The sequence below is a fragment of the Tauraco erythrolophus genome, chromosome 5, assembly GCF_009769465.1.
Source record: "Tauraco erythrolophus isolate bTauEry1 chromosome 5, bTauEry1.pri, whole genome shotgun sequence".
NCBI lineage: Eukaryota > Metazoa > Chordata > Aves > Musophagiformes > Musophagidae > Tauraco > Tauraco erythrolophus.
Genome location: NC_141469.1, coordinates 55,171,930 through 55,316,108, shown reverse-complemented (window position 1 = coordinate 55,316,108; position 144,179 = coordinate 55,171,930). Strand labels below are relative to the sequence as shown.

Below are 144,179 nucleotides of genomic sequence, written 5' to 3'. Positions count from 1 at the left end.
TCCTCGCACTTGGAGCTATACTAATCAGGAAATTTGGCACTGAGAGAGGAGTAGAAAGAATCCCACTTCATAAAACAAACGAAGGGAGCACAAGGGAAAACTTCCTAAGCAGGAAAATCTCTGACAAAGAAAAGCTTTGAGTTTTTTTAAAGCAAGTAATACAGGAAAAGAGACTAAAAAAATGATATGTATCAGTTCAAAACCCTGTGAAGTATTCAGTTACTGTTTTGATGAGCACTACATAAAAAAGTCATGACAGACTGTCAAGTTTTTAACATTGCAATAGGGTGGCACATGTGGCTGTCCTATTACTCTGTGAGATGCAGAATTCAAAGCCATTAATCTATCTTTAATAACTCTGTAAAGGTTATTGACATTAGTGGTTCACTAAATGACTGATACTAGCACATTTAATGAAGAAGAGGAATTGTTTTCAGAAGCAGACAGGCATACTTCCATGATGGCCCATAACTCCTTGTTGACACAGACATAAACATGTCACAAGCTCTAAGCTTTAAATTTTAAGACTTTCCTGTTTCTAGGGCCATGTCTATGCAGTGATATGTAGAGATACCTGATCTAGCTTCGAATGCATTTATTAGCAGCAGACTTGACAAGACAGTGTTCAAAGTCTAAATTCTTTAGTTGATCCTAAATCTTTAGAACAAGTAGTTGTTTTCTCTTTGTTTGCTCTTGTCACCTCCTCTGCTGGTATCTCTGTCATTGCTGGGAACTGAGCCTTACTCTGATGGCAATATTTACAACAGAAATCACAAATGCGACAGAAACAAAAGTTGTATGCACAGATATTTTTCAAGCATAAATTATCCTTTAGTGTCAACAAACTTTTCGTTATTCAGCTGCAAGCTATGTAATTGATTCTTTTCAGGCCTTACGTGCAGTTCGAAGTACAAAATACAGTGTCTTTAATGTGATGAAGGAAGAATTTCCCCCACTCTGTAGCAATGACGTTGTTAGTGAGCTTTTCAACTACAATCATTGCACTATTGGTCACACCCCTTGAAATGAAAAAGAGATTAGTGTTTCGTTTTGCCTTATGAAGAACATTTAAAGTCAGTAACACTGGCTTTGGCACACAAACAGCTATACTAATATCTATACTTTTTCATTTCTACAGCACTCTTTGTTAATATCACGAATCACTGTGGAATCATCATTGTAACACGTACTCTTTACCATTTTCATAAGTCACAGTTGTTTTGTGTAAAAGGTTAAGCTTGACACTTGTAGACACCTCATTTTTAAGATGGGAAAACACATTGAAGACATTACCACCTCCTCTAATCTGCTGACATTCCTAGGGCCCTCACCCGTACTGCCTTTCTTTTTCGCACTTCTCTTCTTCAATTCAGCTTTTGCAGAGAACAAAAAAGAAAATTTTCCATACTTTGACGTTAAGAAATCTCTCTTAACACCTCACACCTCTTCACTTTCCACTGCAGTTTTTTCCAAGTAAGCTAAATGTCAGTGGGAACTACTTCCTCTAGTTACTAGATATGCCTTACTGCACTCTTTTCTGATCACTTAAAGAGTGGTCCCTGGCTCAAATGTGACTGACTGCCCACTGCTTTGAAATAATCAGTCATCATTCCTTCCAAGGACTGTCTTCCAGGGCCATTGTATTTCTTTTATCAAATGGTCACTTTCACCACCTGATTCTTTCCGCAACCTTTCCTTACAGCTCTGCTTGCAAGACAAACTATTCTGCTCATACACAGCAACTCCCAGAGCTATCTCTGGAATCTCATGCTGTCTGCATTTCAGTTTTTTCATTTAACTTGCAGAAATCTCTTTCTGTAAGACCAGCTAGCTCCTGGCTGACAAATGAGCCTGATACAGATGCACATTGACAGACACGATTTTTCAACAGTTTGATTTGCATTTGAGGAAGAGCAAAACTAATCTCTTTTTGTCAAAGACTGTTTCCAGAAGAGAAGTTTTCCAAGTCACCACACTGGAAGACATTCGATTGGTGTATGTCTACACACATGAGACTCTAAAGGACAGAAAACAGAGCAGCCCTTTACTGCCTTTGTTACATCTTACTTATATACTTTGAGGCTCTTGAAAATGCAGACCTATATTCTAAAATAAAGCAGGGGATATGTAGCACATGTAATTTAGGAAAGGATTCAGACCAAAGAGCAAAGACTGAGAAGGAAGCAAACTAATAACTTATTCACATTTTAATCGATCTGGCTATTCCAGTCATTCAACCTGCCAGTTTGGTATCGCACAGGACATTCTGCAACGCCCCAACATCCTAAGACAGAAATGTCTGTTCTTTTGCTGCTGTCAAATCCCCTTTTGCTGCTCCCTTCTGCCGCTGTAAGTGATATTTCTGCCAAGCACTGTTCTAGACCAATCTATTGCAAAATCCATCTGCCTTTTCCCCACAGAACATTAGTGCTTCCTGCTGCCACTCAGGGGAAAACATGGTGAGAAAAATTTCTCTCCTCCTCAGCTAAATCAGTGCTAAAATTATTGAGGCTCTGCTTTTACTCTTATACGCTCTCAGTGTCCTGCTTGTCTGGATAGATGTTAAGATACACAATACTTCCAACTCATGCTTATCTTGAGGTCCATCTTTGTCTTATTGTCTACATTAAATTTAGGTGTTCAGGCATCTCTAGACTTAAATAAAAGGAAAACCATTATTAGATAATTAAGTCAACTGCGTATCTTACCTAATTTGGTCTCCAAGCTTCTTTGGAAGAGAGATCTTTCTCTGAGTTTCTTAAAGGATTTCTCAATGCCAACTGATATCCGTAATAATTAACTAGAAAATGAGTAATCAATTAACTTTCTCACTACGTTACTTTTATTTCTATGAAGGGACCAGGAGGTTTGTGTTCAGCAGGAAGAGATACACATTCCTTTAGCACAGAAAGGTTAAGCTCAGCAAAAGAGCAAGATTCTCTGCTTGAATCAAATGTCAACCCAGGGACCTTTAGAAAAATGTTGCAAAAGGAACGCTCACCACCTCTTCACAGTTTTGCATAGCCCTATACTCACAGAAATAGTATGGACATCTCCATGATATCCATGATATATACAGTGATGCTTATACAGCATAAGAGGGAGAATTTGAAAATGGACATTTGAGGTGAGACGAGACATGCAGATGGATCACTGCAGTCCAGGTGCTAATAAATAAGAACCCTGAATCAACTGTGTTGCTAACCATTCGCTCACATCAAAGTTGTGTTGAAGAGGACTCCTCAGTCTTTCAGAAGAACAAAATACTGGTGATTGCTCTTAATCCCTCTATTTTCAAGAGCAAACACAGGCTGGTGGACAAACAATTAAAACTCATACATCACTTAATATTTAGGAGAAAAAGCCCTGCTATCTGGAAGGATTTGTAAATCTTGATGTTTCAGAAGGATCTAATACCAGAGGTTCCTGTACTTGTACGATGTTATTAATTGGTGCTAAGTATCACCCACACAATTACAAGACCAAACTGAAATCTCCTAGAGAAAGCAGGCTGCCTAACAACATTCTTTAAAATCAAGAATTCTAAAAAAAACGAGCATGCAGAAATTGAGGCACCTCTATCAGCAGTTACTTCTGAAAACTTCATAATTATATATACTCTTCATGTACATGTGTGTGTTTGCACACAGGCAAAAAATGTCACATCCTTCGTTTCTAGCTGTGGTATTGCAACTGACACCAAGTTATGAACACAAATTTCTCACTAATTTTCTCAAACATGTTGGTCTGAGAAAGAGATCTTACTTGAAAACAAAAAGCAAGTTTTAAATACAAACACTTACAGCTTTTGATACTTCTCAGCTAAATTCTACTGATCGGAATTTTAAAGGCCTGTTTCTGATTTCTATGCCCTTTGGTTAGTAAAATCCTGTCAGAACATCAGTTCTGCTTGAATGAGGAATGCAGTTCCAACTGCACCAAGAGAGTGTAAAAACGACTATCAATGAGCACTGAAGAGATGCATCTTAAATCTGCAGTCATCTCCACAGAATGTTCTTCATCTACTAAAACATATTTTATTTCCCTACTTTTGAGGCCACTATACTACAAACCACTGAGAGGTGGCTTCGTTTCTATGCTGAGAAATTTATGCAACTCCTGATGTCCTGTTTAACATTACTTCCTCATACAGACCTTCATGGTGTCTGTAAGATGAACAATTTAAAATATATAGCAGGCTTATACATGGAATAGTTGATGACTGGCTTCTGTTATGACCTTTACTTTCTCTTGTGATCTACCACTCAGGAACCAAAAGGTCCTAATAAGTCTCAGCCATTAGGTATCCGATTGCCCTTGTATTCATAGATACAGCTGAGTAACATGAATTGGGTCAACTTCATATTTTTATCCCTTGCATTTCCCTTCGTGAGTAAAAATGCCAAGTGTCAGTTCACACGTGCAGCTTGTCCTACTCTTTGCCATGCTTTTGTATATTCCTATTGACAGGCAGAGCATGCAATCAAAATGGCTCCCAAAAGTTTTTTGGGTTTTGCGGTTTTGTTTTTAAAACAAGTCTTTGCCTGTTAGAAATGATACCGGTAGAATAAAAGAAGTGTAAGGATGGCAGCAGCTCTGTCAAAGATGAATGGACAAGCACAATAATTGCATTTGTATGGAGAAGTTTGTATGAGCTGAAACTTGCTTGGGTTTGCATTTCTTCTCCTTTTGTGTGTAAAAAACTCTAAGCAAAACCCCTAGAAAACTTAGCCATCACAATGATACTGAAAAATTTATTCCCCGGCTTCACTCCACTGCTAGGCCATAGTTATTCTACTGTAATTTAACAGACCTTGACTGTGACACGGTACAGTACATGTAAATGGAGCAAAGCCCAGAATCATCTAAATGTTACTTGTTCCCAGGTCTCAGATCCAGAGCCGTAGAGCACCCGTAAAGACTAATTTCCACAAGAAGCGTGGGCGAGGCGAGTACTTTCAAGTAATCCTTTCCCAGAAGATGAGAATTAGTCAGCTACTAACAGCACACGACAATAATTTTATCCTGTAGAATGACACGAACAAAAGGAGCTCGGCTACATACTCAGAAATAAAGCTTTTAACATAACCTGTAATAGTAGAGCCGATTTTCAGTTACTGAACAAATCATCATGCCTGTACTAAAATGACTTCACTTTTGATTCCTTAGTGAACAACTCTGAGCTTGAAATGTACGCTAATGAAATATGTAAAGTTATCATGGATGTCCCGTTATCCAAAGAAGTATAAAATAAATGAATACATGTTCTCAAAAGATGAGGCCAGTGCTTTTGGGTAGTCATTCATCGAGCAAGTGCCCATTGGGGGGCATTTGGAATTTCATATTTGATGATACTCCTGCAGTGTTTCATTAGTTCTGTTCACTTAATTATGTCTTGTCTAAATGATCACTTTAATTTTTAATAGTACCAGATTCTCTTCAAAGAAGCCAGTCATGCAATACTAAAGACACACGGCTTTATGGCTCCAAGCAGCCGTTAAAAGGAGTGGAATCCCTCTGGACCTCAGTGGAGATTTCAGTGGGCACAAGTGCAATGAGATGTTATCAATTTTGCATTACTTTTATACAGAACAGGTGTCTCATTGTAAAATACTCCTACAGGTGCTGGATAAGATGAACCATAGAGACAAGACAACTACTTCACTTCGAAACAATTGCATTAGGCAGTATAGACACCATTTTGGCACAGCTTGTGTTGCTTCTTCAGTGCTACTGGCAACATTCTGAAAAAAGACAAACTTTTAGGAATAACTCCCTATGCATTTATCTGGGTATGTTATACGTCAGTGAAGAGCCATGCTTACAAAATATAACCCTCTAGCAGATATGGCTTAAAGAAATAGGGAGTTATGATGACAAAACACTTGAAATAATCACTTTTTTTTTTTTTTCCCTATCAATTAAAAACAGTTGTGGGGGTGGGAGGGTCAAGTTTTACTTACGTGCTCAACCACAAAGGAAGATCTGTCTGCTGGTTCACAGAACATTATTTTCCGCATATAAAAGGATGAAGATTAAAATCCAAAGAGCCCAGATGCACAAGTTGAATTTCCAATCCCGCTACATGATCATTTTGCCCATTGATTTCAATGAAGACAAAGTTTCACATGGAGTTTATAAAGCTCCAGCCTGTCCACCTTCCTCCGTAACACTTGCCATGGAACATTTCAGCCAAATTCTTGCATCAAGACCATAATCATTATTCAGTCAAGTACCCACAGGGGTGTGAGGGCAAAGGAAGAAAGGAAATAGAGATTCAGTGAACCTCCACAGCATATGCAATTCAGAGACATTAATAAGCACAGTGGTGTGGAAAAGATGAGCAGACTTGTTCCTGCCTCCTCCTCAGCAGTCAGGGCTCTCTGTGGACCACAGGCACTCCTCTTCTCCATTTGCTGGGAATGGGAGAATTATTCTGAGCCAGTACTCCAGTGTGAAAGGAGTGTTCAAGTGAAAACGCTGGTCCTGGGGCTCTCACAGGAAACCTCCTAGCACAAAGTCCTGGACAGGCATGAAACTGTTCAGTCTGTCATACAAATCTTTTCATTTTCATTTGTTTCAATCAAAGACTGCATTAGTGGAACTCATATCAAAAAATCCAGTATGACAAGGCTGTCTCTTCAAAAGAGTTCATATGCTTCAGGGCTTAAATTCAAACTGTAACAGTTAGTATGAATAATGTGAGTATGGTGGTAACCAGTCCAACAGAATACTCACACAGAAATTGGATTATCTCTGCCTCTGTGTTTCCTTCACAAGATTTTTAGGGAATTCAAATGCTACAATTTTTGCAAGTGCTTGCTCTTCAGTAAAACCTTTGTCTTGTAATTGTAAAACAAATGCTGTGTACTTTATAGGTCATTATTTTTCTTTAATGCTTTGGCCCCTGAGATGGACTTTAAAAGTTATTTGAATTCAATCACTTTCATAATTAGGATGCACAGTACAAGTAAACTTACTGCTGTAACAAGGAACTGTAGTTAACAAATGTCGTCGTCTCTCTCTCTCTACCTGCATCGTGTGTATCAATTTCCTAAGCTCACCTTTTCCTGTTCTGTCAGGGCATGAAGGACCTCTTGATTAAAAAAAAAAAAAAAGGCTATTTGTGATTTCTATTATTTTCAGTAAAGGGTGGTGGGTGGGCAGGATAGTTTGCATATCCTACTGTGTTCTTTTTTATACAGTTTTCATGTCTAACCTTCGTGTTTTTTCCACATGGGAAGTTCTAAGCTGGGAAGTCTTTCATGATAAGCAAAAAAAATGAGTACTAAAAAAGTGCTCTCGTATCTAAAAAATATTGTCACTAAATCTCCACTTGTCTCTTTGGACTCCCCTGCATATAACCTCCTCATTTATGTGTGCCTACAATGAGTGAAAAGGTTGGTACACTACAGAAACACTACTTGTGAAGAACAGCTGTCATAGCCTAGCTTGTGAAGTCATCTCTGGTTGCTTAACTTTCAAGAAGCATTACAAAAATCTTAGAACTGGCTTCAAAAGTGCAGTCACTGCACTGTGCAGCTTTCTGACAATTCCTGCTCTGGCACTATTTCTACATTAAAGAATAAAAAAAAAAGTGCTGTGGTTGGGAAAAAAAAATAAAATCTGAACCACTGACACTTAGGTAGTTACATTTAGCAGCTTTTCAAGGCTTTGATTACCTGCCTGAAGGTGATATATGGTTAAACACTCACAGCCAAAAGCAGTTCCTGGGAAGAAGATACTATCACTACAAGAGCAGCGAGAGGGATTGATCATAATGCAGTACACTGAACTGTACCTCTGAGACTTCAGATTTTCTTCCTCAATGCACAGACAATCGTAAAATTCTGTCCTCATTGTTTTTAATGACTTTTAGCCAACCTAGATTTCTTTTTCTTTTTACTAGGATTTCAAAGATTTGGATGTGCAGTAAGAGAAAAGAATTACAAGTAAATAATAGAGAAAGCATTAGAAAATAATTAAACCACTTACTACAAGCTGCTGAATATCTACAAAGATATAGAGCCACTAAAACCTGATGGAAAGTGATCATTAGACTTAATTTTCAGAGCAACGAGGGCTCAAACTAACACATATAAATGGGTAAAACCCTGATCCAAAGCACACCGTTGTCAATGGAAAGATTGATCAAGGTCTAATTTCCATAGAGAAAGATGGGACCAGGAGACAGGTCGGGGTTCAGAGGATGGATAGAGAAATACATTACTGAAATGTCAACTAGAGCATGAAATGGGTTCTCATCAGCTATTCTGAAGTAATTGTCGCAGTGGAAAGTATTCGCCTCCTATAACAAATGTAAAATAACTTGCCTGTGCTCCAATGATGAGCAATTTACTTACATTCACCTCAGGTATCTAAGAAAGGCATATAGACACTTGCCATGACACAGAAGATATGCTGCTAATTCACATCTAGTCTACCATGTATTAACTTATTTCGATGGCCACGCCCTTCCTTTCCAACATATTGTGTGTCCTCACCATCACAAGCAAAGCAGAGAATTCTAATAAAGTGTCAATAATTGCCACGGGACTTACAACTTAACCAGGCTAGACATCTGCATGATAATCGTCATTACAGTATTAGGGCCAAAATACATAGCATAAGTAGTAGCATAAGATTTTCTTACATAGTCAGTCCTGAGTCTCACTTGCTTTCATATTGATATCTGAAAGTGTTTCTTTTTTCCTCTTCCTCACCAAAAGCCTAGCTTGGAGTATTGAGTATGCGCTACGTCAGCCAGGGGCTAGAGAATCATAGAATGGTTTGGGTTGGAAGGGACCTCAAAGATCATCTAGTTCCATGGGCAGGGAAAGTTTTCACTACATCCGGTTGCTCAAAGACTCATCCATCCTGGCCTTGAACACTTCCAGGGATGGGGCAGCCACAGCTTCTCTGGACAACCTGTTCCAGTGCCTCACCACCCTCTGAGTGAAAAATTTCTTCCTTATATCTAATCTAAATCTGCCCTCATTCAGTTTAAAGCCATTGCCCCTTGTCCTATCACTACATGGCCTTGTAAAAAGTCCCTCTCCAGCTTTCCTGTAGGCCCCCTTTAGGTACTGGAAGGCTGCCAGAAGGTCACCCCGGAGCCTTCTCTTCTGCAGGCTGAACAGCCCCAACTCTCTCAGCCTGTCTTCATAGCAGAGGTGCTCCAGCCCTCGGATCATCTTCATGGCCCTCCTCTGGACCCACTCCAACAGCTCCATGTCCTTCTTGTGTTGGGGACCCCAGAGCTGAATGCAGTATTCCAGGTGCAGTCTCATGAGAGCAGAGTAGAGGGGAAGAACCTCTATTTCATCCTGGAAAGGTTGTTTCATTTCAGGACAGGTTTGCCTGGTGTCCTGCCATGGATTCAGTTGTAGAGGGGCTGTTATGGTTTGAAGTGGGGGGGGAGGTCCGGGTGGCAGAAGCTGCCCTTCAGACCGGACTCCCGTCCCCCTCGGGGCTTGAGCCAATCGGCGCCTCTGCGAATTGCCCTATTTACGTCGGACAAAGGAACCGGAAAGGTGTGCCTGTGCCCAGGAGCAAGGAGAAGGGAGGGGGGCACGGCCCCCGCTCCCGGCTCCCGGCCGGGCCCGATGCCCGCCCCGTCGAGGATGGCGGCAGCGGAGCCGCTTGGGGAACTCGGGGAGAGCCCCGCTCCTGGGGCGCCCACCGGGCCGAGTTCACCCAGAAAGGACTGAAATCTAAGAGAAACGGCCACACACATAAGAGGTCAGTGAAGATGGAACAGAACAACGTGTGCCGTGGCTGAGTCCCCCTTGCGAGCGGCCCCTTGTAACAAGTCCTCGGTGGAGCAAGCAGATTCCCACTCACAGCCCGTGGATGACCCACGTCGAGAAGAGATGCCAGAGCCTGAGTACGGTACGCATCTAGAGTCCGTGAGATGACCCCCCGCCGATGGGGAGGTGTTTCGTTAAAGGAGATGCCTGAGCCTGAGACTATTGTGAATCATGGGCACAGGTCGAGGCGCATTTTACGCATTTACGCATTTAAAGTCTCTATGGAGACGCATTTAAGGTCGATATGACGACCCACGCCGGAGCACATTTAAAGTTTGTTGATGACCCACGCCAGAGCGAGTGGCTACAGCTCCTTAAAAGCCCAGGACTGGTAAAGCCCGCACTTGGGGCAAATCCGATGGGGTAAGGATTTGCCCCCCTAGCGGGTAGGATTCACGCTTTCGCCGTGAGTAGGGGATCCGCTGGAGCAAGGGACAATGGTGTAAGGACTCCTTTTCCTTTAAGAGAAGCGGCAGTAACAACTTGGAATGAACTGACCTGCACTCCCCCATTCCCTGCCCCCCTGCGCCGCTGGGGGGAGGAGGTAGAGCCGGGAAGAAGAGGCAAAGGGGGGGAGTGGTGTTGTTTTTAAGACCTGGCCTTGTTTTCTTGTTATTCTCTCAAGTAACCGTTTTTGTGTGCTTTTTCTCTTTTGTAGGTAGCTGTTAATAAATAGTTTTGCATTAAGAAAAAGCCTCTTTTGCCCGGGACCGTGGTTGGTGGGTGCTCCTCTGTTCCTGTCTCGATCCTCAGCTCTTTTATTACATTTTTCTCTCCTCTCCATTTTACTGGACTGGGAGAGCTGCGTGGGTTTAGTTGCCGGATCGGCCTAACCCACGACAGGGGCAAATAACCTTCAGAATTTCCTTTAGCAGGTACCATTACTTATTTTTGTTCAGAGGGAGATCGTGTCAGAGATATGAATCCCAGTGGAACTGAGTTTGAGGCTCCAGAAGCACACCTGACTTAATGTTTGGGAACAAATCTCAAATTGTTTATGAACAAAATAACTTAAACCACACTCTAATAGAGGCATATAGTCTCACTCTCAATCGTTGAAAATCAGGAAGTAGTTCCCAAATAACACCTATGTACCAGGAATCTCCACATGAGAAATGGTTGTATTTTACATGATGATGAATCACATCAGTGACAGGAAAAATCTGGAATCCTACTCTAATTCTAACTCAAAGTCATGTAAATTACGTACAAGGAATGATAAACAGATTTCCAGATTCAGATGAATATGCTGTACCAGCCCTGGACACCTAACAGATTGCTATGCTACTTCAATTTACCAAATAGTTTTAATTGAGAGAAAAGGAAAGTTCAGCTACATTCTCAAAACCATCAGAGAAAAAAACTATTCTCTCTTGACTCCCAGTATGAATATCCCTGAGGTATCAGTACCAGCACTTATCAGTACAGGGCTGAATCAAGATCAGCAAATGTCTAGTACGCTTCCTGTGCAGATGTTGGTATTCCTGAAGTTATTTCCCTGGACTATGAGATGAGAAACGAAATAAGGAAACGGGACCACTCTTACAGAGAACCACAGCCCCCTTGTACAATGTCAAAAGACTCTTCACCATGGCAAATTCTCATGTCACACTTTTTTGAAGATTATATTTCAATATTTCTGCATGTGAATTATATACACACAATCCCACCAAACTATTGGATTACTAAAAATCAATTTACTATGGGATTACTTAAATACTATACTATGTATCCAGTGACTGACTGCACATAGTGTGTGTGATGTTCTGACTTGAGTGAGCTCAGCTCAGAAGGCACCTGCACAAAGCTTTTCAAAGCAACTGCAATAAATTTTACTGGATGTGGGAAACCTTATAAAAATTAAATAATGTCATGCTTTATAAGCATTTCATTCAATGTGACTAAACACGTGGATAGCATTGAGGATGATATTTAACTTTTTCCATGTGCAGATTTAATACCACACAAAAATGTTGAGTCCCCTATTGCTAATTTTCCGCCATGTGGTAACTATTTAGTTGTTTTTTAAACGTTACTGAATTACAGAGTTGAATTACAGAGCACAGCAACTACCAGTGGGCGTTGGGTGTACATACGTCCCTGTGGCTTAGCACAGGGTCACATATACTGGCATTAAATCACAACAGTATTCCTATGGCAGTACTGGTTAGGTTAACACAGGAATGAACATGCTAGTTTGCAAAATCACACGCTTACATACTTCTAAAAATAGAGAATATTAATGTCAGATTTGATTGATGAGACTCCATCAGGTTCCTGTCATTTTTAGTACACCTGTGACAATAACATACTGTACAGAGGTATATATGATGCTGGTGGAAAGCCCTGTTAGCATACATAGCTCAATTAAATCAAGTTAGACTAATTTATACAGCTGTGCAGGTCCAGATGTAAACTGAGAAGTGTCCATGAAAGTGGAGGTTAGAAGCATTCACAACATGGAAATCATGGAAAAAGTATGTTTTTCAGCTTCTCTCACAGGTTAGTTTACAACCTCAATCACTCTTTTCGAGAGAGAAGCACTTTTACAGACCCACTGCAAACCAACACAGGAGAAAAAGAAACAATCACCACAAACACTTCATTCTTTCAGTATCAGTGATGAAGATCATTCATTTCTAGAGAGTTCAACAGACCTTTGTTGTCTTTAAAAGTACAACATCTTACTAAAGATTTTTCTTGTCTACATTATATATTAACATACATTACCCCTGTGGTATCTGAACATGTTTCTCAAAAGCAGAAGATCTGTCAGATCTTATGCACCCTAAAATTGTCTACAAATATACTGCATTACAACAAGCTTTATGGAGCATTAGCAACTCAAAGTATCCAAATTCATATTTCATAAATTAGTTTCCTTCTTTGCTTAGCACATTGTTGGTGGTGTTTAAGATAACACTCAAAGCAACACAACAGACCAGAATAATAATAGCGTTGATAAGAATGGAACAAAGAGTCCAATTCCTAGCAACGTGAGCATGAGGATTTTAGTTACTCTTTTTAGAAGAGTCAGTGGTAACTAATGCAGCCTGAACGAGGTTTCATTATCTCTCTGCTAGTGGTTGGCTCAGTATTGAGGGAAGCAAAGTTTCTCACAGTTTCTAATACCTGATGTTTGTAAACATATACATAGTAAAAGACTGAGTAGTAGTTAAGAATACCTCCCAGTCACCTGCCATTGCATTCTCTCTAGACACAGTACAGAGATATTGTACGTACAGCACAATCTACCTAAGGTAGTAAAGGGAGCAAGGCGTAAGCGTACTACCTTACACACTGCCATTTCCAACTTGTATCTGCCAAAATCCTCTGTAGTATTATTAAGAGCAGTGAAAGGCAGAGGAACAGACAGAAGTAGACACCCCGCCCTGGAAAACGACAACCGAGATGAAAGATGGTAGAATTGCAAAGAAGGAATGAAGAGAAAAGGTATGGGGGATATCCATGGAGGGAGAAGGAAAAAAAACCAAAACAACACAGACAAAAGCAGAAGAGGCAAAAAAAATCATTGAAGAAGTATCCATCCTTATGATTCCCATAAAAAATTTCTGTTAAAGACATTGTATAAAGTACTTAAATCTATCTACTTCCCTGCATTTGTTCAGTAAGTTCTGTATTCTGGAGAGTTTTCTGACAGAAAAATCACTACTTTTGCCCCAGGGCACAAAGGGGCTCAACTTCAGAATACACATTAATTTTCAGAATATCCTTTGTCCTAAGCTTGTACTGAGACCCTCAAATCACGTTCCTGTCCTCGTATCAGTAACTGCCCATGTGCATTTTGCTGGAGGGTATTATGTATATTAACAGCCTTTTGATACACATTTCCACACAATTTTAGCTCTTGTTGTATTTAAACCTTACTGTATTTACTTATCTTACCATTTTTGTTTACAGAAGAAACTTTGCAACTATTAAATTGCATATAAACTATTGGAAGATTCAGACAGCATCATTCTGGCCTTTCTGCTTTTTTGTGCTTCACATTAGACAGAAACAGTACTTTCCCTGGCTAACTACATTTTTGGCATGAGGCAAATCCAAGACAATAGCATTTTCTAAATATTAATTAGATATTACAACTACAACCACGTTGACAATCAGCAGCACTTACTCTTCTTTTGTTAATAAGCCAAGCTCCCAGGAGCTCATTAACAACCCTCATCTAGACAATCATTTAAGCATCACGTCTGATGAACACGATACGGGTCAGTGAATTAGCAAGTAGTCTTTCACCAAGACATCACTCCACAGTTACAGCATGGCTTGTCAGGCCAAGTCCAGAATGAATGTACATGGAGCCTCCAATTACCTCTTGCTCAAAAAGCAAGTTCTTTCATCTGTTGTTTCCACTATGGACACTAGACCCTCTGCTTTACTCCATCATCCTCCAGCGTTCCAAAATTTCACAAAGTATAGGAAAGAGTACTAGATAGCATGCATTTATCAATAAGTAGTTTCTGTAGAGAGAGCCTTATTTTTCAATACATACATAAGGTTGTTTATAACAGGTCTTATCTGACTGCAATGGTTGAAAACCTTAAAATAGCTCTTAGAAAAGGACAGACCTTCTGTATGCTACTTGCATTATAATACGAAAGCAGTTCATTAGTACCTACAGAATTACATCTCTGCAGGAGGTTAATACCATTCTCTTTCTGCTCATGGCATGATAATTTTTCCCAGGACTTCAAAGCTCCTCCTAGCATCCTGTGGAGGACAAAGCTTGTTGTAGGTGAAAGGAACTGAGTGTTTCTACATCATTCTACCATTTCCCTTGTTTGGAAATTTAAAAGACATTGCTGTAGAAAGCTCCCTAATAAATCTGTCATTTGTTATATTATGTTATATATATAATTCATCTTTCATTATGTAGAGGCCAAAAGTACAGATTTGCATGTGCCCATCACCACAGAAGAACGGAAAAAGCAGCACAACGAAGTAGTCTCTCCCATGGAAAAGAACATTGTCATCTGCCATCAAGAAAAAAAACCAAAGCCTTTCAAAACCCATCCTGGAGATCAGTTTAGAGTGCAGACATCGTAACACCTAACTCAGACAAACTAAAATCTTTCCTTCAACTTTCTGTATATATCTTATTATTTTTTTCTGCATTCTGTATATAAATATTTGCCAGTTAAATTAATATTGTAAAGTTATCTTCATCATACCTGAGACAGCAGACGTATATTCTCTCATTTTAAATTGATGTCTCTTTAAGACGGCATTAATGGCAAGGGCTTTAGAGATTCTGAGCTCCAAGACAACACATAACTTCTCACCGCAACTGCAATTAGACTGTAAGACAATGAAGAAATGCTAGCAGAGCCAACTTATGTCTGTATGAGAAAAGCTTTTCTCTGTCTCCCTGAGCACATTACAATATCAGGCATCAATATTTATTCATGGGAGAAGGAGGAGGAAGAAGCAGGAGCACCTGCAATCAGGTATAGTGCAGACAACAGATGCTGAGCAAACTACAAAAGAATGCTGCTGACGCAGCAGGAGTAGACAGCCAGACCTTTGACAGCCTTGCCATCCAGCACTGAGCCCAAACACCCAACCATGCTGGGCAACATGCTAGCTGGAGCCAGACTCACACTGATCCAGCACAAAGGTGAAAAGATGGTGCAGTAGCTTCACAGTGACACTACGCTACTTACACTCCCATGGTTTTATTTCATCTGGTGGAGCTGTTATTTTCCTCACCAAACATCTGTTTGTCATCTCTGCCTCTGCTTATGGATCTACACTGGTATAGTGTTGATATGGGAGCACTCAAAGTGAAATTAAATACTGAGCTCCTGAACATCCTTCTTAAATCATTTCCTGGCATTAGTGGATGAGCTGCCTACAATACAGATCTAATGCCAAAAGCAGCTACTGCTTTATGGTTTATGTTGCTCTGATACTTGTCAAGGAAGAGAGGAAGCAGGCACTTACAGCTGCTGGTAACTACCTCAAAACACTTGTTGGGGAAATAAGATTAACCACAGTTATCAAAAGTACAATGTCAAGGATCTTGTACATATAAGCATGCATATCAATACACAGAATGGAAGATTAACCTAAATCTGAAACTTTCTGCACTATCTCTATTTCAGTCTTAGAATCTATTTTGGCATTTGCATTTTATCCATAGAGATGATTTCATAAATAAATACATTCCCCAATGCCCAACAAACTAGCAGCATTGTAGAGAAAGCTATAGCCCATCTGTCCAGGCACAGGGTGTAGAATAATCTCTACACATCAGCTACTGAACTTGTTATCAAAAATTGCACTGATCCCGTTTCTATCAGCTCCCATCCAAATCCAAGCCTTAACCTTCAACAGAAATTAAAACATTCCATTCTATTTCTACTCCCAGAGCTACCTGTGGTTTAATGGGGGATTAGGGACGGTTGGACTGGATGATCTCTAAGGTCTTTTCCAACCTAGAAATCTATGAAATCTATGAAACACAGGGGGTAAGGAAAAGTGCTGGGAAAAGAAGAAAAGAGGAAGAAGGAAAAGAGAAAAAGAAGAGGAAAAGAGAAAAAGAAGAGGAAAAGAGAAAAAGAAGAGGAAAAGAGAAAAAGAAGAGGAAAATAAATGCCTTTCCCTGCTGAAATTATCTTTTGCCAAAGGAAAACAAGGAGAGATTATAACTGTGGGAACAATTGGTCTTGTCAACAAGGGTTGTCAGATAACAGCTTTGGACTTGTTTAAAGTACTACAGATGAGAAATCTAGATGTTTGCATTGTTCTGAAGAAGAAAAAGCAGTAAAGAGAAGTGTTTAAGTGTCCCTGACATATAAAAGTAAACTCTGCAGTTTAAAGACAGATTGCTTTGATTCCTAGTGGCATTACTCTGCCACTTTTAAAGATCAGAGGGTCTTGTGAAGCTGTGTGATTGTTGGCACATTCACCACATACGAAAACTGACTATAAAGCAAAAATAAAGATGAACACTGAATTGTTGAGTGTAACAGGAATACTGCCTCTGTCTCTGTTCAGATGGACTGAAGACTCAGAACTGGGAAGCGAACAATAAAAAGCTGAGCTTTCTCATCATTCGCATCTGATTTTTTTTTCCTACAGGCTGCTGCTGCATTGGTACTCTGCTACTCACCCTCTTGTCTGTTGTCAATCCTTATGCACCCATAAAGTAGTGGGAAACAGGTGAGAAGAGCAACAAAACATGGGACACAATACAAATCAGTCAGAGAAGAGCTAAGAAACCAAGAGCAAAAATTGCTTTGAAAACTAGGAATACTACAGGGAAATAGAAGTTCTTAGATTTTTTTTGTTCTGCAATATCCCACCACTCTCTGTTGAAAGTAGATCCTATGTTACGTTTTTACTACATCACTGCACTTTCACCACCAGATTGCTTTACTTATAACATTGCTCACTGAGTAGATTCCTATTATCCTTCTGATATATGCCATCTATAAAGCAAACTAAAATGGATTTCATTATCTATCATCACTTTACAGAACAAAAAGTATCTCAAAAACAATTACATAAGTCAGTTTCTCTACAGCACAGCTAAATAGGAGGCCTCTCCGAAAGTGAACAGCTTTCTCAGTATTAAAAATGATGAAGCTTTAAGTTATGGCCAAAGTTACAAGACCACTGTGACGTTTAAGCATCTTCCTCCTCACGCTGGATCTGTACGTAAACAGGTGATCTTCATTCCCAGTGCTCTCAATTTTCAAGCCTGAGGTATTGATGTAGATTCAGAAAAATCTATTATCAATGGTGATGTTGCATTTGACACGAAAAAAAGGTCTAAATATGCATAAATATGAAAAAAAAAAAGGATACATGAACCCACCAAGAACAGAATGGTTCCAGGATTTTGTATTCAGTATTCCTAAAATTCGCAAGAATTCATTAACTTTCAAACCACTCCTAATCCAGGGAAAATGTAAAAGAATGCAATATAGCTAGCACAAGCAGGGCTGAACTCTTAAGGACTTGTACAAATTAAGGAAACAAGCTTCATTGCCATGGAGTGGCCTATTTCACACACATCACCACCCTGCTAAAATAGAGCATGCATGGCTGAGAAAGCTCTTATCCCTGTAAGAAGGTACTCATACTCGGGAATGCAACAGTGCCTCACAATAGAGTTATTTATACACAACTAGTTTCTATACATGTGAATGCTGATGCAGACTATGCTACAAGTACAAATATTGATATAGCAGTGTAACTTTTAAATGAGGGTTTTAATAGAAAAATATTTCTGTAATTATTAAGTGCAATTGTATGTGCATATATGGTACGTGTAATGCACACACACTATTACTCAGAACTTTCTTCATCTTGCTTTTGTACAATTGGAGCAGTAGGGCCATCTATCCCCTCCTGTTTCAATACTAACCTCAACACACTTTCCTCCTAGAAGCCTTCCAGCAAAGATGCTTAGGGACTATATGAACAGACCTCCTTTCCAATCTCTTTTTAAACTCAGCATTTATTTGAACCAAATTTTCACAGGAGAAAAAATAAAACCAAAGTTGTTTAGGTGAACACAAGTACAGAATCTCGGTGTTGCAGCATGTTCTTAGTAATTCTTACTTCTTGCAGAAGTACTTGGACATGTTTTCAGTGTGATAAATACCATTACACTGATTGCTTCACCTCCTCTCCACATGCTAGCATATGCTCATTTAAACTATAGCTATTATTCATGTGTTCACAGAATACAAAGCTCTCTAAGGGCTCCATTTGGAAGCAGCAGTCACACTAGCTTCTCTGACAATTCCCACTTCTGTAAAAACACCCAGTGGAAGCATGGGGTATCCAGTCATTATCTCCCTGTATCTTCATATAGGAAATACATCTTTGTACGTTAGGAAACATTTCTTTACCAAGAGGGTAGTCAAACACTGGAAGAGGCTACTTAGGGAGGTGGCTGATGCCCCATGCCTGTCATGGTTGAGATGCATTTGGACAATGCCCTTAATAATATACTTCAACTTTTGGTCAGCCCTTAAGTGATCAGGCAGTTGGATTAGATGATCATTGTAGGTCCCTTCCAACTGAAATATTCTATTCTATTCATACTTCAAGGAGCGGATCTCATCCTGCTTTTTCCCTTTTTCCATTTAGCTACCTCTGCAGCTTTTTCTTCTCCAAGTCAAGCACAGTTTGGAAAGGAGTTACAATAGGCAAAGAAAAGGGCCTTTTTGCTCCAGTTAAACAAATAAATAAATAAATACATAAATAAAACTGTCTCCCCTTCCATGTTTCTCATGTGCAATCTTAAACTGGCAAAGAGTTTCTATCAAGCCATCCCTTGTACATATGTGCAGGACGTGGATGTATGCATGCACTTACAGGCACATGCACATTGCTGTACTATACACCTAAAAGCAGTGCCTAAGTCAAGTAGTAAATTACGTCTAAGAAAAAAATAACAGGGCGTAGCAGTAGGCTGCTGTGAAAATGAATAAATCAGAAGCAATCACTGCTTTAGCTCACTTTCTCAAGTGCTGCTTTTTAAGTGATCTTTGAAAGACTCAGATAGGCTGAATAGCCTTTCTCTGATCACAAGGGATGAAGCTCAATCTACTTTGCACAAAGCTTAAGTAGCAGAAATTCTTCGATGTACCAAAAGGAGGCGCAAAGCACTTGAGACAAAGGGGAGAAGGCCTTCACAGAGCTAGTTATCAGGCTGTGATCCATATCATTACCCTTTGTATAGGCACTGTTCACTCTCTAATTACCACAGGATAAACTGATGTCCAAACCTAGAGGGGGCAACAGCAGCTACATGGTATCTGTTCATTATTAACACAGTGGTACCCCAAGATCCGTGCTATGCAGCCGATCTCCTAGTGACAAAATAAAGCTGCTTTACAAAAGCTTCAAGCTATAATCATAACAGCTTGTCTGTGTGCCTGCACTTAACAAAATATTGCCCCTTTTCTTGTTTGTTTTCAGAGACGCTCAGCTGTGGAAGCAGAGTCCACAGCCCTCCTGTGGCCTATTGCATCGCCTAGGCGGCTTCTTCAAATGGCTTAATTATGTACCCTTGGGAGATTTTAACATCAATTATCCCAAATTGTGCTACAAAAGTAAACAATGGACAAACTCCTGTTTGTATTACTCAAACAGCTTAGAATACTTGTTACTGAATGAGTGGTGAGAGCGTATCTTCCAGGCCCTTTTGTGTCTGATTCACATCAGTCGCATCCAAAGATGGGTTGATACAGGCCCCAGAAGCAGAATTGTAGCTTGGTGATCAAGATGCAGCCGTTTATGCATTTAACTCTGGAAAACCTTTTATCAATTCCTGTCTGTTGGCATAGAGCTGATCATCAAACAAAGCATGCAGGATTTGGCCCACAGCGTGCTCCATTTTGAAAGCACACAGCTGGGATTGCCAGCATAAGCAAATGTTGGCAATGTTTAACTCTGACAGGGATGCTCTGGTACATATGCTATGGGACTGTCCAAATCCCTGGCAGAAAATAAAATGCCAGTGTTTAAGTAACCAAAGATTTAGAAATTCCACATTTGTTTATTTTAGAAGCTCTAACTGTACTCCCAAGGATAGCTACAGCACTAGAAGAAAGTTGTTCTGAGGATGATTCATTGCCAAAAGAGAAATCCTTATCAAACAGAAATCAACAAGAGACAATTTTTCGGATTCTTTCAAGCAAGAATTAGCTCTGAACTGAAATATTTAGTCTTTAAAGGAAATCTTCCATCCAGAGTCCTGGATCACTTTTATTAAAAACTGAACCTTCCTCACTTTATCACCAAAGAACCTGCTGGTACTGGCTGTAAATCAGGAACTCGGATGAGAAGCTGAATCTGTATCATGTTTACTGTGGCTTCCTTGTCTCCCATTTGTTTAAATCGCTTCCTATAACAAATTTGCTGAAATTGGTCCGGAAAGGCTGAAGTGTAGCAAATTCATGTATATTTGACAAAGTGGGCTGCAACTAGATTAAAGTTATGAACAATAACTCAAACAAATAAAACCGCTTTATCTTTCACAAGCTCATATAAACACCTGCCCTCTTTTCTGCACCTTATAACACTCTAGAACAAAGTTCAGATTGAACTAGCAGACAAATGAAAGCCACCAACACTAAAAAAGACATAAAAAACCAAAGTAAATCATAACATGCAGTATCCGTCTAACTTCATTTACAATGCTCCTCAATGTAACTCATTCATCCTCTCACTCTATACTAACTACACAGTAAGCATTTCAAAAAAAAATTTTTGTCCTTTGTACAGTGTTGGCTTTCAACTATTAATAACAATAACCTGTAGCTAGTGTTTACCTAAATGCAAATCCCCAAAAGACTGTCTTGGAGGTGGATGGTCTATTTACTTAATTTCTGATGAGTACAAACATTCAATCTTTAAAATTGATTTACTTCTAAATGCTCATTCTTCCCCATTTAATTTTCTGACAGAAGTTACCCGCAGGTTAATAGAAAAGTAAAGCTGGAGTAGTCAGCTGCAGAATACTGAGCTGCGGGATTTTTACTGTACATGCAATTTCAAAGACAAATCTTTTGCACAAGCTCCCTTTCCATCTTTTCTAACATGTTCTTTACTTGTCTTTAATTGCTTTCCGCAATATTTCAACATAATGAATTTTTCTTGATTTATATTCAAGATTTAGTGCCCACTGAAGAAAAAATTTGCAATAAATGCAAACAATACACTTTGTCTAGTCCAGGACTCCTGCTCAGGAATCATCATATGACAGTGTGTACAGCTGTTAAGGCACATCTGTATTTCTAGTTCATCTTGCATGAGACCAAAGCACTAGATCTTCACAAATCATACCCTATTTTTATACTTCTCAGCTGCAGTAGCTTCATTTTCCAAATTCCATCATTTATAGCTACATTTCTTTCCAACTTTCATGTCCTGGTCAATCTATTCATAACAGTAATCTCTATCTTTAACTGTTCTTATGACTACATGTTTCTCTATAGGGTGTATAGCATCTTATTTGTCATGAACTACTCTCAGTTATTATGTCTAAACTCTCGTTAATTTATCTTCTTGCCTCCAAAACCGAAGGAGCTTCTGTTCTGAAATCATAAGTTTTGTTCAAGCCTTCCCACCTCCTACTGTAATCAGGAGCCAAATTTCATCACTTTTCTGTTAAGCTCCACAAGGTGCCTCCTAACACAAGAGGAGACACGTGACTTTACCAAGAGCTTGAAGTCTTTGTCAGCGACACTAGGAGGACTATATTTTCTCTTCATAAAAATGAAAATGACTATTCAGTTACTAGAGACACAGTGTGAAACAGATTTCCAATTCTCTCAAGGTTTTGAGGATGTCAGCTTTATCATCACTCCTGAATCTGATTTTTTTTTTAATGTAAAAATTTATTCCACTGAAAAATCTGAAAGGTAATTGTTTCAGACTAAATGAAATGCAGTGCTTTCATTAAAACCACTTTAAAAGGTTTGAGCTTTTGAATAAAGTCATTCAGATTCTAAATGTGAAGACCCAAGACAGTTTCCACTCAAGTTCCTTTTCTCTTGCTTCTACACATGAGACAGTATAGTGCCAAGCCCTTTCCTTGGAGTGACAAAACCCACCAGTGTCCTGCGGAGTCGCTACGAGATATCTCTGCTGGCAAGTCAACTGTAAAACCATACAGATTAGCAGAGAATTGCCCAAGAACTCACAAATATTCTTTTTATAGTAATCACACTGAACTTTCAAAGCAATTGAACAAATTATGATTCTTCTCTGTTGGCCTCCTTACTATTTCTGCCCTTTCTGTGTAACTGTTTTAATCAATTCTGGCTTACTCCTAACACACTCTGAAAAGCTATAATGCTTGTTTACTTTGAATCTCCAGTGCAGACATCAGATATATTTCCAAAGTCAGCTCACTAAGTAATTCACAGGCATTTCTCTTCATAAATGCAATCACACCTACATTTGGAGATTACTAAGCTGAAGAAGGTAAAATAACATAGAATAAATTATAAATACATATAGATTAAGGTAAACAGTATTTCACCTCTTTCTCTAATCATCATCAGGTACCTCAGCCTGGTAACCACAATTGCAGAAATATTTGCCAAAAAGGAACATGCATATATGCCACAAGTTATCCTGTCTGAGAGCACCTATAGTATCTGATGGCATTAGTACCATCGGTATCATTTTCATTTTCCTGGTATGGTAGAAATTTGTGTGTGCACATGTATGCACAGATAGAATCCCAGAATCATAGAATGGTTTGGGTTGGAAGGGACCTTCAAGATCATCTAGTTCCAACCCCGCTGTCACAGGCAGAGACACCTTTCACCAGAACAGGTTTCTCAAACCCTCATCCAACCTGGCCTTGAACACCTCCAGGGATGAGGCATCCACAACTCCTCTGGGCAATGGCTATGTGTAACTGGGATTTAAAATGATGAAAGAACTATTCCAAACTGTGAAACTTCTTTTTTAATCTTATCAGTTTTTAAATTATTTCTGATCTATCTCACAACAAGTATTTCCACAACTTTTAGTCAAAACTGCAAACTTTGCACCAAAAAGGAGCAAACAAATATCAGGTTCCTCATTATTCACATAGATCCATGCCTTTGCTAACCCAAATGGTGACATGTGAACTCCACTTCTTGCACATTTTAGCTACAACAGTGATGTGCATTCTACAGTCATCAATGTAAGTCAATGCCCAATCTGTTCCCAGATGCTCTAAGTTTTCCATATTGAAATTAGAGTTCTAAAACTACTATTTTTCAGATATTTCTAATACCCTGCAATAATTTCTGGAATATGTTTTAAAAAGTATGAAACAACTGTACGCAGTAATTAGTACTTAATGTACCTTATATAATCATCTGTTGAAAACACTTTCTAATTTATGTCAATGTGTTAAAACGCGCTTTACAGTCATTGTATTTCACAGCTATTTCACCTGGATGTTTTAATTCCATCAAAAAACAACCTTCCCCCCTAACAAAATCTTCACTTTCAGCAAACGTCTAAGCTCTGTCTCAGGGTAGCCTCAAAATTTGGAACTTCATTTTCAATGCAAAAAATATAGTAATACTGTATTGAGTTGAAGACAAGCTAATGATAAAGCCCTTATTAAATTAGCTTCCTAGAAGAGTGATATCAGAAAGGAACTTCAGGGTAGCAGTATTTTGCACTGCATCCCCCATGCAGAAATCTGAACTAAGGGAGTGCGTGTCTTCCCTTGATTTAACCATGTTAAATTTCTCCATTGGTTGTTTGCTAGGTTGCCCATATAACACAAGGAGAATGTTAGATGTCTCAGAATATGATCCCAAATGAGTAGCCTGGCAAGGAAGTTATTTCAAGCTAATAAAGAAATTCTAAGAAAATAGAGTTTTTTGGGGTTTGGTTTTTGGTGGCGTTTTTTCACCTTTCCAGGAATCCTCTGGAGTGCTACAGAAATCCTTTCTTCTCTAGACAGCTACAGTTTTAGATAGAAGACATGGTAAATTCTCTACACCTTTGAAAACACGTGTCCCAGATATCAGAGAGGAGTGTAGTCCTCTGATACAGTCAGTAGCAGTCTCCATACATGGAATTAACTTGGGATCATCTTCCAGAAAACACAATTAAATTGGGGAAAAAAAAAAAAAGCTAATATTAATTTTCTTTCCTGGGACTAGAAGTTTCACTTAAAATTAAAGCTCAGATTGCAACGACTCCTAAAACTGAACATTTAGGAAAAATACCAGACATGGTGGCAGTTAGAAATGCTGTGTCAGTCTCAAAAAAACCTTTCTACCTCACCTCATCTCTCTGAGCACATGGGTGGCCTACGGCTGCCTGAAGAGATCAAGGGCTGACCTAGAGTGTGTGCTGACACGTCCAACCTATTAAGGGCTGAAGATAAAAGTAGAATACTGGGAATTGATGACAGAATTTGCTCTAATCACTTCCACCTACCTTGATAAAAGAGCAAAGGAAATACCTCTGTCTCAACCATTCAACTTGGAGAAAATTGACTTGTTAGGGGAAAAAAAATCTGCAAAATAATGCTTTAAAACATCTGTTAAAAGCCTCTTAATATATCTATGTACATCTTCAGTTATTTCACCCAAAGGTCAGAGAGAGAAGTAACCAGTGATTTTTGTTGGTTTGGTACCTAAGCACAAGAAAAGCCTGAAAGATCAAAATGATACTTGAACTCTATACTTCAGGTTCACAAATCATCCTGAAAAATAAACTGTTGCCCAAACATTTCAGTTTATTCCCACAACTGAAAAAACAGATGTGTTATAAGATAGCAGAGAGCTTGAAGAGCTTTTGGGAGTAGTCCTCATGAGAATACCAACTATTCCCTTTAACTCAGAATTTGTATACTTAGTACTGCTGCATAAAAAGCAATTTTTAAACTAGAGTTTACTTAAAATAGATAAGAGACCAAAGCCATGTGTTTCAAACTGTTAGGACTCGTAAGTATGATAACTGACTTACCAAACAGAGCTTATCCAAATGACAGTGCGAAATCCCCACTGTTTGCCTGTATTAGTTTTAAGTGCCTTCTAATACCAACTGTCTTCAAAACACATTACCAAAAGGTTGAAAAAAAAATTTCTTTCAATCTGCAATATGTTTGGAAAAATACATATTAGATACTGTATTTGTGTGCATGCTTACAGCGGTCTCAGCTGTTCCTCATCTACAAAACAAGTTACCAGGAGGGGAATGGAACTTCATTTGCAAAGTAATAGCTTTCAAATGAAGAGAACTCAAGTCCTTCATCTTATTAGTATTGGTACATGTTTAAGTGCCACACACTTTAATAGTGCCAGAGAGAGAGAGAGAAGATCCCAGACTTGAAAAGACTACAAATTGTGAACCAATTTCTAACAGTGTTATGTAAAATAGCTTATCACAACTAAACCTGTGTACAAATAAACAAAAATAACTTATATCTTTAGCCAGGAAAGGAAAGGAGACTGATTAATGCCAAAAATTGTTTGTAGAGATAACGGACAGGGAAAGTACTGAATTTTCTTACTTCTCTAATAATGTTCAATAATCCAATGTATTGCCTTTTTAACACCTTATTCTAGAGCTACTCCAATGCAGTGTGTTTTCTTTGATGCTAATGGGACTACTTCGATTTACGCCAGATTCTTTTCTATTATAACATTCCTAAGTGCGGGTATCGTAGTTTCATTTGTATAGAAACTAGGAATGGGTGGCAAAGTTTAAGACAGAGGACCATATTCAGAGCTTAATAATTTTAATTCTTGGTTTTCACATTGGTGGCATCAACAAAACTCAGGGAGCTCTAGAGAGGACACATATACTTTGGCTGTCTTTTTTGTTTGATTTGGTTTTCAAGCTACTATTCCAAGTTGCTTTGGTTGCATTTCAAGGGTCAGAGGCCTTAAGAGGTGTTCCTGTATTGGTTTTATGTGGCAAGGGGTGGCCTCTGTGAGGAGAAACCAGGAGTTGCCCCTGCTGTGGACAGAGCTAGCTCAAAATCAGACCCACCACAGGACACAGCTGAGGAGATCAGCCATGCTGGGGGCACCTCTGCAATAACATATTTAAGAAAGAATAAAAACCATTGCACAGTGTTTGTGAGACAGAAGACTGGGAAAACAATCCATAGACACCAAGGTCAGCAGAGAAGGAGGGAGAGATTCCCCAGCAGCCCATGCAGAAGCAGAAATTCCCTGCAGCCCACGAAGGGCACCACAGTGAAGCAGGTAGCCCATGAAGGACCCCACACTGCAGCAGGTAGATGTGCCTTGAATGAAGCTGCAGCCCACAGCAAACCCACGCTGGAGCACGTTCCTGGCAGGAACTGCGGCCTGTGAGAGACCCATGCTGGAGCGATCTCTTCCTGAAGGTCTGTAGCCCATGGGAGGGAAAAGCATGAGAAGGAAGGAGCAGCAGAAACAAACTGCGTTGGACTGACCACAAGCTTCCAATTCCCCATCCCTCTGCATTGCTCAGGGTGGGGAGGAGGTGTAAGAGTCAGGAATGAAGGAGTGAAGTTGAGTGGCAAGGAGAGGGGGGTGGGGGGAAAGGTGGTTTTAGTTTGTCTTTGTTTCTCACCATCTCACTCTATTTTTAATTAGCAATAAATTAAATTAACTTTCTCCAAGTCAAGTTTGCTTTAATGGGTAAGAGAACTCCCTGTCTTTATCTCAACCCACAAGCTTTTCCATCTTATTTTCTTCCCCTGCCCTGTGGAGAAGGTGGAGTGAAAGAGCAGCTGAGTGGGCATCTGGCAGTCACCCAAGGTCAATCTGCCACAGGTCTTTAAGTACTTTTACAGACTGGGTTTCTTGGGACAATTCATAGATTCATAGATTCATAGATTTCTAGGTTGGAAAAGACCTTAGAGATCATCGAGTCCAACCATCCCTAATCCCCATTAAACCATATCCTCAAGTAGATCATCCACCCTATTCTTAAACACATCCAGGGATGGGGACTCAACCACCTCCCTGGGCAGCCTATTCCAGTGGCTGACAACCCTTTCAGAGATTCACCATCATAGATCCTTCTTTTCCTATTAACAGTAGAGATTAACCCCAAAAATGACACTTACTGCATATTCCTGAGACACACCATATACTTCCATTCATTAAATACTTCTATTTGGAACATATTCAGCATTTACCTTGATTTATGTCATTTGATAAACATTTTTCCCCATATAGCTTTACCTGTAATTATACATATGCTACACACAGCTGCATTATCATCGAACATATTTGTTACATTTACTGCTTTTTTCAAGGGGACAAAATAGCAAGCATCTGAAATTTCATCCAGATCTTTAAGCAATTTCTGTAATTGGATACAGATGATCTATGGTTATATACTATTTTTCTCATCTGCATCAAAAATTTTAGAAGGTGTTTTGTTTGTACCAAATCCCCATTCCATGTGTTTATGACTTGGTTATAACCATAGAACAAAACAGAAAATCTCTTCTTATCTTCCCATTGTGTATTCAAAATTTATTCAGTAACATATGTCATTTTAAATAATAACTACTAGAGCTGGCACAATTAAATTTCTGCCATACCTATTTTGCTTTCTGAAGAAGTCAAATGTTATAGCATATTCAAAGTCATACATGTAGATTTTACCAGATCAAAATGATATTGCTGATTAAACTGTGAAAACAGTAGAACAAACCCGTAATGCCCAATAGCCTACCTGTCTTCTGGTACTGATTTGGAAAGCAAAATGAGATATTTCTCAGTCAAAATTCTCATTAGAGTCATACATGTGAACACAAACGGGGAAGGACTTAGCCAGGGTTGGTAAGTTCGTTTCCTTGATATCATCAGTGTCCCACCCAGGAATAGCTTTTAGAAATTTGCCAAACTCCATCCTAAAAACAGCTAGTTGTTCTTCTAATTTCCACTTACATTTATTACTGTCCACCTTATCACCACCTATTCTCATCATAACTTCACCTTACGTAATTCTTCTTTTCTGCTTACCACCTCATATATTCCCAGAAAACGATAAAATCCCCCTTTCAGCCTTCATTTTCACAAGCTAAACAAGCCAAACTCTCACTTTCTTCTTATATATCCTCCATTTCCCTCATTATTTTAACAGCAATTCTTTGCACTTGTTCAATTTTCATTTTCTCTTTATTGAATACAAGCGACCAGAACTGCACACGGTGTTTCAGGTAAGGCCTCTTCAGGAACCCCACAGTGATATTCATCCTTCCTTATCTTTCTTGGATATATTTTGATCGATAGACTGGGAATTTATCTTTTTTTCTTTCCTTCTTTTTTTTTTGCATGAGCAACGCTTTTCAAGTTATCCACTTCCTTCTCTAATTTAAGCCATCGTTTATTAGATGTTACTGTATCAAATTCTGTAATGAAATCCAAATAGATGAGATCTGATCTATCCCCTTTGTTTAGAAAGTCTGGTACCAAATCAAAGACAGTAGTAACATTAATTTGTGCAATCTACCTTTCAAAAAACCACTGTAGCATTTTAACCCCATTTTAATCCACGTCTTTAAGTTGCATGTCTGTCTCTAGGCTTGAAGGCAATTGTGGACAGTTTTATCGATCTGCAGTTTTCACATCATGACTTTTGCCTGCTTCTCAAATACTTCTTCATTTTTAACTCTGTTGGCCCCTGGAACACCTCTTTAATTTGTTTAAAATATTTGCTAATGAAGCTACAATAGATCTGAGAATTCTCATCAACCCCACTTAGGTGTATTAATAACTTGAATTTCTAGCTTGTTTAGAGGCACTGCAATTTACACGCTCTCCTTCTATTATTTCTCTCACCTCAATGTCACTATTTTTATTGAGAAACCATGCAATTAGTTCTGGGGTGATAGACCTACAATATCCTTTATCTTCACCCATATAAGTCTTTATCTTCTCCTTAATTTCTAAATTCTCTCCAAGGTGCTTATTCATCCAGCTCAATGTCTTAAGTTTTTTCCTCTTAGTTGAGGTAAATTTTCCCAATACATTTAGCAATTTACAAGTGCTCTCCATATTCAAGTTCCTGAGCTCTGGGGTTGTTTAATCTGGAGAAAAGGAGGCTGAGGGGAGACCCTGTCACTCTCTACAACTACCTGAAAGGAGGCGGTCCTTTCCCCAACTAATAAGTGAGACAAGAGGAAACAGCCTCAAGTTGCCCCAGGGGAGGTTTAGATTGGACATTAGGAAAAATTTCTTCACCAAAAGGGTTATCAAGCATTGGAACAGGCTGCCCAGGGAAGCAGTTGAGTCACCATCCCTGGAGGTATTTAAAAGATCTGTAGATGTGGCACTTAGGGACATGGTTCAGTGGTGGACTTGGCAGTGTTAGGTTTATGGTTGGATTCGATGATCTTAAGGGTCTTTTCCAATCTAAATGATTCTGTAGCTGAATTTACTACGCATTTTCTGTTTGAATAAAAAACCAAAACAAACAAAAAAACCCCACACTATTATTCTTCCATTCGATTTAAACTAAATTTACTAATGATCACTTAATCCATAGTTACTTTCTCTGACCTCCTGTGTTATAGTCACGGAATCATTTAGGTCAGAAGGAATATCTTAAGATCCAGTCCCTTGAGTCCAACCTCTATGCTCAAGCAGGGCCAGCTACAGCAGGTTGCCCAGGACCACAATGCCCTCTTACTCAATGAAAATAAGTTAAAATAACACAATGTCTTATTGTTTCAGTGCCATCAGGCAGCAAAAACATCCTGGAATGCAAGTACTAATAAAAGATACTATAAAACTCACTTTTATTAATGTTGTTTACTAGTATTAGTCATAGCTACAAAAATTTCCAGACCCTGGAGTCTCTAGTCAAATAGCTACTCTACCAACAGCATAGTGAAAAGCCCCTGTGCTGCATCTAAAAACTTACCAGTATGTTTGGGGCTTTGTAAAAGCACACAGTCATTGCAAATCATATCCAAACTAACTTAATTTACTCTCAAGTTCAATTTCAGAGAAGAGCAGAATAAGTTGCAAAAGCTGGTAAATACTCAGGCAGTCAACCTGTTGGAAGTTGTAGTCACGGCAGTAAGTCTGATACAGACAAACCCAGGATCAACACAGACAATGTAGATTTGATATCCAGTCTTAGTATGTATCTACCTGCTGGGGAGAGCCAAACTATCAAATGGATGACTGCTTCTCAATCTAGCATTTGAAGCCATAGCTGCTTTCTAGATACTCTTTCAAAAATACACAGGCTCCATGTAGTCTTTCTTGTTGTAAAGCAAGTCATACAGATGGGGTTATTTAAGACAGCATCAAAGATTGTTTTTTGATTTTTATACTAGTAGTCAGAAATCATGAGAAAAACAACCTTTTTTTTTTCATGTTGGTGCCTTAGTTCTCTAAACCTTAATTAAAAGCAAAGTTTTGATTTTTCCATTTGAAACAGAAGATGGTTTGCATGTTCACCTACATGCGTGTCTGTGCATAGAGATACACACACACACACTCCTTCCCTCCCTGCAAGCCCAGCTTCACACAGATTACAAGAGATACTGGGGGGGAAGAAACCTAAAACCTCTCTGGCTGCTGTTCTGGCTTTGACAGGGTTAAGTAAGCGCTCCTTATATTGTACATTTATACTGCCAGTTCAGATAAATGGGTTTCATTTTATTGTTTACTTGTACTTGATAACGTTCTTGGATTGATTCCGGTGGCTCACAATGCCTTCCAGGCACAGGATGTTATTCTTACTACTGCATCCAACGGCTTTCACAACACAGTGGTTTTCTCTAGGAAAATGTCAGCAAAATCAGTTTCTCCATTTTTGTAAAACGAAGAAAATTCTGTGAAATGAAGTCAATTCTGTGCCAGCACAATGACCATATCAACCGGAAATATCAAGACAGCTGGAAAAAAAATACTATTTTTTCCCGCTTCTATCCGTATAGGACAATACGAAGGCAGTGTGGAATCCATGATTCACCTTGTTAACCCACAGCTAGAAAAGTATCTAAACATGTTGTTTCAAATCACAGAAACTGCTCTGACAGAGCAGGCAAGTATTTTTTAATCAAGTCAATTAGCAGCAGCAGCAACTCTGGTTCCTATAATTGAAAAAGTATGTCTCTCGCCTCATTCATCTTCATCTCAAATACAGTTAATATTAATGTCCAGTGAACTCCAAAAGGATTTGCATGACTTTGCACTGGGAAATACAATGAAGCTGATTATTTCAACAGAAGACTAAAATAAAGATTTTTGCAACTTTCTCATCTTGCCACTGACTTGCATAGTCTCAAAATATCTGTGTGTCTCTCTATACCTTCGCCTTGCATACCATCTCTAACATCTAATTACCTAACAGAAATGCCGGTAACATTCTCAATAATAAAAGACTATTTTAAGAATTTCATTTTTTAGTTAATTCAAAGAAGCCAGAGAACTGATTTATTATCCACATGGTCTGGTGATTGTTTTGAACCTCGAAGACCAGGCCCATCATTTTGGAGCACATGGAAATTATTACTAGAATAGTCATGCACAGTATTTCTGCTTATAATCTTACCAAGAAAATGCAGAGGTCATTAAAAGAACTAAAGTTTTAAGATATTTTCCTGCTTTCTGTGTGAATTTGGGGAATACTTTACCTACATGAGTTTGTCCCTAGGTTTCAGAACTAGAGAACCAGCTCTGTTTTTCATACATATACTCTGGTCAAAATCTGCTAGGACTATTTGAAACTTCTCCTGACATTTTCTTGACTCTTATCCAGCTCTTTCCTCCTCATGAGCCTGCTGTGGAGCTTTGGGACTGACTGCACAAAAGAACTCCCACACTGCAATAGCAATTGCGTTACAACACCTGTCTCATGCATCCTGCCTTCCTAGAGAATCCTGTCGCATGGAAAGCACCCGAGGCCTAACTGCAGAAGTGGTCAACACTAACAGCAGTATCTGAGCAGCAGCTTCTTCATCTACCACAGCTGCCTTTACCAGAGTTTAACAATCTTGTGGCATAGGGAACAGAACAAATCATGCCTTACCTCCTCAGCTTCCACAACTCAGCAGCCTGTATGCTTGCATAATGTTAAGGAGATCATTGTTAAAGTCAAGCTCATCTGTGAGTTATGACTCACAGTAACTGCTAGAGGAGCACTAGGGTAATCACAGCAAATATGACAGGGGTCACAAATCAGAACCTTTACTAACCTAAGAGCAGTATTTACTGGGACTAAACACCCTGCCCACAGAGCTCATAACCTGGGGAGTAGGAAATGCCAGAGAAGATGTTTTCAATTTTGCCTTTTTTTCAGAAGTTACATCCTCCGTCCCTCAAGGTCCATGGAGGCAACTAGCCCTGGTGAGGATTCACAACTCTGCATCCTCTATACATATATGGAATGGACAGTAGCAGCAGGTGCTCCTCAAATCAAATTGTTATTAGTTTTTCTAGGCAAACTGTAATAGCATCATATGGAAAAAAACGAAAATCCCTACTCAGAACACTGTTGTCAGTAGGTCTCAAATCCTGAAACCAGGAGATACAGATTCAAAACCAGATAGAGCAAGGTATCAAATCCTGGTCTCTGACATACTGGATGATTACTTAAGTGGTATGATAAAAAGGTGAAGGATGTTTGGGTCAAGGGATTGATGTCAAGTGTGCTAGTTTGGAAATATTTTTTAAAAAAACTCTTCGGCTTACTGGAGAGCAATATGTTTAGCACTATCTTCCTGTATTCAAAGCCAGTTCTCTTATACTCATGAGGAATTTCACACCTGTGCCTGAGCTTTCCTTTCAAATTAGCTGCTCATCAACGCTATTACTAAACAAACATGAAGCAGCTGTAGCTCTCACACTACGATTAAAATTAAACCCTTCAAATCCAGGCTAGCTTAGAGAACCTCTGTACAGTTGTTCTCAATTGATTAATTCCAACTGGCTCACTACTAAAACTAATCTATTAATTTAACAGTCTGAAAAAAGCTTCAAATAAAGCATTTTGCATAAAGGAGATCCAAATGATATTTCAAGCAAAATACAAAAAAGATGATTCCATAAAAATGCTGTAAGAAAAATAAATAATTTATAGTTTTAAATTGCTGTGCTTTTTTGCCTTGGAGCAGTTAAACCATGGATTATTTTATTGATTCAGCATTCATTGTTTTGCTTTGCACAACACTGGAAAAACAGAACAATGCCATTATTTGTCTTCTAAGGGAGGTAACAGAAGATGCTAGGAACCACAAACCAATCAGCCCACTATCAGCTGCATGCACCACCTGTGGCAAAATATGGAGGGCTTACCAGAGAGCTGGGTTCCAACTAGCCTACAGAATAGGTTTTCGATCTGAACTTTCCAGAACGCATCCCCCCTCTGTGTAGTCAATGAAATAAAGGAAAAGACAAATACAGCTGATCTATTGGTCTCCTGTTTAATCATGATGTGATGCATAAAATCACAGAGCGAGAAAGTTAGCTACACAGTAGGTGAACAAGTCTTCTGCATGAACTTTTAAAACATTTCAGGAAACATTTCTTTGCCCTTACAACTTCTCTTTAAGTAAGAGAAAATACAAATCTCCTTGAGGACTTCTCTGCTGCTAGCTGCAACTCTTAAATACAAGCAATACTAACCCAATCACATACTATTCTTCTGCTGCTATTTTAGGTTGGAAGGTTTTACCTCAAGATCTACACATTTTTACTGGTATGACTAAAGGGCTGAATCCTCTCCATGTAAATGATCTAGTTAAATTACCAGTCCCATAAACGTACCATCATTAGTATTCTCATAACTCTGTTCTCCACCTGCTCACTGACTTCAGCATTTAAAGTCTGCCAATATCTTCCCCACGAGATGGAGTTGTGTGTGGATTCACTTTGATGCTGTTTCCATCCCTACCTGTCCATCACATCCTGGGGTACACGCAAGGTACCTAACCTCTCAAAAAGAAACTCACAATACCATTTAACAGTTAGGAGACAATAACCTGAGGCACTGCATGATGCTAGCACTAAGGATCTCTCTCTCAGACAGATGGACACATCATAGTCTCCAAAAACTGGCACATGATTGAGGAAACTGCCCGATTCAGTTCTCATGATTCTAACAGATACAACAGCCACGCCAAATTAATGTTAAAAAATGAAACAGAAAGATGTCTGTAGCTCTTTTATGTGAGATTCGAAGAGATAAAAGGCAAAACTTCTGTGGGTTGAATATGTTTCAGGGATGAATGAAGGCACCATACAGCATGCAGTTTGTGCAGGGAGTCTTACTTCCTTCAGGAGGAGGAAGAAACAGGAGTCTCCAAGGATCTGACCCTTCAGACAGCACCCAAGAAGATGGCTGCATTGCACTTCTCATGCCAAGAGCAGATCACAAGCCCAGTAGTAGCCAAAACCTTGTCACCAGTCCAGCCAGGATTATTCCCTAGCCTCTCTATAGGGAGACACTTTGTGGAGGCATAAGACAGCACTATGCATCCAGATAAAACGAGCACTCTGTCACCAACATCAAAGGAGGCATTTGAAAAAACAGATGCCTCCAGCTGCTCTTCCTCTTTTCCCTAGCAAGGGACTCATAGGTAACCTTTAGGAAACCACACCACCTCCAGATGACTTTCATCTGAATCATACTCCCACACTGACATGCCCCTCTGTGAAGGTATCACTGGTACTAAGGCTTAAACGTAATTTACTCTCAAGTTCAATTTCAGACAAGAGCAGAATAAGTTGCAAAAGCTGGTAAATACTCAGGCAGTCAACCTGTTGGAAGTTGTAGTCACGGCAGTAAGCCTGATACAGACAAACCCAGGATCAACACAGACAATGTAGATTTGATATCCAGTCTTAGTATGTATCTACCTGCTGGAGAGAGCCAAACTATCAAATGGATGACTGCTTCTCAATCTAGCATCACATTTGAAGCCATAGCTGCTTTCTAGATACTCTTTCAAAAGTATGCATCACTGTCACCAAGTCTGGGGAGTCCTGTCACACGCCTCCACAGGCAGAAGAGGAAACAAGAGGTGGCACCTGCAAATATTCTTAGCACCTCTTAGCAGCAGCCACACCCCAAGAAGCAGAGGGAGAAAAGACCTGGCACCTTCAGGTCAGAGGAGGTGAGATAGTTGCTAGGTAAAGCAAAGAAGGGGGGCTCACACAGCATCCAGGAACCTGACAGCTCTCTCTCCGTTCTTCCCTTTTCAGAGTTGTCACTGTCATTTGGTGGACGAATGCTCTCTTTTCATGCATGGCTACAGCTAAGCTGGATCTTGCACTGCTACAAACCCTTACATTTTAATAACCGTATTGCCCTGGGCTCATCCTGATTCCAGAGGGCACTTTTGTTTCTTCTTGCCTTTAACAGTCAGGTCACGGTGTGGTCAGTGTTTATGTTTGTTGTCTTCCTGTGAGTAATTTGTCTCAGGCCAAAACCCAAGCATGACATAGGAGTACAGTAAGCCCGAACTGACGCTGAAGCCTTCCAGACTGCGGCAGTAAACTACCGTGAACAGTGTTTCAAACAATATTTGAAAATATTATGTGGTTGTGAACTCCGACTATTATACACTGCTACCAAGAAGGGCAGTCCTTTACACACTCTGTCAGCTCCTGAGAAGAAGCCTGACCTATGCATAAACATTCTCTCTTCTTTTTAGTGTCCCAGCACAGCAGAGGAGCACTGGAGGACTATTAAGAGCAGCCTGGCTTGCAGGGCTCACTTCTTGCCTCACACCACAACACTACCAACATTATTTTTACACTTAAAAACCACTCTACTTAAATAACATGACTGTTCCCTCAATTCCATGCTATTTGGGGGGGAAAAAAAAAAAACCCACACCATTGTTCTTTTCTTTTTTTCACTCTAACTTCAGCCAGCTGCAATTGCCATTGTCTTTCATCCTGCCCCTGGCTGAGGAGGCCTTTGCACTCACTGGGACAGACTGTTTGCCTTGCTAAGAACAGAGGGAATCTCCCTGTCTCCAGCGGAAAATGAGGTGCACGGCTATGGTGTGCATAACCTACATATCTCACCATAGATCCATAGACAGCCCATTGCTATTGCTGAGGCCCTGGGCAGTATGGTATTTAACTAGACTACTTGGTGGCTTTCCACTAGATACTGGAGAAAAATACATGTCCTATTCATGGATCTGGCAGAGCCAGACATTTCTACCTCCTAGATATGGCAATTCTGGACACCTCAGGCAGTGATGAAACCTGAGCTAGATCTTGGCCATCTACAAAAAAAGACCAAGGCAACAATGGACCTTACCAATGCTGAATTATTCCCCTGGAGCACAATGTAACCAGATCTGAGACTGATTCCTACCCACCACAGGACTGAAGACCTGAAGCAGGTCTGGGAGAATTTCAGGTCTAGAGCTCCAGACTGGTTACAGCAGATCTTCACATGCCCCCTCTAGGGACTCCACCCTCCAAATAGGCCAAAGAACGGTATGGATATGGCTCAGTGCTCCATTAAGAAGTTAATTGTATAAATTACACCACATCTATTGCAAATGCCAGAAAACTCTGCCTGGATTATTCCCTAGGACTCTGCTCCAGACAGACGGTACTCTGGGATGCACTGAAACACATTAGCCAGTCTCACAGACTTCACCTTTTAAGTTTTAAACCAGATCATGTCTTGTCACAACATAGTTTCATGAAGCTGTGACAGCAAAAAGACTATTTTTATCTTTGGCAAATTAGATTTGGGATTTTCAGAAGCAGGAGAGACCCCTTCAGCAATATAAAGCTTAATTGGGAAAAAATATTTCGTGCTGCACCTAGACTGGAAGAAAAGCACTGGCATACACTGAGGGCATGTTGTGGGGAAAATAGCCTGAAAACAGGTGATGCATACTGAAATGTTTCCTCTCCTTTTCTCTCAGGATCAGAATATGGGAAGATCAGCAGTTTCAACTCCCACTCACTTACCTGCTGTGACAGGACACAAGCCAACAGATGTTGCCAACTCAGAGTACGCAACAGTCATTAGTCAGGCTAAAAAACTCACAACAACGGCTTTAAAAGCAATATTTTAAAAACAGTAGATGTGGTCTTCATTTGTTCTACCCTTCAAATTTTTAAACTCTTAGGATCAGGTTTTATGTCTCTTCTTCATAACCACGAGGGACAGAAATTCTGGATTACATGGTATTTTTTCAGTGGAAGCTAAAAATTTTACATCATTCAAGTTACTGAAGCTTTAATAAAAAAGTCAAGCTGCATTAGGATGGTGAATGCTGCCATCTCTCAGTATTTCAAAAAAGTTTCCATATACTGTGCTATAGGTTAGAAACTTCCTAATTTCCTAATGTCAAGGAGGACAGGATGATCGTAAACTCAGAACCTGTTTTGTTCTGTTTGTGCTACTTTTACAAAACGTAACACAAAAAGCTGGGAAAACCAGACTTTAGTACTAGATATGTGATGGGCAAAATTAAAAAACAAAGCACAACAAGATACTGATGATAGTCCAATTAAGATGAGGATCAGGAAGGTCTACATTTGCCTTTCATCTCTAACTGGCTCAAATAATAAACATTGTCATCGTTTGGAGGCTCTCTGGACGAAAAAACAAGTAGAACAGTCTGAGTCAGGCCCTCACAAATGAGCAGGAGTTAAGTGCATTTATTTCTCTTTTATATTTGGCCTAAGAAGGGGGGAGAAATCCAAAAGAGGAACCACCATCACATATATTTTACACATTTACAAGGATGTGAGTGGACGGGTATAATGAACAGCTCAGAATTCCCTCCAGAGCAAAAAGCTTTTTCTATCTTTGCCTAGACTATACCTACTCTATATGCAATAGTCTCCCTTCCACCTCCACAATTGCTAAGTCCATACAAAAGCATTTTTTACAAGACATTCACTGCTACTGCATTAGTAAAAATTGCCTTTTTGTGGAAGAGCATCTGCATTCAGGACAAATTACACAGAATCAGGAGCTATGGAGGATAAGAGAGGAAAATCACTTAGAACAGCTCTTCAAATTCAAATGGGCAATGAAAACAATCATAGCAGGTAAATGCTCCAGTTGTGTTAGGAAAAAAAAAAATGCAGAAAGAAATTATATGGCAATCCTGGGGGAGAGGAAACATAATTTACAAAGAAAAAGTGTATAGTTTTATGGCCAGGAGGACAGCAGCACTGAAAATGAACACCCTGCCACAGATTCATTCTCCTTTTAAGTCCTGCCAATTCATATCTCCATTGAAATTATAAAAGACACCCATGGAGTAAGAAAAATATATAGCCCAAAGGGAAGTCACATACTCCTGTGGGGAGGTGGGAGGGCTTACCCTCTGTATGCCCCTTCTCAGAAGGAATGCTGTGAAGGTGAGTACACCCTTCCTAGACCATGCAAAACCACCTGTTTATTTTTTACTAAGTCACAGAAGAAATGTAAGAAGAAAGAAACCTTTTTTGAAACACCCAATTAAAAAAAAAAAGCATTATCTAGAAACTGTACTTAAATTAAACTTGATTATAGGCTAACAAAGGACAACCGCAACAGTGCTACACATACATGAAATGGCAAATCTTTCCCCATGGATCCTGAGGCTTTCCTAATGAGATAAACAAACTTGACCACATACAACAAGGGAAATGAGGCTCAGTGGACACACAAAAAAAGTGTGTCCCACAGAGGTAAAAGTCTGCATATGAACACATAGCACAAAGCAGGTAACTTGCCACAAAAATCCTGTTGTGTTTAACTTACAGTTGAGTCTGCGTCTGCCATACAGCACCAGTGAACAAGGGAAGGGGTTTTCAACTCCATTTGCATCAAACGTGCTAGCTGTTTCTCAGGAAACGTCAAAAAACATCAAATACACTCATCTTACAGAATCAAATTTCCATCCCATAAAAACTGAAATTACAATATATAGCAATAGGTTGCTGCTTAAGCACTGGAAGTAATGCAGTTTGATTTTTCACTCATTAGTGTCCTGTGATTTACTAGTTTTTCCCTCACAGACTCCTTTCTGCGTGAGGGTTTCTCTCCCGTCTCTAGTAAGACAGGAGTTCATATTGCAACCCTTCCCTCTGTCAGGAAAGTCAGAGGTCTTCTTCCTACTTACCTAACAACAATTTCAGAACTCACTAGAGTTCAATTATTGTTGTAACTAGCCAGTTAAAAAATACTGATAAAGAAACATAGACTAATAGGCAGAGAGACAAACGTGTTCATATACATACAAAAAATGTCCTTGGTACATCAGGATAAAAATCAGAGCAATTAGTGGACAAGAACAATAGGATTTGAAGGAAGTATAAATGATAGAGAATTTGGGATGACAAGCAGAAACCAGAAGGCCTGAGCCCACAAAAACACCATACAGAGCTGGCATCTGCATGAGATCACTGTACATCCACAGTCACTTTTTCATTTCTCTTTTGCATTCCCTCAGTGTCCAGCAGAAAGGGATTTTGGTGAGTGCTCCATCCCCCACTGCCAAATTGTAGAGGAGGGTCTCAATGTCTGAGAAGCAGATACTGAGAAGGTCTGGCCAGCTACAAAAAACTTAGCCACAAAAAACTTAGCCACAAAACTTTACAGAGCAACTGCAGAGTAAAGTGAGGGAAGGATCAGGTAAGGCAGAAGCAGCAGAGAACCACAGAATCATAGAATGGTTTGGGTTGGAAGGGACTTTAAAGATCACCTAGTTCCAATCACCCTGTGGACACCTTCCACTAGATCAGGTTGCTCAAAGCCTCATTCAACCTGGCCTTGAACACTTCCAGGGATGGGGCAGCCACAACTTCTCTAGGAAACCTGTTCCAGTGCCTCACCACCCACAGAGGGAGGAATTTTTTCCTTAGATCTAATCGAAATCTACCCTCTTTCAGTTTAAAGCCATTGCCCCTTGTCCTATCACTACATGTCCTTGTAAAAAGTCCCTCTCCAGCTTTCCTGTAGGCCCGCTTTAAGTACTGGAACACTGCTAGAAGTTCTCCCCAGAGCCTCTTCTTTTCCAGGCTGAACAACCCCAACTCTCTCAGTCTGTCTTCATAGCAGAGGTGCTCCAGCTCTCTAATCAGTTTTGTTGCCGTCCTCTGGACCTGCTCCAACAGCTCCATGTCCTTTTTATGTCGGGGCCCTAGAGCTGAACGCAGTACTCCAGGTGGGGTCACAGAAGAGCAGAGTAGAGGAGGAGAATCACCTCCCTGGGCCTGCTGGCCGCGCTTCTTTGGATGCAGCCCAGGATATGGTTGGCGTTCTGGGCGGCAAGCGCACATTGTTGGCTCACATTGAGCTTGTCATCAACTAACACCCCCAAGTCCTTCTCCTCTGGGCTGTTCTCGATCCATTCTCCACTCAGTCTGCACTTGTGCTTGGGATTGCCCCAACCCACGTGCAGGACCTTGCACTTGGCCTTGTTGAACTTCCTGAGGTTCTCACAGGCCCACCTCTCCAGCCTGTCCAGATCCCTCTGGATGGCATCCCTTCCCTCCAGCATGTCAACCACACCACACAGCTCAGTCAGCAAACTTGCTGAGAGTGCACTTGATCCCCCTGTTCACGTCACCGACAAGGATGTTAAACAGCACCAGTCCCAATACTGACCCCTGAGGAACGCCACTCATCACTGGTCTCCACTTGGACACCGAGTCATTGACCACAACTCTTTGAGTGTGACCATCCAGCCAATTCCTTATCCACCAAGCGGTCCATCCATGAAATCCACATCTCTCCAATTTAAAGACAAGGATGTCGTGCAGGATGGTGTCAAATGCTTTGGACAAGTCCAGGTAGGTGACGTCAGTTGCTCTTCCCTTATCCACCAACACTGTAACCCTCTCGTAGAAGGCCACCAAATTTGTCAGGCACAATTTTCCCTTATGGAAGCCATGTTGGCTGTCAACAATCACCTCCTTGTTTTTTTCATGTGCCTTAGCAGAGTTTCCAGAGTCATTTGCTCCATGATCTTGCCAGACACAGAGGTGAGACTGACTGGCCTGCAGTTCCCCAGGTCTTTCTCTTTTTCCCTTTTTAAACACGGGGGCTACGTTTCCCCTTTTCCAGCCAGTGAGAAGCCACAAGCAACACAGGGTAGATCTTATCAGGGATGTTGAGGATTAGGGAGGTCTGAGCTGGGGCTCCATCCTGCCCCTGAAATGCTGAGAAATCCTTCCTATTTTCCAAATACTCTAACTACTATATCATAAGCCAAGTAGCAGAAATGCCATTTTGAGAATTTTTACTTCCCTGTGCTAAAAATCTAACACTAACGTTTCAGGTTTTAAAAAAGGTAATCTCAGGTCATATTTAAAATTTAGAAGTTATAATAAAAGCATTTTCAGCATGCAGTATTAAAAATGCCAAGAATCAAATTAGCTTTTTATTTACATCTGTCACGTCATTGTGATATGCACCATCATGTCCTCGGGATGCTTCAACATTTTCACACAACTGCTGCTGAACATGATGAGAAACCACCGCAACATTCCAGTGTATGTACTTTGTCCCACTGGGGAAAATTAAAATATAGTTGCTCGGATTCTAACTCACATCAGATTTCACTCCTTCTGTAAATGAGTAAACAAAACTATATCAATCTTGGCTGTAACATCAGTCAGCAGCTTAGATATTTCACAAGGGCCCCATACTTATAAATGAAAGTGAAAAAAAAAAGCATATAAACTATCTGTCAACTCTACTATCAAGCGAGCTAATTCAAGTTTCTCTGGTTTAAGGAGGTATTTTTATATTTCCAAACATAAATGAACAAGACAGAAGGAAACTCCAAAGCATCAAGTTTTAGTCCAGGCTCTTATGACACTAGGCTATATTCATGGACACTCAGTCTCAGCTCTCCACTTTCATCAATCCTGAGCATCTAAAGAAACGTTGTTTGTAATGATCCTCTTCAAACTTGAATGATGAAAGCGCACATTTTACAAATGACACCTCAGCCAATCTGCCCCATCTGCATGAACAAATGATTTCACTCTTTAGGCATTCAAAATAAAATGCACATGCGGCAAATTCCAAGCTGGCAGGAAAATCCAGTCATTAAAAAAGTGATTTGTTTTCTACATTTGCAAACGCAAAGGCTCCATTTACTTCCATTGCCATAAAGAAAATGAACTGTTATATTTTTTTAAACAATCATAGCCAGCACATTTTGGAAATGTTTTAATTTCAAAAATACTAACTAGCGAATTAGAGTTTAAATAGCTCTTCTAAAGTGGTACCATTTTAGATACAGTTTTCTGATTGATGGCATCACTTTGCCCTGCAGGAAAAGGCTTTACAGTCTTCTGTATATACTGCAGCGATGCCTGTTTGTTGCTGGAGTCACTAAATTAAAGAAGAAACCTAAACTACATGAATTTTAAATAAAATTATATTCATTAACAAGAAGATACATTTTATATTATGCAATCCTGAAAAAAAATAAAATCTACATTGCTTTTAAAATTTCAAAGTTATGATCTCTGTCCTTCTCTCTCTCCCTTCATAATGGGGGAAACAGAATAGGAAATACAGAAAATAGCAAACATATGATACATCCCCATCCTAAGCAAGCTTTTAAACATGCTTAACTTTACACAGAATGAGTAGCTTAATTGAACTCACTGGGACTATTCTCAATGCAAAAATGTAAGCATGTGTGTAATTCTTTCCAGGATCAGGATACGTAAGGGTAATCTGTAATGAAAATAAAACTACTCATTTTTTTCAAATTTCTTAATCTGCATTTATTTTTGTGGCTATAGCAACATCTGGTGGACAAATGGCAAAATATAAAGCCTGTGCACACCCATCATATAATACAAATATATGTATTTTAAAATAGAAACTGTTTTTACTTGGTTTTGTTTTTTAAAAGTCAACAAGAAAAAAATGACAATTTAACTTAAATAATTCATAATAATTTTAAAGTTATTAAGTCTCTTACAAAACGCTTTATATTCTCAACCAAAAGTGGCCAAGGCATCTTTGTTTCATAACATACTAAAATACTACCTTTTCCTCTCCCACGTTACCTCTCAGGCAAGTGCCTGCACACTTTGAAGTGCTGGTCATGGTGTATCAATGCATACCAGCCCACTTTGACAAGAGTGTACAAATACCCCACCAACGCTAAGGTTGCACAGTTAAGCAGTCAAAAAATAAGATCTATCACAAATAAAGTTGTAAAGTCAGAGTTAAGAAAACTATAAAGAACCCCTGCAGATTTGCTGTTTCTATTTCCATAGAAACAAAGCCTAAAAAGAACTCAAAATAAAACCCCAAAATAAGCAAAACACTGAAGAGCAAGTTAGCATGCAAGCATGGCTGAGTGATCAGCATGCTGACAGGCATTCTTTTTGCTTCGCCTATTTTCTCCGTGCTTTCTTCTAAGTCCTACATAATTGCTCTCTCATTTTTCATACTCCCTTTACTAAAATTTCTGCCGTATCTGTTTAGACCCAGCAAAAAAGTATTTAATGACAAAATGAGAGTCAAGTAAAATTATATTTGCTAAAATTGCTTGATGCTGAGGTTAGCTTGAATTAATTTCCAAGGGCTGGAAACATGAGACTGTAGAACAAAATATGAACATATTGACTAAAATGTTTTAACAGTGAACAAGCCGTTCTATCTACCACCAAAAACAACAAAGCAAACCAAGGAACAACCATTCCATAATCGGTTGTAGAATTCTAAGACAGCATCAAAAGGTTTCTAGAAGAAGTCAGGCAATAATCTCCAGAAATGTAAGAAAAGGAAACAGAATGCACTTGAGGGTGAAGTTGAAATCAACGGATGGATTGGTAGTAGTCTGGCTAGGTATCTCGATCTTGTATTTGGAAATCTGCATCCTCTCTGGTCCTTCACATACAGTAAGATGTGCAAGGACCTTCACAACCTGACTGGATACAAGACTTTGCTAACACAGTACTTCCCTGATTGCAGCTCCATGCAGAGATCAGAAGCGGTCAGCAAGCTGTCCATTATTGCTTGCAGCTTTCTGTACTGTTTGTTTTTTTTTTTTTCAGCTTTTACTGGAAGAACTAATTGCAAGACGCAAGTTCCTGGGACTAGTAAGTCAACAAATCAATAAAGTCATATACTGTCTGTGTCTACTACAGCAACACACTGCTTCAAGTTATCCACTTCCTGGACGCTGATCAAGAAAACAACTGTCTTTCACCAATAAACAGATGAAGACACCAGCAGGAAAGCAGCGTACCAGAGACAGAAAAAAAGTATTCTGAATTTATACACACCAGCAGCTTGATCTAGTATTGCTTTTGCTGACAAGCCCATGCCTCTTCCCAACTGCCGTCCCCTGAAAGCTGCAAAATACGGGACTTGGTCAAAAACTCCTTAAAGACCATTACTGTTGCTTTCATTTTACATGGCAGGTGTAACCACTCCAACTTCACAGATAAAAATACAGGGTTAGGCATGTTAGGCGTTTTGGTGAGAAGTGGCAGGGTCCTGGATCCAATCAAAGCATCCACAGAAGGCACCTGTGGTCACTCGCAAACTCCAGGGTCATTCACTGGGACATTATACATGCAGAGTTTTATCACCTGGCCATAATGTCAGTGATTTTACAGTCCTTGACATAATCACATATGAGACTCTCATTTCTTACTTGTAGAAGATACCTTTGAGGTGCTGTGAACTTACAAGCATAGATAGCTAATGAAATCAGAAACCAAAAGAAAGCAATCCAATACAAGCATCTCTGTATGTGTACATATAAGACAAGATTTGATAGGATGGCGTCTTTCATTTGACCAGCTAATACAATCTGCAGACACAGATTTTTGGGCACAAAATCCCCTCCATTAGTGTTAAGTAGAAACAACAGACCAGAAGACTAAACACAAGTTACTGCTCTAATTGGGAGCCTCATCACACATGCGCTATTAAGGAGGTTCCCCAAAGAAGGAGTAGTAGCACCTACTGAGAAGGTAAATTAATTATGTGATAAAAAGGTGGTTATACCCCTAGGGGAAAGCCTGAGGTAGATTTTACCCTGTGGCATACCAAGTGGCTAACGGGATGGGAAAAATTGTCATAAACCTCGTTTTGCCCCTTGTTTGGTGTACTTGGTTGACTTACGAGGTCTATTTCCCCAACGTGCCTTCACGGGCTTCCCTTGAAGCTTTTGCTCCTGCACCAGCGCAGGTGCCCGGTCCTCACTTCACACTGCCTTCACCACCACCACTGCCGCCGAGCCCCTGAGGCAAGGCCTGCTCCCTGGGCGGTGGGCACAGACCCAAGGGTTGTGCTGCGTGTCCGACAGACGTGCTTTTGAATACACACAGGAGCAGGTCGTTACCACATGCCAGAGAGGAAGCTGTAGGCTCTTCCCTCCCCAGCGCTAGAGGTCTGTAGTCCTGCAAAGTGCTAGAGCAACCGGTGGAGCCACGCCAGGCTTAGAAGGGGAAGGTGCAGAGGGACACGCTCTTAAACATAATTTTAAACTTTTCCTGGTTTATTTTTCCCCTCAGACTGTGCGTCCCGCGCCCGCTGCCTCACACAACAGACTACGACCCACGCGCCGCTGCCGGCTCGCAGCGCCTACGCGCCCCACCGGCGAGCAGGGAGCGCATGCGCGGCAAATAGCGGAACGAGGGCGGGGGGGAAGATTGTCGCTCGGCGGCTTCCGTGCGGCCGTTCGTAGGTCCGCAGGCGGCTGTGTACTTCCGCGCTCGCCGCAGGCCGACATGGCGGAGTATTCCTGCGTTAAGTCCACCAAGCTCGTCCTCAAAGGGGCGAAAGAGAAAAGGTGAGGGCTGGTCTGTGCGCCACCACCCCCTGCGCAGGGCTCCCCGCCCCGGGGCCTGAAGCCGGGAGCCCTGCCTGGGTTCCCCGCCTGGGTTCCCCGCCGCAGCGCTGGGTCCCGTCGAGGGCTGGACCGAGGCCGGGCCGGGCCGTCCCGTCCCTCCGGATGCAAGTGTGCCCGGGGTTTTCGGGCTGTCAGCCCGCAGCACCTGGCCGGTGCCCGTGACCCGCTCCTGCGGGGCGCGGGGGCGAGGCCGTATGAGAGAGGCCGCTGTGGAAAGCCCGGGTCGGAGGTGCGTTCTTATTTCTTTGCGTCTCCCTTTGCAGCAAGAAGAAGCACAAGGAGAAGAAAAGGAAAAGGGAAGAGGATGCGGCAGAGCAACTTGATGTTGTTGGTGAGCTGCTTTCCAGGAGTTTTATGACAGTGTGAAACTGTAGGGGATAGCTGAAGCTGAAGAGAGAGTTGTAGGACTTTGAAAGCTAAATGTCGTCTCTGTAGAGATTTATGACTATTTCTCACAGCATGTTATTTGTACGCTGGGATCTTCCTAGGCTCCAAATGTAGCTTCTGACACCAATGGGATGGATTTTCCCCATATCTTTTTGGCTAAAGTATGTTCTTATATAACCTAAAGCTACTTATAAGCTTTGATTTCCCCCCCACCCCCCCAATGGTACTTGCTTCAGGAGGAGAGACTTTTTAGCACTGTAATACTGTTGTTTGATGATTGCATTTCTGTGTAAATAACTTACATCTTCTATTGCTATTACTTTGAAAATTTCTGGTTATGTCACTGAAAATCCGGACAGAAACTCTCTAACATGATTTGTAGCATTAGAAAGCAGGTGAGTGCATGGGGGGGATATCTTGTCCCAGCATGCACACCTGATGCCTGGACAGAAACTTAGTTATACACTCCGATCATGTATATGCACAACATGTTTACATATTCATTGTTATTCTCTTAAACAATTGGTTGATTTTTCTCTCACTTTATATGTAAATTACTTTGTATGCTCAGTCCTCTTCCTCTGCCCCTTTCTTTTTGGTCTGGGGTATGTTTAGGGCAGGTGGTCCATGAGTTGGTGGTCGTGATCTCCCCCTGCTGGCATTGCCTTTTCCCCAAGTCACTGCTGCGCATGCTCACAATTCAGAAAAACATGATAACAAACAAAGTTCATATGTTTTCTGGGATGTTCCCTTCAAGGACAGCCAGTTCTTGATAAAAAGTCTCCTGCCTAATCACTTGTGGCAGCTTCAAGGATGGTCATCTTGTTATGTTCCTTAGGTATGTGCAAACCGCCTACTAAACCCCTCATGAAATTCTTACGCAAAGATTTTAACCCCTTCTTTGTTGGATAAGTTGGATCACCTATACTTTGTGTTCTTACTCTGCCACTAGTTACTTTCTGACTGGGTTCTTTAGTTCACTTAAACCTTCGATTCCTTCAAAAGGAAAAGAGTCTTTGTTAGTTTGTTTGTTTTTAATTTGACATACCTGCTTGACTGCTGTGATATGCTCACATTATAAATTTGCTATTGTTAATCAAAGCTGAAGACACAAACATTAACCAGTAGCGAACTATAGCTTTACTTTTTCCTTTTTCTTAAAATAGAATGATCAAAGTATGTATTGTCATGAGCAGTGACTTGACAGGCTATTGCCCTTTGGTGCTGTTATGTCCTCAGTTGATCACAGTTCACTTCACAAACAAAAACAGCTAAAAAATAACCACAGAGTCATGAGACGCAGATGTATACCGTAGCACAGCACACATTACAGGATGAATGTCATTTTCTATTATGTATATATAGGCACAAGCTAAAGCAACACAAGGGGAAGTCATCCTTGTTTCTGTGTTAAAACAAATTATGATATATGAGAAAACGGGCTGTCGTGTCTTACACTAGAAGACTGTTACAGATGTTCCACATTCTTTAGTTTAGCCAGATTTTAAAAGGTGGGAGAGATTTGGAAAATTCATATGTTGATTTGCAAGCCCTGACTGTATAGGACAAGACAATTAGCTCTATAAATTGTATAAAGATAGAGGAAGATAACTTTTGCTCAAGGCAGAGTGACTTGCCAAATTTACCATGTGGAAAAAAGACATCAGATTAATTAAAAAGTTATTAATTAGGTAGGAAATATTTGTAAGACAGTACACCAGGAGAAATGTCTACTGTTTAAAAAAATACTCACACACATTGGTAGGGTCACCTTTAACTTTGGTAGAATTCTGTGGGGCTCAAACATGAGGTAGTTTAACAGCAAGATGAGATAGTTTGTCTGTTTCTGTTGTATTGGAGAATCTTAATCGTTGGATATGACCCCAAAACTGCAGGAGGCTGGTCCAGAGGGAAAAAAAAAAAATCTTCCTTGCAAGGTTTATCTTTGCTGGATCAGCTGAATGGATCAACTTGCTCTATGGGCTAACACAAAGAAGGGATGAAGCACAGGAACCTGTGACTAGGGATGGCAGGGTGGGTAGAACAACAGGACTTTGTTTAAGCAGCAACACTATTAAATTGACTCTGTAGTGTAAAATAATGCACAGAAGTCTTGAGCTCAGTTAAGAGCAATTGTATCTTTAGAATTTCAAATCTCAGAGGAGACACAGAAATACCATCTCTTGAACTACCGTAATCAAAAGTTGTAATTACTCTATTAACTGTCGTCATTTTGCATTTTAGGAAACTGGTGGGCTATCAGTAATTTTGGTGAAATTACAGGAACTATAGCTATAGAAATGGATAAAGGAGCTTACATCCATGCCCTCGACAACGGCTTGTTTACTCTTGGAGCACCACATAAAGGTTTGTTTCAGGAAATTTGGAAATAAACAGTTTTAGCAATGAAAGGCATAAAAGCAGCATAACTTAAAGGCAAGCAGTGTTACAGCTAAAAGCAGTTTATTACAAATAATGCAACAATCCTAGCCGTAGCGTGCAGATGACTTAAACCTAATGACTACCAATCAATTTCACTTATGTAGTTTCTTGCTGGTTTATGTGTACAATAAATTGAAGTGCATTGGAGATGATCACCTCTTACAGGCCATACTACTTACTGGATAAAAAGCAGTATAACTTTTATTAAATCCTATAAAAATCTTTATGATGTCAGTTGAAGAGTGAAACTCAAGGCAGATGAGTTTCAAGGCTTATTGCTGCATCCTCCTCAATATCCTTGTTTTGTTGCACCACAAATGGGCTACTAATGTGACGGGTTAATTAGCTTGTCCTTACTTTGCATTTGAGAGCCATCAGTCAGACAAAGACTGCTCCACAACCTTGAGAGTGTGTTCCACCTCCAGGGTGGGATCAAAGGAATGATAGCAATATTACCTCATTTTGAGGGATGGAGAGGCTAGTAGCTTTCAGGATACTGAGTTGTGTTACCATAGCTGAACTGTAATACATTTTGTTATGGAAAAAATAGCATTTTTTTTAGGAGAATTAAGGTTTTCAAAGCCACCTGGAGAATTACAAAACATTCTCAACTGTAAATTTCTTTACATAGGATTGTCTTTATTTTGTGTCTTATTTTAAGCACTTTAAATGCATGAACATAAATGAGCATCTGCATTGCTTCTTTAAAAGTGACTATTAAAAAAAGGAATTTTTAAAGAAATAAAGTATTTCAGCTTTTCGTAGTATTTAGCAAAGGCTGTTGTCTAATTCTTTTTCAAACTGCAGTATTAACAGGCTAAAATATTGTATGTTTAATTCTTCATCCCTAACTAATGAAAAATTCATTCCTCAGATGATGAAGGCCCTAGTCCTCCTGAACAGTTTACAGCAGTAAAGTTGTCTGATACAAGGTAATTACTGTAACAATGTTACAAGTTTTGATATGTGTTTATTTTTGCTTCTGATTGAATACATGTTTAATATTCTCTTGAAGTGCACTGTCTGCTGATAATGTGTTGGTGATGTGTTGGATATTCTGAATTGCTTGTGTTAAAAACACTGTTGTTTTCCTGCATTTTCTCTTTGAGGATTGCTCTGAAGTCTGGTTACGGCAAATACCTTGGCATAAATTCAGACGGACTTGTTGTTGGACGTTCAGATGCTATAGGATCAAGAGAGCAATGGGAACCTGTCTTCCAAGACGTAAGCTGTTTGGAAAAGTTCCTTTGATGCATTGGACTGTGTTTTGAGTTAGTCTATATTGATGTGCTTTGTCTGTGAAGTAAAAGCCTTTTGTGGTCTCTTCCATATTGTAACTTTTAATCTTCTGTTTTCCCAACTGCAATGCCTTTACTATGGTTGGAAGTTCTTGAAATGCTTCAAGTTACTGCATTTTGGCAGCTCTAAGCATCTTAAGAATGAAGCAGGCAGCAAGTCTGCTGGCTATCTGTTGAAGTGTCCATATATACAAGAATAAAACGCATTTACAGACTTTTGTGGTGTATTGCAGTCAAGGATTACATACAAACTCTTTATACTAACAATATGTGCTGTTATTTCTGCAGAAGAAAATGGCATTACTAGCAGCAAATAGCCGTTTTATTAGATGTAACGAAGAGGGAGACATAGAAGCCAAAAGCAAAACTGCAGGGGAGGAAGAAATGATAAAGGTAATCTGTAACTTCTATAATTAATACAGGATTGGCATGGATATTCAAACAGCCAGGTGTCTGTGTGCTACACTTTACTGTTAATACCAGTTATAATCATCTTCTGTATGCTGTCAAGTGATTTGGCCACGAGAAAGGTAAATGAGCTCCAGGGCTGCATAAACTGAGATACTTCCAGTAGAGACAGGAAGATATTTTACCACTACAGAAGGGCAAGACGTTTCAGGGTAAGACAGTCTATTGATATTCCCGGTAGTTCTGAACAGCTTGGTGTGGAAGAGATGAATTATGACTGAAGCAGGGTCAGAGAAGGGTTTACCAGAATGATGCAGAAGGGGAGATCTTTTAAGTAAGAGAATGTAAAAGGACACCTTGACTTTATCTGGATGTGGAAAATAGATGTGTGCCTCCTAATACAGATAGGTGTGTACTAGTCAGAGCAATAATATTTTTAAGACAGATGAAAAAGACATTTTACCCCTGCTAAAACTAAGAATTGTAATGGTGATTCTTTCAGATGAAGGTGATTTTCTTACAGTAGTATCAAGGATTACACTTAATATTACCCATACTTCAGACAGCTCTTGCTTTTATTGCAGTTGTCTCCAGTTGCGAATTAACCAATTTGAAAGCTTTGAACTCTCCTTCTGTTATGAAGGGCATGTTGTCATCTCTAACCTGTAACTTCTAATTTTAAAAATATAGGCGTTTTCTGTTTTTTTCTCTCAATGACTAGATTCGTACTTGTGCTGAAAGAGAAGCTAAGAAGAAAGATGATGTTCCACAGGAAGACAAAGGAAACGTTAAACAGTGTGAAATAAATTACGTGTACGTAGTTTAGCACTGTTAACAGGCTCAAATACCTTTTTTCACTTCTCTTTGGGGCTGCCTTTGGTGGAAGGGCCAAACTCCCACCCAGCCTTTCACTTGCTTTCCTCTCAGCAGGATAAGAAAAAAAAAATAATTATGAGAAAGCTCATGGGTTGAGATAAAGACAGGAGGATTGTGTACCAGTTACCCTCATAGGAGAAACAGACTCAACTTGTGAAAAATTAATTAAACTTATTGCTCATTAAAATAGATTTGGGTAGTGAGAAACATAGATACAAATTAAAAATTTTCCTTCTCCCATATCCCAAGCTCAGCTTCGCTCCAGACTCCTCTACCTGCTCTCCCAAGGAGGATAGGGCTATGGGTCAATACATAGTGGTTTCTCTCTGCCACTCCTTTCCTCTCCCACTTTTTCCCTGCTTGGCATGATCCTCTCCACAGGCTGGTGGGGGATACGCACTCTAGTGCCTGAAGCACCTTCTCCCTCTCCTTCTCTGTCCTTGATGTTCAGGCTGCCGTTTTGCACTTTTTTACTCTCTTCTGCTCTGCCTTTGTGACATTTGGCCAGTTCTTAAATATGCTTTCACAGAGGTGCCACCAGCTTTGCTGATGGGCCTGTCTGTGTCCTGTGGTGGGTTTGTTGTGGAGCCAGCTGTGTCCAGCATGGGGCAGCCTCTGACCTTTTCTCACAGAAGCCACCACTGCAGCTCCTCCACTGCCAGCACCTTGCCACCTACACCCGATACACTTTGGCTACCTGACTTGTCATGCTAGTAGTTGAAGAAGGGGCTCTTTAGAACCTGTAACCACATCATGCTAATCGTGGAGGGGCTCATTCCCACTTAGACTGACAAAAAAAAGAAAATACATTGTTTTCACCTACAGAAGTCTTAGTGCAGTATTTGATGCTGGGATGGTTTACTGGGTGTTATTACACCAGTTGTCTACTGTGTAACAGAAGTTAAGATGCGTATCAGAGGTGTTGTTTTATTGAAACACAAAACTTTAAAGAAGCTACACTTTTTACGTTTTTTTCCTCCCTTACAGAAAGAAATTCCAAAGCTTTCAAGACAAAAAACTGAAAATAAGCAAAGAAGATACAAAAGCGCTCAGAAAAGCCAGGAAAGAAGGCACTTTTCATGAAATGCTGCTTGACAGGTACTTCAAAATAAAAGAAATAATGTACTGATTTAAAAACTACTGGGAGATGGAATTACAGTAAACCTGGGATACAAAAGAGAGCTAGATTTCAAGGGGGTGGATTGTTGAGCGTTTCCTCTCTGGTCAGTGTTCTGTCTGGGTTTTGGGGTTGGCTTTTGTTCTGAATTTTCACTTCTTCAGCTGAAGTTTGCAGATTTGAATTTACTCAAAATGAATTCTTCTGGAAATTGATAACTAGGTCATTCAGTTTTAGTACAGGGTATTTGAGGGATGAATCTTTTTAATCACAAAAGCTAATTTTTAATGTTTCCTATACCTGTGGCACCAGAACATTTCTGGAGAGGGGAAAAACTGCATTTTAAAGAGAAATAGCATTTATTATGAACAGTCTTCATACTATCTAGTGGGAATAATTTTTTTTTTTTCCCCCTGAGCTGAGGCTATAGGAACTGTCTTGAATTTTTAAAACATTTTGTGCTGGCATACAGTATAAATATTTGCATTAATTCAATGGGTGGAATGCAGAAGGCTATTTATGATAATTGCAAGTTATGTGAGAACACTTGGGTGATCACAGGTTGAGTATCAGTTTCAAATCGCACTGAATCTGAATTGTATTCCTCAAAGTGGACAAAATGCAATTCATGATGATTTGAAGGGAAAGACAAGGTTAACTTTAGACATTGCAGTTGTAGCTCCTTAAGAAAACAAAGTTAATTAACAAATCTAAAGTGTTGTTAGGCTTTTATGTGTCCTTTGATGAAAGCAATTTTTCTTACACTTTACAATGCTTCCTTAACACTTTGGGGTAGATAAATGCACAGATGTAATCATATTTGGTCTTAATCTAAGTCGTCTTTCATTACTCATTCCCTATAGGAGAGCAAAAGTGAAAGCGGATAGATACTGCAAGTGACAACCAGCTGGTCCATTTTCTTCTGCATCTTTGATGACAGGGTCAAACTGAAAACGAGTGAAATATTTTATAATTATTTTTTATTGAAGGTGTTTCGCTGATGGTTTTATTACATTATTTTTAAAGGATTGCGTGGGAGCTATAATTAAGCATCAAACTAATGTCATCTTTCAGTAATGAATACTATTAAGTTTACTCTAAAACTACATGCTATTGAAATAGTGAGATAATTATTTAATGAAAAAGAACTTGACCCACTGAATCTTCCAAGGTTGATGAAGGAAACCTGAACTTAGAGACAGGGCAGAAGAGAATGGCAATGAAGTTCAGAAGTAAAATATGGTTAACATTGAACCAATAAGAAATACGTAACTGTATTGAACAAGAAGAAATAATTGAAAATGCGTATCTTGCAACACATCCTGCCAAATCCTGAGTAGGCCATCTGTGGAGCGATTTTGCACTGCTGTCAGGTGAGGACTGGGCCAGAATATCCAGGCTTCATAAAATAATGTTCAAAACAGATCCACTGTTCAGGTTGGTAAGTGGCATAATCCGTATGCTGGAAGAAGTGTTAAGTCACAAGAACCCTACTACAAATGAAAATACGTGTGCTTCATGAAAAAAGGGTATAGCTCTTTTGTGTTAGCAGGCTGCTTGTTTTACAAGACAGAAAAATTGATTTTGCAAACTCGCTGGTTTGTTTACAGCATGGACTTTAATTTGTTTCATAAAACAGCAGGGACTTTTCTTAAGGTCATGGGACAGTATGCATTCCTAGTGTCTCATATAAAATATGGTTACCCCTGTCTGCTCTGATTACCAAGAAGCTTTTCAGTAACAGCATCTCCATAGGAACTACCTCAGTCAGGAACTTATTCTCCGCAGCTTCTGTAATCTGTATCATAAAGATTACTTGGTAACAATGTTGAGGATTTTTGTGGTAATAGTTTAACCGTCTCTTTGGAGCTTCTCCTAGCTGCCAGTTGGAACTGCACATAGTACAAAACTGTGAGCTCATGTGAGAGAACGATGAGTCTATAAAGAGCACAAGAATAGACCAATAAAATCTAGTCAGTAACGGGGAATTTATATCGGTCTAATTTCATAGGCAGTTGGTCTTGAGGCACGAAGAATTTAAGTATGTCGTAATTGTTTAAACCCTCTATTGACTTTTCAGCATGAAAACAAATTACAGCTGGTTAGGGAAGGCTAGTTGAGGTTAGCAGTAAAAGTATTTATTTTTCAAATAATTTAGAAAAATATGGATATAGCCCATACAGACTTTATTGGAACCAAAAGAAGAAAATCTCCATGGGCTGGGCACGTTGATAATGTAACGTAGGGATTCTTAGTAACACACTTGTTTCTAGAAAAACAAACAAAAATCCAAATCTTTCTCTGATGGTATTTTAAGCTTTCCATACTCAGCTTTATCCTGTTGAGTACAGAGGTTTTTGCCACAGGCTTTTCCCTCTAAAGCAGTAGGATTAATTTGTTTTATACCTGTTAAACCTGCTATTTATTTAATACTTGTTTTACAAGAAAAAGCACACTCACTACTTCCTTGTATAAATATCTGGTTTGGTATGAGTGCCTTTTCTTCCCACTTTAGTTTTTTCTGTTGAGGTACTAAATGAGAAATCAAAATGCCCCCTCTGAGGAGCTGGTTTGTGCAACTATATTTCGACAGTTGCGCTTGTAACTTTCTTAAATGGACAAATCTTTGGAGATCTTCCTGTCATTCCAGCTGCTTGATTAGGTTTTGTATTTTAATGCCAACAGAAGTTATAACATAATGCTGAGAAATTAAATAAAAGCAAGGTCTACACTGTATTTAAAAAAAAAAATAAAAAAGAGTAAAATGAAGTTATCAGATGACAATTTTCCCTTCAGTTTTCAGAGGTACAAAAGACTCCTCAGTAGCTGGATTTTGGTTGTGTTTGTTTTTTTTGTGGGTTTTTTTTTTTTTTTCACTTAAATCATCTAGAGAATCGTCTTTTCCCCTGTATCTATCACTTATCTGATTATTGTATTTCAGGAAATGCTGTTAGCCAAAATGTAATAGTATCAAATGGTTATGTAAACTGGTCAGATGCTTCACCTTTTTATCAGTATGAAGTTCAATAATTACATTTTAAAGTTTTCGCAGATTTTATTTTTAGTTGTCCTACAAAACTTTATTTGAGTTTACTCTTTAAGCTTACCACATAGCAGGATTGACGGGAAGTTATCTTTATTTTCTGTTAATTTCTGTTAACGACACATTCTTTCAAAGCAAGCAATGCTGGGAATATCGAAGTGTTTGTAGCGAGACTTTGCATTAAAACATTTGCAAAAAGAAATTATAATTAGCAGAACTGATTTTTTTATTCTAATTTTGTAAGTAACTTCAGAATTACATTAAAAGTCCCTCACACATCAATAACTCAGTTATAAAATCTTATTAACTGTATCATATGTGAATATTTGGCTTGTATTAAAGGACTGACTCTAGTTAAAGGTATATAAAGTACCAATGGTAAGCTCTTTGCCGTATGGCTTAAGCCCTTGGAGATGGACTATACAATGGTGTAGTCCAGACAGAAAGCTCCCTGGCATTTAGTGGTCTTGAGAATAGTTGGCTTTTCTAGGGAACTCTGTGTGTGACCTGATGGCTCTCATAAAAACAGATGCCCCCTCAGTCACAGAGACAGGTAGGTGTAGTATGTAGCTAGCTTTTTAGTAACAGCAGAAAAGGACAAGCAGATGAAACTGGTGGTGTGAGTAGCTTAGAGGCTTTTGAATCGCAGTGCCTGTCCGTATGCTCTGTGACTCCATTTTTGTAAAGCAGAGTGGCTATGCTGCCTTTTCCATGGGAGTAAGGGCCATATTTTGAGTTCCTGTATTGTTGGAAAAGATGCATTGTGTGTGCCCAGGAGATCTGACAGACTGAGGGCTGAATTTGCAGGGAAAAGGCCAAAAGCTAGAAATAAGACAACAATTGCTGACAAACGCTCCTGGTCAGAGTCTGAGGGATTCTTGGATGAAAATGCAGCATAGCTGTGGGTTGTGCTGTCACAGAAAAATTTTTTTTCCTCCGTTTGGTCTAGGAGTGGGGATTAGGGCTCATTAAGTAGTTCTGGTTGTAGGTACCATGCTACATGTACCTCCCCAGAAACGTAAGCAACCAGATGTACAACCATTGCAACATCACAGACATGGAAGTGGCCTACTGCCAAAACTACTCCCAGAAACACTGGGAAAGAGGCAACACCATGAGGAGCAGGCTGCAGGCCAGAGTCATTGGTTTACTGGGCAGTTCATTGCAGGTGGCATTAACTTATAATCACTGTGAATCTTAGATGCATCTGAAGAGGATGCTGATGGTTGAAGTCTACTGATGTTACAGCATCTGTTTTTCCCTTTAAGAATATTTTGTTTAAATAAAATCCTGTCTGGTAGAACTCAAAAATTAATACTCAAATAAATAATTACTAAACCATAGATGCAGCTGGAAGCAGGAATGTGTTATGCTGGTGGAAAGGGTGCTGAAAGGAATACTCAGAATCTGAAGAAGAGCCTGAGAATTACCCATGGAAAGGAATTTTCCATTTCGTATTTATCAATGTAAATAGGAGAGTACAAGGTGCAGGTGCTGTAAGTAGCTATAAGTGATAGTAAAGGGAAAAACAGAACTGAGAGGCATATTTGTTACAGAGCTAGGAAGAAGTGAAGCAAAAAGAAATGTCAGCAGATGAAGCGTGACTGTCCCAAGCAGAGGAGGAAGTACTGGATTTAGCAAGGGACTGGCAGCCCTGCAGGGAATAGGGATATTGTAGTAGCAATGGGGTTGCCCTCTGACTTGGGACTAACGATACACTAGATTCTTGCTAAAAAAAAAGGTATCTTGAGATAACACAGAAGCAGAAGTCTGGGGAATTCACTGGAATTTTAGTCCCAGGAAAGGAAATCAAAGGTATGACAAAACAGTGAAGATCAGTATGCGTATTAAACTGCTGCTATAGGGAGTCCATTAGGATATTTTCCCATTGGAAGCCATTCATGGAGTCTTTTTGGTGATACTATTATCTTGGCAGTAGTGTTAGCATGAAGAGCTTTAATTTAAATGAAATGGAGAGAAAAAGGGGAGTAGTTTGTGTGGCCTCTACTTCTGGAGGAAGGAACAGATCTGACGAGTTGTAATACAGTACTGGATAGAGATGAGTATGAGAAAGCAGAAGGGTGGACATGATGTACTAAGTATCAGTGATACCAGCTGCCAGGTAGTACAGTTAACGAGTAAACTGCACATCTTAAGAAGCTTTTTTCTTCTGACTTAGATTTCTGAAAACTGACAGAAAAAACATAGACAACAAAATGGAGGACCTAAGGTACGGATGTGGACCCTGGAGACAAGGTGTTCTACAGCAGAATAGCCATAGTCAGAGCAAGAGGGGTACTGGAGGCTGTTAACTATTCCTTAAACTAATAATTTCTTTTTTGGTGAAAGAACTAAACCAGAAGTACAAAGAGGCCTCAAAAAAGTAAGTTGTGAATGCATATTGTGATGATGGCATAATTTTGTCTTCGGAGCATTCAGAAAGAGTTTTTCATTTTCCAAAGTTATCATTTTTTTTCTACTGTTAAAAGTGTCCTAAAGATACTAAAGCATCAAGATAAAGATAGTAAAGCACCTAAAAACTGTCTGCTCCAAAAATACAAGCTGAGCAAAAAGGGCTGCAATTGTTTGGAAAATAACAGGACCAACTTAATCTGACTAGTTCTTACCATAGACCATAATAGTATATTCAGAATCCTGCAAGTAAATACAGACTTAATGTCTTACGGCTATTTGTTTTCAACTGAAAAAAAAAATTTCCTGGACCCTATAGAAATTGCCTGATTTCCTATTTGTGAAAGACACTCCCATAAAAATCTTGAGGTTCCTCCTGCTACACTGTAATTTTCCTAAATCCCTTGATTGGTTCAGTATCTTCTTCCAGCAGTGCTTAATGCTTTTCTGCCTTGGTCTCTAAAGCTCTATTAGCGCAGTTCCATGCTTACGTTCTGAGCTGATCCTCCACACTGCCACACGCCCTCCCTTCGCCCAAGGCTTTCACACCTCGCAATGCACTACTTTTATCCTTTCCTATTTCTTAATGTCTGCAATGCCATACAGCTTCCCAACCAACCGTCTGCCAGGGACTTCCCTTCTTTTTCTTGCCACCACCAGTTTGTTTTATAAGAGAGTTAATTGCACAGTCAATTAACTCACGATATTAAAAACTCTGTTGCGTCTTTTCTGTGTGCCTGAACAGGCGTGACACGTTGTGGGCACTGCATAAGGTGCAAGACACAAGGTAAAACGCTGGCATCCCAGAAGGTTTTTAATATTTATTCGTGGTGCTTCCAGCAGCTGTTGCTAACATACGCACTCATTGCATACCCTGTATTTCTTATTAGACTCTCTCTCCAGTTGCTCTTTTCCTGCACTTTCAAGCAATCAAGATGGAGTAAACTCCTCCTTCCTAAAAGAAGGCGCCTGCCTTACATCTCTCATTACCGTAAAACCTGCCTAAAATCTCCCAAGGACACGAGAGTAATTAAAAATCACAACGTTGACGAAAGTGAAAAACTGGTGCCACGGGTTGGCTCTGAAGCGTTGCCTCAGAGAGAGAGAGGGGGGCGATTTTATTTCAGACTTTCTGGTGCGGAGCTGCTCTCTTTTGCAAATATGACAGAAAGTCAATGCCTCTGCGTTATTAAAAATAAAAAAGAGGGCTGGTAAACCCTGGGCGGCGGCGGGAGCGCCGGGGCGGCGGCAGCAGCTCTTCCCGCCGCCGCCCCGGCCCTCCCGCCGCCGCCGCCATCTCCCTCCTCTGACAGGCGGGGCGGAGCGGTGTCATGTGCGCCGCCAGACCGGGAAGCGCTTCACGGAGCCTGGAAGGAGGATGGCGGGCTGGGGCCGGGCGCTGCTGGCGCCCGCCGCGCTGCTTGTCGTGGCACAGCTCGTCTGGGCGCCGGACCCGGTGAGCCCGGCTGGCGTGAGGGGACGGCGCGGGTGGGATCGGGGAAGGTGGCGGGGGGCGGCCGGGCTGTGGCGGGCCGGGTGGGTGTGAGGGGGACCGGTGCTGCTGCTCGTCCCCACGCAGGAGCCCAGCCGTGCTTTTAAGTTCACGCGTGTGAAATCCACGCTGCCCTCGCGGACTTCGTGACTTTGAAATGGCTCCTCTGGCAACCGGCGCGGCCGCGGCGGCGGTTGCAGGGCTTGGTGTTTATCGGGTGTGTTTTACAAGTCCTTACTCATTCCTGCTTTCGATTTCGTGCGCGTCCGTGGTGTAAATATTGTAACGTTACACTGAAACGACGATTTTTCAAAGCAAGAATTAAGAAGAGTTCGCTAAAAGGACATACGGTTTCGAAGCTACTTGGTGTATTTACTGTAGCTTCACCCAAGGGGAGCCAAGTGTAGAGCAGGTGGGCTCGGGGGTGTAATTTTTTTGTAGTGTGGGTTTTTTTTTTGTTGTTTTTGTTTTTGTTTTTTAACTGAATAGGTGAAGTATTTACTTTTGGTGGAATTGTGAAGTCGGGGGCGGGGGGAGGCGAGGAGTTATTTGGAACAGGCTGGCTTCCATCTCCTGGCCATGTAAACAGCTGATCTTGCTTCCTGATGTATTTTTTTGTTGTTCCTGAAGCAGCAAAGGGCTCATTCATCTCATCAGCTTCTGAATCTCCTCAGTCTCAGTGAAGAGGACAGACTTTTAAGCATCTCTGGTTTTCCAAATGTTCTTTCGCAATATATCTTTAAATATTTTGAGAGCATTCTGTTTCCTGTATTCTTCCACATTAGCTCTAAGGCTTTTCCTAGCAAACCATACTGATTTCAGGAAAACAGGTATGGGTTTTGGGTGGGGGGGGAACTGCAGGAAAGGCTTTGGAGAGATATGACCCGTATTTCCTTAGTGTCCTGACTACACAAAATTAGGCCATTTTCTCTTCTGTGCACCCAATCCCATCCTTCCCCCAAGAGCACCTTCCCAATACTGTAAGCCAGCTCCTGCTTAAAACACCTTCATAATTTTAGCCAAAAGCTTCATTGGGTGTGCAGCAGGGGTGAAAGTGGTAGCCATCAGCCAAGTCTGTCATTAGAGCTTGATTTGGTGTTTGATTGCACTTGGTACATCTTGCACTTGGACTGGGTGTCCAGGTTGCAGGTTGTCCTGCTGTGCAGATGGCTGTCAGGCTCGGAAATTTTATTTTTGGTTCAGATGCTGAGATACATCGTTTGCTGAAGAATGAACAGCAATTGTTGTGTTCCTTCATACAGCTGGTTGAGTTCTTTTGGTTAACATGGAAGCTAAATGCCATGAATTACATCTCAGTGGTACGGACTGTCAGTCCCTTTAGCTTTCGGTTAGGCCTCCTCAACCATACTGAACATTTTGTCTAAACTGCAATTTAAAACGGCTCAGTCCCCATTTCTTCAGCACTACAAGAGTACTCTTAACTTCCATGTTCAGAAAGGTGAACAGCATTGGGACTGCTGCAGGACGAAGGAAGAGGGAGTGGAGAGAAAAATGCATTAGACCACAGAGTTCATAGACCAAAAGGTGCTGAATATAATAGACTATTTTGTCTGAAAGAGACTGAATGCCATGTCCTTAACCTATGGAATTATATTTCATAGCTCAAATAGGTCATTTTATATTTATTTTTAAAGATGAAAATGAGAAACGCTGAATATTAAGGAGGGATGCCAGAGAGGTTTCACATCAAAAATACTTTGGAGGGTAGTAAAGACAGTGTTAGTGCTGGTATTTAAACAGGACAAGATACATTCAATTTATATTAACAAAGTCAGACTAGGTTTTAAAATATTTACTTGGCAATCATTAAACCGTGCATTAATTTTCTTTACTGCAGTGAATAATAACTGTTATTGCTTGATTACCTTTTTCCAGGTAGCAATTCCTTCTGGCTCTTTGTTAGCTATTTGGCTCCTGTTCTGCTCTACTTTTTTTTTCATGCAGTTGATTATAATATAAATCTCCTGTGCTATTTCAATTTTTTCTTATTAGTTCCATCTTTCCGCATACTCTATTGTCTTTCTTTTCCACTGTGCTCTCTTTCTTTTAGTGTTTTGATCCTATGCTGCCACACGTCCATTTTTGTATCATTACGTACATGCAGATTCAAAAGTCAGCCGTACATCAGATAGATAATCAAAATATGCAACCTACTAGTAAAAGACGATTTAAAAGAAAAAAAAAAGAGAGAGCATTTAGTCACTCTTCAAGAACAGCAGTATTCCTCCCAGAAGGTTCAATGCATGTTTGAAAAACAAATTTATAGTGACGACCTCCTGTTTGCAGCCAGCTTCTGCTGGCTTTTTCTGGGAAACCGCCTCTGTCTTGTCACGTTGGAAGCTCGAGGTGATTCTCTCATGCTGGGAGGCTGCTTCTGCTTCTCAGTGGACAGCATTTATTGTTCCTCTTCTAGTCTCAAGCCTCTGCAGAAGGGACGATCTCGCTGACCACGGCAGTAGCTTCATAGCTGCTTATTTCGTTCTGGTGATAGAAAGTGTCTGGTGGTTTCTCTGTTGCTGTAAGAAAAATGTTTAGATGTCTTTTTTTCTTTTTACCTTGTCCGAAAAGTTTGCAGTTTAGCTGATTGCAAAAGGTAACAACTTTTTCGTCACTCGTTAGAACTTTGCGTGTGTGTGTAAAAAAAATCCTTCTAGTTTTCTGGTTGTCTTGACATCTTTTGAAGTTACTGCCTATGTGCCACCTGTAATAGTTCACCTAAAGAAACTGCTCGTAATCTTGGACCTCTTCAGATATCTCAATAAATGCTAACAATTTTGGAAGAGGTATGGATTGTTTTGGGGATTGTTGGTTTCTTTAGCTTGCTTTATATGTAGACAGGTGAGAAGTCTAAAATTACTGGCATGTAAGGAGGGAACATTTTCTCTGTTCCCTGTATCTCTCCCCTAACTTTTCCTTTAACTGTTGCTTTCCCCACCTCTTTTGTACCTTCGGTTGCAAAGGGCTGGCAAGATAAAAATAGCCTTGAATACAAGATTAAAATCTCAGGAGTGAGCGTCAGGAGTGACATAACATTTAGCACCTGGAACATCACTTAAAATCCTCTGAAATCAGTTTGCGTGGTTGCACCGTTTCCTCTGTGTGCACATGGACTATACTGACAGATTAACTGAATTTTTATCCGTTTTGGATACCTTTTTGGTATAGGCTTTACCTGTCAAGAAGCATATTTTGACAGCAGATGTTTCCTGAAGGTCCAAATATGTGCATTCATTGCAGTAGGATGTGTATGTAATGTCACTTTTTCTGATTGATTTTAGTGTTGCAGGGTGGAAAATTTCACAACACAATTGCATTAGTAGTGTTAAGTTATTTGCTTGGCTTTGCACAAAGCCTCTGACTTTTGTTGCCTAATTAGTCATCTGAAATTCTCGCCTACCCTCCTTGTTTTGAAACTTCCTCATTTTGAAAATTAAATGGCCTCTTGTGTTTGACCTTTTGTTCCAGCTATGCAATGGCTATAACTGCACCGCAGTGAAATCTAGGAAACACCAGAGCTGCTGGTCCTGTACCTTCATCTCGTGTGTAGAAAAACCAAAATTCATCCCATGCTTTCTCCCAGCTGCTAGAAACAATACAAAAAGAAAGCACAGGCGAACACACAGAAAGCAATCCCACTTTAAAATTCCCGTTGCCAGTTGTAACAAATTATGCCAGTGTTTAAAGTCTGTGGCGTTGTGTAAGGCATTGTGTTTCCTAGATTAACGTGTTAAAAACAGATAATGTGATTAGCCCAAAGGGAAGATGGACTTGGGTTAGCTTGTTTGTCCCAGATACGTAGCTGCTACAGATCTTGTCTCAGTTTTTGCTGGAGCCAGAATGCATTACAAGGGCACACTAGGAATCTAATTAGTACAGCCAAATAAATATTGGAAATCGAGGGCAGGGAGGGGGAGAAGGAGGTAAGTGGTGGAAGGGTCCCTACATATTTTTGTTTCTGTTCTGTCCCCCGAACACTTGCACTTCGGGAGCCTTTGTATGGACTCCCAGAATAGCATGTGTACCTTTCCTTTTTCCTAGACAGACATACTGTGCTCTTAGGAGCTTACTGATCTGCTCACATTGCTTGGGGACCAAGTCTGGTCTGCTGTCAACTGGCCTGAAGCTCAAGAACAGCTAGTAGGCATTTGCTTGTATTTCACTGGGTGGAAAATGAAATTATAATTGTGGCATGTATGTGCATACGTTTGTGTATGTATATGCATGCTTTATGTAATTGATGGGAAAACGCCCTTGCATTCACTTTGAGTCTGCCTAAATATAGTCGTCAAACTTTCATTTGTAACTAGCCATGCTTACAGAGATGAAGGTGACTAGTTTTTCGTTGAATTCCTGAAATGTGCCTCTCATAATCTTTAGCACCAGCTCAGCAGCACTTTTCCACACTAAATACAAAGCCGTGCTGTATAGCTCATTCCTCCGGCTGAGTAATTTGCCCAAAGTTCAGTGTGCTTCCTCTGTCCCAGCTGCAAAATGAACCTTAACACTAAACATAGTTATGAACGATGCTATAAAGGGAAATTATGAATTGAACGGACGGAACAAACCGGTCCATACTGAGATTTAAGGTTTCTGAACTTGTCTAAAGAATATGCTTTTCAAGTGCCCTTCACTGAATCACACTGAGTAAAAATGGGTTTGTATGTTTGTCATAAACTTGTGCTTGCCTTGGACTGCATTAGGCAAGTTGTCTGAAGGTCTGTCAGACAGCAAGGGGAAGTTGCTGATTGTCCCCTCCTTGTATTCTCCTCTGCACCCTTTCCAAAGTCCCAAGGCTTTCCGTTCCTTTATTAGCAAATTGTCATGAATTTCATTATCTGATCAATCCTAAAGGTTTAATTCAAAACTAAGTCTGCTAGAATAATGAAGTGTTTTAACAAAGAAGCTGAATAGTAATGTTTCACTGTCTTTACAGTATGGAGAAGAGTGCAGGAGTAAAACATACCCTCCTTCAGGACCAACGTAAGTAATCTTGATTCGATTTGTCTAACAAATAACAGAAAAGTAGTGATTTGCAAGGCCAAACGGGTTTTTTTGGAACTTGTTCCTATTGCAAAACTAGAAAATGCTGGTTACAGGTGGGAAGCACCTATTTTGTCAGATGTTTTTTCAAAGCTGTCTTTAAATTTGAACTCTGATACTTGTCTTTCAGGTTCAAAGGGAATGTGCCCACATATGTCATAAATCTTGATTTACCTCCCAGCAAAAGATGGGATAACTTGATGCATGACAAAAAGACAGAGGTATGAAACGCAGAGCTTGCTTTGAAGCTTAGCAGATATAAAACTACCACGTGGCCTTTTATTTTGAAAAAAGGTTTGGAAGGGAATATGTGTGCTAAAATTCTCTGAAAGGGATCATTTTTCTAGTTCACTTTTTAATTATGATTGTAGACTAAAATAATTGCTTGAGTAAAAAAAACTTTTTTCTGTTCAACACTTGAGCTAGCAGCATCAAGTATAGGGGCACTGATGTTTGGGATGTAGAGGAATGAAAACTGGTGTGGCATAAAGCGGGCTTTAATTTCTCCGGGCTGTTTAGTCATGAAGTGATACAGAATGAAAAGGAAGGAGTACACCAAAGGGACAGCCTCAGTAAACTGAAGTGAAGCTGAGGCAACATCCCTTCTCCTCTGCCCATCCCTGCTTCCAAAACACTGCATGAGATGATGTAAAGGTGGGGCAAAATGAACTTCCTTCCCTTTTCAGGGATGCTGGTTGCAGCACTGGGGTTTACACAGGAGAAATAATTTTTAAAATACTCAAGCCTATTTCAAACTGCTTAGAACAGTAGTTCTTCTGAAGGTTGCTGAAAATTCAATTCAGTAATGCTTAACTTAACAGTAATGCTTAACTCAAAAAAGGCCAGGAATTTTTGCTATATCCCTGATGTCTTTGACCTTTAAACTCTGAAAGCCAGACAAATTCTACTTAAACCGTAATATTTATTTTAAAAGTCTCATTTAAGCCAGTGGGCGTTGGAAGATTCTGGTTACACCTTAAATTCTTAAAGGTTTTATCTCATCTGTACTTTGGAGTTAGATCACATAGAGCAGAACTCTTTTTGTGGCCATTCACATGTTGCAAACAGAAAACATGTACTTTTATAAGAAATTTATTGAATCTTTTTGGCTTCAAGAACATCATTGCTTAAGAAAAGAGCTTTTAATTAACATTTTTAAAGACAGAAGAGTGCAGAGTATTAAAATGTGATCAAAGGAGCAGAAGACGAGGATGGATTTTTCCTGTAATTCGTTTTCTCCAGTAGAAGGACATGTCAGAGCTAATCTAGAAAGTTATTTGAATAAAGCTTGAAGAGTGACTCTTTAATGGGGAGGTGGGGGTGTTTTTCTCACCAAGAACACCACATTTAGCACTTTGTTTAAATACATATTTTTTCAACAAAATGTGTGTTTTTTTAAAGTATGTGAAGGAATTCTGTTAGTATTCTCACAATTCTTACGCTTAAGGTCTTCTATTCAATAAAAGCCCTTGTTCTTTTTAGCTGAAGACGGTGATCCAGAATATTAAAGATATAGCAAATACTTTCTTCCCCAGCGGCAAAGTTGTTGACATAGTGGATAACAAAATAGTAAGTATTTTCAGCTTAATTTTTTATTACTGTATGCTCTGACTACCAGAATTAGAATGCTACTAAATTTGGCAGTTAAGAACTTAGTTCTTCCACTTCCAGAACAAAAATGATGTTTTGAAGAGTTACTCTGAAGTTTTACCTTTATGGTGAAATTTTGCCTTCTTGCATATTCTGAATTACTCAGAAACCAGCAAACCTAAATTGCGTGTGTCTCTTCCTTCTCTAATTTTTTCCAAGATCTTTTCAAGTTTGGATTAGCCATGCTAGACATATGCTACTGACTTCGTCACTGCAGCAAAACGCTTCACTGAAATTCTCTTTGCCACATTCTACTCATTTAAACAGTAGAATAAAATCAGGTTTCAAAAACTGTAATAAATGCCTGATTACAGGGGCAACTTTGACCAGGCCTCAGCTTAGAAAATAATTTGGTTCTGGTGAAAATAGGCTTTGGCATAGAATCAGGACAGGGGAAAACACTGTAGCACTAAAGAGAGTGTAAATTCAAAGCTGTCCTCCATCTTTCTTTACAGCAGCCTTAGGTCACGCTGACCACACTTCCTTCATGTCCCTGTGTGCCCGAGTGGGGTTGACATGAAGGTAGCATATACTGGTAGTCACACCAATGCGTGAAATTTAGGGATTCCCTTAAATACTGACAGCAGTACTGTGCTAATCTCCATGCTCACGTCAGTATTTTGGTGAGAATAGTTTTTACTTTCCCTAAGTATGTAATTGCCTTCCAAGTACTCTGTAAACATCCCTAAGATTTACAGGCTGCAGAGGAATTAAATACTCAATTTAATAGTTGTGAGAAGGATGTACCTATTGGGGAGAAGTTTAAGTAGCAAAATAGCATTAATTTACACAAACAATGTACAAAATTTTTCCTTTCAGGCTCATCTGACCGCCACACTTCCTTATCCTTTCAGTGAGGAACTCCAAGGGATTGCAAATTCATCTGGGATTCCTTTGGGTAATAGTTTCCAACACTTAATTAACATAGTGAAAAACTAGGAATCCAGACTCATTTAAAATTAGTATGTGTACCAATCTCCAGTATAATTGTAGTCATCTGTGACTTTAACAAATAAATTATTAATTAAGTAGATAAAGCAATAAATTGCATCTCACACTGAATGAAAACAGTATTTTAGAGGAGAATGGCAATAAATCATGAGCCTTTCATCAAGCTGGGACTTCTCTGTAGAGTTGTAGCTTCTCGCTCCTGAATTTTGGGAACTCGAGCGAGTCTTGGCTTCTGGGCACCAAAATTTGGGGAAATCCTTGATTCTCGTTGGTTTCCTTGACATGCCAAGAAGGCCAGGTTCTGTTTCATGCTGCGCTTTCTTTCCCTTGTGATCTTTGCCACATCCTCCTTTCTGCACCTCCTGCAAAAGAATGCAATTCCGGGTGAGAAGTAGACACTGAATTCTTCCAGGATTGAGACAGAGAAGGTCCATAGACGTGCTTCCCTCATAGAGGAGCAGTACATCTGGTGCTAGTCAGCAGCTCTTAGATGGGAATGTAGCACATATAGTACGTATAGCAGCTTTCTTCTTTGAAGTTAATTTTATAGCTTGTTTTGAAGTTTCCAGAGGAGGAAGTAGCAATGACTTTCAGCTTTCTGTATGGTAAGGCAGAACACTGAGGGATTCTGATCCTTTTATTTTCCTTTCAGGAAGCTCTTGATTTTGCTGAACCAGTCATTTCAAAGATCAAATGAGTTTTAATCAGAAATTCTTAAGAGAAATACAGAATGCTGATCTGTGCAGTATGCTTTTTTCTAACCGTTTTTTTTTCTGTTCATGACAAAAGTTTCAAACTATTTAACTTTGTTTCTTTTTGTTCTAGGGGAAATTGTTATTTTTAACATCTTTTATGAAATTTTTACTGTATGTACATCAATAGTGGCAGAAGATAAAACAGGTAATGCAACTCAGAATAGCGTTAACAGTTTTCTGTTATGTAGGAGAGGGTCCACCTCAGTTATACAAACACAGTCCTTCTCAACTGCAGGCAAAAAGGTCTAGTAGGGGAGACTAAAAGCAATGATAATAAAAAGGTATTCCTTGAGAAGGGAATAAGAGTTCACAGGTGTCTTAGATTTAAAAAAAAAAAAGGAAAAAAAGCACTTTCTAAGACAGTTGGTTTTAGTTTTGTTGTGTTTTTTTTTTTTTGTTGTTAGTTTGTTTTTTCAGTAGGTGGCATTTGTTTTCTAAGGGGAAGAAACACCAGCCAGATACCTGATACTTTCTCAGTGCCATGAGGGATTCTAGTGCAATCCATTTTGCATCTAGTTTCTAGCTGTCGCGTATGTATGGTGCTAGAGAAAATGGATAGTCTGTTTTGAGAAAAGAGACTCTCATTCTCTTACTCAGTTCTGCAGCCCTTGTCTGCACCTGTCCCAGTTTAGGAAATTGCTGAGGGATTCTCAGAGGCCTTTCAAACATCTCACTTTTTCAGGAAGCTCAAGGTATTACCATTGCATTAAGATAATATGGAAAGCATCTGAGGCAGAGACAGCAGTTTACAAGATTACTTGATTTCAATTATGGCAAAACACTTCTCTCATCCAAAAAACCCCACCATTTTTCTGTGCTTGTGAAAAGGGCAACTAGACAATGATATTTTTCCTGCTTACTTATTTCCTGATTTCTTAGCAGAAATTTATGTCTCTTTCTTTAGAAAATTATATTTATTCATTTATTGTTATGTAGGGAAGCTGTACCATGCCAGAAACTTGGATTTTGGACTCTTTCTCGGGTAAGTACCTGAACTAGTGTCTTTTCCCTTCCCCTTCCCCTTCCCCTTCCCCTTCCCCTTCCCCTTCCCCTTCCCCTTCCCCTTCCCCTTCCCCTTCCCCTTCCCCTTCCCCTTCCCCTTCCCCTTCCCCTTCCCCTTCCCCTTCCCCTTCCCCTTCCCTTCCCTTTTTTTCCTCCCTCTCCCCTCCTCAAAAAAGCTAGCTGGACTTGAAATTTCTACATGCATTGTTTGAGTCTAAATGATGAATTGGGTGGTGTTAAGACTGTGACAAGTAATTTGGCATTGCATGTTGGGAAAAAAGGCTAAAACAAACAAAAGGATTGTTCTGCTGATTTTACATCAAACTACTTGGAGGTTGTTGGGAATGAGTTTGTAAAACAGTTGTGTTCAGTGTTACTTAGTGTTTTCTCAGCTCCAGTTAAAACTGTCTTGAACCAAAGAACGATCCGTGTAACCTTATCTCTGAGGTGCGATCTCTCTCATTCTTTACCTGATGGGACAGAAGCATCAATTTTAGTGTATGCAGTGAAATGTTGTTGGATTGGGGCTTGGTTTTGTGGTTGGTTTTTTTTTTTCCAAATTGTCTCCCTAGTTGCTGTACTGTGCTCTACTGGCACTTCCCATCATTCATCATTTCTACTCAGAAGTCAGTGGTTTGTATTCCACTGTTCTAACATTATCATTCATTTGGATACAAACTCTGTAGTTTGTTGCCTAGCACTGGATTCTCTTTTAGTTTTTATTTCATACCTCGTGATCAGGTAGTTCAGCGTTTGCTTTTATTATCCCAGTATGTTTTGTAACGTCGCTCGTCCAGAGGACTTTCAGATAGAATTTAAATGTCCATCTTCATTAAAATTCTTACCTGCCTATCAAAAACTCAAATGTTGTCAACTATGAGTCCACCTCTCCCTTGTTTTGCCTTGTGTTGAACTTCTCCCGCTTGTTAGAAATACTGGAAAGGCGCTCCCTGCAAATTAAGGCAACTTTCAAAGCTGTTCTCAGAACCTGGATTGTTTCCAGAGAATTAATGGGCTGATAAATGTTCTTTAGCACCCTCTCACCTACAAACTGTTCTGGCTTATTTTACAAACTAGAATTGAGACTTCCCCTTGTGTAGAGTGAATCCAGGAGTATGTGGTTTGTTTTCTCCCTTTGAAAAGAAAGAATTTGAGGGAACGGGTTCATTCTGCTGCAGCACAAGCTACATGTGCCTTCAGGATACAGTAGGTTTGGTGTCACAGGCAGTACCCGTAGCAGCCTCCCTTTGCCAGCAGGAATAGAACAAAGTTACAAAGTGTGTTCAAAACAAACCAGCTGTAATGGTGGTGCTGTTTAATACTGAGTAGTGCGCGCGCTCTCGGTTCGCACAAAACTGGGTTCTTTTCGCTGACCGCATCTGCATTTAGACTTCCTAGTTGTCCCCTGCTGGTGCTGCCCAAGTAACTGCTGAGCAGTGGTGCTGGCTGGCAAGAGTAAGATCAAAGGACGGGCGTCACAAGAAGGAAGTCTGCGCGCTGTGAAGGGAACTTTTTAAAAGCTACTGAGGGAGGGAGGTTTCACATGCTGTACCATCTTCTGCAGGTGGGATGTTAAAAATAGTTCCTGGACTGTAACTCGGGAACTGAAGCCTATAGTAGTGAACTTGGACTTCCAGAGAAACAACAAAACAGTATTCAAGTCTACAAATTTTGCGGGATACATAGGCATGGTGTCTGGAGTCAAACCAGTAAGTAAGGGCAGGGGGGTTTGTCAATTTGTTAATAATGCTTCAGACTGTCCTTTAAGATGTGAATTTTCCCCCTTTCATCCTCTGCCTTGGCATGATGTTTCAATAAATGATGACTTAATTGTTCTGGTACACAGTATTGCTATTTGAAGAAAGGTAAAAGAAAAAAATGCAGCATTCTTCCTTGTAAGAGGAGATGTCCTGAATGAAATATTTATGTTTGGACAATTCTTAAAGACAGTGTTGGATTCTGAATACGAACAGGAGTGAACACAAAGTGCTCAAGTGGTTGGAGTTTCTTGCTAGCAAATAGGTACTGCTGTGATCCCAGAGGTTAATGGCATACTTGTGCTATTTTCATAGATTCATAGATTCATAGATTTCTAGGTTGGAAAAGACCTTAGAGATCATCGAGTCCAACCGTCCCTAATCCCCGTTAAACCATATCGCTAAGTAGATCATCCACCCTATTCTTAAACACATCCAGGGATGGGGACTCAACCACCTCCCTGGGCAGCCTATTCCAGTGGCTGACAACCCTTTCAGAGAAGAAATACTTCCTAACATCCAACCTGAATCTCTCCTGACTAAGCTTATACCTATTTCCTCTTGTTCTATCACCCAACACTAATGTAAAGAGCCCTTCCCCTACCTCCCCACCATCTTTTCTCAAGTATTTGTAGGCTGTAATCAGGTCTCCCCTCAGCCTCCTCTTCTCCAGGCTAAACAGCCCCAACTCCCTCAGCCACTCCTCATAAGTTTTATTTTCCAGCCCCTTCACCAGTTTAGTTGCCATTCTCTGGACTCGCTCCAGGAGCTCAATATCTCTCTTAAAGCGAGGGGCCCAAAACTGGACACAATATTCCAGGTGCGGCCTCACCAGTGCCGAGTACAGGGGCAGGATCACTTCCCTATTCCTGCTGGTTACACTAGTCTTGATACACGCCAGTATCCCATTGGCCTTTTTGGCCACCTGGGCACACTGCTGGCTCATATCAAGCCGGTAGTCAACCAACACCCCCAGGTCCTTCTCCACCAGGCAGCTCTCCAGCCACTCTTCCCCGAGCCTATAGCGATGCTTGGGGTTTTTATACCCCAAGTGAAGGACTCTGCACTTGGCCTTATTAAAGCTCATGCCATTGGCCTCAGCCCAACGATCCAGTCTGTTCAAATCCCTCTGAAGGGCTTCCCTACCCTCGAGCAGATCGACACAGCCTCCCAGCTTGGTGTCGTCCGCAAATTTACTGAGGGTACATTCAATCCCCTCATCCAGGTCATTGATAAAGATGTTAAACAGAACTGGACCCAGCACTGAGCCCTGGGGAACCCCACTGGTGACCGGCCTCCAGCCGGATTTAGCCCCATTTACCACCACTCTTTGGGCCCGGCCATCCAGCCAGTTTTTAACCCAAAGGAGGGTGTGCCTATCCAGGCCAGCAGTTATCAGTTTCTCAACGAGAACGCTATGAGAACCTGTATCAAAGGCTTTACTGAGGTCAAGGAAAACTACATCCACAGCCCTTCCCTTGTCAACCAGGCGGGTCACCCTGTCATAGAAGGTGATCAGGTTTGATTGGCAAGACCTGCCTTTCATAAACCCATGTTGACTGGGCCTGATCACCCAGTTAACCTGTATGTGCTCATTAATAGCACTCAAGATAACCTGTTCCATGACTTTGCCCGTCACCGAGGTCAAACTCACAGGCCTGTAGTTCCCCGGATCCTCCTTCCGCCCTTTTTTGTAAATGGGGGTAACATCCGCCAGCCTCCAGTCCAGCGGAACTTCCCCAGTGAGCCAAGACTGTCCAAAGATAATGGGCAGGGGTTTGGCAATGACATCCGCCAGCTCTCTCAGGACTCTCGGGTGGATACCATCAGGCCCCATAGACTTGTGGGCATCCAGCCGAAGAAGCAGATCCTAGACCTGTTCCTCTTGGATCACAGGAGCTTAGATTTGCTCTCCCTCCCTGCACTCAGACACCAAAGGCCAGCTCACCTGGGAACTACTAACCTTATTATTAAAGACTGAGGCAAATTTTAATTCTTTCTCCAGCCCTTCTTGGAAAAGGAGTCCTACAGTGCAATAATTTTATTTATTTGTTTTTTAATAGGCACCTGTAATCTGGGTTCTAGCTACATCTTAAAAGCCAGCAGTACAGAACTGTACCAGGGTCTCCAGCTTACCACAACTCCTTCTTTTCTACATGCTCTGCCTTTATCCTCTATTATAGGCGGCCCTTTTCATAGTAGAGCATTTCTGGCATAAATCCCTGCATTGCATCCATTTATTTTTGTCTTCTGGCCACATGAATTGGTAAGAGTCCATTCTGAAAATGATCCAGTGTAGCCGAATTCCACTTTTGTCTGAAAGAAACATGAGTTGGAGAAGACGGGGATTTGGGTTTGGATTGCACATTGCAAGTAGTGCGGATTGAAGTGTGTACAGCTGCATGCCCGTGTGAGCAGCAGTAACATATCAGGGTGTACTTAGCACTGGGACTTAAAAATCTGCCTTCAAACTAGAATAGTATTCAGAGGTCTGAGAAGAAGGTTACTTACAGCAGGGGAAGGAAAACTGCTAAGTCAGCGATGCAAGGACCAAAAGAAAAACAGCCAAAGGCCTGACTTGCTGAGCATAAAGGCATGGTTTGCTGGATTGCTGTGCCAGGTCAGAAGACTAGGAATTTATCATTTCTACTTACTAAAGCAGTGATAAATTAGATTCTTCTCTGCATAGGCTTGGTCTTGCAGCCCTTTACTCAAAGGGGAAGAGTCTAACAAACAAGGAACTCAATTGGCATGTAAATGCAATGCTGCCTCTTGTTTATTACTAGTACTAATTGGCTGGCGGGGGATGAAGGTTGACTTGTTTAATGCTTTTCAGGACTTGTTCACTCTGACAATGAATGAGCGTTTCAGTCTTGATGGTGGTTATGTTGGTGAGTAATGCTCATTTTTTAAATTATTTCTGTACAAGTTTTCCAGACCGTGGGCGTACCAGTTACCTTAATAAACAGGCACACAAGTGGTGAAAAGATTCCAGATGAGTAAGGTAAAACACAGTTCGTTTTAAAGGCTGTGAAAGTTAGAACAGCGTGAATGAACCTTCTGAAAACAAATTATTGTAACCAGTGATATTTTGCAGGAATCTTCGAATGGTTTCTTGGTAGAAGAGATGGTATGTGGATGGGCTTTCTTACAAGAACAGTATTAGAGAACGCTACAAGGTATTCCTCCCCACTCCCTAAATATTCTGCTGCTTTAATCTGCTTTGCTTTCAGCTGGCATGAATACTGTAGATGTATGCTTAGTATCTAATGATACAGGTATCTTCCTAGAAGCCTTAACGTTAAATAGTTGTGGATTTGCTGGTACTCTGGTAAGAGAGGAGGCATCACACATGATCCCTTGAAACTCCTCAAATTGTTTTCTCAGATTTATGTCTTTTTTCTAATGAACCTATTGGTATCTGAATTCGTAACAGCATTCTGCGTCGAGACACATCCTACAGGTAGTAGTATGTTACAGGATGTAAACAGAAACAAAGCTCTCATGCAGTAAATGAATTAGGTGGAATATGACACAACATACCATTTTATTCCTGTTTTAAATGTAGAAAAAGTTCAAAGAGCACCTCTCAAAACCCATACTTTAAGTACGAAGTGAGTAGAGGAGCTTTGCTTAAATATGCTCCTTCATTGTGATACCATCTCCTCATATGTGCATGAAAGGGGAAGAAAGGTGTAACGATCCAAACTTCTCCTGGGTCTGTGAAACTCAGTTCTGCAGTACTTGAACCATTTATAGCGTTTAATAGCCCAACACTACTTTGTTATCTCCAGTTACCAGGATGCAAAAGACAAACTGACAAAAACAAGACTGCTGGCTCCAGCTTACTTTATACTGGGCGGAAAAAATTCTGGAGAAGGGTGTGTGATAACTCGTTCCAGGACAGCTACTCTGGATATCTGGGAGTGAGTATGCTTGACCTGACACCTCACTCGGCCTTCTAGAAGAGGACGGGTTCCACTAATTATTGTGTCATATGTTTCTTGTGACTTCTGTTGTGCAAGGACTCACTTCTTCATCATCATATAAAAATACCACTGCAAGCCTAAAAAAAAAAAATCCAGCTGTGTATAGTATATACTCTGTATGTACTTACTATATAGTTAGAGAAGCAAAATACAAATATATACCTCTTTTCCAGCCTTGATATCAAGAAAGGCACGTGGTACGTTTTGGAAACAAACTACGATCGCTGGAAGCCTCCGCTAGTCTTGGATAATCGTAGAACACCTGCAATGAAATGCCTGAACCAGACAATGCAAGAGGTAAACATCCTCTGAATACCTCGCCTTGCTGTTTTGAAACTGCTGAGTTAAAGTACTGATCTGGCACTGCCAGGAGCATTCAGGGTATTTGCAAGCACAGCTGTAGTGACAGAAGCGGCTAACAATTTTGTGACAATTTGTGCTTCTGGGTAATAGAGTACCAGGTGGCTTTTTAAAAAACATTCGTGTAGGCTTTCTCTTCAACTAGGTGGGTTTTTCTGCAAGCGTTTTCTGAAGGTGCATATGCAGGAGGATAAACCTGGAGATACTTTGAGAGAGATTTTCGTTGTTTCCTGAGCTGTTTTATCACGAGGGAAATGCAGACACGCACCGTCAGGCAGCAAACACTGACACTCAAGTGTCTCATGCTGTACTGAGATCTTGTCTGCTCAAGTTTTTGCAACCCATGTTCTTCTGATCTCAAGATGTACTCTTAAAGCTGTATCTTACTATCCAATTGAGCAGGAAAAAGGTTACAGTTCTCAGCATTTCCACTAACAGGTTAATGTCCATTAACATCAATGTGTTACTTTCTTTCAGAACATCTCCTTACCAGCAATTTACGATGTTCTCTCCACAAAGCCTGTCCTCAATAAGGTAATACTTCTGTTGCAGAAAGTTGAAAGTGGCGGGGTGGGAGGCAGACCACTGACTACTGTATATCTAAGGAGGAGGTCACAGTGGTACATTCACGGTTTTTTTTAGGTGAAAACATGCACATAAAACCCAAACAAATTCCACATTACTTTGTAAAAGCAAAATATAATTGCTGAAATAGCTGTTTTCCAAAGGCCCTGCAGCTTTAAAGCTCCAAGTAGCCTGAGCCGTTTCCTCGAAGCTGACTCTGGTTTGAGGCAAGATTTACAGACATCTTGGGGGCCCTTCTAACCTGAATTCGCCTGTGATACATGCCCTTATAAGTAGCATGAAACAAGTTAATATACCTCATGGTTTACACATAATATAGTCACATTGTTCTTACAAAATAAGATGTTTTACTCTGAACTTGAGGTTTTGGTGTTTTGAAAAAAAGAAAGACTAAAGAGAAGAGTTTTCAAATGAGAAATTTAGTTACTATATTCAGTAGAGGCAGCATTCTTGGCTGAGGACACAAGCTATTCATACTTGCATGTTGTTGACTGAATAAGATAAATGCTCGTTGTAGCTGAACTATTCAGCTAGTATCAGAGACAGATTTTCACTAATTGCTGTAATGAGGCTTTATCTTCTTTTTTCTTTTTCTTTTTCTTTATTATTTCTCCCTCCTGCCTATTAGCTGACTGTGTGCACAACACTGATGGAGGTGAATAAGGGTCATACAGAGACTTATCTGCGGGAATGCCCAGATCCTTGTAGTCCTTGGTAGTCCTGGACCTTTCCTATGTTGGCAGCTGCTTGTCTGAATTGGAAGTCCTCCAAGAAGAAATACTTCTGGAAAAAGATTCCTCAGCCTAACCCCTTTCTTCAGAAATCTAATGGCTATATAGAAATGTCAAAGAGCTTCTAACAGTGGAGGACCGTATCTCAAATTGGACTTTCTTGCTTTCTGATCAGCAGTTCTGCTGACGAGAAATGTATACTAATGTATGTCTGGTTTGATTTCAGCCATTTCTTCCAAATGAGTTCAGCAGTTAGCTCTAGATCTCTTCAGTCTTGACAGTGTTCGTGGTTTGGTTTGTTGTTGGTTTGTGGGTTGGCTGTTTTTCTGTTGTTTGGTTGTGGGTTTTTTAAATTAAAATACTCCTAAAGTACATGAGTCAAAATGGCACCTACCAAGCATGAAGAAGAATTGGGTATTAGAAGGCTATCTAGGACAGTACAGTTGTTATTCTTTCCTGAACACTTCAGATGAATTGCTGCTGTTCTGATCCAATATGAGGACATGTCTAAGATGCCCTGTTATAAAACAACCTACACAGTGTCATATCTAGTCACAGAGACAAGGTCTTAGGGAAATACCAAAAATGAGATCTGAGCCAAAAAATATCTTTTCACTGATTTATAGATCTTTTGCTGAAGCTCTTTCTTGGGCTGTTAACATTTTTTTTTAATACAGATTTTTCTGTTGTCTCAAAAAAAATAAATACTAATACAGTAAATAGTCTTTAGAACTACTTTCTTTGACCAAAGTACACGTGCACTGATTTCATACCTCAGTGGAAGTCACCATGCATGTTACATATCACATGGCAGAAAGGGCATTCACTTCCAAATAGACTGATTTTTGACAGTGTCTGAAAAATAGATTTCTTCCTTAAAGTAACAGTTAAAGCTATTACTGTAATGGGAAGTAGCCAACTATTAATAGTGGTTGGGTTGTCTGGGGGGATTTTGGTTGGTTGGTTGATTTTTAGAAAGTGGGGGAGGGAAGCCAAGTCAGACTACACCATTGGCTGGAATTCAAATTAAGAAAGCTAACGGTCCTTTAGAAATAGAAGCAAAGGCACCCTGATATCCTGGGAAGCAGATAACGTAGAAGGCAGTATTTTATCTGGCACTGGCTGCATTGCTGGGACTAGTTACCAGTGCCAACTCTTGTGTTTTATAGCACGCAAAGAGAAGACACTGGAGAATAAGCGTAGGGGCTGGTATACGTGGTGGTTCACTTGTAATCTTTTCTTAACTACCCTAGGAAAGAGGTGCTATTCGTATTCCCATTGAGCCATGAATTTAAAGTTGCCACTGGTGCAAGGGAAGCGTTTGCCATCTCTTTGGTGTCTGCAGAGACAATATTGCATGAGGCATTCTCACGAAAACCTGCAAGTTCGGAACATCCAGTCACAACAGGATTCCTGATAGCCAGGACATGCAGAACAGTATTAGTGTAGTGCAGAAGTTCAGAACAGAGGATACTACAGTTTTCTGTTCCAAACAGTAAAGGCTGCTGTAAGATTTATTTATTAGGTTTTTTAGTAATTGCAAATGTAACACTAATTGGTCTACAGAAGGCGAAACAAGTTATTGCCCATAAATCTGGAATGTGAAGTCAACTTTCATCCAAGTATGACTGGCTAAGTTTTATTTAGTATTGCTTCCTTTTCTAAAAGAAATATTAGAAGGTAACCTTTAATCATCCCTTGTTTCAGTAACGAGGTTACCAGATTACAGTTCTCCCTTCATCAACACTGGAAGAAGCAGGGACAAAAGGAATGCTATTTACCAAATAACTTTAGCACCTGAGAAAGAAACATGGCTTCTGGTTGAAGAAAATGGTATTCTAAGCCTTACAGAAATGCCCGTAGTAGCAGAGTGTGGTGGGTTAGGCCATGGTTAGTGGGTGCTCCCTCTGTTCTTGTCTCGACCCTCAGTCCCTTTATTACATTTTTTTCTCCTCTCCGCTTCACTGGGGAAGGAGTGAGAGAGTGGCTGTGTGGAGTTTAGTTGCCAGATCAGCCTAAACCATGACACACAGCAAGAAGCAATTCAAAAGGGTGTAAAGCACTGATGAATTGAGAGCACACAGAAAACAGCATCCCGCTATTTAAACTGATGTTAAAAAAAAGGGCTAATCTAGTTGTACATCTAAATTTTTTTGAACAGCAGCATGCAAGCAGAAGCATGTTAGCAGGATTGTACTACCAGAGTCCATTTTTCATCTCAATCATGAATATTGAACCAATGTAAACCAAAATCAACATAGCAGCATGGTTTAGATTAGGGAAAATTGCCTGTATAGTATGGAATGCAGCTTCTGGGATGTTCGATTCATGTGAAACGGTCAAACCAAGTCAGATGTCACAGCCTGTTCCGTGAAGGGCTCATCGCACACTGCTGAGTTTGCACCTTAATCTGGTAGGGGGTTGTTCAGATTTATTTGGAATTAGTTGTGTAACAGCCATAATCAAATTACTTTGTCATTTAAAAATAAGTTTACTTGCTTAATTAGCCCTGTCCCACTTCAACATATGTGGAGCAAGGCAGTGTAGACTATTTACAGTCATTAACTAATGAGCTTTTGGTATGTCCCTTGTGCAAGACGGTCCACATTTCCACACTGGAAATTGCTTTGCAGTTGCAAAAGCACAGCTAAATCCCATGGATGTCTGTCCAGAGCCTGAATGCCTATGCCTGCTGTTGACTAAAATAAACAAAGCTAAAAACAAAATCCCCAACAACTATGTCTTCCTGTGTCTGCCTTAATATAGAAAAAGGGATGAACGTGATTAATTGCTTATTAACCTTCATGGGTCAACTCTGAAAGCACTTGTTCTGAAGGTTTTCTCAAGCCCAACAAAAAGTTTAATTTGCTCTTACTACAGATAGAGACATATATTTTTAATATCCATTTACTGCCTCCTCCCTACTTCTCCTGCCCTGGGCATTGTAATGGAAACTAAGACCATTTCAGCGAAGAAACATCTACAACTGTGTGCAACTTTGGGATTTAATTTAGGTTTGGTTTTGTTTGTTTTTAAACAGAAAAACACAAAGAACAAAAACGGGTATGTTTCTTCATATTCATTTCCTGTACATATAGTTCAGGTGCCTCACAAACACTGAGAGAGTGGCCTGATTATTTTCTTCTAGCTTTGTTTTTTCCCCAGGTCAAGTAAGCAACCATATGTATTTTCTCTTTGAAGTTTACATAAGAGATTTACACAGCTTTCCTAGTTCTGTTGTGAAAAATCATCAAATAGTTGCAAAAAAAAAAAAAGTAAGCAACAAGACAAACATACTCTCATTATTATTGCATTGTCTGGTTCTGTGAAGAACAGCCTCAATATTGTAGCTTCTAGCAAGTTTTTGCTGTTAATGGAAATACAAAGAGTTAATCCAGTTTATTCTGAACTTGGCTAAATAAGGCATTACAGGAAAGACAAAGCATTTGTTTGGGCGCTGGCATTTAGATGCAAAAAATGCCAGTTTGCCAAGAAAATTTTACATCTCTAAACTTAAGAAAGCCATGTGGTGAAGCCCTTTACCATTTTACAGGAAAGAAGAATGGCATCTCCCATGTCAAAAAGCAAAACACTGGCAGCTAGTGAGGACAGGAGAATCCAGGAAAGGAATTTGATTCTGTCAAAATCAGGCAGTAGTTCTGGGACACACATGCAAGTGAGTTTGCGTTAGAGTCCGTGACAAGTTAAGCCTTTGCTTAGAAGCAAATCTCCAGAGCCGTGCCCACAGATGTCCTGAGAAGTATCTGCAAGGAAGGCAGCGAGAATAAATAGAAGACTTGAGCTGGTGTGAGCAGGCATGGTGGACTGTGGACAGACAGGGAGCAGCGGAGATCCTTAGGCAGGTACCACAACTAACAACAAAATACTCCTCCCTCCCGGTACAAACACCTGTCCCCCCTTCACACAGCCAGCTCTTTGGGCTACAGGTGAAAGGAAAACGGAATGCAAACAAAAACTCAGAAGCTTGGATTTCATCTTAGTGGCAAGTGACCTGCTTATGCCATGGATCATCAAATGGACTCTCTTCTGCTTTTGGAGGACCGGAAGCGTTGGTGAGAAAGGCACACCCAAGCTCTCCGAGCAGCAAAAGCTCTCATCCTTTTCACCAGAAGAACAAGATGAGCCAGAAAGAATAATTCTCAATTAAAGTGGTGGCAGAAACCACACAGTTTGCCTTGGGAAGAAATCTCCAGATATTTATTCATTTTATAAGAAGCTTCTTTCAAAAGTCTGGAAATGCAACATACCAGTTGGCGAAATACTGCAACCAAGAAGCAAGCAGACCATGCAGTTGTACCCTACCAGTTTTTCAGAGCATCATAGCTTGCAGTATCGAAGATCTTAAAGGTCTTCTGTAGCTCAGTCTGCTCCTACGCTCTGTTACTTAGAAGAGAGGACAATAATTAGAAAGGAGTTGGTCTGTCTGCATACTGAGAAGCACTGTACTCAGGACACTTTCTGATCTACAGTGAATCAGCTCGGAATTATATTAATTGTATATGGAACGACCTTTCTCAGTCTGGTTTGTTTGCAAAGTTTGTTCTCCGAGCTCGAGGGTTATGCATGAGCCATAGGAGAACCCCAGTAGTGCGGCTGCCTCTGTTGGGTATTCGGTATTTAAGGTAACTCCGGTCATAAGGCTTGCTCAGGCCTTTCCGCTACTGCTCTTGTCTTTCTTTAAATCTCACCAAGCGTTCTCTGTTAGGCAGATACCCAAGGTAAAAAAAAAAAACAACAAAATTGTTCCTGGACTTTTCCCTCTTTATATGGCAGTGAAAATGATTCATCTCTTTGAGAAAGATAAACAAACAAACAAACAAAAAGTTCTTTTTGGACTATAGTAAAAAAAAATAAATAGATGACAAGCATTGAGTTGTAGCGAAGTGCTCAAGTGCCATCTTGTTTTTAAAGCAAAACTTTATTTCAGGTACCCAGAGGTGTTTGGATTAGACATAGCCTTTTCTCAGCATATACCCACCATCTGAATTACGCCAGTATTTAAACCTTTGAGTAGTTACATATAATTTGTGTCGACTTAGTTCCCAAAATGCTACATCTGCATTCCTGCAAGAGGTGTACATGCACCATTCCCTGAGAGCTGGAAACTGTTCCCTTTCAGTAGCCACGTGCAGCTGCAGAAGGGATGCCTTCTGCATGAACCAGGTGGGAGGAAGAAGTAGAAGTGACTGGGATGGAGAGTGGGAAACATGAAAAAAAGGAGCAGGATCCAGAGAGTAACTGGTTAGTAACTGCCGTTACCGCATTTTTTCAAGTTATGCTGAGAGACAGTAGATCTAAACTGGTCCTCTAAAAAAACCCATTGAAATTAAGAATATATATTATCCTAAGCAACCATCCTTTAGATTTAAAAGCAAGATAAGTTACATTACTAAGGCTGTGAAGCCAACGAGCAGAGCAGCCACTCGTTCCTTTTTGGATGGGATACAGTCTCTTTCTACAATTCCAAAGTTCCTTTTACAGAGATCCGTTGTTTCACTCACTGCACAGGACAGGCTGTGTTCCTGTGATAAATGAGAATGGCACAATAAAGGAGAACAGCTTCTGCTTTGTTCCAGCTTTCAACACAGTAAATAAGGTAATGCCTTGCAAGAGAAAGGATGGTGTTACAGACCAGGCAGGTCTGCGTACCTACTGGGACAACTGAATTCTCTCCCCATTTCTGCCAGGTGCTGCAGAATCCCAGCAGGTTGTGTTGTCCGGTGAGTACCCTGTCTGTGGTACCAGTGGCCGTGTTTTGGAAGGACTAACGACAGCTGCAATCCCATGAAGTACTGTAAAACATATCCTGTTTTTTTACATCTCAGTTCAGGTTCTCAAAATTATCTGGCAATCCTAGTTTCCAATTCTGTACCTCAGAGCACCTATATCTTTCTAGATACCAGAAAGATTACAACACAAACTAATCCAAAAAGAGGTCTAAAGCCCTCAAACGAAGTTGATTGAGTTCGATACCACTGTGCCTCCGAGGAGAGTGGAATTAGGTAATAGAGGGAGAGCACCATAGGAAAACCAGTGAGAAAATGAATCATTCCAGTGTGAGGTTTAGATGGTTCACAAAATCAGCAGGGCTCAGGGCGACGCACTGAGTGCTAAACATTAACACCCAGCGCGTTGGCTGAAGCAGAGACTGCGAACGGAACAGGCCAGCATGGGGAAAACGAGGAGAGAGGTGATCATGCAATTAGTAGCCCTGTGTGTGCAGGGCAGCAGGTTTCATACAGGCACTTGCTGTGATCCTGGTGTTTTTTTATTTTGCAGTGCTTGAATGTATGAGCTTGACAGCTAGAGATTTTTTTTAAACTGCGGGCTGGGTATCAGTTGGTGTGGAGAATACAAGATACAGCAGAATGTAGCTTCCATGTGCCTGTCCAGGGAGAAGCAGGACAGTAGCTGCTGGGCCTGGAGAGGACAATAAAGCAATTTATAACAGCTCCCGTTTGGCCAAGGTGCACAGCGCAGCGTCCCACCAGGCCATCTGCACCAACCTCTGCTCTGGGAGCAGGTAAAAAACACACTGTGTTTGCTCCGTGAGGATCTTGATTACATCTTTGTCCCCCAAAGCAGCAAGCCACTCATTTTCTCCTTCAACCTCTGATCAGACTCTGTGTTTACTTCTCCCACCCCAGATTGCTCAGTCAATTACCTGCCTCCTTTTCACCAACTGGCCTGTGCGTGCAGCGCATGCCCGTACCACTCCAGAGAGACGTCCCACCCACCCAGAAGGGTTTGAAACAAAGCCAGGAGACTTTGCCTATCCCCGTCTCAAGCTCCCGCTTTCAATAACGTCTCTGTTACACAACATCACAACAACACACTGGCACAGTTCCTGCTTCTCACAGTGCCAGGGCTACCTGCAGTCAGAAATATCTGCTCAAACCACACATTTGCTTTTTTTTTGGCTTGCAATTTTCACTTCTGCTCTGAGCGTGCAGGACTGGCGCAGGACAGCACGAGCCTGTACAGAATTGTCTCTCAGCCGCCAAACATGCAGACGCCTGGCTGAGCAGTACCTTTGCTACGTGGAGATTTACCTCTGCCAGGCGGAGGTTAACTGTCTGTACCGAACAACTCTGGTGGTGCCAGCCGCAGCTCGCAGAGCTGCTTCTGATTTCCTGTTTCTGGAAGCAGTGTTACCAGCCAGACCATCACTCTCCTCAATTTAGGAAGCTGTTTCATGTTTTTCTGGTGGTCTGGTTCCACACCTCCACGCACAGGCTGAGGGCCGTCACGTGAGTAACAGTGCTGAGATTAGGCGACACTTTCCCTATTCAAAACAGTCGGGGAGGAAGCCCACGGGTATTATTCATGGTAAACATTTCCCACAGACTAAACCCAGCAGGTACCAGCAAGCAGTCTGGCTCCTTTGCATTTTCTGGTGTAACACGAGATCAAAGGAGCATACTCAAGAACCACTATATGGAATGAGGTAAATCTGCTTAATGTTACCTGTGTGAACGTTTTCAATTTGCAGTTGAAGGTTTATGCCAATTATACTTCTCAGTTGTGAGTATCTGCCAAATAGTTTCTTATTTAATGGAACAAAAATTGAGTGCTAGCAGTGTTTTTGCTCCCATAAGGCATGATACCGATCCCTGCCACTATGAGTCAGAAGCAAGAGCAGAGCTTATCTCAGGGATTTTGTTATAGTCGCCTGTTCCTGCAGTTTCTAAACTGCAGCCTCAAACCTTTGAATTATTTTGAAATCTAAACTCTTGCTATAGCTACTAAAACATGAGGTTTCTTTTCTGGTATTGAATATTTCTCAGAGGCGCTGCCTTCTGCCGCGATGAGTACAGGTGGCAATCTCACAACCTCTCCTACGCAGATGAGCTCCCCCACCTTTGGGGCTCTCCACGGACCCACGTGCCGGGTAAGTTGGAGAGGCAGAGTTCCGGCAGCAGACAGCAGTAACAAAAGCACGATACGTGCTGCAACACGTACCAAGCGTGACCTAAGTCACATTATTACAAAACACCAGCCTCCACTGTACATATATAAAAGAACACGAGAGACGCAGGGATTTGTGATGGAATACCATGATTACAATCCTAATAGAATTCAGCATTTTAACCCTGGACTGTACAGTCTCTGGCAACCTGATTTCAACGTTATTTTTAAACACAGATATCTAAGCCATAGAAGGAAATAATGGTATCCATAACTTTATCTTCTACAGAAATACAGAGAAAATTTGCTTTTTGTTTCCTTTCGAACACATAATCCAGCTAAAAAGATTAATAACTCAAAATTGTAAAACTAGGAAACATACTAATTCCAGCTTTTTTCTTTGCAAGATACTAAAGTTTCCAGATTGGTTTGGTTATATAGAAAGCTTCCAAACACAAATTATGTAAATTACCTATACTAAATATTTGGTTTGCAACAACAAAAAAGTTAATTATTATGTTACTCTTAATCTTCTAAAGTCATGCTAATGAAAACACTAATCAGAGATTGCCGTCACTTACATTTTCAGTCCTTGCCTGTTGTAGGTGGATTTCATTGAGCAATAAGATTTATTAACTTTATCATGATGCAATGCATATAAGGCTGAATTCATTCAGTTGCTAATGAAATGTGATTTGGGGACTCTCTCGCTCCAGCTGTGGGATAATTAGGGCTTATCACAGATAGGTCTAGGAAAAGGCTGGGAAATACTTAAGCTTGCTTTGCAGTTACTTTGGGCTCCTGGGAAAGGAGTGATTCTTCTATGTCTTGGCCTCAAGTTTTCTGCCTGTTTGAGAAAGGTAATGATAGGGGTTTTAACTTATTTGCAAATGATGTGGTTGTATGAAGTCTGACAAAAGAATACTTTAATAAATCTTTCTGGTTTAGTGTCTTTTAAAAGCATGAGGTGGGTAGTTTGCCTTCTCAGGCAGCTCAGGTAAAATGCTAATTAAGCAACTGGCTTCAGAGCAACCTTGCAGAACTTGCTCTATACGGTGCCTGTTAACTTGAAATTCTGCTGTTCAGAGTTGCCTGCCAACAAGCAACTCTGTAGGTTTCCCAAAGCAAAAAGAGGCTCCTAAAGGTAGTCCGTGCTTATGGGGAAAACAAAGTGTTGTGTTTCTCTCTCCTCAATGAAGGTTGTAATGGCTCCATATTAACGATAAGTAGAAGGACATTTCAGGCATCTGAGTTACTGGATAATCTTAAAAAGAGTCAATGTAATATGAAGGTAGCTCCCACCCTTGGAGTGTAAGTACTTAAAAGTACTTAAGTTTTAAAGTACTTAAAAATAAGTACTTTAAAAGCAGCTAAAGGTAGAAGCTAGACTGTGACTTGTAAGATATCTTATGCTGTACATGCTATCAGCTGGAAAAAAGAAAAAAAAAAATGTAATGAGTAGCAAAACACCTGTCTCCTTAATGCAGGCTGTAGGTCAGCTGTGCAGCAGATTCCTGTTTAAAGCCCTTCCTTCTCTAAGGAGCTGCTCCTCTTTCTCCTCCTTTCCTCGATAAGGGTGGCCTTAAGCTCCTCTTAAAGGAGAGCTGTTGCCTTTGAACTGAAAGTTATACAACAGATTTTAAAAAATCAGCAGTTTTCCTGAATTGCAAGACTTCAGATTAGGCGGTTGTAAGATGGAGAGGTTTTTAAAAATAGACTAGAGAAATACAACCTCAAATATACCAAAGCACTGCAAAGAAAGCTTCTGCCCCATTTTGGTTTTATGTAGTTTTACTATAAAATACATCCAGTTTTGGTTCTTTTGTAGCTTAAAGGAACACTTCTCCAAGGGTTTGTATTTTCCATGACTGTTCTTAATTAAGGGCAAATTCAGCCAGTTTTGTAGAAGAAAGCTATTTCCTTTTCCATTGAATGAAAAGTTTGCATATCTGAATTTCCACTGCAAATGGACAGTAGGTTCTATGGATTTGTTGTTGAAAAAAGCTTTTCACTCTTCTCCCAGGATATATTAATGATAGTTACACTATGTATGTATGGGAGGGGGTGGTGGGGGAATCTGTTCTGTGGGTGTGATGGGTTTTTTGTCGGTGGCTTTTGGTTGTGAGATTTTGGTTTGTGGTATTTGGGTGGTTTTTTTTTTCTCTGAATAGTTTAGATGGTTTTAAGACTCTGAACCTGAAAAGCTTTTAACATCAAGGTGCTCGGAAGCACTTCAGCGTAGTCCAGACTTCCTAGCACTTCAGAGTACTGCTTGCTTTAGAGATGCAAGTATGCAATGCGAGTCTGGGATAAGGAGTCATCCAGAGAATTGATAGGTCAGCAAACCTCAGGCTTACAGTTCAGGTCCTACTTCTTCCTTAATGATGTGATCTACTTACCATGCTCTCTTTGAAGTTATTCATTCTGTATTTGACTTAGGGTGAGAACAGCCATGAGACCTGCTCCTAGTGCAAGTATAAGTGTCAGGGTTCTGCTCCCATTAGCCAAGGACTACATGCAGAAGCAGTTTTGTTCTTTTTTTTGTAATAGTGCCACAATGCAACTGGCCTTTGTATAAAACTAATCCACATGGAGGGCACCTCGTCCCTTCCTGACATGCTCGCCCAGACTGATGCACGTGCCTGGTACCGTATCCCATACGGATGCTGGGGCTGTGCTCAGCACCCCTCCGCGGGGCTGGGCTGGGTTACAGAAATACAGGATGGCTGCTTTCCTTTGGGCCTGTACTGGAGGCTACGGTGCCTCCGTTCTGTGGGCTACTTGCCCACAGTGTAGAAGGACAAGGCTCAGTGCCCTCCTGAGCCTGAGGAGACTCAAAGCCCTGATCCTGATTTCTGGGGCTGGCTGGGACACTGTCCTTCCTTCCTGCTGAGTATAAGCCACTGCACAGAAACAAATCCCAAATCTGAGAGGCCAGAAGAAGAGAGAAGTCTTTAGTGTAAGTTAGCATATTTTTCTATGGAAGCAGTCTGATGTTTGTCTGAGCTCCAGGAATGTTGTGTTTTATGCTCAAGTGCCCCTGGGGTTAATACACTGGAGGGTAGATGTGGGAATCCAGCCCACAGCCCTGGGTCCAGAACAGTAAATCTAAGCTGTCCTGCAATTGTTAGCTTCTCTGCTGTCTGCAGCTTCTTGGCTATTCTCAATATATAGATTGTCTCCCCTGCATACCCTTATCCGGACTTCAAAGGAAAACCTACCCAGTTCTAAGAGCGAAGAGCCCTTGCTGCGGATGGGGATGGGAAAACTGGCTGCTGAGCACAGCTGGGGCATGAACATGGTTGTGTGGCTCAAGGATAGCCACCGTGCTCGCTAACTTGTTATCCAATAGGTCTTGCATATGGTTTTATCTGGCAGAAAATGCACTGGCAACTTGAGGTAGCTCATCCATCAAGGAAAGAGGTGGAGATGGGATTTCAGTCAAGATTTTATTAAACTTCTCACTTCAGCAGATGGAGTTCCTGACTCTTGAGTAGAGTACATCTCTGTTCTACCACAGACGCATTGGCACGCATGTGCGTAGACGGTGTGTCGTACCCTTTCTAGAAGCTTGACTGGCAGCAAGAACAGGATGTAGCTTCTGAGGGACCTGGCTGAACACAAGCTCAAGGTCCTGTGCTTTCCTGTCTGGGGAAGGGAATATTGTCTGTCTAGTTGTGCCATGAGCTACGCTGCCCTGCTAATGTGGCAGGTAAGCCTCTTTTGAGGATGAGGGCAAATGAGAAATGAAAGATTAAAACTATAATAATAATAGTAAAAAAGAATTGCTTCTTCCTCAAGGCTCTTGTGAAAAATCATAGAAATGCTCTTCTTGCAGTCTGAGGAAGACTGTCAAGGAACTGACACTCCCAAAGCTTTTCTCCTTACTGTGGTTAAATTTTACTCCCTTGGAACAGAAGAGTCTAGGTTGGACAGGACCTCTGGAGGCCATCTGGTCCAACCCCTGCTCATGGCACAACTAATCTCAAAGCAAGGTCAGGCTGCTTGGGCTCTTGTCCAGTTGAAGTACAGAGACTCAACCTCTTCCCTGGGCAGCCTATTCCAGTGTTCCCCCACTCTTCCTGTGGGAAATTGACGTCAATGTGGTGCTATTTTTGCCTTTGGGGTTTTGAGCCTCTGACCAGCAGGTTTACACTTGGTATGGGTTAATCAAAAGGTAGTGCTTCCCCTGTGAGATGCAAATTTAACTGTGGTTCAACTAGGAGGCTACTGCAAATGGGGTTTGTTTAATGAGGAGATCTGGTGAAGGTCACCTGGATGTCCTGTGTAGCAATATGCAATTACCTGGGCTTGAGCAAGGTGCCCCTCAGCTGTAGATGCCAGTGCTAGTGCTGCCAATGCACCACGCTGTAACATGCCATCCTACCACCTGCCCACCTTCTGACCCAGTGGCTACACCAGCGCTAGTTGGCTGCACCTTGCGTGGTTCTCTGCAGAGCCACCTGGCTAAAGGCTGCGGTGTCAAGTGTTACCGTAGGATTTTAACATGGCTCAAAGAAAGGGATCTGAATGTGGCTTTATTGAAACATAGCTCTTTTTTCTTTTTCTTCTCCCTCCACTCCTTACAAATAAGAAACACTTAGGGCAGTTGGACTGGTTAAAATTAGTTACGTTCTAGTTAATGGGATCAGGAATTTCTTATTGCCAGAAGCCCTATTTCTACAGGGGAGAAGAGTACTAAAGAGGAAAATGTTCTGCTACAAATGCTCCCTGGTGATTTAGTGTGGTGGAACAAGCAGACACAGCCTCAAACACCCTGTGCTGAGTGAGGACAGTTGTCAGACAAGATGGAGCATCCTGTGCCCCTGCTTTGCGGGGCCTTGGTTTCATTCACCACAGCAGCCAGCAGAAAAATCACAAAGAGCATACTAAAAGGTGCTCAGACAACTCTTGTGGCTTTCAGGCAAAGGGAGATACAGTCTCATCTATTTTCCATACTGTTAGGAATTAAGGTAAAGGTTTCTTGCCCAGCTTGTGTCCTGAGCCTTACTTTCAAAGGTGTATAGCATTGACTTCGATCTTACTTGGCTGGCTGCAAATGAAAACAGATGCTTCAGGCAGACCTAGAGACGTAAGCTAACTGTGCTGTCTTCTGTAAAGAGGATTGTTGTGGACTTATTGTGACCTTTTTCCTAGATATCTGCTGTGGCTTTTTACACAAGAGGATGTGAGTATTTCAGGTGTACTCATTGTACTTGGAAATTAGGTAATCTTTGATATCTATCGATACCTCCCCCATCCCCACGTGCAAGTTAAGGATTTTACATTAATCTAGTCAGTGAAGACGCTTGCAGAGGTTCAGCGCAGCAGACGCCCTGCTTTGCACCTGCCTGTGAGCGCTAGGAAAGGTTGGCTACAGCTCACCTCCCTTCTGCTTGTTGTACAGCGCTTCTCTTTCTGACAGCGGTTTAGCTCCTGATGGAAGAGCAAAACGTTACCACAGAGGTGCCGGCAGCCCTGAAGCGCCTGGCCAAATATATAGTGCGTGGTTTCTACGGAGTAGAGTACTCCCTGGCCCTCGATGTACTGATCCGCTACCCCTGTGTGAAAGAGGATGACTTGTTGCAGTTGCTCAAGTACGAGCGTAAACAACTGCGTACTGTCCTCAACACGCTCAAGGCATACAAGCTCGTGAAGCTGCGTATGCGGGTTGAAACGGGGCCTAACGGGAAGAGCACCCGGCACAATTACTATTACATCAATTACAAGGTGCTGGTGGATGTGGTAAAATACAAACTGGATCATGTACGCCGGAAAATAGAAGCAGATGAGCGGGATTCAACTACCAGGTCTTCCTTCAAATGTCCATCTTGCTCCAGCACTTACACGGACCTAGAAGTCAATCAGCTCTTTGACATATTCACAGGTATGTCACTTATGCTGTTTATTTGCTCTTACCTTAAAGAATAACTCTGATAGCACAAAACTGGCTCCTGTGTGAACTTTGCAATAAAAGCATGCTTGTTAGGATATGCTGCTTGTTTGCCTAGGACAGGAGAAGCTGAGAGGTGACCATAAGAGAAAAAGCTGTCTCCGAAGAATAATCTTGAATATATGAACTGAGGCTGGGAATCTGATTTCAGGTCTCAGCTTTGCTAGGAACAAGACATCTTAACCTGGGTTAAGATAACTCATGCGAGTCTTGCGAGTCCCCCTTCCTCATATGGAAATAAGAATACAGGACTTATTTTACTCTGGTTGAATTTGTTAGTTAATCCATTTGTGTGTTCAATTCTTCCAATGGAAGAGATGGACAAGATGGATAAAGCTGTTTGCAGCCACCTACTGTAATAAGTGCATTGCAGCTCCGCAGCAGAGGAGAGGCACTCTTGTCACTCTTGTGCTGGAAACACGGAAGCTCGGGCTCCTCCCAAGGTAACGTGACACAGCCATAGAAGAAGTGGCATCAGAGCTTGCGGGTTTCTCTTCTCTAAAATGAAGATAACTACACAGAGAGTACTCTTTCAAAATGAGTTAAAATGGCACCATATCACAATATGCTGCTCTAAACGCAGCTGCTGTGTTAACGTCTGGGTCGCAGTACCTGAAAGGGACACCAGAGCCAGGGGGAATGAATCTTATAGGACTAACTTGAAACATCAAAGGTGAAGTTAGTGTACTGCCAGTTAGCAAAAAACAACTTTTTGTTCCAAGGTACTGAAATGCAAACACTGAGGCTGATGAGATATTTCAACAGAATAGGCTTTGATTATCTTTTCTTTCCTTAAGACAGAAATATAGGTTTTTAGCATATGCTTTGATTCTAAATGAGTCTTTCTGAACTTTACAACTCTGAACAACTGAAACCAGATGCTATTTATGCTTGCAAATGTCTTATTTTCTTACGTTATGAACTAAGAAAAAGATGAGATCAGAGAAAAGTAAACCCTACTATCTGATGATACTCTGTCTAGCCAACTTATTTTTCCCAATACAGACATTTCTCTCTTGCAGAGCAAGTGTGTGAGTATCAGTCCTCCTCTTCAAAAAAAAAAAATCAAAGTTAACCGGCTTGCCTTTATAACTTGAGTTCCCCTAGTTAATAAGACTAAATGAATGAAGTCTAATGAAGTCAGAATATTTTGGTAATTGTCCAGGCTGTGGATTTCTTAACAAGGTACTGCTGATCTTCTGCATTCTACAAACATGAGAATTTCCCATTTGGATAATGTTGCAGAGACTTTCCGCTGCACTTACTGCAACACTGAAGTAGAGGAAGATGCCTCAGCACTTCCTAAACGTGATGCTCGAACCTTGCTAGCAAAATTCAATGAGCAGATTGAACCTATCTTTGCGCTACTGCGTGAGACTGAAGATATTGTGCTGCCGTATGACTTGCTGGAGCCTCAGCCAACAGAAATACCAGAATTATCAGAAAGGTACAAATGTAACCCCAGAATTTCTGATCAATACAAAACCCCTCAACTTTCCAGTTGTAAAATCTTTGAAATACTGAACTTGCAGCCTACTTCCCACTCCATTCTGCTTTTAGTACTGTCAGCTGCTCAATGAAGAAGCCTGTACTTTCTAAGGCATTCTAAATTATTGTTAGGCATTTATAGGGTTTTTTTGCTTTTTCTTTGAAGAAGTAATTAATTTTCCAGACTTCTTCTTCAGCTAATGTTCACAGCCCTTTCTGTGAGAAAGCAATGTTTTTCTATCAGTGTGCTTCATCCAGAGATGCACTACTGAAGAAACTGTGCAAAAATCAATGATTCAGAATCACTTGCCTCTGAGATGAGGTAATGGGGAACGCAAATGGATTTAATATAGAGCACTTGTTAAAGCTAGTCTGCTGACAAAATATGCTTTTTTGTCTTTTTTTGAATGTGAATTGGGGGATTCCTGCCTGAATTTAACCTGTCCAAAATGGGTGACATTTCATTCAGCTTTGATCAGAAGGTGGGTTCAAGTGTGCTGGAATCCTGCAGCCGACCTGAAAAATGGGCCAACAAAAGTTCCTCTTTTGGCAATATGTACACCCAAAACTTAATTATTGATGTCCAAGACTCTGAACCCAAGAAGAAAATAAGAGAAAAAGCAGCTAAAGAGCAACCGATCTGGATGTCACAGAGCACTGTCAGAGGAGCAACAACAGACACTAACAATAGCGATGGTAAGTTTTAAGCATTTGCAAACACTAAAATTCAGCAGTCTTACTGCACTTAAATACAGCTTTCCTATTGAAAATGTAGTGAGCTTGGCTTAACATAAAGAGTAATGCTTCAATTCTGCACTAGTAGCTATCAGATCTTAAGTTTCTAAAAACTAGTCTTTTGACTGATTTGGGTAGTATTCCTGAATCCAGAGGTCTGGTACCAGGTCCTGAAATTTTTGGCTCGAACTGTGCAGTAACATTAGTGGTAACTTTTAAAGTGGAAAGCTCTTGGAAATGTCTGCACTGTCAAGAGAATGCTAAAGTGTGGGTAAAAAAGATCCAGAGTAGAAAAAAAATCATTTATGTAGGGTGTCTATGGTAACTGTAAACTATCAATACCTCTAACACTTAGTATTGCATATTAGGAGCAAATGCTTCTGAAGAAAAAGACAAAGGAGTTAAAGAAACTGTCACTGATAATGAAATCATCAAGACCCTTCTGATCCACGAATCCAAGTCATCATCTAGCACAGACCAGGCTCCTGTTGTTGTAAGCAAACTACCTGAAGCAAGCATTGATACTAGTGAGTCTGAAGAAGATACCAAGCACTCAGGAAGAGCTGGCAGCAACTTTGAACAAGAAGAGGAACAGGAAACACAAGGTCCTATTCTAATGGTAGCTGGTCAGCCTCATTCATATGGCGAAGTCAGTGAGAATCCAGAGCTTGTGTCTCTCATGACAAATGAAGAGAGAGAAGCTTATATAAAAGTAGGACAAGAAATGTTCCATTCTGTCTTTGAATAAATACTACTGTATGAAGATGCAGACTTGTACAGAATGGGTGAGTTTCTTTTGAAATAAGACAGTTAATAGTTTAATTTATGTTCTTCAAAGTTCACCAGTGAAGGGTTAAGTTTTGTTTGAACTACTTGCTGTTATGCATGACAGTAATCCTGTGGTAGGTAACTACGGTTCAAAATACTAGCACTGCAGCAAAAGCAATCTCAAGTTACTATGGGTTTTCTGTTCTCCTAATGCTTAGACTTTGTAAATGCTGTAATTAGCTTTGGAGCATAAATAATTTCAGGATACAATGGAATCTGACTAAAATAAAGGTTCAAAAGCAATGTTGCAATCTATAGTAAGAAATCAATTATTTTACCTTCTTTCCAGAAGTAGCAGATACTTCCAGTAGTGAAAATGAGTCGAAGTCCAACATGATTTGGTTTCACTCCATACCTGTGTGTTCTATTTTGTTAGGTCATTCACTACACAATAGTAACAGACAGGTGTTACACAGCAACTTCTCTCTCAGGGAAGAGGCATCACTAAATTGTGCTAGCTACAGAAGAGAACCAGCTCTGCCCTCTTAACTTTCATCTTAAAAATAATTGTCTGAATTCTTTGTACTTGTGTTCCACAACTGTCTCTGAAGTGACAAACTGTGCAATGGATACTGGACAGTAAAATACATTCACTTTGGTCAAGCAAGCAATGTATCAAACACTCTACAGCAGAGTGTGTGAATGAGATGTGAGAAGCAATCTTTTCAAGCAATAGCTTCTCTACTACCATTGAAAAACACATTCTACTCAAACTGAACTACATATGAGGTAAAAGGACTGGCATCAGAATACAAGCAAGAGCTTAACTTCTTCAGCAATTCTCCTGTTTGCGTGCTTGTAATCTACATTCATTATCCATTGCTCAAACCCAATCACAGGAGGTTCCCTCCAAATGTTAGGAAACACTTTTTCACTGTGAGGGGGACTGAGCACTGGCACAGGTTCCCCAGAGAGGTTGCAGAGTCTCCCACCTTGGAGATATTCAAAAGCTACCAGGACATGGTCTTGGACAACCAGCTCTGAGTGGCTCTGCTTGAGCAGGGGAATTGGATATGATGACCTCCAGAGCTCCCTGCCAACCTCAACCATTCTGTGATTCTAAAGAAACAGTAGAGAAAGTATGACCAAATACAATACCCTTTCAGTGCCTTGTTCATACACAGCATTCCAGGGCAAGAATCAAGGCATGGTGCATGCTCATGCTATTTCTTCAGCTTAGAATGATTTACTATATGAATTAGAAAGCACAAATCATCTTGTTCTACTTTATGAAAATATCCTCTTTTAGGTCTACTGACTGATTCTTGTGCCAAGGTAGTGATTAAACACTTGAATTTTGTTTTGTTTTCACAGGTTTGCCTTTGCCACAATGTATTTCCTCTATCCTCAAAATTGTAAAGTTTTTCCTGCATACAGTATCACCATGAGTTTAAAGCCTGCACTGTAACTAAGCTGTCTTCAAACCTTTTAATGTACTTTTGTCTTTGGAGATAAGGCATGTGATTGTAATATGCCATTTGAAAATTCACTCATAAGACCTGGAGGCGCCCAAACCAAACAAACTGAAAAAAGAAATCATGGAATGATCACACTCATTTTATTCAAACTTCAGGAATATTTAGGTTTCACTATCACTAGACTGTCTCCTAGAGCATACAGCCATATTATTATAACTAACCTCAAAAGGAAGACAATCCTGAATTAAAGATTGGCCATTGCTTTTTAACTACTCTGAGTGAGAAAAAAGCCTTGTATTTGTTTAAGCAGGACATCTATAATGCAACAGATACACTGAATAAGCTGTATCTGGCTCAATTTTACGACTGTTATTAGCAACTCTGATCTGAAAAAGTGAAGAAATTTTTGTTTGAGTTCAAGTTATCCAATCTACTTTTCTACAATCCTAATTCTGCCTTTGCCATCAGGTGCTGACTTAAACTTTTTTTTTTTAACATGAACTTTAATTGTAATTTCCTAAATTTCTTCCTTTCTACATGAAAACCCTTTACAAAGTCAAATACTTCAGGCACAAATTCTACAGGCTTTCAACTGCAGCAATGTTAAGTGTTACATGTGAAAAGATACTAAAACTTTCAGACAGGTTTATCCCTTTGCGTATTGGAAGTGCAAAACAGGAAACGCAGAAAAATACAGATGGTTTCTGCAATTAACTACAAAACCTCAGATCAATGTGCTAACAGAAGTGAATTCCACAGGCCATGAACATGAACTTTTTTTTTTTTCCACAGACCAGCTATACTCTAGGCTATAAAGGCAACATGTAGGTATGTACAGTGTCCACACCTCATATTTGTAGAGGATGGAGAAACTTAGTGAGACAAGAGAAAACTAGCCAGGAAAACTAGCAGTGTTCCACTAAAAAGGAGTAAGAAACTGCTATAAGCATGGCAACACTTAGTCAGTTAACTTCCAATGACAAACTGCATTCCATTTTGTAAGCCAGAGGAAAGTTTTTTGAAAGACAGATTTACAGACAAGTCCAAACTTTATTTAAAACTACCATTTTGAACAATTTTAAAATTACTAAACAAGTCACAATAAAAAATAAAAAAGATTAAGCCAGAAAAAGAACAATGCAGCAAAACTGAATAGAAGAGGATTCAGTTCCAGCTGTTCAAACTGCCACAGGCAGAAGTTAACATACCTATCCTAAGAGGGAGCGTGTCAAAAATTTTACATTTTTATACACTTCCAGAATTCTGAGAAATCAGTGCTGATCTTCCGTATGCATCTGTATACATGGAGTTTATAAATGCAGATATCTTCAGGTTATTCTCATGCACTTTGATCTCCAAAAGTTTCTGTAAAATAAGAGTATGCTCGTTATTGTCCAACAGCTACAATGCATCAAACACAGCTCTTGCCCACATTTTAACTGCTTCTAAGTTTCCATTGAAGCACCTTGATGAAATATCTCATCCTCACCTTTTTTTCACAAGCATTTTAAGCCACGGCTTACTCGAACAGCTGCAGCCATCCCCCATACGCAGATGAAGAATGGCTTAGTTGCTAGCTACCAATTTTGTGTGGCATGGCATTGAGCCACTGTTCCCACACTGGGCATGTGCATCAGTATTCACCAAACTGTCATGACAGACTCCTGCTGGCATAGCTACAAGTGGAACAGTGATGGGCAGTGACAGAAACGAAACGAAAGATGCACCTTCCTTCACACTCTACTCTGGAAAATCCTATGCTGTCACTTCAACTGCATTAAAAAAAGGCATTTTCATTAGCTTATACTGTTTGAGGAATCAGAACTAGCTACACTAGCAAAAAACTACCACCACCAGAATATCGAGTTCATGCATTTAGATATGCCATTATTACACCCTCCGCTAGAGAACTACGAGCTTAACAATAGAACAGAAGCCTGTTACCGTAGAATACCGTAATTGTGTCAGAACAGAATACTGTAACTTGTGTCACAGTAGCAGCATTATATTAAACCCAAGAAAGGTTTCTTTGACCAGCCTTACCATTAAGTTTTTGTAGCTGCATAAATACTGTTTCATGAAAGTGACAAATCTTTATTGCTGTCATACACTCTAAAAGTTTCTTCTACCTCACAGTACGCTTCATATAAAAAATAATTCTCTTTTCCCTGGAGAGATAGTTAACTCTTCTGAAAAGTCTGTTCAACTTACCTATTACAAAAACACTGAGCAGTCTGTCAGCAAATTATATTGAGCATTATTGAGCAAGGCCAAGTGCAAGGTCTTGCACATGGGTCGGGGCAATGCCAAGCACAAATACAGGCTGGGCAGAGAACGGATTCAGAGCAGCTCTGAGGACTTGAGGGCATTGGTTGATGAGAAGCTCAACATGAGCCAGCAACGTGCGCTTGCAGCCCAGAAAGCCACCCGTATCCTGGGCTGCATCCAAAGCAGCCAGCAGGTCGAGGGAAGTCATTCTGCCCCTCTGCTCTCGTGAGACCCCACCTGGAACACTGTGTTCAGCTCTGGGGTCCTCAACATAATGACACGACCTGTTGGAGCAGGTCCAGAGGAGGGACACAAAGATGATCCTATGAAGACAGGCTGAGAGAGTTGAGGTTGTTCAGCCTGAAGACGACTCCAGGGAGACCTTCTAACAGCCTTCCAGTACCTGAAGGGGGCCTACAGGAAAGCTGGAGAGGGACTTTTTACAAGGGCATGTAGTGATAAGACAAGGGGCAATGGATTTAAACTGAAAGAGAGTAAATTTCCCTAAGATCTAAGGAAGAATTTCTTTCCTCTGTGGGCGGTGAGGCACTGGAACAGGTTGCCCAGAGAAGCTGTTGATGCCCCATCCCTGGAAGTGTTCAAGGCCAGGCTGGATGAGGCGTTGAGCAACCTGATCTAGTGAAAGGGGTTTGGAACTAGATGATCTTTAATGTCCCTTCCAACACCAACCGTCCTATGATTCTATGATTATTAAAACAGATAATAGGAATTAGAATTTACAATATTATTAAACCCAAGCTTGTGTAAGAAGAAAGAAAAATACTATTCCATTTTATTAAGTTTCAAAACCATTAAGTTATACATGCATTTTAAATATGTTATTTTTTATTACTTATTAGCAGGGACATGGAAGGCAAAATCTTTTCATATCAATACATCATTTCCAAATGCATGATAACAAAAAAGGATTTTCTTTCAGCACCATGATAACTTACTTCAATCAGTGATAACAAGATACTTAAATTCTAGGCCATTCCAGAGTGTTTTCCCAACAGCTGTAGAGGATTTAGAAAACAATCTTTACCAGGTTCTTTCAGAGTTTGGGCATCTCCTACTAATTCTTGATCTTGAGCTCCACCTCCATCCAGTAATTCATCAGACAAACTGTTGGTTTGGGCCTCCGTTGCCATTTTATTCATTAAATCTGCCTTTGTAACAGATAAAGCAAAAATCAAAATTCTTATTGCTGTTTAGATAATTAAGACATTTAGGGTGTGCACTTCTAAACAACCACCCCACAAACAATAGCAAAATACCTCTGAATACACTGCAAGTTTAAGGGGCAGGTCTTCAACTTTCACAAAGTCATCTTCATCAGATTTTTGACTTACATTTCCAGAACCAGCTTCCTGTTAATAGAAATAGCGACATTTAAGGGAATAGCACTGCTTTGTTCTATTTTCACTCCACAACTAAATTTTCAAATATTATAGTGAAGTATATCAGAAAACAATGGCCGTATCACATTTGAAGATGAAAACTGAACAAGACTGGAAACTAGAAATAACACTGAACTAAAAAAAAGCTTCTATTTTCTCTTGGACGTATCTTAACGGACATATACGCACATATTCATTCACTAGCACAGGTGACTCCGTGTCAGGGCTGCCGGCCATGGAGCTTTCAGAACTTGCAGCAGACGATTTGTTTCCTACACACGTTGTATCTAGTGTCTGAGTGTCATTTACTGGTAAAGGTGAGCTTGATTCTCCTGTTTTCATACTGGCTGTTACAAAGGATTCTTGGGCATTGACTGTTAAAGGTGGTGTATTCTCCATGACATTGAGGTAATGAGGCAAAATTGTAGCCACATCTTGTTCACCTAAAACCACAAAACTACATTTGAACTAGGTAGAGACAGTAAAAGATTCAGAGCACACAAAAAAATCTCAGATTTATTTTTTTTTACAAATTATTATTCAAAGTCTCTGACTTCATACCGCTTTAAAAAAAAGCCCCAAAACAATAAACCAACGAAAACCCAACTTCCAGAAATATATGACGTACTGTAAAAATATTCATTTTAAGTATAAGGAGACATAATACAGAACAATAAATTCCTTAACATTTTGCCACATTCTTGTGGCAACACAGGATCTACTTGAATACTGCTTTTAGTCTATGAAAAAAAGACTAAGAACAAAACCACTATTTGCAACAGAAAAACACAAGAAAAGAAGGAGATAACAATAATTAGATTATAAGTAACACTCATACCACCCAGTAGTGGTTCTGTCTTTTGACAGAAAATGATTTCTTGTTTCTTTATCAGTTACAACACAGCATTACTCACAGAAATAAATCTTTAAAATATAAAGTGATTTCAAGTGCTAGTAAATGGTAGTAGCGGAAAAAGCAAGTGTTAGACAAACCTAAACATCAAAATATTCTAACAGAGAAATTAACTCTGCTACAGTTGTGTGCCAAAGGCTGCAACAATCAACTGAAGTTTACGCTACTGCCAAGCATCGAAACCTCATCTACACAAGATTATTCCAAGTTTCCTCCTTAAGAAGTTTGCTGTGTCTGTAACAGCACAGATATATCCAGTCAACTGATAGGGTTCCATGAAAAAACAAACCAGCCCAGTAAGCTCTTGCAAAATTGATGTTCTTCCTCTTAATTACAGATATCCCAGGCACTGTCCAAGACAATTCACACAATATGCAAATTCAAACAGAAGTGTAAATCTCCCAGTTACTGTGTACTGGGCTTACCTTTAACATCAACAGATTCTTGTTCTGATAACAAAATCTCACTGCTTTTTGTCTTATTCAATTCTTGGTTTGAAGTCTATTGGGGAAGGTGAAAACAAGTTACAACAAATTCTACTAATTAACTTCATAGGTTATTGGCTAATTTACTCTTCCTTGCTAACTAGAGACACACTGTACACTTGCTCCACGCTTTTGTCTTTTAACTAGTTTGAAACAAAGATAGCAAGTTCTACTCTTGATTCATCAACTCATCAACTACACTTTAAGAAACTACTAACACTGATATGTGTGTTTTACCCACGTATTTAATTTTCTTTTCACTATAGTAGTTCCCAGGTAAACTCTTTAGTTCCACTGAAAAGATCTATTGTTTTACCCTTTGAAGTAAAATAAAATTTTCCAGATACATCCTCACCCAAATGTTAGTAGCTGTTGAGTAAATCAAAGTTTCAAAAGACTCAAAAGTCAAATGTTATTTACTGAAATGTAAAGAACTGGTAAGTCTCCAGAACCAGGTCACACACATCCAAATGTTTTTAAGGAAACTAACAACAGGAGCCAACAACATTTCACTGTTGTTCTACAATAATGTAATACATGATGAAGAGGAAAGACAAATCAAAGGCATGCTAGAATACAAGGGAAGTCCAGTTAGAACTTGATGTCAGCAAACACAGACAAAGAATCAGATAACCATTTAAAAGTTGATGCTTGTTTCAAAGTTTATCTTTTCTACTGCAGCTTAATATTTTCTCTGACAGCAGATTTAGACATTAGTTCTGTGTGTCCACCTGCCCATTTTGGCATCAGCCATATCAATAATAAATTCAGGTGGGGAATGAACAATAGATACTTCGTATGTCACAGCTATTGCTTTCATGTAATTTCTTGTATCATTTTTCTACTTTTGTCAGTATGAAATAGTGCAACAAGAAACACTCAAGTGTTATATACAGATATCTGTCTGAAAATCTATACACTGGCTGTTTGTTCTGCATTTACAACTTTGGTGATACCTGTTCATTTTCAGTTGCTGTTTCACTGCTGGCTTGTAGTGATGTCTGCACATCAACAGGTCCTTCCTCAAATTCTATTTCTTCATCTTCATTCTCATCTTCTCCGCTGCCATAGTTAGTCAGAGCTTGGGTTTCTGCTTTTGATAAACCTGAAAGCAAATCAATGTAAAACCATCTTCATATTGAATTTACATATTGACAGAGCCTGACAGAGTAAAAGTCAGGCTGCAAAATCCAAATCCCTTTTGTGAATTTACTGCGACCATCAGTTGTAACTTGTACTTCAAAACATTCTTTGAAATTAAGATACAGTGATGACTATATCAGTCATAAGGAATATAAGAAAGAAATTTTTTACATTGAGGGTGGTGAGGTACTGGAACAGGTTGCCCAGAGAAGTTGTGGATGCCCCATCTCTGGAAGTGTTCAAGGCCAGGTTGGATGAGGCTTTGGGCAACCTGGTATAGTGAAGGGTGTCCCTGCCCATGGCAGAGGGGTTGGAACTAGATGATCTTTGAGGTCCCTTCCAATCCTAACCATTCTATGATTCTATGACTTACTTTCAAAGGTCCATATGCTCCACAGAAGCTATATCATCAACAAGCACCACTGTGTTGGTGTGAAATATCCAAGTTATTAAACAAGTTGGTGTGAAGAATGTAAATATAAGGGAAACCAAGCCATGAGTAGTTGGTGTTAAATGACAAACAGGATAAAAAAAATATTAAAAATATGCAAGCTTAAGGAGAAGCATATTCAAAAATCATTTAAATGCAGAACTGCAAAAAATTTCAGCAGCCTTCATATCCTTCAGGTTGAAGGTTGAAAAACTAAGTTTAGCTGAGACAGGATTTGTAACTTACACAATGAATCTGATTCCAACACGTTTCTACAGACCTACTTGACGTGATGCTACTAAATAGAGCACTGGAAAATAGAGCACTGGAAAACTTTCACTGGAACAAACTAGAAAATCTGTGAGGGCAGCTGTTACACAGCATTACTTCACACAAATCATGTTGTAGAATTAGTTGTTCAAAACTACAGTGAAAGCATTGAATAATGAGCTGCAACAGTAACTTACTTATTGCCACTGGACCGCTTTCACTTTCCTCATCTTCTTGATCAGATGCATCAGATCTAATACTTTGAGGAACTCCATTACCATCATACATTTCTGAGTCCTGGACTGGATTAACAGTTTCAGTCTCATCCTTGTCCTAGGAAAACAAATCATATTGTGCAATTTCATCTTTGTTTATCTAAAGATTAAGTTATGGTTCCTGCATCAAGGAGTCACCTTTGTTTCTCAAAATCAAAAATCTACAGACTAAAACCTAATGTTTAAGAAGTCCTTAAGGCCTTGAAATAAATACTACAAAGCTACTCCTGAAACAGAGCATCAGAATCTACTATAAGAGATCATGCACTTTTCAGACACAGCTATCAAGGACATCGTAACTGAGTGTTTCATTACCTGAAAAGGTTCACACCGATCAGCATGTTAGCTTAACAAAAGATTTCTTTAAATTAGATTTGTCACTATCACAAGGAAGGAGGACACGCTTACATTATTACCAGCTAATGACTTCCCTGCCTTTCCTAAATGACCTCTAGTAAAAATAAGTAATATTCCTAACTGCTGCTTCTCATTTCGTTGGCAATAGTGATGCAGCAGTTTCTCTACTGAATGATTTGGTAACTACCTTGAGTGAGAGAATTCTGCTTAGTCTATACAAACCCAAAGTAAACATCTGAGTTTGTCTCCAAATCTTGAAAGGACTCTTCTACACTACAGCAACCACAAGAAGTGATATACAGATTCTAAGTTTCACTTAGAGTGAAAGCAGTGTGACAGAAGCTCTGAGACCTAGAAGAAAGCACTGACTCTATGCCCATATCTGCCTATATATACGCCTATGCCCATTTAGGAAAGCATTCAACATTTGACTTAGTACATTACCTCTATCTTTCCCTTGACTGGCAAAAAGCTGAACATTCCAGCAGAAAAGACAAAGCTTCATATACAACTCCTCTCCTCAAATACAATGATTTTTTTAGTGGCTTTCAAAATAAACCTAGAGAGGTGAGAAATTTTGGGCCCTAATGTTTAATAGTCAGAGCACACACAGACTGTGACTCTGAAGACCTCAAGTACCATTTGTCCCAATTGAGAACATCTGCCTTCTCTTTAAGAAGGAAAGTAAAACAACTTCTTCGAATAATTAAAAAATAAAATGTTAATTGCTAAAAATAATTAAAAAACATCCCTATTTACTGTTCTTGTTATTTAATTCTTCAAGGAATAAATACATTCTCGACGCTCTGAGCTGAGAATAAAGGCAACTGCCCCAGACCAAATCCCACAGCAAACATCTTCAGAACAGGTCTTTTCTTTTTTAACTATAGAAAATTAATACTAAAAGGAAAAAACAAGATCCTACCCTAAAGCTGCTCAGCAAGTATCACAAATTATTCCATTTCAGTTGTGTAGCATTCAACATAAACTTCACTCTTTTTAGACTTTCAAACTGTCAGTCCTAAAGCAAAGCTCATTCTACATTAAGGTCACCAACAATAAATAGAAAAGCATCTTAAATACTATCTTTTTGATCTGAGTGCACTTCTTGAAAGGTAACAAGGTAATGTTTTGTAAGAAATGCATCAAACAGCCTTTACGCTGGTAATGGCTCTGCAGTAGAAACAGGAATAAAACCAAGAACAACCCAGAAACTGATATCCAAGTCATGTTTACTGAATGCACATAATACCAACAAAGACACATTGATGAAGACAGATTTTTTTTTTTTGGTAGTCATTTTCCAGACTGTCAACTCAAATTAAGAAAGGGAAGATATAATTTACTTTGTTACTTTAGTAAAGTAAATCACTGAAAATAAAAGAAAGGAGATAAACCCCATGACGTTTAATGGATTTATAAACACTAGTAAATGGGCTGCCCACAGATACTGGATTTATATGACAGAAAAAAGTAAGACTAAGTGATCTGTGAAATTATCTGAGGAATAAAGACAGTTGAGAAGTATAAACATACTTTGTCCTCATCGACATCTTCAGCAGATGAACAAACATCCACCTGGAGACCTTTTTTTGCCTAGAAGAAACACAAACTGCCTTCAATTCTAAACTGAAATAACTTTGAAATACTGAGCCAAACTAAGGCTTCATGAAAGCCTGGCTAAAATGCCAATTATACCAAGAATTGGTACCTCAGAATGGCAGTAAGCCACAGGGCCTTCTGTACTACAAGTGATGTTTACGCAGATGTCTTCAAAATTTTAGAGTTGCAAAATATTACAAAAAAGTGTGCTAGCCCTTTTTATTTAAGCAATTATCTTTACAGGGGCTAATTCTCCAGTCTGTGGTTAAATCACATTTAACACATAGAATTAGATATACCAGCTCCGGTCAAGACAGAGCACTGTGTTTTTCAGCATGGAATCTAAAGCCAGTCAGCTTACTGGACTCAAGACAGCCACAAAATTGAGCAAGATGAGATGTGTCTGCATCAGGATTCCAGACCTGAAAGCTGTGAGATACAAAGATAACTGCAGGTCTGCATGAAGTAACCAGAACCTACCAATTCTGGTTCATCTCTGGTTCTGCCGAATCTGAACTGCTGCCACAGCAACGAGGCAAACATTGACTTTAATCCTAAATTCTGTCTTCAAGGAGAGGAGAAGAAACACTAGATCTAAGTAGGCTCCAAACATTCTCACAGCACTGTATAAACCAATCCTTTATGTAACAAAGGCCCAATGAGCAAGCTTCAGATAAAATAGGAAGTCATGTCCAAATCCTTCAGGATTCAGAGTGTTTCTCTGGCCTTTTTACAAGGCACTCCACAGTCTCTCTCACACTAGCCACATTACTGGTTTATCCAAGTTGAACTATCTTGAGATGTAGCTGATGATATGCTTAAAACTACTTCCAGAACTTTGACAGATTCACAAAATATCTTCTGTCGGTATTTTAAAATAAGAATGTGTTAAGGGTTTGTTTTGATATTTGTGTTCCTAAAAGAAAGCTGAAAGGACACTGAAGTCATAACTATACTATACAAGAACAAACATTGAGAGAGATGCCTGACCAATTTAAGTATATTAATGTGATCTGGTTTACTGTCTGTTTTGTAAACAGTTATGTAACTAAAAAAAGAAAGCTAGGTTCCTGAAATCTGCAATACTAAAATTAAAGACGTTGCATCACCATTTTTTTTAATCATGTAAATGGCACAAACACCAATCAAAACTTGCTTTGTTAGAGCAGAATGTGTACTACAGTCTCAAAAACTTCTGAAAAGTTTCTATATATTTTACACTCCAAGTCTAGAAAGTGATACTTCCTATATATGCCAACAAACCAGCTATTTGATGACTTCATAGGACTTACTCAAGTTAGGTAAAGATGGTGTCTAACTAAGCTACTGCAAAGAAAACTGTAGGCATAACGGGAAAGATGATGAACTGGGACTCCATCTGTCAAAATATTTAGCTCAGAGTTAAATTTCTTCATACTAGCTAGTATGAGGCTATGTTTTGGACCTGTAATGGAAACAGCACTGATAGCACAGAGATGTTTCCATTACTGCTGAGCAGTGCTTACACGCAGTCAAGGCCTTTTCTGCTCCTCACCTCACCCCACCAGCACATAGGCTGGGGGTGCACACTAAGCTGGGAGGGGACACAGCTAGGACAGCTGACCCCAAGTGACCAAAGGGATATTCCACACCATATAATGTCATGCCCAGCAATAAAAGCTGGAGGAGGAAGAAGAAAGGGGGGACCTTTCAGAGTTACGGCATCTGTCTTCTCAAGTAACCATCACACATGATGGAGACCTGCTTACCAGGAGACGGCTACCTGCCTGCCGATGGAAAGTAGGGAGTGAATTCCTTGTTTTGCTTTGCCTCCACACACAACTTTTGCTTTAAAACCGTCTTCATCTCCACCCATGAGTTTTCTCACTTTTACCCTTCCAATTCTCTTCCCTGTTCTACCAGGGGAGAGTGAGCGAGCAGCTGTGTGGGGCTGAGCTCCTGGCTGGGGTTAAACCACAAAAACTACTGAATGTCCCCAGAAGATAACACTGACTATTCATTCCTATGTGCATATATAGCCATTAAAATACATTTCCTCTGAATTACCAACAACAGAGTCTACACAATTAGGTATCTGTAACAGACACTCATCTATAATACAGGACATCTCCCTTACTGAGGAAAACTAGTTCATACTTCTGTACAAGCAACACTGACTATACAGCCCTAATTTGTAGAAAAAAAACATATACACAATGTATGAACTAAGGTAATCATGGTAGTTTAGGAAATACAGATATTTAAGAAACTCAGAAAAGCTACATTTTAAAAAAAATGTAATAAAACAAACCTCTTTAGCATAAGACTGTATCACTTCAGTAGTTTCTGTTTTTCTTTTACACCTTTGCTTTACGGAAATGCTGCTGTTGTCCAAGTCTTGCATGAGTTTAAAAAAGGCTAATTCATTAAACAACACTTCAGAGATCTCCACAAGAAGATCCTCCCCACAATCTTTTAATTTTCTACCAGCAAATTTTGCCAGTGAATCCTGTGAAGAGAAATAATTCTTCAGATTTTGAAACAGGTTTTTAAACTTCAAAGATTAAGTATTTTTCATATTCCTAATAACTTAAGATTAGTTTGGTATATAATACCTCGTACTTTTTAAAAAATATGGTTTGCTATCTTAAACTGATTTTAAGTAGAATCTCTAGTCACATTAACACAGAATTTACCAAGTTATTGATTTAAACTCTAAGAAAAAAAAAAAAGAAAAAGAGAAAAGCAGCCTATTGATTTTCAGAAATTTACACAAAATGTCCACGTAGAGCATCACCAGAGCTCTCTGAAGACAACCACAGGTAAGAGATACACCTCACACTATCTGGCAGTGATAGAAAAGAAGTTCTGCGCATGGTAAAGCTTTAATTTTAAAGTAACAACGTAATACCTCATTGCTCTATCAAAGCTGAAGGAGAACAGCTGCTATGTTATTTAAATTGTAAAATACAACTTCAGGGAAGCTGGTTTACCTGTTGCTCACTATCTAAGTTTCAACAAAAACAAACAAAAAACAATACAAAAACACTGCAAAACAATACTGAAAAGCTACTAACCTGAAGTATACTGCCCAGCTGCTTATGAAAGAACTTCACAAATTCTTTACTTTCATCATTTTGTTGTGTAAGAGTCAAGACCATACGTCTTACTGATGTCAGTAATTGAGAAGAGCATATTTCATCCATGTGTTCCTAAACAGATATCACAGAATGAGCTATCATCTGTGCACGGAAGGAACAGTGCTCCATGAACAGGTCCTAACCCATCTCACAAAATAAACTAATTGGAACACAGTTATATCGTATTTCATTAATGACTGATTGGCCATGACACACAAAGCTTTATTTCACTTTCCCAATACATTAGCACATGCCATCTTTTAACATTTGGACAAACTAAGAATCTTCATAGTTGTGGTTGTGTACTCAAGTGTATTAAAGCTTATGTTAAGATATCTACTGTTGTAAGCTTCCTTAAAGTTGCAAACAAAAGAAGTCTTCAGGCACTGAGACCGTGGCATGTCAGTAATACGCACAGTTTCTAAAACTGGTATCAACCAAGTACCTTATTAAACAAACCTAAGCTTACATACTGTGCATACTATAAAAGGGAACAGGGAGATTACTTCAGGATCTTACAACTCAATTTCTCTGCTCTTTAATCTTTCAAATAATGAACTGTGACTATTCCTCCTTCTTTAAAGCAGCACATTTCTCTTTTGTATTCACACAAGTTTACAAACTCTCAACAATTTTAAAGATATTTGTAAACAGGAGAAAATGCTAAAAATCACAGAGCTATTCTTAAAAAATATCTCAAGTTACATCATATGTAACAATCTCAAATAAAATTATCTTCGTTCTCTTTGCTAAAAGGCAGTTAGTATTTCAGAAGTGAATTCTCAAACATTTCTGTCTAATTTGGTCAGTCCAAAGAAAAAAATCTCTGTTCTTCTTGATGTCAAGTCCACCAGCCCTATGCAATCTAGAAATCTTACCATTTCCTTCTCCTATTAATAACTCCACAGAATCATTCTGTTGGAGTATTTAATCCTTACTTCATCTTCAGCAAGGTCTGCATCTTAGCAACAGCTGGCAATAAATGTGTTAAGATGCAAGTTATCCATTTTAAATAATGTTCCTCTATGCAATTATGCAGGTCCTTTTCCTATTCTCCTAATTCACACATTACTGAAAAAAGTTCTTACCTTCAGAAAAGGAATAACCTCTTTCATAATCGCTTTAATCTGCCGGTCAAGCTGCTGAGTATCTATACGAGGACATGGAACAGCAGAAACTTCACTTGACTGCGGCACAGGAAGACTTTCACCGGTAGTTGGACCTCGTTAAAAAAAAACCCACACATTTAAGTCATTCAACACTACTATTAAAGAAATGCCAATTTCAAAAACTTTTTTTTTTTTTAAATAATCATATTTACTAAAGTATGTAAAGATCCTTTGAAACTTTGCTAGGTTTTCAATATAAATGAAGAGGAAAGCAAATCATCCAATTAAATGATTCTTGAGACTCAGAATAATTACTTTCTAAAACTAAGCAAAATATGTATATATGTGCATACCTTCTAATTTAGCAGCAGAAGCACCCTGAAAATTACTAGAGCAGCCCTCAGAGTCAAGGGTACTTTCAGCTTCAATTTTCATACGCTCATATTCCCTCATCCTAGCCAAAGCTTGATCTAAGTGAATCACTGTGTTGCCTATATTTAGAATAAAAACACCTTTTAATCTAAATAAAATGTTTTCAATCGATAGACAAGTAAACAATGATAAAAATTAATTCAAAGCCACAAGTTTTGAACTCTACATGTAACTGTAGTTGAGTTCTAACACTATCACACACTTCGATCAACTCAGTGTTTCACAAGTGGCTAATTTCTTTAAGTGTTGTTTTACAAAACGTGGGATTACACACTAAAAATAAAAAAAATAGGATAATATTTAAGAATAGACAATTGCAGGTATTTTAAGGAGGGAGGGAGGAACACCTACAACACTGTAGATCGCATCATTCTTACCAAGGTCATCAGTGGCAAAGGGTTCAAAATTTGAAGATGTAGACATAGTACTCCCATTGTCTGCATCATTTTGTTCACAATCTTGACATGCTTCTGTAGAAAAGTTCTTGCCAAAAGTCTCCTAAAAAACACCAAAGAGCTGGATACAATGCAGGAATGCACTGTCCTGTCACAGATATGTCAACAAGCCAGCAATTCTTTTCAGCCACATGCTGTGGCATCAAGATCTGTTGCCAGTCTGCTTGACTGGGGGAACAACCTTACTTTCAGGTTATAAATCCATCAGGTCATTTTATCATGTTTTTTTCAAATACTTCAATTATAAAATATATAAGAAACTGTACAGAGGAATCAGTGATTTCTTAAATACAAAAAAGCTCAAATTCCCTGGGAATCTTGTGATCAGTACTTGCCCTGACCTTACTCACAGGAAGATTTTAGCTCTTTTTGAATATCAGTTTCCAATTAATGCCCCTCTCCATGTTCTATTCCTCCCTGACACATCACTCATTTCCAGTATCAAGAATATGACCATGTTTAATCACTTTTGCATTAAGATTCTCTTGCATCTTTGTTTAGAAAAGTCTGTGTAAGTTGATATGAATTGTAGAAAAAAATCAATCACTAATATGAATTATTTCCGTACATAAGCATGCATGTAAGTTGAAAAGATAGGAAGAGCTGGCAGTAAACTAGCTTCTGAACTTGAAAACTTACATCGTCTGTAGAAGCAAGGCTTTCACTGGGAGTGAGTTCAGAATTTGATGCTATCCATGTTGCAGAATTCAGTGATTTGGGGCATTTCCCTTTTTCGTTGTTCTCAGATAAGTGTCTGGTCACTATATCCTGGAAAAGATAATAAATCTTTACTGTAATAAAGGATCTAAGATTTGTTTGATTCACACACAAGATCAAAAATTGTGTGCATACCTGCAAAGCATACAGAGCCCTTTGCCTCAGGTAATCTGTATTTAGCAGCTGAAGCTCATGGAAAAGTTCAATAAGGAAGTGGGGACGAGATTCATTTTGAGAAATAAGTGTTGCCACTTCAGAATAAATTGTGTCTCGCAAAGCTTCAAACATAGAAAGATCACTACCAGTTTCTGTAGGAAGAAAGCAGAACTTGTTAAGTCCTTGACATGCACCCAGTTGAAAGAGAACTGCCTATTAGGTAAGCAAGCTACAGGTACACAAATTATCTCTCAGTCATTGTAGATTCCATTATATAGCTGCTTTCTTAAAACTTACTCATTTCCTGAAGGGCAACAAAAATTTAAACATTCTGAAATAATACTTTATGCAATCCTTTATATACAAAATAAAATATAAAGCACTCATAGGAATAATTTTCTTTACAATTCTGAACAATACCTTTAGAAAGCATTCTTCATTAAAGAAAATATTGCACACAAAATATTGCTTTCAGAATAGGTATTCAACACTGAAAACGGAGTTTTAAGATATTTTAAACAAAATAGCCAAAGGTCTCAAGCTTATATAAGACAAGCAGTCCACACTTTTGCAACACAAGCAACAACATGAAGAAAGCTCTAGACTGAATTCAAGAAAGTCACTCCCTCCCACACAAACATAAATCCTAAATTCTCACACATGCCTAACATCACTTCTGAGGCTCACTCACATAAAACCTCTTACCCTTAAGCCCAATCACAAGTGTATGAGAAGACAATATGTTCCCTAATAAGTCTCCCATTCCTTTGAAAATTAAGGATTATCCTTGCATCAGAAGACTTATTACATACATATTTTGGCAAGCGTTGAATGGAAAAAAGTTAAATTTGGAAAACTCAGCGTAGTTTAACAGATGCGTATATGTTAGTATTCAAGTTAATGAAGTTATTAGCAATACAGCAAGTGTTACTGTGCAATTTGATTAACTGCAAATAGTTTACCAGTATTTTTTAAGCATAGAGGCAAGCTTTTTGAGCCTTTAATAAGTCACTAGAAATTGCTTCCCTTCACCCTTAATAAAACCTAATATCAGCTTTTAAACACACTAAAAATGCCTACTGAAATTAGTTTTCTGTTGTAGTATCTACCTCCGTATTTTCCTCTTGTAATTGTGACTAACAAAGAACATGATAAACACATTCTTCATAGTGATAACTCAAAGTTGTTTGTTTATATCGTTGCATTTCATGCAAATTACAAGTAACTTCTCTTGCCTTGTTTATAGAGAAGATGCTGCAATAGTACTGATTTTGACCATCTGCTAAACAGTCTGAGTTATACGACCAAAGCTAAGGGGGAAAAAAATCAAAACCAAACGTAATAGGACATTGTTGAAGCTAAGCAGTGAATGCATTACCTGGCGCTTCAATGCATGCATTTCTGTTAGACTGCTGCAGAATTCTCCTAGCATGCGCTGTAGGAAAGTGGGGATAGACAGTGATAAACACAAAAATGTGCACCAGAAATAAAGACAGGGTCTATACAAAATAGCAGGAAGAAAACTGCTTAGTCATCCAAACCACATCAAAGCTGCTTATTGTGAAAACTTGGCTGGTAAAAGTTTACTACATATACCAATAAACAGCTCTTAGTGTGGACACAGCTACATTGACAAAGCTGTACATCGTGCTACAATGACTAAAATTTCTGCATCTTTCAAACAAAACAAAGGTACTGGCAGAACCTAAAAAGACACAGAAGAGAACACTTTTATGATCTAGATGCAAGAAAAGCAGTGCAGATGGCAAAAATGTAAGGGTTTATGTGATGTTACAAGATTAAATTTGGATGGTATTTGACAGAGCTCCTTTAAGCATGAACAGAAAGAAAACAAGTATGCAGTACAGGATGTAGTTTAAACACTAAACAGCTTCATCTGTTGTGCAGTTACTTTCCATAAAAACACCAACAAATGGGTGAGTTTTTGGTTGGCTAGGTTTTTGTTTTACAGTAATAGGTTTGTTTCTTATTTATTTTAATCAAGTACCTAATCTCCAGAAAACACTCAAAAGCAATCAATACCCAATTTTTTTTACACTTTTATGATTACAGCATTCTTAGAAATTAAAAAGCAAAATCCAGACGCTAAATATACAGTATTGTGTTCTTGATATAATACACTGCTTTTAAATATAGTGTATGGAGGTCTTTCACTCAGAGAAGTTTGCAAAATAATTACTGACATTCAGAAAAGAATACCTGAAGACATTTCTGTAGATCTACTGTATTTAATTATTTTTTCCAATTGTTCCCGATTCCTTTTGCTGAACACCTTTGCATGAACAATCTCTTCAGAGTGTCTGCTTTTATTGCTCTTGCAGGGTTCACACACACTAGAAGCACTTGCACTTTCATAACCTTATGGGATAGAATGAAAAGAAAGAAACAAAAAAAAAAATACAAAATGTTTTATTAAAAATTTCTTTGAGGGCAATCTCAAAGATACAAAACATCAATGACGTTTCCCAGCCAAAAATTTTCCTCTACACACTGAAGCCATTACAGTAGCACTAAATCCTCTGTGACTGCAACAGTACTACACATGCTAGTAGTACTCTCTCCATTCTCATTCAGTATTTAGTGAAGCAGATCTTTCAGCAAGTCATCCAGTTTGAACACGAAGACATAATGAAGAGGAAGACTATTCTGGTGGCTTATTCCAAATCTTAGCGTTTCTGCATCCGCTGTCCATTCAAACCATGATGTCCTAATCAATTATGCTTTTTATTTACTGAAATACTGAAAAACCTTATGTAGTTACATTATGTAAAATTAATTCCTATTTAAAAAAAACTTAGTTTCATTGTTATAGGTACCATTTATGGAGTAAATTCTCTGGAATGTAACAGTAACAATCCAATCTGAGTTTGCCATCATATCTAAGATTACAACCTACCAGTATTTTTAATTCTGCCTTTTAGCTGAGAAGAACTCTTCCTCTTATTCTTTGATTTTGGTGTTTTATCTTTTGATGCCAAGCTTGCTTGTGCTGATGCTTTTCTAGATTTAAACGTCTTTGTCACAGTAGTTGGGTCTACTGGATCAGGCATGCTACTAAAACTCTCCAACGACTCTTCATCAAACTCTCTTCTCCTGCTCATACCAGACTGATTTTTATGACTGGAAGCAATGTTTTGTACTGAAACTGCAAAACCTGCTTTCAGCTGAGACTGATCATCTTTTTTCACTTCCTGGCTATCATTAAGCCAAGTTGATCTTTTTTCCATTTCCTCCTCAGGTTGTCTATGACTCCTTCTGTCAGAAAGAAACACCACAATATATCATAACCTCAGATAGAAAATATCAAATCTCTCAGATAGAAACACCATGTATTACCAGGCAAATAGCTTTATCTATAACGTTACTTAGTCATCAACTGAACACTGAAAAAAAAAATATTCAGTGAGAACTCTTCCAAATGGAAAGTGGAAGACATTGGAAGAAACTCATTTATCACTGATTTCAATCTGAATATACTTACAGAGCTATTGCTATGCTCCAATAGTATTATAGGACAAAGCATTTCTTAAAACATTCATTACCATCTACTGTAGCACAAAACCCAAACATTCACTGAAATTATATCCTCTAGTTATTCAAACAGCTCAGTTTCAAAAAACATGGAAATGAAATATTCCTCCACTTACAAGAAGTATCACAAAACCATTCCAATACTATATTTAATCTTAAAACATTCACAAAATGATACCTTAGTTCATATACAGAAAAGAACACTGAAAAAAGTTAAAAAAAAAATAAACTGGAAGCTGCAAAAGTAAAGTTCATCTTGTAATCCTGTTACAATAAATCCCCTAAAAGAATGATGAATTCCCACAAGCCCCAGAAAAGGGAGGAGAGAGGGAGAGAAAAGATTAAAGGAGAGTTGCACTGTGACATTAAATACCTTTGTTTTTCTGCTCCATTAGAGGAACTGCTTTCAAAAGGTTTGGGGAATGCCATATACTCAGTTTTCCCAGAAGCATTATGATCTAGAGGATGTTGTTGCTGTTGCTCGCTACTGCGTGGGGAAATATTGTGTGCAAAATCTCCAAAACCAGAAGGGAACACGGGATTATAGTTAATACCTACAAAGTAAATAAAAAAGTCAGAAGATACTACCTCATTTATCTGAGAGATAAAAGTCACATTGGAGCTATATTGTGTGGAAACATAAAATTATGAAGCAAAAATACAGTGGAGAAGTAAGCAAAAACTGTTTTCATCCTTAAAGTACTGCAATAATTAGAATTTATCTTAAATGCAGGTTTTGAACATTACTGGATACTACACACGCTACTACAGTCCCATCAGTGGAGAGAAGGGACTTCAAGAAACCCTAATCAAGAGCTCCTACAAGTGAAGGTAAAAATGACATCAATTCCAAAAAAGGCAGAGTTCTGTCTGCATGAAGACTTTATCAATGCTTCAACTACCTAACTGACAAAAAAATTCCAATGGTACAAGTATTCATAGGGCCAAAGAAGTCATAAATTCATAACACTCATTGCAAATTCAAAATCTTTATAGTAGTGGCAATTGAACGTAACTACTCTTCCATGCAGGTTCTGTGTAATTTAAAACACATCCTTAACAGGAAACAGACTTTACAATCTGAAAGCTACAGTCTAGGCCTATGCGTATTTCCTGGTTTCATGAAAAAGCTGAAATACATTATTAAGGCAGCTTTAACAACTTTATAATCATACAGTAAAATAACTACTTTTTTTTTTTTTTCCATTTCAAATTCTACAGTAAAAGTAGATTTGGTAATGAGATTAGGAACACTGTATCCAAGTCAACAGATACTCTATACCTCTGATAGGAACAAAAAAATCTGTAACACTCCATTTACAGTCATGTAAAAGCTTCAAATATTGCTTTTCAAATGTTGGATGAAGAACATTTAAAATGTTAAACTTTATGGAGTGGGTATTTTCGAGTATAACCAACTTTTTCTTAAGAAAGTCTTGTTTTTCATACTGAAGTCAAAATATACAAGGGTTTATTGCTAAAGATTAACAAACTTCTGCTAGGATAATACGGACTTACTCAAGTACTGTTTAAGACCATTTCAAATATAACAGAATAGTCAGAGTTTCAGCAAGTTCACATTAAGATTTCAATTAAATAAAGCAACAGAATTTTTTTAAATTCATATTACTTTTCACACCTGTAGTAATGCTCACCTGGAGCAAAGGAAGAAAAATTTGTTAAACCTGGTACATTAAACAGGTTCACAGGTTGTGGAGGAAAGTTGAATGGACAGAAAAGAGGAGATGGAGGTGGTGCTGCACTACTGGCTCTCTCCATTCTTGATGGCTTCTCTTGACACTGTTGCTCTTCATGCTGACGCATAAGATCAGTTAACATTTGTTTCAACCTTGAAAACAAGAGAAAATAAGCACTTTGGGAAAAAAAAGAATGCTAAGGGCAAGCTGTACATACATACTCCAGTAATTTGAGATTCATACTATTTCACCTACCCCATGTAATGTATGTAAAGAACTGCTCCATTTAGCTAGAAAAAGAAAAACCTCAAGAAAAAAAATAAATTTGTATTTAATCCTGAGCAACAGACAGGAACAGTTTTAAAGTCAACTGCTCTATAGCAGTGGTCGTGTTTACAGAAGTTAAACATCCTTGCAAGAACGACAAAAATTGACTAGATACTAAAAAAAAATAGGCAGGTTGAAAAGGAATCTTAAACAGAAAAAAAAACAAAGATACAAAATATTTGCAGAAGTGCCATTAAAACTACTTTAAAATATTACATAAGAGGCCAGTAACTATATACCACTTGCCAAATACAAAACAGAGATGAAGAGCTTGAACTTTCATATAACTTAAAATGACTATTACATCTTTTTTTAAAAAAAATCATTCTTCAGAAGGTAAAAGTAGTACAACCAAATGGAGTATAAATAAGTATAAATTCTGACTGACAACACTAACAGAGGACAAAAAGTTTTACCACCATCTTTCCATAACCATTAGAATCCAGAATCTTGCCAGATAGTCTAGCAAAGACTACAGATATAAAAGCACATTCAAGGAAAGCAAATTTAAACAAAAAAAGCCAAATAAAGCTATCACAACAGATTACTGGAAGAGATGCCAACTTGTGGTTCTCTTCACTAAAGATTACTCTAAAAGAACCATCCCAAAGGCATTAAAGCAGTGGCGAAAAAAACAACCAAAAATGCTGTACATAATTTCAAAAGCTTTTTATCAACTCAACAGTCTCATATTTAACAATTATCTATAATCTTGTATTCACATAACCATGTTCTCTGTTACTGAAGCATTTCAGATTCCAGAAACACTAATACAGCCAACAAACCTTTGGACGTTATTCTGCTGCCAAGTTAGCTGAGTGTAACACTGGTTTAACTGATGCATAATAAGATGTACTTGTGAAGATGCAACATTGTTTGGCATCATACTGTAAGGGCCTGTAAGCAAGGTCTGCAGAAGACAAGAGAGGGTCTGTGGAAATAAAATACATGACAGTAGCCACATTACCAAAACCTGAAGTTATTGCTGGAAAGATTTTGAGGGGAAAAAAAAGGACAAAGCAAGAACAGCGAAGTAACTGCTCTTCATATCTACCTGCTGATCCTGCATCAAAGTTTGACAAATGTTGACACTAAATTCATGCTGTTTCTTCAACTGATTGATCTGCTCTTGCCATTGTTCCTTTTCTTCCACATATGAAAGTTCGGACATCCACCGAAGGTTTTCCTGACGTCGCATACTTAAGTTTTGCTGTTGCCTGGCCTTAGACAATGGACGGTAATTCCCATCTGCTGAAAGAGGACGGCAATTTTTCCACCTGGGTAGGGAAAAAAAAGGAAGAATGAGGACAGAAGCTGACATTTCAAAGAACTACTTCTAATAGTATTTCCATTATTCAAATGATGTTTCAGTTGTACACCAACAACTCACTTGGCACAGGTGATTTCAGTGTGCCAGCTAATCACCCAGGCAATTTTGTCAATCCAGCGTTATCCTAAACAAATGAAAAGTAACAGCCAGCCAACTGACGATCACTGTCAAAAAAGAATGGCTAAGGATGTTTCTGGATCTTGTTTTTAGTATTGTTCATTACTGATATATAATACGTACTTAGATGAAAATAGGAGCCACCAACATAGCACATGAGAAATCAAGAGGCCCAGTTCCTGACTAGAAGGCCACTATCTACTAAAATTATTTTGGTATCAAAAACAGAAGAAATCAATTTAAGAGATATACATTACTTCGAACATGGCCTTTTCACTTAGTCATGCAAAGCTTATTAAGGAAATCGATCAGGTAAGCAAGAGTTAAAAATAGTCATGTTAATTAAAAAAATTAGTAAGAAGTAGTTTTCAAAACTGCAAAAGTCAACAATTTGGAAGAAAAATTTCAGAGTTAGTTTAATTCTCTATATTACTTTTTTTGAAGAGACCGATCAATATCATGGCAAAAATTTCACACAGGTTATCTTTTAAGCTGATTAAAGTGACATGGGAACGTAAGGAGCTACTGCAAAACAACTGGAGAGCTCAATGGCAGCCATTTAATATGGCTGAAAATGGGAAAAATAATCAAATTCATTACACACATTGCAGCTACACAGACTCAGACAAGGGAGCGCCACTGCACACAGCTTCCTCGCAAGTAGAAAGAAACTTCACCTTGCTGTAAGAGGATGCCTTGTAGTTAACGCAACGCTTCTTCCACCCCTTTCAAATATACTCTGACAAGCATCAGATCAACAAGTAACGCCACTAACCTATCCTTGTTTTCTTTAACAAAATATGTGTTTTCTGGTATGTTGTTATTGGGATAAACTGAGAAACTGTCATTCAAACTTGACGCATCTTCTTCCTCTTCTTCTGCCTGACCAACTCCATCAGAGAGATAACCGTCTTCATCTCCATCCTCTTCATCTAGCGCACACTGGGTAGAACCTCCCCAGGTAGCCACTGTCCTAGTGAATGTAATAGAAAAAAGAAAAAAAAGTAAAAAAAGAAGGAAAATATTAAAAAAGGGGGTATTTGGTAAGGGAGGAGTACTTTTTTTTTAGTTTATGACAAATTATTGAAATAATCTGTTGACAATTACAAGTCTCTTTATCTTCAATTAATCAAGCTGCACCACATGTAATTCAAACATTATCTCGCCAATGCAAAAATCAAACTAGTATTCTTCTGATACTGGGATAGTTAAATAAAACTACTCAATGTTTTGCAAAATCATTACTTTACTATTGTTATAAATGGTGTAGAGATGAAGGAAAACTACTCTGAGCATTTGGTATTTTCCACACATTCTCTTCTCCTTAGCTGATTTTTCACCATTTATGTAGCAGGGTAGACTAAATGTGCGGGGAAGACCCATAAAACTGACAAGTTGCCAAGTAACTGTCACTTTACAAGTCAAGAAATTAATTTACCCCTCTGTTACATCATCACATTCAGTGCTCAGATGAACACAAGAAACTGCCCCAAGACTGACACCTCACTAAACAGAAGCGTCCACTGACTAACACAGAGCAACTCGTGTTCTTACTTTTCAGTCCTGCTCTGCTGTGGAGTGCGCGGAGCTTCTGATCCTTCACTTTTAACAGATGCAGCAACAGCTGATATTGTTTCTGCGAGCTCTCTCCTCCTCTCGTGTTCAGCCATTAAAGCTTCAAGTTGCTTTCTTCTCTGTCGCAATTCTTCTCTTAAAATCTCATGTCTTCTCATCTCAGACCATAACTGTTTGCAGTAAAATGGACGACATCAGTATATAAACAAAATAAATACAATCTAAAGCACATTAAAATTTCAATATTTGATACTACACTGATACCTTTTTGTTCAGGCACTGATATTATACTGCAACTGAAGTTACAGTACAGAAAGCTACGAAATACATCCCGTATTTACTATTTATCCTAAATACTGCAAAATCTAAGAAGGTAATTAAACATTATAGGACAGATTTTTTTTCTCAAGAAAAATAGTGCCTATTTAACTCAAAACTGTTTTTATCACATAATTTATGCATTGTTGGCTCTTTAAGTAGCATGACAGACTATTACCCTCCGGAGCAATCTGAAAAATGTGCCAAGTACTTCCTTCATAAGTAGGAGACACAACAAAAATTTTCTGCGACCTGCAGAAACTTCAAGCCACAGTGTATGTTTGAACAAAACTTAAGGAAGCCACGATTTACAAAGAGCACATAAAGGGAAAGGTACAGGTAGAAAGATGTCTTTATCTACCTTAAATTAGATACAGTGAAAGCACAAACGGCAAGATACTTTTACCAACATGTAAATAGCATACCATAATAGCATGACATACAAAACCAATTGTGTAAGTGAACTAGAGCTGAAAACATAGACTTAAGAGACGTCCAAGTAACAGTGCACTCAAGCTTGAAAGCGACTGAACTAGTTGGTGGTGCTGGAGCTAAGAAATTTTCCAACAAAAATCCATACATATTTTGATAATTAATAAGCCACTGTTTGTAGAGCGTTAGCAATTACATCAGCACATTCATTTTAGAGACAGTTTCTTTTTAGAAGAAAGAATTTAGACCTTTTATTTAGTGAAAAGAGACAAATTGTCCTATAATGCTTATTTTGAAGATGTCAAAGTTCTGAAATTCTCTTCTTCGAGAAGGAAAATTTGGCTTTTAATGACACCAGTACAGGCATTGCCCAATCAGCCTCACCTAAACTTTTAAAGGAAAATTTACAAAAACGCTGATGCAACTGACAAAGAAAGTCTATTAAAAAAAGTATTTTTTTCAGATATTTGTTTCTGATGCCGTGTCTAGTCAGGGAACACTTTTCATCACATATGCCTCCACCCCTACAAACACCAGCATAGTTTTCAGAAAGACTAAATGATACCCAGATCATTATTTAAGACATGAATTTTTGGGGAAAGGGGAAGGAAGATGTGTAGAAGATAAACTACATTTCAAATATTGACATCGTTTTCTTCATGGATGACTTGCCTGTGGTATACACTATGAAATGTTCACAGTAGAAATTCAAAATTAATTCAACTTCCACACTAATATTTGGCAACAACTGCTGTATCTGAGGAAGATCTCTTGCCTGTTCTGGTCAGTATTTACTTCTTTCCAGAAATGAAACAAAGAAGCTACATACACTTTGTTAAAAGGGTACTACTCCATTCCCTATGCCAAGTACTTAAAAACGTGTCCAAGCTACTTGGATTTTTTTTTTCATTTTTAAACCTTTTTTAAGTCACAGAATGTCAATACCTCATTGCCTCCTGCTACAGATTCATCAAATTCAAGTAAAGGCTTGCCAGCTGCGTTACACTCATTCATGGCTGGAGTTGAGGTTGCTGGTGAAGTGTGCCTGTTTGCTGGGCAGTTACCCAGGCCAGCTGACAACTGAAAGAGAAAGCAAAATGGCAATCTAGAGTAGAGTAGCTTTCTAAAATTTACCTGCTGTTAAAACCCAGCACAGTTCTGGCTTTATGAGATAGGAGAAGTAGAATTCAGTGAAAGGGAATTTTTGAATCAAGGCTAAATACTTATTTCAGAACTTAACCAGGAATCAACAAAACTTATTTTTATGTAATATAGTATCATATAATGCTGTAGATGCACAGTATCGATAATTTACTGCTCACTTCTCTGAAGATGAACTTTTTTCTATGAATATGAGAAACAGTAGAGCACTGTGCAGCTAAGTTTGAATACAACAAAGTGTTGACTATTCTTACAAGATATGTGTTTCAAAATACCAGACTCTGCAAACGACTGCTAAGAGGAGTGAAGATGAAGTGACTAGCATGTACGGACAGATAAATTTCAGGCTAAAAATAAGACAGAAGATTCTTTATCTTTGAAGACTTTACAACAAGGCTTTTGAGGACATACTGCAATGAAATTAGAGCTTGATACAGCAAACACTGAGCAAGAACCTACAGTGCAATGAGATAACCACAGCTCTTCCCTAGGCTTAGAAGTCCAGCTGCTTACAGTATACAAACATTACCGTTTTTAAGTTTTCTCCAACTTTTATAGTGAAAAATGGTGTGAAAGATATTTCATACTTTGTTGCTCAACAGCTTAAGAAAGCAAATAAATACATTCTACCTACTTGTAAGTCAGGACAAGCTTTCTGTAACACTTGAATTTTTTCTTGAATTTCAATCAGTTTTCTTCTTTCTTCTTGCAACTGCTTAAGCTCCCGTTGCTGCTGCTGAAGTTTAGCTTCATAAAACTTCTCTCTGTGTAAATAAGTTATCTGCATATTACTTGGCAAGAAGTTGCCTAAAGTATGATTCTACCATCCTTTGACAAAGGCATACCTTGCTTTTTCATTCAGTCCTACATCTTTTTGTAACTTGTTGGTACTAGCTCGGACATTGTTTGGTTGTTGCTTTGTCTCTTCCATCTCACCCAAAAACAAGTCACCAATATTAGATGCACTTGCAATTGTTGCTTGAGGTTCTGGATCATCATCCTGAGAGGATGTCAGAAAGGCAGTTAGGCTATACTCAAGCTGCTATACAAAATGTAACAAGTTTAGTTGGCCAAACTAATTTTTCAAAACTGAACAGTCTAAATAGCTTTATCTTTAGTTCAGACCATGAACTGCGAAGTCATCATCTTCATGGCATCATGACTAAGATAAATTAAGCTAATGAGAGAATTTAAAGTTACAAAGTTCACACTATTGAAATTTCCACTATAATGCAAGATAACTTGTCTCATTCTGGAAGCATAAACCACTTGAATTGTATTTCATGCCTACGACTGAGTGGATAGAAACACAAAGGCATGTCAAGAAACAAAGTGGGAGACGAAAAGAGTAATAACAGGAAACTGAGGTGACCAAGACTGCTTAATTACTGTAGTTGTGAAGTTAAGTATTACTCTTAAGAGCTTAAAACAAAAAGACTACTCTCGAAAGTAAAATATTTTAGAAACAGTCTTCTACATGGTTCTCTATTCCACTTTTCTTGTTTTCTTTCCGTATTTTCAGTTCTCAACTTAATTGAAAATATTAAAGCTGTAGCCACTGCTTCTTTTGTTTTCCAACACTATCGTTCTTAACAGAGAACCCACTGAACAGGAGAGATCACCATCAGTGACCAAGTACGACTCAGCTACAGACCTACAGTACCATTACTGAGCACATACAGGTACAAGCCTTGTAAATATGAAGATAAGATTGAAGACATGCCACTAATTAGGTTATTTACGAAGGAAGCTGCTGTATCATCTCTAATTCTGATTTGTACCACTGTACAGTTAACATTTCTACGCTGATAAAACAAGCCTGATCCAGATGCTTAGGAATTTCTGATAGCAGTACAATCTTGCAGTAAGTGCTTATACTGTTGCTACTGTAAAATGTATGTTCTAATTGAGATTGATTTTAGAGTTCTCACATAGAGCCTTTACATTTGTGATACACTTATGTGTACTCAGTATGCAGATATTACATTAGATGGTGCTCAAACGTGAGCATTCTGTAAGGATGTTAGATTAATGAAAATGTTTTTAATAAACATAACTAAATTATCATGAGATATTCTAAATTAGAAACACTGTCAATTCGTAGCTTACCCTCAAGATTCTAAAAAAAACAAGAAACCAGAAACACACACCACCCCCGCCCCCAAAACACCCCAACTGGGAACATGTTGCAACATCTGAAGATTTTAATCTATAATAAGTAATTTTTCCTCACTGATTGAATGATGTTACAAAGCGTAGGATTCAAAAACTAAAACTGATGAATATTCATTATAAGCTTAAAAATTTACATGAGTATTATTTTAAAAAATATTAGACTTCTTGGTTCATATTTTGTAATCCAGTGCTAATGTTAAGTATTAAGGCCATTATTCTGTTAGGTTAGCATCCCTCAAGAAAATTCCAGCTTTGAACTTCAGGAAGTATCACCCCGACTTCAGAAAAATCAAAAAGTCTCTTTTTCCCAGCCTAAAAATGAGCATTTTAAATGTTACACTGAGAGAGTGTTTTTCCGTATCAGAAGTTATGTATTACATGAAACAGTGAATGGTACATTTTTGTGCACAGATTTATGTTCATAAAATACCTGCACCATAGCAGCAAGGTTTTGTAACTGTCTAAGTTTCTGTTTGGCAGCTATAAGCCTATTGATCTGCTCAAACTCCGCGTCTCCCACAGCATCACCCAGGCTGCTTCTGTGACTAGATATGGAATCTTCGCTAGCTCTATCTTCTTCCACTTCATCATCTTCCCCCTGGGGCAGGTCGGTATCTTTGTCATCCTCCCTATTATGACAGTCTGGAGGTGGGAGAGGAGGAAACAAATCAGTACCAGTGACACATTATTGAACTTTTCAAGTTCACTATAATTACTGGACAATAGAAAAAGATCAACTTAATGTTAGAAGACTCTTGAACATTTTGCTCATCAAACAAGGTTCTCTCAAATTCTGTCCAGCTATTGGAATTACTTGCATTACGACTTAAAATTATTAGAAGATTTTAGAACATACCTAGAGTAGAAGACATTTTTAGAGTCCTTATATTAGCAGCAGATCGGTTATTTATTTCACAGTTTGTATTAAGATGTCTTCCATCTCTGTTATTAGTTCCACACTGTACATTTGAATTGCTATTTATTTCACTCCAACTACTGATTCCTTGAGGGTTTCTAGGGTAAAAAGTGTTACTCATGTTAACTTTTTAAGAATCAATATCAGTGAAATTTTACTTCAGTCATTTTATTAACTGGCTTTTATAGGAATGTGTCCTGATCCTTTTTAAAAATAAATAAAAAAATCAGCCCTGTATAAAATCAGTCCAGACATTTGAAATTTCTCAATATCCATCTCTTCAATATTTTTTTTTTTTAAGCAATCAGAAGCAGCTATGAATTATTGCTTGCTATATCTACAACAATTCAAGAAGCATTCAAGGTATACATCTATATTATAAAAGCTTTACAATTCATAGCTAAATTAGCATTCATTTCTGCACAGTGAAGATCCTTGATGCACACAGTTGCCCTGTTAAGACTATAGCTCTAAATGCCTCTCTAAACTGAAGTTTATTTTTATTCCAATTCTTTGGTATAGGCCAGTTAACCTTCTAGTGGAATTCCATACCCATAGTTCAGTGCTTAAACCCAAAGGAGTCACATTCCTTTCCGGAATTTGAGAGAGAGAATTTAAGGTCTCTTACAGTGATTTACTAAATGTCCAATCTAATCTACATTTGCTATATAACTAAGTTACCAACGGTTATCTTATTATTAATTGTCTCTATAAGAAAGCTACTGGAAAGCAAAAATTTTGGAAAGTTAATGTAACCACAGAATTAAGTTACTTCTGGTTGACTGAAATAATATATTGCTTCAGGAAACCCGTAGCAACTTAGTTACAAAGATTTAGGATGACAAAAAAATATGACAACCTAATATTTGTAACAGGCTGTGGATTCCCACGTTCAGAATCACTTTCTGATTCTTCTGTTTCTTCCTCTTCCTTAGTGTTTTCGTTCACAGCATCTGTCATCATATCAGATGTCTGCTCATAGTAGTGAACTAACTCACGTAACTCATTCAGCCTCTTACGAACTTCATTTAGCTTCCTGAGGAGAAAAAAAACAATATGCTATGTGCTTTGTCATAATTAATCAAATTTATGTAGAGTTGAAAAGTGTGTATACATATATAAAAAAAATTTACAGTTCTTAAAGTTTACTGCCATTTTTCCTAGGTGTAGGAACCTTCTGCTTGAAGCTCTGAACTCATTTAACTAAGTGGTCTGTAATACTAAATTAAGTAGATTAAAATATGACATGATTTCTTAACATAGAACTTACTAAAAAATTAACACTCAAAATCACTAAAATACATTATGAAAAAAATTAAAGAACTTTTACTGAAGCTTTTCTGTCGGATTTAGATTGTCATCCTCTTCACTCTCATTCTGAGAAACCAGGGAATCAGGAGGATAGGGAGCAGATGCCAGGCTATTTGATTCGCCATTGACAACAGTTACTACGCCTACAGGACCAGAAGCAGCTGAAGTTGTACTTCTTTGATCAATACTCCTTTGAGGAGAACCTGAAGCAGGAAAAACTACAGAAAAGAAATATAGTTCATGAGAACGACTTGCAAAAAGGAACCCACTTAACTGAATTATATTAAAATGTAACTACAAAAAACATTACCAAACTACAAAACAGCAGTTAATAACTTCTTTTCTTAGAAGAACAAAAACTTTTGTCTTAAGTTTCATGGCATGCGATGCCAATAGGCAGAGATTAATAACTAGCTTTTGTAAACAAGACTTCAGTCAGTTCCTTTTAGATTTATCGAACTTCAGAAGTGGAAGATTTTATGCTGTGAATCTGCCCAAAGAGTTCTTTTAAGGATTTATTTACAGCTGAATTGGTTTTTTTTTAAATTTAACATTTCAACATGATAAAAAGAAAAATCCTATCTTTTTTTTCCCCTCTGCTACACTCTTTGTCCATATACTGTAGAACATAGATTTGATGTTTGCATTTTCCAACTACATGAAATCATATCCAAATATGTTCATATTAACATATTATACATTATATTCATACATTAAATACATGTAGAAAGACAGGAGTTTAGTAATGCAACTATTAAATCAGTCTGCCCTTCTCCAGGAGCATGCTTTCAGTGTCTCATTTCTTAATGTTAACTAGAATATGCTGTGATCACCCCTTAGAAGTTTCCAGCTATAGGACAAACTTCACCAGTACAAACGTACAAATTTCCAGAAACAGAAAGCGAGAGCAGCAAGTAGGCCCACATCAAGATTTTAAGGAGAAGAAAAAGGCACCTAAGGAACAGGCTGAAACTTGTCTATTTAGACAGCTAAGTTCCTCTGGTGTGGTCTATGATTGAAGTTTCCGAGACTAGTGCATGAGAAATTCATAGATTTCATAAATTTCATAGATTTCTAGGTTGGAAAAGACCTTAGAGACCATCAAGTCCAACCGTCCCTAATCCCCATTAAACCATATCGCTAAGTAGATTATCCACCCTATTCTTAAACACATCCAGGGATGGGGACTCAACCACCTCCCTGGGCAGCCTATTCCAGTGGCTGACAACCCTTTCAGAGAAGAAATACTTCCTAACATCCAACCTGAATCTCTCCTGACTAAGCTTATACCCATTTCCTCTTGTTCTATCACCCAACACTAATGTAAAGAGCCCTTCCCCTACCTCCCCACCATCCCTTCTCAAGTATTTGTAGGCTGTAATCAGGTCTCCCCTCAGCCTCCTCTTCTCCAGGCTAAACAGCCCCAACTCCCTCAGCCGCTCCTCATAAGTTTTATTTTCCAGCCCCTTCACCAGTTTAGTCGCCCTTCTCTGGACTCGCTCCAGGAGCTCAACATCTCTCTTAAAGCGAGGCGCCCAAAACTGGACACAATATTCCAGGTGCGGCCTCACCAGTGCCGAGTACAGGGGCAGGATCACTTCCCTATTCCTGCTGGTTACACTAGTCTTGATACACGCCAGTATCCCATTGGCCTTTTTGGCCACCTGGGCACACTGCTGGCTCATATCAAGCCGGTAGTCAACCAACACCCCCAGGTCCTTCTCCACCAGGCAGCTCTCCAGCCACTCTTCCCCGAGCCTATAGCGATGCTTGGGGTTTTTATACCCCAAGTGAAGGACTCTGCACTTGGCCTTATTAAAGCTCATGCCATTGGCCTCAGCCCAACGATCCAGTCTGTTCAAATCCCTCTGAAGGGCCTCCCTACCCTCGAGCAGATCGACACAGTCTCCCAGCTTGGTGTCGTCCGCAAATTTACTGAGGGTACATTCAATCCCCTCATCCAGGTCATTGATAAAGATGTTAAACAGAACTGGACCCAGCACTGAGCCCTGGGGAACCCCACTGGTGACCGGCCTCCAGCCGGATTTAGCCCCATTTACCACCACTCTTTGGGCCCGGCCATCCAGCCAGTTTTTAACCCAAAGGAGGGTGTGCCTATCCAGGCCAGCAGTTATCAGTTTCTCAACCAGAACACTATGAGAACCTGTATCAAAGGCTTTACTGAGGTCAAGGAAAACTACATCCACAGCCCTTCCCTTGTCAACCAGGCGGGTCACCCTGTCATAGAAGGTGATCAGGTTTGATTGGCAAGACCTGCCTTTCATAAACCCATGTTGACTGGGCCTGATCACCCGGTTAACTTCTTTTTACAGTGGACAAGCAAACCCCGTAATGCTGTAGAGCTACTAACATCTAAAGTGCCAAGTACATACAGATATACTGTGATAAAAATACAGAAAGTTCAGGTTCATATGGTACACTCCACAAGTCAGAAGTGTCACAGAACAAGCCTTGAAGAAAACATATCTCAACATCACGTCCTCACACTGGTGAGCTCTGATAATGTTATAAACCAAAGCGCTACTAGCAAAAACACTCATCATCATTACTTGTAGAGCTCTCCGTTAAGCCAGAAACTTACACAGCATTAAAAAATATTTACGTAATATTGCCCAGCACAGCTTTATCACTTGCATTTCATTAACCAGTTGCAAGCTGAAATACCACATTACGAACATGCGCATTAAAAAAGTTCTGTTCTTAAAAAGATACAATTCTGCCTATTTTCACTTACATGAGGAGTTATTTAGATGTTGGTCATGAAGCGTATGAAGCTCTCCTAACAGTTTGTCCATTTTTTGCTTTTTACCCTGCAACATTCGCATCTTGTTAAAAAGCTGCGCCTTCTCATCTGACAGGTGCTCAGACACTGAAGAGTTTCTGCTTTGTGAAATCTCCCTCGTAAGTGAAAGACTTTCTGCTTGCCTTCTATTGTCTGGCACAGACTGTGTCTAAAAAGAGAAATTTCATTTTATTCAGAGTACGACGAAAGAAGCCGAACAAACTGTAAGAAACAAAAAGCGCTCTTATAGGCTTGTTAGGCTCAACACCAGAACAAAGAACATTATAAAGAGAAAATGATACTGAAAACGCTCTCATGATATCTCAATGATATATTGAATTAATACATAATTATACTGCAATAGATAAACTACTTCTATGGACTTTCATGGAAAACTGAGACAGAAAGCATAGATCAGTCAGCTCAACTCCTTCAGAACACAAAGATGCTGAGCTTCCAAGTTTGGGGGAACTTTAAGTACTCTGTAGCAAATGCACACAAATAAGCAAGACAAACATTTAACTGCACTGTTCAAAAGAATAAGAAAAACGGACAATGCAAAACTCACACACTGCAATCCCAAGGACTGACCTGAGAATCATGAAGCTGGTTGTGAAAGCGCTGAATTAAGTCATTCAATTCTTCATTCAGTTCTGATGTAAGGCTAACTCCTGAAACACTACCTGTAGTCTCTGTTACAACTGGGTATGCAGAAGAAGGAGGAAAAAGTGTAAATACTTTTCCACAGTGATAAAATAAAAGCTATTTGATGAAAATGTTTGGTTTAACAAGAACACCAATATACTGCATCTCTTAAAATGCAGCAATTAATTACTTTTTATGTTGCGTCCTTCCCATCAACTTTACTCTTGAAAGATTACTTCCATTACAGCAATACTAACAAGCCAACTCACAGCTCTTTCATGAAGAACCATACAAAGAACTTTTTAAGTCTGTTCTATGTTTTGCTGAACAGGTCAGAGCAAAATGAAAACAACTAAATTGTCCAGGGTTGATGGAAACATTTTCCTTGTTAGAAACAAAATGGTTATTACTCAGTATATCTAAACTAAGAACAGTGTATGCAATTTTACTTCCTTAAAACAATAAATTAAATGGACACCAAGCTTTCATCTTGGTATGAGTTGTAATCTTTACAGTTGCAACCAGAGTCTTGGAAGTTTGTCCTTCAAAAAGTTTTATGAGAGGAATATATTAGAAAGCTTTTTCCTCTCCCTGAAAGCTCAAATTCAAAGAGTACTAAGAATGGAACTGGCAGTTGAGAAATCCAAGTAACTTTCTTTTTCCCCAAATATGAACCAACACTTCATAAGAAAAATCAAGCACAAATATTATTTTTCCCCCCATAGATCATGATTTTGTGACCTGCACAATGAAGCTTTACTATTTTCAAATTTAAAAACATTTATTTTGCCCTAAGTTGAATCTGAATATTTATGTTTCCTGCCCTACAGTTTTGGCACATACCACATCGCTAAGTAGGTCAACACAAACAGCAGTAAAGAAACTGTTATTAACAGTGACATAAGTGTAAATACAAAACAAATAAAAACATCAAAGAACTAAAAAAAATGAAGTTATAATATATCATAAGTAATGCTAGTTTCTACCCACTTCATCTACCCACTCCTCATCAAGATGGAGTTTTGTGTATTTGAGAAAAGAGAAAACAGGTTCCATTACAGGTCTACTACTGCAGAGCAGATAGAGAAAAGCAACTACGGAAAACACCTTTTGAACGCACTTGCTTCTTTTGCTCCTGTGATAGCTTTCTAAAAGCCTTCTACCTACCAACTTCTTTGCTTCTCTTCCTGCGTTAAAACTTAAGAGTTTTTCTTAATTAGTTCTACCGTCTTTCCTATAGTCTGTCAAACTAAGGACAGGAGAAAAAGACTCATGGAATAGTAAAACAGATTGAATCTGATTTTGCTCAGTGCAAAACTCATTTCCTACAACCGCACACATAACTGTACACCATTTCCAAGAAAAACTGCACAGAATTTTGCAGGGAGTGGGAGTAGTGGAGGTAGGGTGAGGCAGGACAAGTTTCCAACAAACAAAAGATAATTCACATGTCAACAGTGCACAAATTAAGGACAGCTGTCTCCCTTTTAAGACTGAACTCTTGAGAAAACAACTCTGCTGACAGACACCAAAAAGAAGTCTCTGTCCCAAAGATAATTTTTGAAAAGTTGAAAAATATATGAAAACAAATTACAAGAATGCTTTTAAACTGATGGTTATAACATTATGGTGGTGCTCTGTTATCAGAACCATGTCCTCAACTTACATGCCATAGAATTTCAGAGCTGTAATTTCATATTTACTTATATAACTACATTAGCAACTTCTTCCTTTCTTTTATTGGATAACCATTAGTCTACCAATAGCTATTAAAATACCAAGTAACCAGCCACCAAAAAAAAAAAAAATCCCATAAAAATACAAACGAAAATTCAAACTACCAACTGCCTATAGCCAGAATAATGTAGAAAGGGAGAGAATACACGGTATCCCTCACTTTAGTTCCTTCCTTGAAAGGCCTGGTACAACGATGGAGATGAGAGACAGACTCCTATCCTGACGTGGTAGACCAATTCTTAGTATACAAACTTCCTCTTTTAGGATTTTACAAGTGAACCACAGAAATCAGCTGTGCAGGTTTTAACTGACACATCATTTTACAATGGTACACTGTCAACTCTTTTCAGAATAAAAGCCTTGCAGTAAAAGTTTTTTGAAGTGCATTATTAAAAAAAAAACACACAAAAAATGTTAATGTGTATTCCACATTTCCAGCTTTAATCATTCAATCAGCATGCTAATGAGGTATCAAAGATAACACTATTCCACATACCAGAATCATCCATGACAGCAATTGCTTGCTCTGCTTTATGCTGCAAAGCAAGAAGAGCTGCCTGTCTTCCTTGAAGAGCCTTCAATTGCTCCTGCTGTTGTAGCATCCTTTTCAATAAATCATACTGCTTCTTCAAGTTCTCCAACTCCTCTTTAGCTTCCTGTTGAGGATCTCTGGCCTGCAAGATATGGAAGAACATTATCATAATCATGACAATGATTGTTGAGTACCAGTGACAGAAGCGTCAAAACAAGTATGACTAATAGAATCAAACAGCCTGGTTAGTGGAAAAAGGTGAAAATGAAACAGCTTCACCTTTCCCATAGTCCTTTACAGTCTAAAAATTTTAGACATCAAATCAGGAGAAGCCTGTACCACCAAGACATGCTTACCATTGCTGGGGGTTAAGTTTTCTTTAGAAATCCAGTCAGCCGCCCTAAGTGTCCCAAAGACTAGCCCACGCATCCCTCTATCCCTTTGAACCATAAAAGACAACATTAAACAGCAAGACTGGTAAAGCTGAGCAAGATAACGCACAGTATGACAGAGTTACATGTAATACAAGATCTAGATTGATTTACTGGCCTCAATCTCTAAATTTTCCCGCAGAACATTTTGGGCAGTTATTCTTCCCTAATGTATAATGTGTTTAGTTTTGTATACTATATTTACGCCATAGATACCAGAATAGACCAGATTCAGGTAAACCAATTTCACAACAAAACCATGCACAGAACTCCCTCTATACCATATTTTAAAACACACAGAAATAGATCTGAAGGAATGAAAGTAAGTTGGGCGGTTAAAATATATTAAAACTAAGTTATTTTCTTCATCCTAATTAAAAGCTGGAGATTTGCCTCAAACCTTTTATTTAGAGATTGTCAGCAAATTTAAGTATTTAATGAGACATCCACAGTTAAGATCCTGATCCTGTTTGAAGTTGGATTATCACACTATGCAGGTGAAAACAAGGAAAAATTTGCCTCCTTTTTGTTAGGAGTTGAATAAGCATTTAAAAAGAACATTAACTTAAAAGCATCATCTTCCCTCCACATAGTGCTGAGTACCTCGAGTACAAAATTCTCTCAGTCCAAAAATTCTGCACCAAATGTCAGAACAGAAGCGGGCATCTTATTAACCAGTTCAGGGTACCAGAGAATGCTCAACTTTCCAGCAGAGAAAGGAGAACACATCCAGAATGCTAAACTCCTCAAAGAAGGGTCACTAAAACTTGCACTGCAACTGGCGCTGATCATTCCCGTTAAATTTTCATCTTTTACACATAAAGCAGAGTAGAGGCAAAATAGAGCACACAATGAAATCAACACAGGAAGGAATGAGGGGAAGAAAAGGAAAAAGGGGATGCGTCTTAGTCTTGCTTGCCTATTAAATAATCCAAGTTTTAGATAAAGTACCAGATTTTCTTCAGTTCATTAAAATCAAAACTCGAATTTTTCAAGCTTAGTTTTACACTCATTAATTAATAAGCTTGACAAAATATTTAAGTCTCCTATTTTATTTTACGAAAAAAAAAATCAACCTTAAGACTTTTTTTAAAAAATCAGAGTATTAGACAAAGCCATAGAAAAGCTGGTAACAGATAACAAAAGAAGTTCCAGACTTCAGGCCCCTTAGTCTTCACCCTTCCAAACAAATATTTATATGAGCAGTTATACACAAATATTTGTGGAACAAGTTAAGGCTACTATTCTCTAATTTATTTTCTCTGTATGATATTACCTTAAATTTGCATTGGCAGACTATTAGTGTAAAAACGACAAGTGTCTGAAAGTCACATTTACAATGTTTTCCCAGAAAGAGAAAAATAAAACTGGAAGGATCATCCACATAAAATCAGAACACCTGCCGCACAGAGTTACAAGTAGTACTTTCTCTGTCAACGTTAACACTTCAGAAGAGAAAGTTGTCAAACATCTCAAAAGAAAAAAACTCTGGCCAAAGAAGATTCATTCAATGAAAAGACAGCTGGATACAGATAAGCAGGCCAAATGGGAGCATTCACTGCAGGTAACAAATATATTTGAAGCAGTTAACACGAATAAAAAAAAAAAAAAAAGAAAAGAAAATCAGCATGTATTGGAGGCTAAAATAATATCCTAAAGTGTACCTTTGAAGGCAATCCATGTTCTTGGCTATTAATGTTACAAGGCCAGATTTCCCTGTCATTCAGAGCAAGAGCTATCACTTTTCCCTTTAGGGCTTGCTGTAACATCCATGTTTGTAACCTGTTCTTGGGAAGCTCAATTCCCTCATTTGTCCTCAATGCAGGGCTGAGTGCTCAAATTAGAAGATGCCTCCTTTATTAAATAGTTTAGTAGGTTAGATTTTTGAACCCATGCACCAACTTGGCATGCATTTGTAAGTTATAAACCTACCCATTTGTATCTTGTCAAATAATAAAAAATAATATAAAATAAAATCTACTAGAACAAAGGCATTTTTAGTCATTCTTAGAATTTTCGTAACAACAAGACTTCATAGAGCACATAAGACAAAGCATTCATTCTGCATGTAATATAGTCAAGCTGCATATAAAGAGAAATTAGATGTACAACAAAGCCAAACATAAAACTTAAACCCATTTTGCAAAGATGAAGAAAAACAGAAGGTTACCATGCATTCTTGAAAACTGTACTGGTCCTTTTCTGCATTTTTCAATTATTTTTTTTCTTTCATGTTAAAAAGTATATCTTCCATGTCTATAATTTTACTTCTTTAAAGGGACAGAAAGAGTTCTTACAAAGCTAAAAATATTTACAAGAACTTCTTATTGTTTTTACTGTCATTCCAAGCACGTAAATTCTCCTCATCTGTAGAACATTCGAAGTACTAACCGGCTAAAAGAGTACCAGCTCTCCAATGCTTTTCCTCAGTATAGTAGTACTGGAAGATGTAAAATTTAAGTTTTTATTAAAATGCTTTTGTATCTACTACTATAGTTGCTCACCACGCTAATATAAAAGCTTTTACAAACAGGAAAGAACACTGCGTATCTGAGAACTAAACTCAGAGCACATTTTCTAAAAGGTGCTCATCTCTCCAAAAACAGAGAGGAACTTCTGTGTTAGGTCAATACTTCTATCACATTACTAGAAAGATGCTTGGACAATGGTCCACTAATGACTCATTTCCCACTCTCTCATCACTCAACACCAGCAAGTTTTCCCCACTAACAGACAAAAAATTGTATAGAAAACTATTCCTTCCCACATCAACCCAGCTGTATGCTCTGCCAAAGTAAACATTTAACTCTTTATTCTACTTCGAAGAAAGACTAAAGATTTTTAAAAAACTGATCAAGATATATCACTGTTGTGACAGAACCATTAAAATTTTTCCCGATATCAAACAAACAAACGAAAAAAATATCTACATATGCATGAGCCCCTCCTAAACAGAGTGTTTGGGGATCTACTATTTTTTAACTGAACTGTAGATTATGACACTATCACAACAAATCAGGACAAAACCAAAACGACGTCTTCATTTCTAGCACCTTAATTACTGAAAGTCAGCTTACCGTGGTATCTGAAGCATCAGACTGCACATCAATGTTTAGCGATGTGCTCTCACCTACAGAACCAGATCCCACAGCTGAATCTACAGTCCGAACACCATCCTCCTCATTTGCTCTAGCCTGAAATATTTCATTGGCATAAATCAAAAGCTATATAAGGGGGCGGTAAAAATGAATTATGGAAGGTACTACATATCAAAACCAACACCCCCAGTAGCACCATCAAAACGTCAACGGTCTACTCCTTAAAAAAAAAACAAACTTACAGTGCAGAAACAAACATATTATGGTCTCAAACTTACAAGCATCTTTTGCAAAAATTTCAGATAGGATTTCTCCTGCTCTTTAAGGTGATCTATAAGGTGTGACAAACGCTCAACATTGGCCGATCTTTCATTTTTCTCTACCAGATCATCCCGCATGGAGCTGGCCTTAGCAATATAGTCGCGAATTTGAACTAGTCTGCTCACAATCTGTAAAGACACTGAAATTACTGAATGCATTCAGCTACAGCTTTAACGTATTTAATGCACAAGACATGGCGATAGCAACAGCGGAGTAGTAATTAAAGGGCTGACATACTAGTACTTTTAATCCTATAAGCACACTTCTGTAGGCATTTAAAAGTCAACAGCCTTCATAAGGATAGATTTATGCATGAGTGAAGTTGCAAGGCTGAAGCACAGGGCTTCTTGTCAACATAGCCTAAACCAGAATGGAGCTCATTAACCTAGGAAAATATTCAACTGTGAGAGTACTTTCTGGAACTGTACAAATGAGAATCAACCTCTAAGATGAAAATTAATACTGCTTCTGTTACCAGTAAGCATGTTTCTAAAGAATAATACATAATTAAGTTTGGTTTCACATTTTCCTCACGTTGCCTTTTAGAACAGTGGGAAGATAAGTATTTCTAATAAAGATTTAAGTTATACTTTTTAGAAATTTAGAAAGATGCACTGAAAAGTAACAAGGTAATTAAAACCTTTTTAAGAGTCAGTATTCTCTAGGCTTTATAGGCTATGTAAATACCTGGCTACTATCCATAGCTGATTCTCCCCTTCCATCTTCTTGAGCAGAGACTTGACAATTTTGCAAGAAATCCTTGCTTAGAGCAGCTCCAAACAACTCTTTACATTGCACTGATACCCCACTTTCCTTTTTCTGGGAACCTGAGGCAGGATCTTTGCTTTTGTTAGTGTTTATCTGCAGTGACAGGAAGTTGAATGGTTTTTTGTTTTCATTAAGTTGACGTTTGTTGTTAGCAGCCGTTGCCCTGCCTTGAGAATCACTTCCAATGCTCCTCTATAAACAAACAAACAAAAAAAGAACAATTGTTTTATTTTCTTCCTCCAGTATATTCTCAACACTGATTAGTTTCACTGCTTGGATTACCAGTTCTGCAGTATTATTAGACTGATTTTAAAGTTACCTTATCAGCCACTGACTAGCCAAAAGCTAGTTAAAGACAGTGCTGGTGATTTTTGCCACACAGTTTTCAGAAAGCAAGCCCACTCTCCCAGAACAGCTGAGAGGCAAAAGAGTTCTGCAGTTCCTAAGAGCTTAATTCCTCATCCTTGCTGTGGCCTCTACCTTTACTAATTCTCCAGGTACATTTGAGAGAATAACAATAATAAAACAGCAACATATTCACTTGTAGAACATGCTACCTCATACTTCAGCTATTCTTTAGAACCTTGTGAATAGCAACTTGTTGCCGTAACATACATTTGAGGAGGAAGTTATGCCCAGTCTTTATATTCTAAGTCAAAGCAACGAATCACATTTGAAAGAACCTTCACAACTCAAACAAGTTAATGACAAACTTTGGCAAATATTAACAAGCCTCTATTCTGAAACTTGTTAGCCTTGTTACCAAAGAATCAATCCCTCACATTTTTCATTGTTTTGCGTCAGGGAAGGATGAATGTGCCATATTCCCAACGAGGCAGTTATGGCTCAAGAATTCATGCCGTACATTTATCTACACTCCACTGACGTTAGTTTTCAGTGCTACTCTGCTGCTTAATCCACAAGAAAAACCATGTTCAGAATCACAAACTGGCACTTCAAGAATAGACTTTCAAAATAAGGTAACAGATACTTTCGAGCAGCAGACAAGTATGATGAGTAAGAAATACTGACTTGAGGACACAGGAATTTGTTAACAATTGAGAGGAAGAAAGTGAAGAGAGCCAGCATACTCTCAAGTACAGGAAAGCCATGGTCCCGAACTTTGAACAATCTTCTCAAGTTCAAAACCAGAATTTTTATTTGCCTTCCATGGTGCCTATAAGGTATTTTTTTTTTTTTAAATCTTAATTGCTTATGAAAGCTTTCTTTATTCATCTGTCAAATTATTAAGAGATAGCGAATAAATTTTGTAGTCACATTTATAGTGGGAGACAGTATTCACACAAACCTGATCCAAATCACTGAAATTTATTCTTAGTTTCAGCCTTTCTAGTTCAGCCTGCTCTGGAACAGACATCTGGGTCATGTATCGAGTGTGAGGAAAACTATGAGGAGTTCTGGCCTTCCGTCGTCCCATTCCAGGTGAAGACTCGGGAGATATATCATTAGTAAGCCTCGTTTCAGCTTCCCCACCAAGCTTCTTCTTGTTTTTTTCTGAAGATCGGTTTGCTTTCTTCTGTTGACTTCCCCAGTCCTTAAGAGGAAGGAGAGGGAAGAAAAAAGGGATATTTGTTACTCGTAAATAAAATGTAAATGTTTTAGTTCAGTGAAAGAGTGTACTTCCATTTTACAAGTAAAAATAAAAAGCGATATCAAAATACAGACTAAGTTTTCTAGAGCAAACGTAACATTACGAAATATAATTTTCTCCACTGCATAAATTAAACATAGCTTGTCAGGAAATTTTGAACCCATTTCATCCTACGATGCATAAAATAAATTTCAAATGAAGCTAAAATTGTATTTTTCTTACTTTGCTGAAGACTCTTTAGGAGTTTATAACTTTTAAAATTAGAGTTTTCACTTTCAGGACACCTACAACACTTTTGTGTCTAGATACTTTATTTACCCAAAACACTTCCCATAAACGCATCTACAGACTCCACAGCCTCTGAATTACACTTGCTACTTGCTGACATCTACCTCAATTATTGTTGTTGGTTTTGCGGATACTTACCTGTAAAGCTGTACTGATAAGGCTTACGGTTTTGCATTGTTACCTGCCACTAACAGAATCTACCTGGTAATTTTAACATAAGAACGTAAAACTCCAACTGAAAGATAAGATGAATTATACCGTGTTGTTCAACCGGTCATCAAGGCTCTCATTGCTCCAGCTAGGCAAGTCTTGATCATTCATGTGTTCTTCAAAGGGACCACCTCCTGTTGCCATGACAAGCAATCAACAAAAAGAATCTAAAAGAAAGAGCTGAAAGAAATGTGCTGTATTAAAATTAGTTTATGCAGAATATTTTAAAGATTAATAATCTGAGATGATAACTACATATTCATTGTAAAATGCAAACACAAGGCTGTTTTAGGAAACTAAAACCCCTGTTTACTAAATCCTGTTACTTAAAATGTAGCAGTGAGAAGAACACAGATACTGGCATTAAAAATTAAACAATAAGTAGTTATGGGCATGTTTGGTTTTTTTTAACCTCTTTTTTTTTTAACTCTCTGCTCCTAGAAAAGACAGTTGTTTTTTGTTTTTTTTTTTTTGAGGCTCTCAATATTCCTCACTTTAAAACACACTATATAGGGCTTCAAAAGACTGCTTTGTGATTCATGAAGCCAGCACTTTCAGGTCCAAGGTGATGTCTATTCGATACAATAAGTCACTTGGGAGATCTAGTATGTTAAACTTTTGCATTTATTTCAATACTAAGACGTTGACAATAGAGCATTGGATACTTGGTACAGTACATGGAAAATAGACATGAATAAAAGGATTTTTACTTTCTTTACTACAGGTTATTTAAACAGTGAATGCCGTGCCACTTATATTATAGTTTCTAGCAATACCAAACAAAATAATTTGGGTTTCCTAGAGCTTTGCTGCTATCTAATAGTGTCATTCTGTGCAGTATAAATAAATCTATATGTCAAAAGCGTTCACTTTCACTTCTAGTTTTGACATTAGCAATAAAGTCGTCTCAGGCAGCAATAAAAATTGCGTAGCGTAACTGCTGCTGGCACAGCTCCACTACACAAAGCTACAAATTTTTCTTTATAACAGCTATGAAGTTCTATTATAGAAGAAAAACAGTCTTGCAGACAACTTTTCCAGCTAGTTTTAACTGCTATATTAGGAGATGATCCTAGCTTTATCTCTAGCTGAAAAAAAATTAAAAAGAACCATTGATTTCTAAACATTTTACTGCAACCTATCTACTACTACTTCACACTGAGATTTCACACAGTGCAGATGAAGAAATCACCTAAAACTCTAGATTAAGAAGTACCCAAGGTTGTTTTTTTTTTAACTCCATTCCAGAAAAAAAAATAAAAATCCTGAACTAAGTTTAAAAGTTGTACTAGTACACCCATCTTGCTTAAGTATTCAATCAAATCACACAGTACGGCCCTCTTAGCAGTGCACTTGCACAAAGCAATGTTTTTTATGCAAACACAGTTTATTACTATACCATTAAGGAAATGCGATCTACCAGGTATGCTCATTATACCATAACCACCTCTCCAGTAGGCAGCGTACCAACCTAAGTCAAGCTAACACAGTCAGGAGTAATTCAGCCTCTGCATCTCATGGTCCGTATCGTAACACAGGTGTAATTAAGTGCCTGCTATTTTGGGAAGTGGCAGATCTGTGCACTACTGTCCTTGCACATTCATTCAAACTCCCTTCTTTGTCCTAACAGAAGTTCCCACTAGGCCATGCAATCAAAGAGTACCATCTATTTATTAACTAGCTACCCAAGAACAAAACCGAAATTAAAAAAAAAACCACAGATGACTTCTCAACTGGATAAGCTCCCTGATCTGGCTAACCTTATGACTACATAAGAACTATCTGTGGGCTGAAGGAAGGCAAACAAAAGCCATGTCATCAGGAGGAGAGAAACCCAGACACATCAACTGTAAAACCACACCTTCGGTGCATCTTTCACCCAGGTGGACTGTCAGACTTCTTCAGAAAATAAGAACACAATACCCTTCCATATTTTTTGTTTTCATGCAGAAGCACAAGCATCCTCCGACAAGTATGGAGGGAAGCTCTCCTGCCAACTGAAGGTAAATTTGACAAGCATTCAAAACAAATGCATAGCTTTCAGTTCAGCTTATTTTAGAAAACTCCTATGTTTTGTAAGAACTTCCTTCAGCTACAAACTGCTCACTTTTGTAGATGTGCAAGACCCAGCGTTTCAACTGGTGCTCTATCCTGACCTATGCCACTAAGCATGCCGAGTTCATCTCGACAAGATTAGAGGCCATCTGGGTTTACAGTCCAATTCAGTAAGCCGTTTCCTCATCATCATGTTATGTAAATCTACTGAAACCATAGAAAAAGAAGTTTCTCCCTACCTTTCACTATAAAGACAAGTGGCAGTATTCATCTTTACATAATACAAACAGCTACCCACATTTATTTCATTAAAAACTTTCACAAAAGCTATCTTCAACTATCTTCACTGTAAGTCTCCGATTACCTGACGCCACAGATGGAATATTCTAAACAATATTCTCAAACAAGGACACTAGGCATAGACCGTACTAAATACAGCTCAAAAATAACAGTATCCTGATTACTTCCAGCAAGCAGATTTTGAAGTGTTCTAACAGAACTGTGCCCTTCCCAGAGAGCAAGTCTCTAAACATTCATATTATAGTCTTCGATATTTCCAAATGAGTTACATTCCAGCAAGCTTAAAATCACAGAGCTATGCTGATATTTTATCCTTTCAACTCAATTAAAAACACAGAGGTTCAGCTAGCTTTTTTCTTAGAGATGAAACTCATATGAAGCTGTTTTTCACCTCCTCACACACACTTAACTAATTTCTATTTTTTCTTACTTTTCATTTTACCAGCTATGTCCAGAGGAAGTTTTTCTATAAAAGCTTCGTATCTTCCCATTATGCTATTCCTGCATCCAGCAACCCATCAGCAATCTCAGCTTCTCGCACATTAGTGGATCTGTATAAAAGCTCTATTTGAGCCTGTGCATACTGCCTTCCAACATTTACTAAGGGCTCGAAGAAAAAACACTTTCAAGTATATTTTCTACAGAAATAATAACTTAAGATAACGTGAGATTATAGTCAAAACATGTAAGACTATAGTCAAAACGTATTTTGTAGGTGTAACAGCAATATGCAAATTGCTCAAAAGCATCACTACAAAACATGCTAAACAAATCTAAGATATGTATTTTAAACGACTTTTTTTTTTTACCGTGGAGTTGGTTTTCACAAATCTTTTCCCCTATAGCTTCACGTGAACCGCAAAAACTCCGAAGAGCACTTAATACTGCACATAGAAACTTTTGAAAATCAAAAATGAAATGGAAAACAGAAAGTTGTAAAAATCCATCACAGAGCCGTCAAGACCGAGAACAGGATAAAACATTTCTCTAAGTTTAGCTGTTTAAGACACACGCTCCTCACTAAGCATTAATTTGGCATTAACTCATTAAATGCCTACAGAGCACTGCCAACCATACAAGACCATCAAACGGCAGCCGACCACGGAGTAAACCCTCTCTCGTTGCACGGCGCAGCCCTCACACGAGCAACGCACCAGGAGAACCGCGCACTCAAACACCCGGACCAAGGCAGGCCCGGCACCACCGGCCTGCGGAGCCGGGCCCACGCCGCGCACCTCGGCCCTTCCCGGCGCACCGCTGGCTGCCGGCCTGGCCCGGCCCACTTACACGGCGGGGCGCCTCGTCGCCGCCAACGGGGCCGATAGCTCGGGCGATCCCCCGGCGGCTCTGCCCGCCGCTGCGATGCGTGAGGCGGGGAAGCGCTGCCCGGGCGGGGGCGGTCAGGCGGCGCGCCGCAAGCCCGCTCCCTCCCGGCGCCAAAACCTGGGGCGCCCGGGGGAGGGAGGGGGTGGTAGGCGGGCTCTGCTCGAAGCGCCTCGGGCAAAAGTGCGGCCGTTGCCACTGCCCCGCCGGCGTCTCCTCCGAGAGCGGGTAACGCGCCCTTTCCCGGGGCGGCGGGGAGCGGGGCGCTCCCACCCAACCTGCTGGCACCGCGAGGCTTCCCTGGGCCTGCCAATCCCGGCCCCGCCGCAGCCCCGCGCCTCCCCGCCGCGCTGGGCGGCCAGCGTAACACCCTCTGCTCTTCAGCGGAGCGTCCACCCACACGGGCCCGCCAGAGCGCAAAGGCCGCGCCGGGCGGCCCTGCCCCACCAGCGACGGCCGCCGCCTCGGCCCGCGCTCCGCTAACGGAGAGAGAAGGCGGGCGGCCCGCCGCGCCAGGGGGAAGGAGAGGGCGGCTCACCCCGCGGCAGAGGGGAGGGAGGGAGGCCAGGCCTGCTTTCTCCTCCGCCGCTGCTCACTGCCCGCGGGACCCGGGCCGCTCAGCCGAGGGTTTCGCCTTCCGGCGGAGGAAAACAGCGGCCTGGCTCCACTCAACGCCGCGGAATAGGGCTGGCGGAGGGACTCACAGCCCTGCCTCAACGGCCGCCGCCATCTTGGCCGCCGCTCCACCCAGGGCGCGGGAGGCTGACCCCGGCGGACGGATACGCTCCGTTACCTGGTAACCTCCGCCCCGCCGTGCGCTTCCGCGCTGCGCAAGCGCCGCCCGCCCCGCGCCACGTGACGGCAGGGCGGGAGGACGGCCGGCCCTTCCCGCGCTTCCGGGCGCGCGCGGGCCGAGGGTTCCCGCGCTCCGCCGCGGCGGTCGGAGGCGAGGGAGACTCCAAATCCCGGTGTGCAGCGCGCGAGGACCCCCGGCCGGGACCGGCAGTGTTCCACCAGTCAGGTCACCGCCCAGCCCCGTGTGCGCCGCCGTCGTGCCGCGGGCTGTGGAGCGGCGGGCTCGTTTTGCTCCTAGAATGAAACGGGAAAACCGTGATGAGCTCCACGAATGGCTTTACCTGGCTGGGAGATGAGTAAAATCGCGTCAAAGCCCTGCGCGTGGGCGAGAATCAGATCCTGCCGTCGTTTGGAGCGGTTACCGCAGCTGGAAGAGTCTCTTTCTGCCTGCGTTTGGTCTCCTGCACGAAGTCGCGGCTGAAAATGAAAACGTGGAAATCATTACAGTCCATCCTACCTTTTTTCCTTCTTTTTCTGCAGTGCCATTATTCGTGTTTTGTCACTTGCTTTAGGACTTGGAGTTTACAGATCTGAGTTCTTCAAACTTTCCTTTGGGAAAAAAAAAACACCAAAACCATAAAACCCCAGAAAATAGTAGAAGGATTTGGCATTTAAAAAAAATAGTTGTAGGTGACAGCAGTGCTTTACTGTTACGCTCCGACCACCCAGTTTTTTCCAGGCATATAAACGTATTTAGCAGAAGTTCTTGTCGTTAGTCCTCAGGGGGCTACACTCAAATATTCCATATACTCAGGATTTTTGATTTAGTGACGCTGATATTTATATTTCCCTCGTTTGGGGGGGTTGTCCTCGTCAGAATGGGACAAACGAGTTACTGTTTTCAGCATCTCCTTTACACTGGGTTTCTAAAGCAGAAGTACTAAATAGTTGCATAGGCCTCACTGTTCATCCTGGGCGAGGAACATTCTGTGAACGCCACAGGGAAATGTAGTAAACTGCCCATCTCTCCCATGTTAGTCTTTGTACCAACGGATTTTGCTCCACCAAACAATAAATTGACATGCGAAGCCTTTTCAATGGCACAGTCATCTATCCGTAATTTAGAAAAGGAACTAAATGATTGGAAAATCTGTGAAATAAAAGTGTTCAATAAAAATATCATTGTTTTCTCCAGCAGATGCCTCCATATCAAAGACTGGTTCTGGACAATACGTAGTGTGTGAAAGAGGTGAGCATAAGACTGCCTGTTACAGCAGCATTTTTCCCATTTCTATCATGGGCTACATGACTGGATGTCCATAACTGAAATCGCTCTAAAAAGAATGTGCAGCAACTTGATGGAAGCACTCCATGTGATTAATATATATTATTCGTCTGTATTGCAGTTCTGCAGCTAATAAAGAAGTCGATTTATCAGCTTTTTTTATTATACTTTTAACTAATGGCTTTTTGTCCCAGCCTCAGGATGGATGTTCAACACAATATTGGCAATGTTGCTGTTGGCAGGACACTTTATATTGTCACAGTGGCATACCTCCCACTGCCCAGCAGGTGGAGGCAGAAATTAAGAGAAAATAGTGCCTTAATACAACGACTATATCTTTTTTTGTTGCTGTGGTTTATTCTTGTAATACAACTCCCTCATGCCTATCGTTTCCTGCAGGAAAAAAAAACTTTGCTTTTCTCCTTTTTATCACTCCTCTGGAATTGGTTGCAAACTTGTTGTTTGATGGTTTAGTTTTCTTTTAAAAAAAAAGTTGCTCTGAATAAATAAAACAGTACCAGCTCCTCAGAGCCATTTTTCACTGGGGGCAGGGACTGAGAAAAGATACAATAAGCATTAAGGAATCATGGATTGCACTGCAAGTAGCATTATTTCCAGTAGGTGGTTCTCCACTACTGCTATAAAATAACATCTCAGGATTTGCAAATGACCGAGCCAAAACCAATATGGCTTAAAGAATGTCTTGTTAATAATAATAAAAAAATATATTTTGGGGAAGTCCTGTATCAATGCTAATGAGTCTCAAGATTGTCAGTAACTAATTCCTCCTACAAAGATCTCTAAGTGCTTCCATCAGCAGACGTGCTAATGAATGCACCCTCACAGAAACTGAATGGATTATCTTTGAGATAGCGCAGTTTAATTAGGATTGAAAGCCATGTCAGAGACATGTGATGATTTTTTCCTTGCGCATCTGCTGGTTCTATCTTGTTAATTTTCTTTTATTATTCCTGAGCAAAAGGAAAGAAAGCAAACAAAATACAAGCATGTAAGGACTAGAGAAGAAGTGAAAGATTAAAGTTTTACTGATACAGAGAGGATGTGAGGAGAAGTTGGGGGGAGAGATTTTTAAAGGTCCTGAAACAAAGGCAGTAATTAATAGGGCATTTGGTTCAAACAGTAATTGTCCACTTTCTTCCTGTTTT

At 39.5% G+C, this 144,179-nt stretch overlaps 4 protein-coding genes across 9 annotated transcripts; 3 read left to right on the top strand and 1 right to left on the bottom strand.

The window, feature by feature from the left end:
• The first annotated feature begins 45,895 nt into the window (after positions 1-45,895).
• On the top strand, positions 45,896-53,686 carry FRG1 (FSHD region gene 1). Of its 3 annotated transcripts, XM_009992729.2 has the most exons (9): positions 45,896-46,041; positions 46,365-46,432; positions 48,733-48,855; positions 49,805-49,862; positions 50,040-50,154; positions 50,517-50,621; positions 51,358-51,449; positions 52,500-52,610; positions 53,493-53,686. In XM_009992729.2, exons 1-9 carry the CDS (start codon positions 45,980-45,982, stop codon positions 53,527-53,529), a joined length of 771 nt encoding a protein of 256 aa, XP_009991031.1. In that variant the 5' UTR covers positions 45,896-45,979; the 3' UTR covers positions 53,530-53,686. The 3 variants fall into 3 exon arrangements, with proteins under 3 accessions (XP_009991031.1, XP_086467991.1, XP_086467990.1); XM_086611865.1 differs by lacking the exon at positions 50,517-50,621; XM_086611864.1 differs by lacking the exons at positions 45,896-46,041; positions 46,365-46,432 and adding an exon at positions 47,104-47,326.
• A 5,750-nt stretch (positions 53,687-59,436) lies between these two features.
• Positions 59,437-77,137, top strand: ASAH1 (N-acylsphingosine amidohydrolase 1). The gene is made up of 14 exons (XM_086611862.1): positions 59,437-59,540; positions 64,531-64,577; positions 64,768-64,858; positions 66,120-66,206; positions 67,107-67,185; positions 68,064-68,138; positions 68,930-68,975; positions 70,560-70,704; positions 73,589-73,643; positions 73,850-73,931; positions 74,547-74,678; positions 74,915-75,038; positions 75,579-75,635; positions 76,315-77,137. The coding sequence occupies exons 1-14, from the start codon at positions 59,463-59,465 to the stop codon at positions 76,402-76,404; spliced, it is 1,188 nt and encodes a 395-aa protein (XP_086467988.1). The 5' UTR covers positions 59,437-59,462; the 3' UTR covers positions 76,405-77,137.
• Positions 77,138-89,721: 12,584 nt separating this feature from the next.
• LOC104379549 (general transcription factor IIE subunit 1) lies at positions 89,722-93,270 on the top strand. The gene is made up of 4 exons (XM_009986850.2): positions 89,722-90,233; positions 91,545-91,746; positions 92,257-92,483; positions 92,891-93,270. The coding sequence occupies exons 1-4, from the start codon at positions 89,786-89,788 to the stop codon at positions 93,268-93,270; spliced, it is 1,257 nt and encodes a 418-aa protein (XP_009985152.1). The 5' UTR covers positions 89,722-89,785.
• A 1,641-nt stretch (positions 93,271-94,911) lies between these two features.
• Positions 94,912-141,764, bottom strand: PCM1 (pericentriolar material 1). Of its 4 annotated transcripts, XM_086612428.1 has the most exons (40): positions 141,727-141,764; positions 137,304-137,435; positions 136,455-136,700; positions 135,065-135,337; positions 134,335-134,505; positions 134,036-134,152; positions 130,492-130,669; positions 128,205-128,314; positions 127,566-127,782; positions 124,830-125,028; positions 124,359-124,535; positions 123,440-123,597; positions 123,014-123,225; positions 121,254-121,408; positions 121,043-121,172; positions 120,193-120,327; positions 118,477-118,667; positions 117,698-117,895; positions 116,530-116,752; positions 116,261-116,406; positions 115,107-115,300; positions 113,825-114,005; positions 112,817-113,175; positions 112,120-112,278; positions 111,278-111,334; positions 109,879-110,051; positions 109,666-109,794; positions 108,949-109,069; positions 108,493-108,630; positions 108,119-108,252; positions 106,968-107,102; positions 106,202-106,399; positions 103,846-103,905; positions 101,875-102,010; positions 100,791-100,939; positions 99,775-99,850; positions 98,626-98,879; positions 98,314-98,406; positions 98,082-98,205; positions 94,912-96,133 (listed from the first exon to the last, which is right to left on the bottom strand). In XM_086612428.1, the coding sequence occupies exons 2-40, from the start codon at positions 137,397-137,399 to the stop codon at positions 96,108-96,110; spliced, it is 6,228 nt and encodes a 2,075-aa protein (XP_086468554.1). In that variant the 5' UTR covers positions 137,400-137,435; positions 141,727-141,764; the 3' UTR covers positions 94,912-96,107. The 4 variants fall into 4 exon arrangements, with proteins under 4 accessions (XP_086468554.1, XP_086468555.1, XP_086468556.1 ...); XM_086612429.1 differs by lacking the exons at positions 108,493-108,630; positions 134,036-134,152; XM_086612430.1 differs by lacking the exons at positions 103,846-103,905; positions 108,493-108,630; positions 134,036-134,152.
• Positions 141,765-144,179: the final 2,415 nt, after the last annotated feature.

What these genes read in the sequence shown, in the direction of transcription:
- LOC104379549 (XM_009986850.2), top strand. Translation starts at nt 89,786, where the DNA reads ATGGAAGAGCAAAACGTTACCACAGAGGTGCCGGCAGCCCTGAAGCGC. An exon ending in GCTCTTTGACATATTCACAG is followed by an intron (nt 90,234 to 91,544) that starts GTATGTCACTTA and finishes ATAATGTTGCAG; the next exon opens with AGACTTTCCGCTGCACTTAC. An exon ending in ATACCAGAATTATCAGAAAG is followed by an intron (nt 91,747 to 92,256) that starts GTACAAATGTAA and finishes CATTTCATTCAG; the next exon opens with CTTTGATCAGAAGGTGGGTT.
- PCM1 (XM_086612428.1), bottom strand. Translation starts at nt 137,399, where the DNA reads ATGGCAACAGGAGGTGGTCCCTTTGAAGAACACATGAATGATCAAGAC. An exon ending in TTTTTCTTCCTTTGCTCCAG is followed by an intron (nt 114,006 to 115,106) that starts GTGAGCATTACT and finishes TTTACTTTGTAG; the next exon opens with GTATTAACTATAATCCCGTG. An exon ending in GCCTTGCTTCTACAGACGAT is followed by an intron (nt 109,070 to 109,665) that starts GTAAGTTTTCAA and finishes GGTGTTTTTTAG; the next exon opens with GAGACTTTTGGCAAGAACTT.
- FRG1 (XM_009992729.2), top strand. Translation starts at nt 45,980, where the DNA reads ATGGCGGAGTATTCCTGCGTTAAGTCCACCAAGCTCGTCCTCAAAGGG. An exon ending in TCTTGGAGCACCACATAAAG is followed by an intron (nt 48,856 to 49,804) that starts GTTTGTTTCAGG and finishes TTCATTCCTCAG; the next exon opens with ATGATGAAGGCCCTAGTCCT. An exon ending in GGGAACCTGTCTTCCAAGAC is followed by an intron (nt 50,155 to 50,516) that starts GTAAGCTGTTTG and finishes TTATTTCTGCAG; the next exon opens with AAGAAAATGGCATTACTAGC.
- ASAH1 (XM_086611862.1), top strand. Translation starts at nt 59,463, where the DNA reads ATGGCGGGCTGGGGCCGGGCGCTGCTGGCGCCCGCCGCGCTGCTTGTC. An exon ending in TACCCTCCTTCAGGACCAAC is followed by an intron (nt 64,578 to 64,767) that starts GTAAGTAATCTT and finishes CTTGTCTTTCAG; the next exon opens with GTTCAAAGGGAATGTGCCCA. An exon ending in TCTTGATGGTGGTTATGTTG is followed by an intron (nt 73,644 to 73,849) that starts GTGAGTAATGCT and finishes GATATTTTGCAG; the next exon opens with GAATCTTCGAATGGTTTCTT.